The following is a 144,179-nucleotide window of genomic DNA, read 5'->3' on the forward strand; positions in this document are numbered from 1 at the left end:
AGAAGCTTTGGTGTGTACTTTTGTCCACAGATGTTTCAGCAGCCTTATGTAGCATTGTCAGACTCATTAGTTATACTCAGCCCGTGTGGCGAGTGGGAGCCAGACACTCAGCCTAGCACGTAATGCAGCTTTAGTGAACTAATGAAACTGTAATTACAAAAATAATGAGGAACATGCAGTATCGTCCAGTAACTTAGGGCTAGTTATTTGTGAGCATGAATCATCATGTGCAGTTTCCGCTTTAATTTTTTATGCTACTTTTCTGTTCTTGCCATGTTACTGAATGCAAAGCACTTCTGGCTTCTTCCTTGTGTGAATTCTAGACTGTAGGGAGCAATATCCCCCCACAATGTGTGTTTGTATGATGTATTTGCGATGTATAATGAGGAACAATGTAGGCTAAGGTCCATTTCCTGTGCTACTTATAAAGTTATTGCCCCCAGCGGGCCTCATTTAGCAAAGTGTAGGCTATGTTGAGCCACGTTTAGTATCTGCTACAATAGTCGCCGCAAAGCACAGCAGCAAAAAAACAAGACATTACAGTCATACTGTACACTTATGTGCATTTACATGGTGACCCCCCGTGTCTCTGTTCACACAGTGGGATCAAACTAAGGACTCTCCTACACCTTTTCACTTCATCCATTATTTTTCTTCTCCATTTAATTGCAGCTACACACAGACTTGGATGTGGGCGGCAAGAACATCAAGTACGTCCTAGCGGGTGAGGGTGCAGGCACCATCTTCGCCATCAACGAATTAACAGGCGACATCCACGCCATGAAGAGGCTGGACCGCGAAGAGAAGGCCGAGTATACGCTAACAGCCCAGGTCGTTAACGCCGACACAGACGAGCCCTTGGAGCCGCCGTCCGAGTTCATCATCAAAGTCCAGGACATTAACGACAATCCGCCGCAGTTCAACGAAGGGCCGTACCGAGCCTCTGTTCCAGAAATGTCTGCTGTCGGTGAGTCACAATAGACAGACTTCCCTCTGTGGTCTCGCGCCGCACACAGAAGCCTAATCAGTGTGTGAGATTTTTCTGACACGGCTGATCTCTAAAGGGCTATCGCATGAAAATAATGAGTGAATAGGAACAAGAGGAAATGAGGACGCCTATTTACATGCTTGCTTGCTATGAGTGTTTTGGCAAATAAAAAATACAAGAATGATAAATCAAATCACTAGAACTTCACCCAGTGCTGCAGCTGAACAACTGGTGTCAGTGTCAACACACACTTAGCTAATGCTAATGTTGCATCCTCTACAAAAAACAGCCCACTCACAAAGGAGTCCAACTAAAAATAAAAATAGCCTAAACAACACATCTCCACATCAGGCAAGCAAGAAATGCCAAACTAAAACTCGCTCACACACAACTTGAGTTCTGCAGAAGCTGAAAAAGCACCATGAGCACATTTAAGATGTGCCGCAGCAACATCAGTATATGTAGATACTGCACTTGCCCCTTTGGCAAGCATGAAAAAAAATGCTGTTCTCATAGGTCAAAGGCCATGCTGTCTTCTGATGTGGAGCATTTGGGGATATGTGGAATTTTTATTGCATTATTTAACATTTTCATGTGTGCAGTCAGTGATGTGGTATGAGCAGGTCATCACTATAGTCATTTATGGAAAGATAGGTACATTCAAACTGTAATATTATAGGGACAAGGAGCAGAAACCACCACTGACCACTTTATGAGGTCTCAAAGTCATCATAGTTGGAGAAAAAGTAGGATGGATTACTCAGGGCTTCAGTGGAGGCAGGGACCTTAAAAGTTTGGTTTTGTCAGCATATTTTTTCTTTTCAGTATTCAGTGACATAACTCAATTAAAGTAGACTAAATAAATTGGTATAAAGACTGAACTTTGTATTTAAAAAAAAAGGTGTCTGGGAACTCTCTCATCCCTTAAAGGCACAAAATGGTTTAGTCTGCCCCTGCATCACTGAATGTAGCTAGAGCAGAGTGTTTGTGCTTCTGGAGCACCAGCATATACTTCCTTGACTTTCCTCAGATAAGGGAAATCAGGGTTTCAAAAAAGTCAAGGTTGTAAAGTATATATAGCATTATTGCATTACACAATAGGGCTGTGCAATATGATGAAATATATTGTCCGATGATAAAAAAAAAGTCTATCGTTTCATATTATGCTATATTCGTTTATGTCATCTGATAAAGCTTTGTGTCTGTCCGCGTGACCAAGGGGGCATCTATACAACACATGGCACCAGAACAAACAGAGTAGCTGGACAGCGATACTGAATGTCGGGATTCAGCACGAGGCACTGACATCGTCCAGCCCACTCAAAACGAGGAGGAGCTCATACACAAAAAAGGGGCTACCTCTGTTGTTTGCATTACTATGACTTGCGAATGCTATAAATATATGATCTGGGGAGCTGTAAGTAGTTTCGAGTTTACAGAGAATAAATCATCGTTTAACGGCATTGTGATAACTGATGTGGTCTAACTTAACGAGTGGTAGTGGCTATGGTGTGAGCTGGTTATTTTGCATGTTTTGTATCTGCAGAGCTAAAATCTCGTCTATGTAGTCAGATCCTGCATTTGTGTCTGTGAGAGGCAGAACGCGATAAGAAGGAGTGAAAGAACTGAAAGGATGAAGCAAGTCTCACATAACGTGACAATTTATACTTGATGCTGGCGAACAAGTCATGATACACTGAATATATTCAATATTTCACCCAATTTTTAAAGAAAGAAATAAAGAAAAGATAAAGATAGCAAACTGACTCAGAAAAAAAAAAATCAAAAATCAAAACATGCTTGAGAAAGACATAGATTGTTAGAGTAAGGGTGAGGGGCCCCACAGAGACTGCTTATGCAGAGCACAGAATTTGGAGCTACGTCCCTGATCAAAGGCATTCAGAATTCATCCTTTTTCTCTCTTCTTAACACAACAGTAAAGCATCGCAAAACATTGCATGGATAGGTTTTAATTCAAGACTCAAGCATTTTAGGATAACCATAGATGAAACAGAAAAAGCCTAACAAAAGCTTAAAAGGTTTGCATTCACACTCACAAACGATTAGCACCACACTGTCACTTAGCTTGCACACACTGACTGATGCTAATGGCCACAAGCTTCTTCAGTCCCCCACACACTTGTACACAAGCCGCTGCAAACACTTTTGCTGTATGCTAATATATTCATATATTCACATTCCATCCGTGCATTTCAATGACCACTGCATGATAATCACATAATTCAAATGTATAGCTCATCTGAGACTGGCAGAAGCCTGTATGGGGGATCAGTACACTGTTTTTTGTTCCTTCAGGGGAGCCTCGCCACTGACCCCTGAGCAGCAGGAGTCTTGTAGAAAATGTTTCCATCAGAAGCAGGAAGGAGATCAGAGTGTGTCTTTATGCCGTTTTGATACTGGAGGAGTTCAGCGAGGGTGCCGAGGTCTGTTGTTGGGCGGTATGCGCTTGTTATTGTGTTTTCTCATTGAGCTTTCTCTTGTTACCTGTCACAAAGCTGACATAACATGCTAGGGCAGATGGTGCGAGGTATGCAACGGAATAAATCCCATCTGTAGGTTGCAGTCTTTACGTTGGTTGTTTGGGGGTAACGGTGATTTCGCTTCAGCTTCTCATGATGATTGTGGATGACTTTTATTAGCTGTGGCAGAAGCAAAAAGGAACAAAACACGGTGCAAAATAATCCATGTAAACACAGAAAAACAGTGAACTCTTGTTGTCTGAACTCTGTTACTTGATCCCTGCTGCTCATTGTTTTGGATCTCAGTTGAAATGTACTGTAGCTCTCAAAGGGTTTCCGTCGGTGCAGTGCAGGGACAGCCATAGTGCTGGGGTAGAGAGCAAAGTGGTGGTTGACAGCACTCTGTGATTTGCCAGTGGGAATAATGCATAAGAAATGGAAATCGGCGTCTCTTTGTTGATTGTTGTTCCCTTTTGTCACTACTGATTAATTAAACATTCACGAATGCTCAGTTGTTTGCTTGAAAGCCCTCACCCTGCCCTCGCCCCCCCCCCCCCCTCACACTTTTCTGTGACTAGTTTTCCCTCTTGTTAAGTTTTCATGTGCTGCGGCATTATGGGAAGAATGTGATGCTCCGGACAAACAAACAATAAGTCATTCATCTCTCTCAGCTCATATACATAAATCACTGGTTTCTTTACAGTGGTGTTTCATCTTTATCACGCCGAAATGAGAATTTGTGCAGGCCTCAGTGGATTAGCGGAAGTGTTGCTGTGCAGTGGATAACTAATAAAGTCCACAGAAAAAGGGAATAGAAAATGAACGGATGTTGGTGAAGTCTGCTGCATATGAGCAAATCTCCCCCACTAGGAACACCAATGTAATTACGGCACATGCTAAGAGATGCTGCATTACGTCGAGTATTGAGTTCAGACAATGCTGAGTGTGCTGATGTGTTTCTGCTTAGCGAGGACCCACCTGTGTCGAATAATCAAAAATCTAATCCGGACCATAACGGGCTGGTTCTCTTGACGACGTTATCCACTTACAGAGCTTGTCAGTTCCACTCCAGACTTCATCAATGTCTTAGCAGCTCCTCGCTTATCACTAGTGTGTCCATGGCGTATCAGACCAGGGACAAATATCAACACCCACCTTTTATCTGTCAAGGACTAGATAGAAAACCCCCTCACTGAATGTCACCATCCCCCATAGGAAGCGCTCCCCACAGCCGGATGAGATATGTGACATGGGCCGCCGAGGTCGCCGTGTTTCCTGTGTGTGGAGGAGCATAGAGGTTAATGGGAAATGAAGGAGAAAGACCTTTTGTTCTTCCTTTAAAAGGGCCAGTCGGATAAGACGTGTGGCTTTCCGTGACTTTTCTCTGACTTTCATTTTCTTCAATGGCTGAGACTGGAGGTGACTACCGTTTTAATTGTTTAGCGGATCGTCTCTCAAAGTACAGTGCAACAATGAGAGGAAGCGGAGAGAGCAAAGGTAGTGTCTGCACTGGAGGAGAATAGAGTTAGTGTAAGGAGCCAGGATAAGTGTGTTGTCAGGGGAGTTTTTATGACCGCTGTGCTTGAGTTGGTGTTGCTATATCATGCTGTTTGACTACAGGATAAAACAATGCAGCTCGGAAATGTCAACTTTTTAGTAACAAGGGAAAACAGCTGTGTTTTTAAAGCTGCATTCATTGATTTTTTTTTTGTTTTTTTGTCCACATTAATTGGCGCAACGGAACAAACTAACACATAACATTTTTAGGAAAAAAAATTTAAAAAAAGCTCATTCAGCAGGCACAGAGCAAGATTAGAATTCATTTGGAGATGTGTCTCTAGTCACCTGACAAATAGAAGTCCAATTTGCACTCATCTTTTAGCTCCTGAAACAAAAACAAGCTATTCTCTTGCTTAATGCTCCCCTGTGTTTGCTAGCTTGCTAGCTAATGTTGTATGTCTGCAAATTTTGAAACCAGCTGCCTGTAATGACTGGAAATAAGGTTGCATGCTGAAAAACAAAGACAATTAATGAACAGAGGAAGAAGGCTTAGAAGAAATATGCAGTAAATAAAGAAATGCTGCAAGTCCAACACAATGGAAATGTATGGAGGACAGTAAAAGCTGCAGTAAATAGAGCAATGAATCCTCATAGAATGGTTTGTATGATGTCCTGCAACTTAGCACCCTACCTGTGACGTTATGTCCTCAATGTAAACTTGAGTAATTTCAAGTTTTGGAGGTTTGGCTTAGTCAAGTAAAGTTACTGTGGTTTTAGGTTTAGGAAAAGTGACATGGTGAGGACATACCTCAAAATGACTCAAAGTTCACATGGTACTGAACACATATCTCCTAAAGTTGCTGGTTAAAGGTTTATGTTTTGCAACCCATCCACCACCCCAACCTTCCTCACTACACACCGCACATTAATCACATGACGGCTACCTTCCAAAATACATGGAATATGCACAACTTACTGGCTCATGATTATGGGATCACATGTACAAATTTGGGTGTGTTACTTTTAATAGGAAAACATACAAACAGTTATGAGAACAGCCTAAATAGAGTAATCATGGGATGACATATTTTTGTGTGGGATTTTTCCATTAGATTTTGGATTATTGCAGAAAATGAGCTCTGTGGAAAACAGTTGTTTATGTTACTCACATGCTTTGTAAGCATAAGTAACTCAGCCAGATAATCAGCCAGATAATCCTTAAAAAACACCATGAACACCACTTCCAGGATTTCTGAAGCCTAAATGCAATCGCTATAAATAAAAAGCTAATATTAGGTTATAAAACACAAAGTTACACTAGGGTTGCATGACAGTGTGATGACATTCTGTAGTCTCATTGAGCCACTAGTTAGCAACTGCCTTTTTAAAGTCACATAAAAGCCTCAAGATTCACATATGGGGTATTTACTGACATATTTTATGTTGTAGAACAAAACGTGAAAGTCTCTTAGGCTTGTGTGAACCACAGACCTTATTTCAGGCATCTAACCAAAAACCCATTCAAAAACCCATGGACTTTGATATAGGCCCTATAGACTATTTGCCAATTATGTTCAAACTAAGCTAACTGTTTTTTTTTTTTTCAGTACTAACATTGTGAATACATGATTCCAAAACTGCTAGCCACACACTTAGTGTTAGCATTACAGTATGTTACCCAAGGAAACTTTACTCTGCTGTGCACTTACAGTATAATTAGTTTGCTTGTGTCTTAATTATTGAGAGCGTTTGATTCTAAATGCAAATAGACATCTAATCAAAATCGATGGGAGATCTTGATATCTTTGTGCTAGAGTACAATCATGTCTAAATTATATTTATATATTACTACAGTAATTTGTTTCACAATATGTTCCGATAACAATAATAATAATAATAATAATACCTGTATCAAATTCACAGGGAATAATTCTTTCAAGTAAATGTGTGGGTAGGATTAGGCAACAAAAGGTCTTCTATCTCTATCTGATGCTTCTAGTCACTGCAGACTTTTTCTGTATTAAAACAAAACCAATCAGTTTCAACACTTGCTAATATATTAATTAACAATATTTACTCAAGTTAATAAAAAACAGAATTCGGGCAAATTTCCATTACCTCCAAAATGTATTTGCTTTTGCAAATTATTAAGATGTAATTCTTGGGTGACAGACATATTGTTGGAAATTGCAAAATTGGATTGCTGTGGGTTCATCAATATGAACAACCCTTTCCACATTTCACATACTTACGCGATACTTGGTTCATATAAAGATATTAATTAAAGCACCTTTGACCACATAGTTTTTAGATGACCTAATCGATGTTGATTCATGTGCTTTACAAATCCATGGACTGTAATTTACTCTGCTTCTAATCTTCAAGCAAAGTCAAGGATAATGTGATTATCCCTTTTTAATTGAAAGATAAAATTCAAACATTATCAATTTTCTCAAACAATTTAGTATTGGATACACTCCACATCTCTACACCTCTGCTTTATACTTAGTTTCAGACGTATATTCATTACAGATAATTATGTTTCATTGCCACTTCAATTAAAAATGAGTTTGTTACTTATTTGTGAAGGCCTGGCCGTGATTGGAATTGTAATTCATTTGCACGGATTGCACAGATCTCACAGGATTAGTAGATCTGGTTTTCCTGTTAATGGGGTCTTCGCCTTTAAGGCCACTACAAGCTGACAAATTCCCCTGTATGTCTGTGGACCATATGTTGGAATTATGAGGCTCTGCTACCCTTCTGCAGCTAACAAGGGGGGTGTGATGTAGTTGGAAATTACAAAGTCTGCTTGAAGTGACGCTTCAGGTAATTAGAAGGAGGTCGCTCGACCATCCTCCCGCGCTAAGGGGGGTGCCAATGACAATAATTGCTACACTGCAAAACAAACTTGCTGAAAGTTGTTTTGCCGGATGGAACTCAAGCGAGAGATGCCCCAGGAGTGTTGGGCTGCGCGTGTGCTTCATTATCAGGGCGATTAATAAACGGGCACGTAGACAGATGGCCCGTCTCCTCGTCACACGGGCCGTGCTCTCTGAAACCCCAGCAAAATGAGTACCTGTACGGAAGCACGGATCCTCGCCAAATGTGTCAAGATCTGCTAAATTGGAGCGCAGACATAAAATTGAAGTGACATTAATAGATTACCTGGAGTTGATTTGCATTTTCAGAGTTATTATGGGTGTGGGTAACAGGACTAACAGGCACAGCCGTCTATGTGGGGCCTTAATGATGTTTCTGATTACACTCTCATCGCCACCGGCAGCTGGGAAAATAAGTAAAGGCTTGTCATCACAGATTTGGACGTTAAATGAGCAGACTTGATCAAGGGGAGACGTATGGAAATGAGCAAGATGCAGACCTTTATCAGAGCCGATCGTCTCACGCTTCCAACATACAGCAGAAAACTCACTGTGATCACAGACAATTTAATACCCACGCACTTTAAAAGTGATACATAATGCTGCATGAAGGATAATATTGTTAAAAACTGCTGATTTATCAGAGCATCTATCTATCTATCTATCTATCTATCTATCTATTTATTTTAACTTGTATTTTTCTTCAATCTTTCCCTACACATCGGCATCTTTCAGATCAATACAGGGAACGCAGAGCTATTTTCAGAGCATTTCATGCTCCACTTGGGCCAGATGTTCTATAAAAATCCCCCTCCTTGATATACCTAAAAATATTATCGTGCTATGCTGATCTTGCAGTAAATCTTGAGCATGTCTTGGTCTTGGAAATTCTCAGTCTGAATGCATTAAATGCAGTTTAACTTGAATAAACCCTAGCAGTATTTCAGGGTCACAGCAACCCACATAAGTAAAAGCAACACATTTATAGTGTATCTTTTATCTGGCATTTCTCTGTTGAGCTTTGAGCAGAGAGCTAAAAGCGAGGGTGTCTGGTGTTTGTGTCTCTCTCTTCTCTGATCCTAGACTCTGCTTTGCAGCTTGGCAGATGGACTGAGTGGCAGGGGGCCCCTGGCCCTTTAACATAGTGGGCAGCTGGGCCAGGGCCTGGCCAGTGCTCTGCCGGGGCACATCTGACGCGCAGGCTTCCCGGGCTGGGCAGGGACGTGGCAGGCCGGGGCCGCGGTGCTGATGGTAGGCGGCTCGCAGGCCGAGCTGGGGTGAGAGGGGGTCAGAGCGGTGAACCTGGCCAAGCCTGCGACTCTCTCAGGCCTGTCCAACTGCCAGGCAGCGTGCATGCCAGCCTGCCCTTTTCCGTGGCCGTGCTAAATGGGGATAGGACAGGCCTCGGAGGCAGAAAGGATTTAACTGACATGCTGGAGTTTCTCTGTAAATAACCTGCTACTCCTATCTATCTCACCTAATTTGGCAACACACGTGCATCAGTGTGTGTATGTGCATTTGTGAGCTTGTTTCACTTGTTTGTGAAACGTGTCATCTGTCAATAACCCAGTGACTCCTTTTTTCTGCGTAGTCTTCTTCACGGCTGTCTTGTCTGCTACGCCCAGCAGCTGGTAAAGAGTCCAATTCACTCTGCTTTGTTTCACACTTAGCCATTACATAGGCTATATACGAAAAAAAGAGAAAGTCACATATTCCCCAGCTAACACATGTAGTTCAGGAGTAAACACAAAACACACATACATAGTCACAGCTGCTCAATATCACACACAAATGTGTATTACTAATTCATCAAATGTTATTTATTATCCAATGTAGCTCTGAATTATGTATATAACATCATCAGTCACTGGTCCAGATATAGTAATACAAGCCCTGTAGAGCCTTTTCAGGCATTATTTTGTTTCTGAAGCGTGCAGCCAGGCATGCATGCTTGCTCTGGTCATGTAAATGCATGTGCACCTCGTGCACACGTGCACAAGTGCATATGAGTGTATTAAAACACATATATTCCCTGTGTTGGCATAAAGGTGCTGTGCAGCATCGTAAAGATGCTGTTGTTCAGGTGTAATTTGTCCCCGCTCCCCTGTGCAGCCCGCAGAGACGCACTCTCTTTGTAACTCCCTCTCTTTCACTCATGCACACACTTTTTTTCCCTTTTCCTCTGTACCTCTCCCTCCCTCCATCGCTCTCTTTTGCTAAGCTAATGCTCTCTCTCTCTACCTTCCCTTGAGGGAGAACAAAAAGTAGCTGGCTTCTAGGTAATGAAGCCCTTCAATGTGATCTGCATGAGATTGCCTCCCTTGCTGGCCTGGCTGCCTTGCCCCGATGAATAGCAAAAGACTCTCAATTAGACTAAGGACAAAAAGCAGCTTTCTCCTTAGCCACAGTGTCATTTCTCAAACAAAGTCGCCTCTTTTTTTGTGCGTGTGTGTGTGTGCACCGTGCCCGTGAAGTAGAAAGGGACGAGAAATGAAAAGGGATGGAGGTAAATAACAAACAAAGTTCATGAAAGAGAAGGTAAATGAGAGAGTGTGTTGTGTGCCGGAGCATGTGTACAAGCTGCTGTGTGCCTGTTTTTGTAATGATGAGGAAAAGGATGCGAATAACCTGAGCCGTCACAAAGGCCACCCTCGGTTTTGTCGCACTGAGTGGATGTGATTAAATGGATTTGATGCAACAGGGTCAACAGTGGTACAATGGAGTGTGAGAGAAACTAAAGTTTTAAATGAAATTCATTTGGCTGAATACTTTTTTTTCTTTTCAAAATATACATTTACAAGGTCGCAGTGTTAACACCTAAAAAGAATTCTTTTTATTTCATTTTTTTCCAAAAACATAACCATCATGTCCCGGGTTACTGTCCTGTTTAATTAAGAATTTGTAATGAAAGTTTTTGCAGCCTTGAAATCCGTGTAAGACTCATTTTTCGCTGTCATGCTGTTGCACACTGCTGATCATTGTATCAAGGTCAGTTAATCAATCTGAGAGTGAAAACAAGGACGCAGCGTCTCCCCTTCAGCAGGACCGCAGGGGAGGAGAGCGACTGATCCCCGTTCACTGTGTCATCTGAAGACACTGTAATGCCTCCTAATGGCCACTGGTTAGCAGATCACCTTACTGTGAGAGAGTGAGGGAGTGAATGAATGAACATTTGCGGTTTAAGTTCTCAAAACACGTCAATATGTGAATAGTCTTGCAGTCACATTGTCTCTGGATGTAGGATGAACTTGTACGGAATAATTGATTTGTCGACCGACACAAAATGAATCAGCAACTATCGTTTTAGTTGTGTTTCAAGCAAACAGTCCCTATTTCCAAGGGAATACATTTTGTTTTAACATCGAAGGAGTAAAAAAATATGAAAAGGGGACATTCAGGTTTCCCTCATCAGAAAATTTTAAGCATAAATCACTTAATTCCCTGCATTGTGGTGATGTGTGCCTTTTCTGTAATTTCATCAAGTTACAGTCCTTTGCTACGTTCATGTTTTTATTAGGGAGAACAAAGAAAGATTGAACATGCGTAAAATCTACACCCACGCTTATTTTTAGCTACTTACTGTAAGGGTGTCTTGCTTGTCTTTTCTTGTTTTGTTCAACCAACCAAAGTCCAAAACACAATTTAAAGGTGTTGCATTGCAGCCCTGTCTGTTCTAATATACTTTGATTTACAATAGCAAATAAAAATAAATATTTTAAGATGAAATTTAATGCTGTGCATATTACTTTTTTCTGTTATGATAATGGGAAAGTGTTACCAATTGACCTATCTTGGCAAGTTGTAAAAATATTGATAACAAACGAATCAGACAAATGTTCAGTGACAACATAATTCAGTTGTTTTTCACCAACACAGGCTTCAATACGATAACCAGTGATAGTGGCTGTAGCATCATTTATTATTATTATTATTATTATTATTATTATTATTATTATTATTATTATTAGGCAGCAATATTGTTGCCACAACAACATAATCAAGAAAGCAGTTTAGCAACATACAGATATAACTTCTAGGTTTTTAATTATTCATAACAGATATTTTTTATTTATTTTCTGACCTTTATACTGATACTGAAATGATTAACTGATTTTTTGAGAGAATAAACTGATTCATTTGTAATGAAAATATTATATCAATGGTTTTCTACCAGGCCAAAATGACAGCTTTTTTTTGCTCTGATTTGAATCTGAGTGCTTCCGATCAGCAAGTTATCAGAAAAGAGTATTTATTATCAGAAAAGAGAGTTATCAGAAAAGAGTATTTATTATGAAGAGTGCTTTCCATTTTAAAACACTTATAAGAGAGAGATTAAATTAAGAACAAAAACAATGATGAAAATCAATTCAGGGGACACAGAGATATCCTTGATTTGAGTCCCTATAGCTCCAAAAAGACACTTGATCCTACAGTTCCCAAAATGCAACCTAAATATGTCTTTTGTTACACACACTTGTCTGGTAAGAGCCCACATCTTTTGAGCCTCACACTCCCCATAATGCCAGCCAGTCTCCAGGCATATTTGTCTTCCTGCAGAGCCACAGAGGACACTATTCCAACTGTTTTCAGAAGTTGCGCAGGTCTCACCATGACATATAAGATGACGTTAAGTTTTTCCTCTTTATGTAACATTTCAGTGTAGTCTTACTGTTAATCTGCTTTTCAGTTGAAACTTTGGTTAATGATTTGAGTCACTTTCCTCTTTCACCCCTAAAGTGAGTCAGCTGTCAAAGCCCATCCTTTGTGTGCGCTGACCACAACTCACACTGTAGTCAGCCTCTATTCAGAGCACTTCTCACTCTGGGTTGGACCAGGAGTGGGTGTGAGTGTTAATGTAAGCAGGCACAGAGTAGAAATAACAAAGAGTTATTGTGACCAAGACATGACGTAACATTTTTATATTCATCTTTAAGGAATTTAAAGGCCCAGCATGGATGAAATATAATATAATATGTTTTCTTAGGTGTATAATCACTTGAAAATAAGAATTGTTGTTTTCGTGATCTTAGAATAAGCAGTTAATATCTACATAGGGAGTGGGTCCTCGTCCATGGAGTCAGCCATGTTGCAACACTATGTTTTTAGTTGTCCAGAATGGACAAATCAGACACTGACTCCAGATATTTGCATTTTTTACATTTCAAAACATAGTTAGCAGCCCCTCCATGATGGGTTGGAAAAACATAGATTTTTGTAATGTGAAACTCCTTTATTCAGTTTTTTTAAACCCATGATTTTGTTTGTTTTGGAGAGAAAGAGACCGCATCTGCTTCTTGAAGTTAGCAGAAAAAATAGGTAACCACCTCTGTTAGCAGGTGCTTGGCTAGCAGCCCGTCTCTGACATCCCAAACAGATTCAAAGAAACACTGACTTGTGACATGAATATGCTTTGTAAAGTAGTTTTACTGGTTTAAATCATGAGTTACATTTTTTGGAGAGGAGGAGATCTCTGTGGATATTTCAGCTCCCGTGAAAAACATCCTAAACGCCTGAATCTTAAGATATAAGAGATCATACATTAGAAAGTCCTGGACTAGCGACCCATCTCAAGCATGCCAAACTGTGTTGGAGGAACACCCATTTCTAATGTGCAACTGCTTTATTCAGTGTTTTTACCCGTTTAAATCACCTGGACCGGTTGTTTCAGAAAGGAAGAGACCTCTGAGGATAATTCAGCTCCCTCTGAAAAACGCCTGGATCTTAAGTTATAAGAGAAAACAAGTGAGGACAAATTTTCAGGTGCTCATCAAGCTTCCTGTCTCAGACATCCCAAATATAATAGGAGAAACAATGATTTGTAACCTAAATCTTCCATATTCATTGTAATCACCAGTTTAAATCACATTTAAAATTGTTTTAGAGAGAGGGAGACTTGTATGAATAAAACCTGTTATGCCTGTTATGATGATGTCTTTTTTTAAGATGTAGAATCTCACCCATATGTGAGATGAGTGAAGTTTGCTGTGAATTCATTAGGCTGAGTAACATGTCACATCTCACTGGAGAAAGATCTGGTGTAGCTCAGCTGCATCAGTCATTTTCTCACTCACTCAGTCACACATTTACTCACTAATTACCCATCAGCCCCTTCTTCTAGGCAATACACTGAGCTGGGATAGTTCACCGAACTTTCTCTCTGCTATACTGCTGAATTAGACGTGTGTGGATATAAAATGTAGTAAGATGACTTAAAAGAAAAATCTGTCAATGATGTTTCTTCATTTATTTATTCATACACAACTCTGTAATTTAATCTTTAATCTTGAGTCATTAGCTTTTGGGAGAACTCATTTCTGATGATTAAGATGGAACATATTTCAGGCAATCTGGTTAGTGAATCCTTCAAAATTACAGAAAAAGTTTCATTTCAAAGGTTAGGGGAGGTAATCTTACTTCTTCCGTGTGTGGGTCTGTGTGGTGTCCTTATTAGCTGTGTTACATATCAGCCATAAGTGACAGGGGACTGTTTGAAGTGAGGCTGGTGAGTGGGAGGTCCTCTCTGCATCACCACTATAAACGGCAAATCGAGGAGTTTTTTGCAGTTCGCACCTCCGACTTGGCAAATGCTTACTCATATCTGCTAAAATGCCAGGATGCTTTCTCATACGCATTCTTCAGTACACAGCTGTGTGGCTCACCTATTAATTATTGAACAGGAGAGTTGTGGATATTTAATGTTGTGTTGTAGACTTTTTTCCGTGCACTTTTCCCGTTCTGTGTTCATCCCTTTTTGCTCCTTGGTGTCTCCCTCGTGCTGGATCTTGTACTGTGTGCTACGTCATTCCAACTTACTCTTTGCTTTTTTTTTTTTTTTTTTAAAAAAAAAAGAACTTTTGCTCCGTGGCTCTGCAGCCAAAAGTCAACATGAATATATGTGTGTGTGTGTGTGTGTGTGTGTGTGTGTGTGTGTGTGTTGGAGGCTGCACTGCCTTTTCATGCTTCAGGTGATTTTAGTGTTGAGCAGCAAGAACAGGATCCCCTGTACTCTCATCCCTCCATGTCTGCATTATTAATTGTCTGAGCTACCAAGCATAGCTATTTGGACCCCGCAGGCACCCGGGACTCAATACCTAAAATTAAAAGAAGAGATTGCATCCAATTGAAAGACATAATAACACTATTTAAAGTCACATTTCGCTCCCCACAAAAGACAGTGAAGAGTTGATTTAAGCCTTTAACCCTCCCACAGTGACACACACAACAATGGAGAGGTCGCTGTTTGCATGATTCTATTTAAACAGATTTAAAATAAAACCCATAATAACTAGAATATCCTTTCCATTTCAATCTATGATAAAAGATTGATATATATGTGCTTTTTTAAGCAGCTTCCATCCTCCCTTCATCAAGTCAGGACCTCATGTTGTTTTACCTTACATTGGTGCAAATGAATTCAACTAAAACACAAGAAACGTGTGCTCCTGAAAATGATAAGCACTCAATGGAGATCCTAGGGTCACTGATAAGCAGTTATGACTTAAATATAAAGGCCAGAGAGCAGTAATAGAAAAGAAAGAAAGAAGAGGCAGAGCCAGGGTGGCATTTGAAGATTGAAGAACCTTCATCCTTTTTGCTGTAGAATGCTAAGACCTCTGTCTTCCCCATCGTGACCTTACATTACCTTTATGTGCCGTGCAAACATAGTATTTTAGCGTGATTATGCCGGTATTTACCGATTTTGGCTGCAGGAGATGACTGTTCACATAAACCTTTATATATTGATCTAAAATAAATAAAGATAAATACATAATAGCAAGAGCATGTATTAGTAGTCATTCTTTTGTAGCAGAAAGCTAAGGCTTCTGTCTTCCTTGTCATCAAAAAGCAAACAAAACATAATAACAAGAAGGTTTTTGCTTCCGTGCTCTGTTCTGTTCATTTTGATGTCTTTGCACTCCCTTACCTGCAGTATAAAAACGCGCAGTGGCGCCAGAGGAATTAATGATAAATCCATCACAAAGCCTTTGCTGTGCTCATAAAAATAAGCATATCTCAAAAACGAAATAATGTACATAGTTCTAATCGCTTATGGAGTTAAGACATAGTTACTTACTGTTTTTACATTTAAAAATATGTTGGATGAATATATATTGTGTTAGTGGTGTAAAATCAGATTAAAAAAAACAAACATGTCAGTGTTTTATATAGAGTTTTTATATATGGAATTAATGACACAATTCTAATACTTTAATCAGTTATTGTGGCTTATTTACTTACAGGTTGTGCATATTTTAGGGATAGGAAGCATTTTGAAGACACAATGTGTCACAAAAACTAAAAAGTCCAACTGGTGGGCCATTTCTGTTGCAGAGTTCAAAGTGCAAGAAGCAAAAAAACAACAAACAAACAAACAAACGAAATAAACACATAGAGAGAGACAAGAAAGAGGCTAAGTGAACATCTTTATTAGCTGTGTTTTTTTGTACGCAACTGCTTCTGTGTGATCTTCAAGTGGCCACAGGCGAGATTCATGTGCCATACTGTAGCTGGTAGTGGAGGAGGGAGGGATTGGTCAATGCAACATAAATCGGGGTGGAACACATTCATCAAGGTGGCGGAGATTTGAGACTAGAGAGGCCCATCCAATCACCGGCAGAGAATAAAGGGGAGAGGCATAAAAGTCCGTACGGCAAGGTCATTTGAAAAAGAAGCTGATAAGACGAAAGGATCAAATCTCCAGTACGGGCGAGGCCCTCCTCTTGATGTCTGTCCCCATTAACTAAAGCCCTCGCCTGGCTCGCACAGTCTCTGCCACGCCTCAGCTGTCTGATACAATGAAGGGGGAAAGTAGAAAAAAAAAAAAGAAGACGACTGCCATGCTGTGCTTTCACTGCTTTTATTTTGTCATCAAAATGTATGGCCCTGCTTGTAATTTCGTTTTTTTAACCTTTTTTTTTTTACTTGTTTGGGTATTACTTTAAATGCTCTATTTTTTTTTTTTATTTTATTGTGGAGCAATGCCAAATTCAGACAGGTCTGGTTACTGTTTGTTTCACCTTTCTGTCCTGCTGTCATGCAGCCAGGCTGATTTGTGGCATCTCACAGCCATCTTCTGCCCTGCCTGTTTGTGTGTTGGAGCATTGGCAGCTGTATTGCTCTCAACGCTGCAGTATGGATTTAGTCAGTTTGTGGTTTTACCACAGTCACAGTCTGGTGTCCACACATACACATACACACATTAAGCCACACGTACAAACCACACACACAGTCAATCCTACAGCAGGTTTACTGTGTCACACTGGGGGCTGCTGTGTAATTGGGTGAATCTGCTCTCCAGCACGCTACAGAGATAGCCCTTTAAAATTTCACTTCACTTCTGGGAGTGTAAACAAACCTTGGGATTACTAGGGGTGTAAATCCACATTCCACCATTTCTGCCGCTCTCCTCTTCCTCTCATTTTTCTCCCCCTTTTTTCTGTCCGCCACCTACTTTGAGAGTTTATTGGCAGGTTAGGTGTTTGCTCAGTATTTGGAGTGTGTTTGTGCACCTGCCTGTCTTCCGGTGTTTTATGACTGTCAGCATGTTAACAAGTGCATGAATGTGTGTCCATCTCCATCCCCGATAAACGTGCATGTGTCGGGAGGTGCACGCTGTGGGCGTGCGTTTTAGCATGTCTGTCGTGCGGACACTTTATGTGGCAGCGTGCAGCTTTCTGTCTGTGTGTTCTCTGTGATGGATTGCTTGTCAGACGGCAGCATAGCACCGCTCTCACCGGCTGACGAAGACATTAAGTCACCAGTCACGTAGACGTAGTACGTTTCAGCATTCCTCTGGGAAAACGCTTTAACCCTTCTCGCTCCAGGACGGCTGTCAGATGACAAAGTGTATTACATAGGAGGTGCTCGGCGCTAAAACCTGCAGTATGGCTGGATTCAGTGGAGTTCAGCCTCTTAATGTAGCTGCGTGGGAGGTGAAGGACCTCTGTCACACGTCGCTTTTAGATGGGCCAATTGCCAGGGTTATCGGCTGCAGACTAGCATTGAGGGGCTTGATTGTTTTTTTTCCTTATTTTTATTTTTTGTTTTACCTCAGCTGTAAGAATAGACAATATGCAATTGGGGGTGCACATCTTCTTGCAGTGCAGCAGCCTGGGGGAGTTAATGCTGAGGGAGGGATGACAACGCTTCCCTCCAACTCTGTCCTTTGTTTTTAATGCAACGTCATCCTCAGTGCTGCTGCTGCCCCCAGAATATGAAAATAGCACACTCAAAGAATGTGAATGTTCAGGCTTGCACCTAAAGAAAATGTTCTCTATCTGTTACAGCTAGCTGAAAAAGACCCCTGAGTATTACCTATTCTCTCCTTCAATTAATTCAGAAGAGAATGTATATCCTTATACCGTTTGTTCCTGCAAGGGTTTTCATTTTGTGAAAAGTTGTCATGCATTGTATTTTACATTGTAACAACTGGGCTATTTTGGTTTTAAATTAAGTCATTTCCTAATGCCTTATTTTACACTGTAGTCATATTTTATTGGACATACTAAGTGGTCATAGCCAGACCTATCTCGTGCTGTGCCAGCCCTGGATAAAGAACTGAATGAACACATCATAATTCTGAACTAATTTTTAAGCCAATCACATTTGTCGTGGGTGGCAGTAAGCCCAAGATACAGTGAAGGTGCTCCAAATAGTTTCAGGAGGGAACTTGTTTTGATGGACCATTTGCACATGGTGAGAAGAGCCCTGGAATTAAGATTGATAAATCCCTGTGAAAAGCCAAAAACTGCTGGGCGTGTAGGATGCTAGCTTGCTTGCTAGCAGTGCTGAAAGGAAGTGTGGACTTAGGTTTGGCTATGCATGTGGCTATTTGGCTAGTTTGGTGTGGCAGAGATTTTGAAAATGGTAATATGCAGATAGTGGAAGGGGAGGAAAGTTTTGTCTAAATAGGCAGCCATTGGCAAATTCAACTGATTATTTATGCTTTCATTTTCTTTTTTATATTGTGATATTATATTATTGTATTATTATATTATGTTGTGTGGTTTAGGCAAAAAAAAAAAAAAAAAATGTTGTTTAGGGTTAGGAAAACATCTTGTTTTGGCATAAAGTACTCACTTTTGTCACTACAAACACAACTGAAAATGTCCCTAAGCGTATTTGAAAAAATACTCACTTTTATTGCTACAAACATGACTGGAAATGCCCCAAACTCTTATTAAAAAAAACAACAACAAAAAAACGATTGCTACAAACACAATAGGAAATATCCCAAATTGTAGTTAAAAATTATACTAAATTATACTTTAGTTACTACTCACACTGCTGAAAATACCCAAAACACTCATGAAGAATAACCACTATGGTCACTTCAATCATGACTCGAAATATCCAAAACACTTGTTAAAAATACCTGGTTTGGTTGCTACAATAACAACTGGAAATTTCACAAATTGTTGTTAAAAATACTAACTTTAATTGCTACAAAAACAACTGTAAATACGCAGAACAATCATTAAGAATTACGTCATTGCTCTCTACAAACACAGCTGGAAATGTCCGAAACACTTGTCAAAAAATACCCATTTTAGCTGCTACACATGGCTAGAAATGTTTCAACCTGTCTTTATAAAAATATCTACTTTTGTTGGTTTTCAACAGTGGTCTGCTGCTGTCTGCTACTTGGCAGCCATCTTGCCTAGTTGTCTATATTTTTTTTGCATTGATGGGGCTGCAAAGAAGGTTTTTTTTCTTATTTTTCTATAGCTGTGTTAATCCTTGGTGCAAAGTGTCTCTGTATGCTCGCACATATCACACAATATATAAGCACTTGCACTGGGAGTTGTCTACTGTTGGCCACTGAGCAGCTCAGCTGGAACACTTTTTGGCTCCACGTCTCGTTAAGGGCATTTTGACAACAGTGTATACATAAGTAATTTATTTCTGGTATTAAGTAATACGTTTAATCTCTGGTTTACCGCTCTCAGGAGCGAGCGCTGATGTAGTGTGGCAAAAAAAAAAAAAAAAAAAAAAAAAATTAACTGTAAGTGCATTCCTTACAACAGTTTTGCATTATGCTGAAACTTGTTTTTTTTTTCTTGCTTTTTTTGTTTTATTGAGGAAGCATAACTCACATTAAACAGTCTTGCCCCTGTGGCAGAGTTCTCAAATTAAGCAACATTTTGTTCATTTACCCATGATAAAGTTGTTCATTAGACAATATACTTTGCCTTATTCTTTGTTATTACCTCGCCATTGTAAATGCCTTGGGAGCAATTAAACATGTGAAGTGCCCAATTTTCCGTCCTCGACTTCCAGTCCTGAACTCTATCTGCATGTTGCACACATTTCCTATAAACTAATTAAAGTGAATCAATGACACAACCCTTTAAAATGGCGGCATATGTCACGGCCATCAGTGGGGAACAAAGGACCCTCTTAATTATTTTGTTCCTGCCGCCCCTGTAAACGGCTTGTCAAGGCGGCCGACTCAGTAGCCGACTCTTTGAAATAGGGATGTCATGTACACACACACACATACACACACACACACACACACACACACACACACACACACACACATATTGCAAGCACAAAAACACACACATACACAAACACTGTCCCCAGCTTCTGTGTGATGGCTCCCTCTGTCTTATAAAAGACTAGTAATTGTACTACAACATTGACAATGTAAGTGTTTAAGTGTGACGGTCCCCTCACTCTTCACAAGTGCAGCGTCCCTTATCCATCATTGGCTCTTGGGAACAGTGTCTTGGATGCTGACAACCATATCTTATCTTCAGGATGTTATTTTTCCTGTTGCAAGCCCACCTCTGGCCCGTGTTGCATTTGGGCGAGTCTAATTTTGAAAAGTGTGTTACTGATATAAACACATATATCCTGATCTTTTCAGCCTCTGCAGGATGTTCCTCATTCATTTGCGCTCAGCTGAGGCCCGGCTAAAACACGCACTTTAGCATGAGTATGCATTAGTCTTGTTATGAAGACCGATGGGCTGAGGGAGGCCATGTTTTTTCCTGCCTTGCGATTATTTACAGTGCCTCCCTGTAATCTGAAATACTTACATCTTCCAGGTATAAATATAAAACATCATGGCAGAGGAGAGCCACCACTTTTAGTCACAGCCTGCGCTGTAGATCATGTGAGTGTTGGTGGAAATGGTGACAAATAAAGGGGTGGGCAGGACTGTATACTAACTTCTTTCCCATGAAGAGTACACATGTTCCTAAAATGAAAAAAAAAGAGTACACAAAGAAAATTAGGAGCACAGTTCAAAATGTTCCAATGAGTTTATTAAGCTATTAATTGCATACATATTTATACTATGTGTGCATGTGTGTTCCCTCTCTTTGTGTATTGTATTGGTTCTTTAATACAGTTTTTTTTTTTTTTTTCTCACTCACTGAGTGAGATGGCGGGTAGCACAAAAAAATCCACCAGCTGAGCATATTTATTTTACCGGCCAAAATGATAAATTACCTTCTTTGTTTTAAATATACATACGTTTCAGTACATTTCATTAAGAAAATATTATATTATCCCTTCCTGAGGTTTCTACCATTTTTTCCCTCCCTGTGTTTTGTGATAAATTTAACTGAATTAAGAATGGAGGAAGTGGCGCTAATGCGCTGCTGTGAGTTTGCCGTCTTGGCTCAAAGTACAGGGGCCTTTGTGTTTTCATTTCATAGCTTAGTATTATCTCATATCTTGATAAGTATGCATGCAACGGTAGCTAGCACCAGACTGGTGGCAAGTGATAGTTTAGCTGATTAGCTACATAAAGTAAATAGCACCACAGCATGCATAGCACCTGAGACGGTCAGGTATTGCCGCACGGGTGTTAATTGCAGATGCTGCTCACAAATATCTCTTGGCTGATTCCTCTTCCTCCTCCTCTCTTCACCCAAAATAAAAATGAATGGACTTCATTTTTATCTACAATGTCAGCTATTGAATCATTAGCAAGCAAAGGTCGTTAGTGTCACCACTTCTGTGTGCCTAAATTATTTTTACAGCTCGCAATTATCCATTTTAAGGTTCAATTGTGAGTGAATTGCTCGCACTGTAGAGCCAATGTGAAGCTGCTTTGGAAAATGAGAAAAAAAGTTCACACATTGTTTATGAGCATGCTTATTTGTTTAAGGGTTTCCCTCAATGCCCATCTGCAGTGTTGCCATAAATGCCCATCTGCAGCCCAGGAATCTAAAACTGGCTTTGTAGAAAATCAACTGGCACCGCTCCAAGTATGTCATCTTCTCCTCCGAGAGAATAGACGGACGGGGATGGATGGATGGATGAAAGGATGCCTCGACACGCTTGTTTTCTCCACCTCGTTACAACCGTTTTCTGTGTTATCAAGAGCTTTGGCCTGCCACACTACAGCACAGCGCTACACTTTGTATTTGACAATACTCTGCCTCGCAGAGCTAATCGCCTCTTAATTCTTGCGTTATTCCCCACCCGTGCACATGCATTTCAATCAAAAGGTACTGTCCAAAAATAGTGCTGGCGGCACTGCCTGGAGAGATGGGCTGTCAGTCTCTCTGTCTGATCATGAGCTATTATCCTCTCTGCCCACAGACAGGAGAGAGAGCTACACCAGTGTCTATGTGATCATGATCAATACATAATCACTTTCCTGTCACCGCAATGGCGCTATCAGGGGACAGTCCAGCCCCACAGACCAGCCATTTTAGAGAAAGGCTTTGGCACACCATCATTCTGACCTAGAAAAGCTGGGGTGGGGGGGGGGGGGCAGTGGGGGCAGTAGCTAAGTGAAGGCTGGACTCATTTAAACAGTCATTGCCATGGGATGCATTATTACATTTTCACTATGCTTGGGTTCATTACATTAGTTTGCACAGTGCTGTCGTAAGAAAAGTGACTGTTATGAGACCAGACAAATATTTACTGACCACACACTGACTGACTGCAGTCTAATACTGAATGTGAGCAGCTACTTTTAGCATGCAGTTTACGTAATTTGTTATATGGATTGGTTGAACAATTGACTAATTGGCAAATTGATACATTCCAAGGTTTGCAGTTTCAAAATAATAAAGTGTTTTCACATTAAATACTGTCAGTCGACAGCGCAGAAGTCTGTTTTTGTTGTTGGTAATTGCTGGCAGCAGGAGGTGAAAAAAAAAGGAATTGCCGATTTTTTTTTATCAGTGAATCAGTTTTATTTGTCACATGTAATTACATAAAGGTACAATTCCGATGAAATGGTATCTTGTCAGTTTGTGCATTAAAAGGACTTTAAGTAGAATAGGAATAATGGAAATGTATGAGTTTGGGAAGTGCTGGGCATATAACTGCATAAATGCAATTTTGGATTGTACTGAGCGAGTTACGTTGAAAACGAATGTTTTTATTTAATTTTGCTGTTGTTTAACGCGGCCCCATATGACAATTCATCATGTTTTTTTGGATTCTTCTGTTTACGGTGAAAGCATGCAAGAAAAACATTTTCCTCCTGAATTCATTGTAACACAGGGTGAGTGATCGACATATAAATGATCATTTGGGGGGTGACATATTTCATTCATGATCAGCCTGGCCTTATTTTTTTGGTGCCTAGTGTAAACATCCCTTATGCAGGATAAATATCTGCCTATTGTATGTTAAACCGCACAAATCACTCTTTTGTAAATGGTAAATGGACTTGATCAAAACCCACTCAAAGCACTTTTACACTACTCACATTTTACACACTAGTGGTGAAGGCTACCATACCAGGTGCCTCCTGCTTTTCAGGCCCAGCCATGGGGATCAATTTTGGGCCCAGTATCTTGCCAGGAATACTTCGACATGCAGACTGGTGGAGCCAGGAATTCAAACAGTCGGTCATCTGATTGGTTGAGGACCCTTTTATTGTTATCTTTGATGAGACCCAACACAGCTGTGCCATCACTAAACTCGATGATGGTGTTGGAGCCTGAAGTGGCTACACAGTCATAACACCAAGTTCAAAGTTTTCTGACATGCTTAAAAACCCAGTCACCATAATTAATGTTTGCACTGCATATTTATGCAAGCTTTTTGTTCCAGAATGTAATCTTTTAGTAGTAAACTGGCAATGCGTGGATCCTATGAGAATGTCACGGCTGCACTTTGTGCATGCACTTGATGTTCCTCTATGGTATGACATGACAAAGTTACACTGCCAACTATTGGCCTAGCATGCAAACTACAGTGTTTTTGGTTGTTTTTGCATGTCTGTGTACGCAAGGATTGTTTTTACAATGTTATCATATGAACGCTGACTTTTTTTAAATGCAAAAGAAAGACTTTTTTTTTCATTTTTTTTTAAAGTGGCCTATGAGTTGTAGACCTTCAAAATGACCTCTTGTGTCATCTGACAACTATTTCTTTCCATTTTTCCATCCACCATTCTCCAATATGTAATATTTGCTCTGTGCATACCTTACTGTTTAAATAAACCACCAAGAATTCTATGCTGTCAACCACACTACTGCCCCTCTGCCCCTCTCTCTGTGTCTCCCTCTCTCTTTTTCGACCCCCGCAGTGTAAAGCCAGTCAGACATAAACAGTATTGTTTTACCCGGGTAGGGCTCACAGCGGGGCACTGTTAGCCCCACGCCTCATGCAGCCCACAGCTCTCCCCATGCCTCAGTGATATCCCTTCTCTATGGCTCAGTGCCTGCATACATATGAATGCCCCCTGTCTTCTATCCTTCACGCTTCTGAGCTGGTCCAAGCTGAGCAGAGCTGAGATGTTACACAGCTGCCATGCTTGTTGGGCGTGGGTATATGGAGAAGTCTGGCATTCCAGCAATAGTAAATGAACTGTAATGTCACATTCTTCTGAGTGATTATAGGTATGATGCTACTTGAGCTCAGTGCTTCCCTGTGGTGCGGTTTGCTGAGTTGTGCTAAGCATGCTGAGGGTGAATTCTGGGCGCGGGGGAGAAAAAAAGCAGCTAATGTTCTTGTTAGATCAACTGGAAAATAGAACCTCTGTGTATGTAAACATTATAATGACGACTTTGTAATAGTTTCATGCAATGGGGTGTTTTTTGCCTTTGTACAATATCTCGCACGGTGAGCCATATCTTAACAGTATATTCTTTGCACAATTTTATTTCATCCAGTTTTTTAAGACGCTTAATTGTGGAGCAGCTTATCACACAGTTTAAAACAATGGTGTTAATTTGATAAAAAAAAAAAAAAAAAAAAAAGATCATTGTTATTTCATCATGCAGTAGCATTTTTTTGAAGCTGGTTGCTTGGGTAAATGAGCATCTAATTTTAACATATTGGGCACTTAATCATGCTTATTCATTTTAGTACATGAAGCTGTAGTCATGCTCAGTGTTTAATTTCCAAATTCAGTTCCTTTTTCCTGCCAGCCCGCGGTGTACAGTAAGCGTCTGCAAATGAGCATCTTGTGATGGCTCAAAGCTACATCTTTACGACCTTCCACTGTTTGATTATGCTCGCAATACTTCAAAAGAAATAAGCAGGACTGTACAGATGAAGCTGTGCTGTGTGGATAATGTTTTACAGAAATAAGCTGCGATGTCCTTCCATGGCCATTGTGTGTCACATCAAACTGCATCCCCCAATTTATCCCCACTCCGGTTCAAGGAAGATTCCTATTGATTTCCTATCACTAAGCCAGTGTACAGAGTAAATAGGAATGTGTGTCCTATTATTTCTGTCGCTTTGATAAAACAGGCTAGACCCCCATGTCTTTATTCTGGGGGCTTCCTTAACCCTTTCAAACCTGGACAAATTGGCTTGATATTTTTCAAAAACATCGAAAGAAGCACAAGCAACAAAAGAAAAAAAAAATGGAAAAAAAAAACAGGAAATTAGAATATAGTACAAGAATATTAGCTGAAAATTAGTTTTAAAAAAGTTGAAAAAAAATGTAAGGGGAAATTATTTTAAAGCAATGATGATAATTAGCCGTAAATATTGTTTTCGCCAGCTTTTTTCCTTTTTCCCATGAAATTTTGCCATAGGTTTTTTTGAAATACACAGTATATCTTTTGAATTACTTATTTCTTGCAAATCATGGAATATTTATTCTAAGTTAATAATAAGTTTCTTATTGCCTTTTCCCCCAGTTTTTTTTAGGAATCACACCATATTTAAGTTAGGGCTACTGTTAAAAGTCAAAGACTCAAAGCATCAGTCAGAGACCCTCGGTTGACTGAGACTGCTTCGCAATCCATCGTTAGCGCTGTTACCTGTGAAAGGTGCCTGAAAGTAATACCCGATGTTTCAAAGGGTTAAAAACTGCAGGCCCTTCAATCACAAAAAAAAAGGAAAAAAAAGACAGGAAACACAGCTGTAATTTGGATGTAAATGCCTCATATATGGTAATGGCATCCTTTGGAAATTATGTGTGTTTAAATTAATGGTGTGGTATTAAATCCAGGACGTGATTAATGAGATTACACTCAGCGTGGGAAAACAACCATAAATGCAGGCTGTATTTTCATACATGCTTAATGCGTGTCACTCTGTGGGCTACTGCCCAAACCCAACAGAGGGAGATTTGCTCTCCCAGGAAACGCTTATGTGTAATCTTTCAGTGTCTGGGCATTTGCCTGACAGCAGGAGAAAAGTGAGACAAATCCATTTAGACAGGAAATAGCATGATTGCACCTACTTCCACATCTCTAACAGGTTTGACCAAAAATAGTGTGTAAGTAACACTTTTTTTTTTTGATAAAAAAAGAAGATGCCAGAGCAGGAGAGTGTAGAGACATTGGTTGCATTCTGAGTGAGCGTTTTCCATCGAAGGCTCTCTACATGCCCAATTCCTTCCTGCTTGGTTTTGTGTTTAGCAGACATTCTTTTTCTTCTTTTTTTGTGGAAGTTTGTAGGTGTTGTGTTGCTATTATTGTAATCGCAACAATGCTACAGGCTTCAAATAAAAGCTAGAGACGATATTCCTCCTACAATTGAGTTTCTGTGCCCGTTGCCTGGCCCCTACAGCTGCATCCATTTCTGCAGTGTCCCTGAAATTTCAGAGCATTATCAAGGGGAAGGACGAGCTAATCTGCACTGATTTGAAACAGGACCAAAACACTGGCTTTCCTAATCCCTCATTTTTTTATCAGGGGTGGTGAGGAGCATTTTACCCCTGTGGGAGGGAAAGAAAGAGGGAGCTATTTCATGCTTCACCGGTTCCACTGTTTTTATGAAGATTTTTTTTTTCCTATTCTCTACCCCCCCCCCCCCCCCCGCACACACACACACACACACACACACACACACACACACACACACACTTCCAGCCATGGTGTAACTGAATTTATAAAGTCCTGTTTGCAATAGTCAGACACCTTTTAGAAGTACGAAGGTACTTTTCATAATTAGGGATGTGTAGATGGCCGACTTCTCCCTCTGTAGAGGTAGTAATTTAACTTTAAGTCAGATAAGGCTCTGTATCTCTGGAAAAAACGAGGTGCAATTTCTTTAGCTGTCTCTCATTTTGTTCATTTGACAATTGGCAAACACCTATGGCACACTATGGATATAATTTGCTTCTGTATGAACACACCAATGTGAATTATTGCACACATATTTGGGATGTAATTCATATAATTATGTTTTTTTACATTCTGTCAGCCAGTTTGATTTGATATTGTTTTTACTGACCTAACACCTTTATGGGGAACATTTTTTTTTTTAGACTAAAAGCCGTGTTTGGTGTGGTTACATTCTGTTGTGCCATTTAGCTACTTGTTAGCAATTGCCTGTTTTAAGACATCTAAAAGCCTCAAAATTTACAAGTGGGGTATTTACTGACAAATTGTGTGACGTAAAACAAAATGTGAAGATTGATTTAACCACAGACCTTATTTTAGGCATCTAACCAAAACACCATAAAAAAGAATAATAATAATAATAATAATTTCTGTTTTTCTCTTTTGGGGAAGGCTGCAATGTCATGACCAGTGCACTGACAGGATAAAAGAAGGAAACAGGCCCCATAAAGAGGCAGGTTGGGGTGGTGGATGGTTACAAAGGTCAATCCGGTGTTAGGAACCATGAGAACTTTGAGTGAACTTAAAGTAATTTGAAGTACATTGTCACCATGTTTCTTTTCTTAGGCCTAACCACTGTAATTTTATGTACTTACCGACATTTGTGGATCTAATATTATATTAACCGTTGCACGATAATACCATGGGTGTGTAGATTAAAAGCAACTTATCCTCATACAACAGTTCATATGATATCTGACAAAGTATCGCCCCATGATTAACATTATGTACTCAACGTAAAATTATGTACTTCATATAAAGTTATGTAGATAAGGTAATTCAAGTTAGGGGGTAAAGTATGGTAGCAAGAATTAGGAAACGAATCATGGTGACAAAATACCTTAAAATCACTCAAAGCTCATAGGTTTCACATGGTTTTTATTCTACCGTCATCTTTACTCCCCTAGGCACATTGATCACGGGATTGCAGCCTTTCTGATTATGTGGGTTGTTCATGAATTAGTGGCTTATGATTACGTTATACATTGTTATACACAGTGTTTGGTGCATTACATTTGTAGGTAAATGTATGAATAGAGCATAGGAACAGCCTATTTAATGTTATGAGATTTTTAGAAACATGCATGAAGCTTATGGTAAGTATAGTCAATGCAGTGGTTGGAGTTTATTTCATGAAAGTTGAGAGCAAGTGATCTGAGAGGCACGTTAGTGGAATCAAGTAGAGAAAATTCCAAGTCTTATCAGCAGCTGACATCGAGTTATAACTGGCTGTTTTTTGTTGTTGCCTCTATCACAGCGAGCAGAAACACAGGAAGAAAGAGAGCTCATTGATCTGCTGTCATCTTAGCACTGCAAAAGGCATGGGGTGTAACAAGCGGTATGAAATTTACAAGGTAAGCTTTGGCAACACAACAGCATGGGTCATCATAAGACTATGAATTACAAGAACACCTCTGTCTCGGCGGACCACTTGAGGCTCTCTCAGTGTGAAATAATTGGGTTGCAACAGTGAAACTGCTTCTCCAGTTTGAGTGCAAAGGTGGCTTTTGCTTTGTTTTGCTGGTACTAGACCACAGAGGCGGTGGTGACTATTAATCAATAGTTGACACGTGCAGCTGACGTCATAAAGAGGGAGATAACTGAAAAAAAACATCTTTGCTGTAGTGCTATTTATGAAGGGCCCTTTGTGTTTTGCAGAGGTTATGCTGGGATGCTTTGCTTTGAGAATACAATGTATACACTCAGAGTTTGTTCTGAACTCAGATTAGAAAAAAAACGCAATGTGGATAGTATGCTTAAATGAAGTGTGGTAAATTTCCCTCCTTCTAGCCAGTGTACAACCCATCACAGTGTTAGTCAAATTTAAAACAAGATCATGTTACTGCACTGCCTATTCCTGGTTGAAATGTTTTCAAAAACATATTTTACTGCCTTATTTAGCTGTAATAGAGGAAGTTTTTGAACAGGAAGTGGGAGCCACACTGCTTCCTGCACAGTGAAAATGAAGGCTGGAAAAATTCCGATCAAACAGTAAAATAAATATAACGAATATAAACTAAAATTCTGTTATTGAGTTACATATTTCTTGCCTCAGTTGTTTTCAGGAACATGTTTTAGCCTAGCATTTAACAGTAATTCAAGATTGTTTGTTACAAGTAGGTCGCCATAGTGTGAAACGGACAAGTTTGTATAAAGTCTCCCGTCAGCGGGAGCATTTATTTGTCTGGTGCGGTGCAGTGCATTCTAGTAGTTGTAGGTTTGTTTTTTTTACCTCTTGAGCAAAAGTGAATGCCCATTCCTTTTTCCTGTTTTATCTTGTAATGTAGCACCAATTTTAAAAGTATTTGCATCTTTCCGCTGCAAAGACATCCTAGTTTTTGTGAGAACCCACTTTGTATCTGTAAAATACCTATTTCAGTCATCACTGTGCTGCACACTGGTCAGCAGGTCAGTTGGAGGTTGTTTTGGTGCTTGTAGAGGCAGCAAAAGACAGCACGCCAACAGAATACAGGTGTCTGATTTGTGGGTTACACTCTGTGCAAGGATTGTGTGTCTGTCACATCTGGCATTTCTTTATTTCAATGTTTTAATTCATGACTCAGAATCACAATGTCGCAGCCAAAGCTCTGCGGAGGTCTTTACTACAAGCCATTTCATGTGCACTGGACAGACTTCGATGCCTGTGGCAGGACCTGCGCCGTCTGCGACGAGGGACATCTCCCTTTGTTGTCAGAACACCTCTAAACATCTTTCACAGAAACAATTACCATACCATCTGTAGCTTCCTGCCAGCGTGTTGCTCACTGTCAGCATGTCAGCTTCTTTTCTCTCCGTCTTTCTCTCTACCTCTTGTGCGCACTCCATCACACTGAGACTGATGAGGACCTAGGTCACTGTGAATTAAAATGGATGAGTTTAATTGCGTTAATAGTCTCTTTATATTCAGTTTTTCGATGCATGTTTTTTCTTTTCTGGATACCTTAGAATGGCACTGTGAATGGCGGGTTGAATTGTGGCTAATCTATTTTGTGATTTGCCTTGAGCATTTGGCAGAGCTGGTATATTGATGAAGGTCTTTGCGTGCATTTCCTCCAAACCTCATTCAGCTGGTTTAATAAAGGACCTCATTTCTGCTACATTGCGTATTGTTGGTGTGACGGTAATGGCTAATTGCTCCAGTGTTAAAGGAATAGTGATATCCGATTAGGACTTTGAAAACATGTGTGCCAACAGTTACATTAACGTAAACACAAACTTTTAATTGGGCAAACTTCCAGCAAAGCAAAGTGTTTTCTTGTGTGTTAAGGCTGGAAGTTTGCTTGAAGTTATTAAGACACATACAGTAGATTATCTTATAACCTTCAGCAGAGTATTACAGAGCACCTTTTAGTGTAAATGCGCGAGGCCTGCAGTCCTTTAAGACCAAGAGTTTGTGAAAGTAGAACTTGGCCATCACTTGATTTGCTTACTTCCCCTGCTGTGTTGTGACACATCCATCACTGTCATGTTGATTTGCACAGCAGCTAACATACCCAGCAGAAGCTAGCTTTACAAGGGACTAAATGACTAATCAACACTGACATGACTGGCTTGCTCAGTTAGGCCAAACACACATTATAACATATGTCTTCTGAAGTTATGTCGAGTAATTGACAGAACTGTACACACACTATTGGAAGATGGATTAAGGGCACAAGATGCAGTTTTCTTGTGGGTGGGAACACATGCTTCTTCAAATATCATGCTGCTTTTAGTTCAGTTCCCTGAAAAAAATACTCAAAAGACTACATTTATTTTGGGAGTTGTTTTAAAAATTATGGTGGTGGGGGGGGCAAAAAGGCCAGTTTTTGGGGGACCCCCCCCCCCACACACACACACACACACCACACCGCAAAAAGATTTTCCATTTCTGCAGCTGGACATATATTTATACCTGCCAGTTATTTATTCATTGCAACACACTCTCGGAGTGCAGGGGACGCTCTGGGCACAGACGGAGCAGAACAACATCAGGCACATAGAAACATTAAACATTCATTCTGCTGGTCTAAAGATTTGCATTCACTCACAGCAATGGCTCATTCATTGATCGGATCTGATCAGCTCTGAATGTATCAACAGATCAATTACTGTGCTTGAAACTGCTGCTAATATATATATATATTCTTGGCTTATTCACTCATTGACGCTTACAATAACTGTTCACTTAGTAGCACTTGGTTTAAAAAAACAGTTGCTGCAGTGTTTGAGATGTGTATTCTCTATTTGCCATTAGTTATAATGTGAAATTTATAAAAATGAATATGAATATGAAAATATTATGAAAGCTTTTGTCCCATTTATATAAAATAAGTCTTCATTTTTTTAAAAAGGGGTTTGGAGGACCTCTAGCCAAAGATTTTTGACCACAACCATCCAATTCCTAGCTTTCTGCTGACTTTTTTAGGTACTAATTTTTGATGAAAATGTCTTCAAATTTGTCAAAGTAGAAGTATTCTGCGTGTTGTGTTTTTATTGGAGGGGAAAAATGCACATGTTCTAAGTATTGAGGGAGGATGTGCTCCCTGTGTGCTCTGCCCTAAGGTTTAATTACTACATTGGTTGTAAGAATTCATGACTATTATATTGTTTTATGATATTACAGGGGAGAGTGTTGCAGGTTTTTCTACATCAAGGCTACATGGAAATGTTGTGATAAACTAAGGGACAAAAAAGGTTCAGCTGCTCTGTCCTTTCTTTATCTTTTTTTTTTTTTTACTTGTATTTTTTAATTGTTTTGTTTTTAATTTTCTTTTGGTTTTGCAAGGTGCTCATTAAATGAACCGTGCCCTTCCCATCCTCATAATTATGATACTGTCCTTCATATACAGATTTAAAACACTCAAGTATCATGCACACTGCTGATATTTCAGGGCAACACAACAACACAAATCCCAAGCATGTCTGATATGCTTGGGATGAGATTTTTATACAAATCAACCCCACATAGGGATGAATACTCTCATGTTGATTGCCAAAGCGATGTAGAGATGATTGCCTATACAGTTATGGTCCCTGACTCTGTCTTTCTGCCCCACAGGTACTCCAGTTACCCGGGTAACAGCTACAGATGCCGATGATCCGGTATATGGGAACAGCGCTAAACTTGTCTACAGCATACTGGAGGGACAGCCGTATTTCTCTGTAGACCCCAACTCAGGTAAGTCTTTGTCTGTGCTTGTAGGTGTTTTGGAATTAGATGAATCTCTTCTCTATGAGCACAAAGTTGTGAGGGCTGTTGTTCTTCGCCTTAAATTTAATTAAGAAGCAGACACTGGAGGCCATTTTAAAGCATATTTGAAATGTTGGATTCACAAGTCACCTGTGAAGGAAGGCCGTGTTAAGCTGAAAACTGCAACCAGCTAAAGTATAACAACATAAATATTGCTTAAAACTACAAGCAATAATACAGGGGTACAGTGTGATCGCCGTGATGTAAAAAGAAGGAGGTACAAAAGGAGAGCACCTCTGCAGGGTGGGCAAAGCTCTTTGTGCTGTTAGTCATTGTTTGCCTGACAAAGCCTGATGAAGATCTCTGCAAGATCGAAGCTGTGCTTCATTAAATTTAATGGGAGCTAGTAATACAGTGTGCAAAGCCTTTTGTCTGTTTCCAACCGATGGAGAGCATAATGTATTACAAAATGCAAAGAATGAACACCACGCCCATAATGGGACAAAAAGGGAAAGACATAAGTTTAACAGTGAGTCAGTGATTACATCTAAGGATTATTTCGGTCGTCTTTTTCTTGTAGACATAAGGCCAGAACCTTTCAGTATTTAAACATTGTCCTTTTTTTTATTACTTGCTTCAGCTTAGATAAATGAGCTTACAAAGTCACCTCAGGTCGAGTAATGGGCTATCACTAAATGACCGAGTCTATAGGTACGTACATCCAAGTCACTGTTGGGAATAACTTAATCTTAGAATGGTCTAATTTATTGTACATAGATGCAGAGATGTAGTGCGGGGCCCTACCTTAACTGTAAGGTCTACTTTAAGCTTTCAGGAACTAACTGTGTATCAGAGACTAAACAAGCTATATATAGACACTTTAGGAGGAAAATTATAATGCAAATTATGCAGTACTTGAAGGGATAGTTTCGTGTTTTTGTTTTTTCTTTGAAGTGGGGTTGTATGAACTACTTATCCATAGTGAGTATATTACATATGGTAGATATAAATTGGCATGCCCTCCCTTTGGAGAAGCAGGCTGAAGTCCAACATGAAAAATCAATGTACAGCTTTGGACGGGGTCAGCAACAAAATTAGGGGTAGACAGCTTATTGGCCTGACCGATATTTGGCATTTTGCAGATTATCTGTATTGGTAGTTTATATAATCACTGATAACATTAATTAAAAAGTGCAAAGAAAGTGTCAGCATGAGAGAAACTTTTACTATGTAAAGCCTCAGGGTGCTACTTTTATTTATTCTTTTGACATGTGACATTTATTGAATGCAATTCACTATGACTAACTACTTCATAAAACCCTTCCCCAAAAAAATCTGAAATATCCATTTAAATGAACACCACACACCATCATTCCACCCAAGATTTTCACAGTAACCTGAAGGCAACAAGATTTTCTGAAAAGTATAAAATGTCAGTCACAATTAGATCATGACCAAGCCTTGATTAATTAATAATCATAATTAATGTGCTTACCATCGCTGTGTTACGTGCATGAAAATGTCCATTGTTAGTTTGCAGATGCTGGTACCATTCCTGCTGCTGTGTGACAGCCAACAGGTTTTTAATGATTCTTTTAAATTGGCGGATTATCTAATGGCGTGAACATAATCAGTCTGATATTGTAGATCAAAAAAGAAAAGAAAAGAAAAGAAAAGCTAAACTTTAAAAACATGTTTTTTTATGGAAAGTCTATTTGTGTGTGTGTCTGTCAACTCAAGCCACAAAAATTGTTGCTTTTGTCTCATTTGTGGACGGTTGAAAAAAAAAACAAAACTTTGTGCATACATTGTCCTTTTTGCAGAGGCTGCAAATAATTTAAACAGTATATTTTCCTTTTAGGAATGGCTAAGAGACCAGAGACAGACCTTCAAAGTGGCTGTATTAACATCAAAAACAATATTAAATTGAGAGCAAGCACTAAAGAGACAATTCACATACATAATCAAAAATACACTTTTTCCTCTTTAACTGATAAATAGCGCTGTCAGTTTTATAATTTGTAACCTATAGTTACTAACTCACTTATTTGCTCTTGATTTGTTAACTGCTTAGCACTGATAACTTCGAGGGACAGTTCACACCAAATCAAAAATACATATTTTTCCTCGTACCTGTAGTGCTATTTATCAGCCTAAATTGTTTTTGTGAGTTGCTGAGTGTTGGAGATATCGGCTGTTCTAAGCAGTTTCATGCAGAAACTTAAAAAATGTTTTTCAACCTAACTACAGCAAGCAGGTTTCACCGTGCAGAAGTAAAGGTGAATTTAAAGCTAGCTCATCTAATGCTAGCAGACCTGCTGAGGACACTATGATGTTTACATCTAGCACTATCACAAACATAAGCCTTTTGTCCATGCACATATACACACTTCTTTCTGCGCAGTTACTGAGTAACTGGGTTATACTTTCTGGAAAGAGACATTGCTGCTGAGTTTTTCAAATTCATTTTTTTGGCATTTTGAGCCCCACAAGCAGAGCACCATCTATTTCCATCATATTGGAGAGAAGGCAGACATCTCTACGGCGGATATCACTCCTCAACTCTCACCAATACAATCTAGATTGATAAATATCACTACAGTTGAAAGGAAAAATATATAGTTTGGATTGTTGGGTGAACCTTCCCTTTCAATTATCTGTGCATATGCATTATTCAATTGAATTTTTTTTTAAAAAGTGTAATTACAGAGGAAAACAAGAGCGCAATTTATTAGTTTCCTTTATCAGTGACACCTCCAAGTCTAAATACGAAGGGAATGCCAAAAAAACAAAAAAAAAAACAAAACAAAACAAAAATTACAGAGATGGAGATTTATGAAGATGATGTTGCACAACATTTAGGGAATATCGCTGGATAATAGAGTGGAAATAAGAATATTTAACACAGTGGCTTTGAAGGTTACTTGGTAAACTATTGGTAAATATCTAAACAAGAGTTGAAGCAAAACATCTACATCCTGAATACATGAATATGCATACACATAAAAATATGTATCAACAGACACTTCACTAAAATGGCAAAGAAGTCAGAGTCATCCTTACTGTGAAATCTGGGCAAGTATAAGAGATCTAACCAACACATTTATGATAATGAATGCATATTTCAGTGATATTTATAGTTTATTTATTAATCAGTGTATATGCATTTCTAATGCTGGATGAGTTTTGGCAGCAGAGCTCTCTTTGCTGCTTGGATTGAAATGAAAAAGACAGATGCGACTACAGTGAGAGGGTAGCTTGTTAATGTATGCGTGTGCTGCCCACAGCTGCAACAGGTTGAACGGGTTCCAGCAGGTGGAGATGCAACAGCTTTCCCACCTGCTGGCCCACCTGAGCTCATCTCACTCTGTTGCTGTGCATTGTGCAAAAAAATGCATACATTGTCTGATGGCCCAATAAAAGGGATCCACAGTTTTAAAAAGCACTTAGCAGAAGACCACATGGCAACTGCATGTTAACGAGTGTGCTGTTCGCCACCGTGTCTACATCAGTTCTTTTCGGCAAGCCTGCAAGGGACAACATTAGCGAGTGCACAGTAAAAGGGAGCTGACAGTGTTGGTTATGGCTTTAAAAAGTTGTGTAACGACAACAGGACTGCAGGTAACTCAGCCCATCTGTTTTTTGGAAATGCTTGTAGATTATCGCTGCGTGAGGCTGCTGTTAACTCAGGCTCCCCGGGCTCACTCTCTTTCTCTACCCCTTTGCTCTACAGCTGCACACTTACAAAACATGAAGAGTGTGCTGGGCTAAAATATGCATCAGTGGGGGCACTGTAACTAAAATGTAGACTGTATAGCTTTAAATAAAACATCAAAAAATGAGGGAAGAAAATGTTTAAAGGGATATATCACTGATTTTCAACCATTTTTTAAATAAAAAACAAAAAAACAAAACATATGGGTAGTATATGTAAATGGGTTGTGGTAAACTTCTCTGTACCTAATCAGTGCCCACATACTCCTAGCAAAACTCCACCAGACAATGCAAATTGATGCAAAGCCTGTCACTGGGCAGAGTTTCACCTGGTCTCCAGGGCTGCTGCTTAACCTTTAAGCTGTGCTTCCGCATCGTTGTATTGCCCGCCATTCATGCCGCCACTGCGGACAGAAAGAGTATAGAAGCAGATGAAAAGACAAATGTGCTTCCCTCAAAGTCACACCACAGTTCGATCAAATAGTAAAAGTAGGCAGTGCTTATCCAATATAAATCAAGATTATTTTACTGCACTGCCTTCTTCTCACCTAAAAAACATATTTTAATGCTGTTGTTAATGCTGTATAGCTGTATATGGCAAGGATTTGCGCACAGTAAAAAACAGAATCAGTGTCGTGAGATGATTTCTTTAAGATTATTTTTTGGCCTTTTTGACCTGTATTTGACAGGAAAGCTTCAGCCTGAAAGGGAGAGAAAGAGAAAACTGTTGACATGTAGGGGCTGAGGTCAGAATCAAACCTGTGGCTACTTTTGCAAGGACATAGCCTTTGCACATGGGGTGCCCACTCTTCCACTTAAGCTAATGGGTGCCCCCGTGTGTCCCTTTATAAATCATTCTGTGCCCATTCTGAATTAGGATGTTTTGACAAGTCTGTGAATGCAACGCAGGCGAAACTCATCACAAGTTATGGACTTTTGAGACATGGCGTGGAAAATCGTTTTGGTCAGAACTGATTAGATCGATGGTTGACAGGAAAAACGAAGTGCAGAGTGAGTAAATGCAAACTTTTAGATCCCGCACAATGGACTGTTAAATTTCATTTTAAATGTGGCGGTTCTATCTGTCTGTGACAACACTATGCTCTGTGCAAGAGTGTGGTGGTATGAATAACAGCATGGTATATATAGCTCAATAGTTCTAGAAAAGCTATTTGTAGTGGCAGATGTTTAAATTGTGGTGGGATGCCACAAATGCATGAATGTTTGGGAAACCCTTACTCATTTACATATTTCTCGCCTCTAATGTTTTCAGAATAATGTTATATGCTGCCTTCATGTGCTCCTCGGAAATATTTTATTTTCTGTATTTGCATGTTAGTAGCACATACACATTGTAATTATGAGTGGGAAATTAGGAAATTTGGATGCTGAGTTGCGACAGTTGTGTGACATTTCAGGGCAGTAGAAATGGCAGAAATGGAAAGTGTGGAAACATTGTCAAAATGTTCACTGCCTTAAGTTGGACATTCATGGAAGCTGAAACAGCACACATACTAACATTAAAAAAGTTGTCTATCATTAGAAACATCCAACTGCTAAGTACAGTATTTTAAACTTTTAAACTAAAAGCACACAGTTTCTGTTTTGATTACCTCAGCAACACCTTAAGCCCTAACTCATTGAGACAACAGAAATATAAAGCTAGCTAACTAAGCAAATATTAGCTAATTATTAATCATTTAAGCATATAATTCTTTGTTCTTCATTCTGCTGTGAAATCACGAAGGAGCTCTGTGCCACTTGCTTTGGGTAAAACATCAGACACTAAAAACAACTTTTTTACTTCTAGCATCCGTTTTGCTTTTACTTGAATGCATGTATGTCAGAATTACGACTGCAAAACTAGGAAGCACGATATTTCAGAAGAGCAAGTGAAGGCAGCATTATCTTGACATTTAACTGTAATACGAGCTTGTTTCTTGCTGCCTGTCATTTATTGTTTCACACATACAAGTGTGCATTACGTCATGCATCAGCAGGAACATTTATGGGCCTGATGTGGCGCATTGCATTCTGGTATTTGTTTTCTACCTCTTGAGCAAAAGCCTCCTTTTTCTCAGTTTACTCTGGTCATGTACCAATTTAAATGTCTTTGCATCTTTCTACTGCATAGACATCCTAGTTTTATTAAAAGGCCATCTTTCCAGAAGTGAAATACCTCTTTAAGTGGGTAAATAAGAAAAAAGCAGCTGCAGAGTTCTTCGTCAACTGTTACAAAATCTCCAACAGAAAGTATCATATCAAAATATTACCCCCACGTGATTGCAATCTGTATAATGCAATCACCTTGGCCCTGCTGAATGACGCACGTGCAGCCTCTCATAACAGGAAGTGGAAGCTATGCATGCAGGCGGCAAGGACAAAAGTATCAGCGGGAAAAATCAAGACAAATGCAATGGTGTCTCTTTTATGTTTGTCCTGGTTTAGCTAGGTCAACTGATGAGCAGTGCCATGTCAGATGGTTTGACAATGGGTTGTATTGAATTCATTATCAAGACTACTAAATTATGTGAGTCATATGGGCATCACTGAGTAGTTTTTTTTCCCATGAACTGATTGGTCGTCCTAAATGCTAAATGGGCCAGACCTCATATGCTCGTTGTGCAACATCATTGAATTCAAAAGAATAATAATAATTACTTCCTTCTATCAGAAGGCAAACTCCTTAGCAGCGTCATCATGCATAAAGTTATCTCAAAACAGACTCCAGATTGGATCTTTAATTGCTTTCGCAGCTGTCTTTTTAACATGTGTGTCTGTAAGCAATATGATTAAATAATGGTGAAATTACATTAATAAGAAATGAGATGGAAATCGACTGCTCACAATTTGGAAAACAGCGCACAATAAACAAGCTTCAAGAAAGCAGAGTCTAGAAATTTATGTACATAATTAGGGACGAAACACTCGAGTTCAACTCGTCAAAATCGGTGCCCATCCTCGCGGGCTATAGGCGTCACAATCTCTGAGCGTCTGCAGAGCTGGGGACGTGGCTTTAGAAAACGCACTGAACGGACAATTTAAGGATTAGCATTCATTCTTTGTGTGACTGCGGAGCACATGCAGATGGCTCATTCAAGTGAGCCAGATGTTTTAATGAATGTTAATGAAAAATAAAAGGTAAGGGGAAAACAACCATTAGAATGCATTCAACACTTACGATGCCACATTGGAAATGAAAAGCATTCAATAAATAAATAAACATCATGCCCCAATTCATCACTTGGTTAATGGTCGATGGAAAAAAAAAAAAAAAAAAAAGTTGAGGCAAATATCTATGGAAATGAGTGTTTGTCTATCCTCCCTTTTCAGTGATTAGGAATTAATTTGAATAATTAACGATGATCAACAGAGATGAGAGTGTTGCTTCTAGCATGATGACTGAAGTATGCTTGTGTGTGTGTGTGTGTGTGTGTGTGTGTGTGTGTGTGTGTATACAAGAGGGAGTACGAGTGACTTGTTTGTGTTGCTTTCTTTATTATGGATACATTTGTTTGCTTGACTACAGTAGAGGTGGGCCCACCTTGGTGATGCCAGTAGATACAAGTTTTTACCACTTACACCAGTGGCATATGCAGCAGTTGCAGCAGACATTAGAATAAAGTGAAATCTTTTATATAATTTGGCATGTTAATAGCGTAAAATGACAACAGTATTCTGGTCATGAGAAATTAATGTTTACTCACTGTGTCCTCCAGACATCTCTTTGCATGTCCCATGCATATTTATAAGGACAAGTGAGACACTACATATTGTATAAGGTGTTTCAGCCTAAGAGCACTTCAAAAACTGTATCTTTTTCTATGACCAGATTTTTTTTTATTCTTAAGAGGACCTTAAATGTCTCCTTAGGGTACATATAAAGCAGAACACTTGATCTTTGCATTGTCTATTGCAGCACACTGTTGAATGAAATCATTATGATTATTATTATGATTATGATGATTATTATTATTATTGTTGTTGTTGTTGTTGTTGTTGTTGTTGTTGTTGTTGTTATGGGTAGAAGCAGTAAACAGATAAACTTTCTTGAACTATCTTGACACTCAATTGCCTTTTGAAACAAGTTCTAAATAAGGCCATTCATTCACTCTTAAGTCTGAATAAAATGGTTCAGCCTGTTGTATATGATTGTATAGCCTATAATACTGTAGTGATAATGTCATGCAACTGGTCTCAGCATCTATACATTGGAATAACATTCAAAGATGTGTATAAAAATGGGCTTCTTATAACATATTGTAACATATTCTGAAAAAAAAAAGAGAAAATATATGTTTCCGCATAGACTGTAATCATAATGGACACAGCTACTGTGATGCCACACATTGGATTGTCGTTTTGAGGCCCTAAGTTCAGTATTTTGGCAAAACCATCTTGTTTTTTTTGTTTTGTTTTTTTTATTAAACCAACCAAAAGATTCGAGATTCCAAAAACTTTATTGTCTGTCACATAAAAGCAGAAAATTCCCTTCGGTTGCCAGCATTCACACCAAATCACACAACAGTTCAATACATCAATAAAACCGAAGTGTGCGAAGCTACATCAAAAAAGAAACGACTACCCATCCTTGTTAAAAAAGTATACTGCGGTAGAAATAAAAGAGTTCTTGTAGGGCATTTTCTTCTTGTAGGTAAATTTCTGCTATAAAATTGGACATTTCAACATGGGGGTTTATTGACTCTGTTTTAGAGCCAGCCACAAGTGGCCATAAGAGGAACTGCAGTTTGGCATTTAAACATCTGTTTCATTTTGCAGCCTCAGAGGTCTCTGCTTGATATTAGTATTAGTGCTGTACCTTAACACCTAAACTAGCTCCCCAGAGTACGTTTAAATGTCAGACTTTAAGGAAGTGCACAGATATTGCACCCCTCAGTAGAGTATGAAAACACCTCTCTAGTACAAGCTTTGCACAGATACAAGTAAGTATAGTCAAGGTGAGACATTTTAGGTGACATAAACATAAAAGCACCCTTTTGAGTGAAGTAATTCTTTCACCTTGACATTAAATGAATAAAAAGGATGCTATGGAATTTTTCCCAAATGTGACTTTTGCTTGGAAAAGCTGATTTTGAACTGATGACATGTTTCAGAATCATAACTGAAAAAGGTGCATTAGTTCTGTTAAGGGTGTAAAAGATTTCAGAATACAGTTGAATACACTGATTGGTGTTGACAGTGCATTTTACACAACACTGCCTCTCCCAAATCTCAAATAACTTTATTTCTGTCATAGAAGTTGACACAAAATTAAACCTCTCTGGCAACTAATTTACTTTAAACATAAGTAACATCTCCATGTGGAATACCAATCTTTATATTTCTTTCTCAGTGAGTGACTTTTTGGCAAATAAAAGAATATTTATTTATTCATGCCTAGCCCATGTTATTTATGAAATCAAAAGTACAGTACAAGCCCAGTTTGTGGAATACTGAAAAGGTTACCACTTGAATTCTCTTACATATTGTGATCTAATTCAAAAGAAAGGCATGGAAGTATAAAGGACAATATTTATTGTGTTAAATATTTATTTTTATTTTTACATATATTATGTAACAGTTGGGCCTGGGGTACCCTAAACAATAAGGAAGTAAATCCAATTTTATTTAAAAAAAAAAAAAGAAGTCAAAATGAAAAAAAGGAAGGTCTATAAAATACATAGTATGTGAAAAGTATCATGTTTTGTGTATGGGAGCAGAGGTCTATGGTACTTATGTGACCAACTCATCTAATTTGTTGTGCTGATCCCATGGTCACCAAATATACCATATTTTTGTCAAGGGCATTGTTTGCTTGGTCATTACTCTGAGGATTGTTAATAATTTATAGAGCTAAGGGATTGGTGATAAAACAGTGACACAATGTTTTTTTCTTTTTTTTCAGTATGTGTTTGATAACTATTTTATAAATTATCTAAACAAGGTTATCGCTCCCTCATCCCACTGCAGTCTCACTGATGAGGTGAGGTAGCGATTTTGTTTAAAACATCCTACTCCACTCTTTCACATTCTCCGGTTGTCTGGATCATCAGTGTTGTGTGTGACCTCCAAAAGCAAAACTGACCCTGAAATTGTGCTAAATCTCCAAGGAAAATCTATCACAAGAATTGAAAATGCAGGCACAGACAACATCCTAACCCCTCCCACGTTTTTCATCATAGCCAAGCATATTCTCATTGTCTGAGGCAGCTCAGGACCAAGGCAGGGTGTCATGCCAAAGCCTGGTTTTTATGAGGGGTTTTATATTCATTTGATGATCCTGCGGGCCTCTGTTTCCTGAGTGGATTATCCGTATATGCCGGTGCTGAGCCCTTTTTATATTCAGCGCCGTGGCAGAGTCAATAAGGTCCATTCTGCATACAATATTCAAGATTATACAAGACAGACAGCATAATTCACACTCAATCAGAATACAAATGACTGCAGATGGCGGAACAACACATTTGAAAACAAACACAGCTGATTCGCAGTGCCGGGACGGGCTCAGTCATGACCACCTTGCCACACTCACGCAGACGGTGAATAAACCTGTAGGGGTTTCTTTTTTACCTCTGCGTTGTACGGAGTCCTTGTATTGTAAAGTGATGGTCTAAAATAATGCATGTAACAAAACAGGGAGTGAGGCGGCCGTGAAGGTTACAGTATGCCTTTCTTGTGCATACTTCAATGAGCATCATTAAAGCGATGTGCAGAGTATATCAGTCATGTTTATAATTGAATTAATGTGTTATGAACTGTTTCCACCTCCAGCGACCATAAAAATCGCTCTCCATGGGATGGATCGGGAGATGAGAGAGGAGTACCTGGTGGTCATTCAGGCGAAGGACATGGGAGGTCACATGGGAGGCTTGTCTGGAACCACGACTGTCACCGTCACGCTAACGGACATCAACGACAACCCGCCAAAGTTCTCTAAAAGTATGCAATTTCACGACCTGAAATGTCTCAAATCGAATTAAGAGCACAAACAAATGACTGCGGCTGTAAATGAGTATTTCCCTGATTTTTCATAATTGGGAAAAATAGATGTTATTTTGTAAATTTCATCAAATGGCCTCCTCAGAAAGTCTAATGATGATGCAGTGCTGTAATATGCTTCTAAAATTTTATTTAATATAATCACCATTTCTCCAAACCAAAGATCTTTGTGTGTTATTTCCTAGGTCTGTATGAGTTTGTGATCCCTGAAGACCTACCGATAGGGAAAATGGGCGGCAAGGTGAAAGCAAATGACAGAGACATCGGCGAGAATGCCAAGTCAACATACAGCATCATTGAGGGAGATGACCAAGGCATGTTTGAGATTATTACCGACACACAGACACAAGAAGGGATTCTTCGACTGAAAAAGGTAAGACCTTGAAACTGGCTGGAAATGGCAAGTCTTCATGCTCTCACTGACAGACAAACACAATAGAGCCACGGACTGTATAACATGGCAGCTGTGAGATAGCTGTAATGTCTTTTACAACATAAGCCAGATAGGCCCTCTGACCAAATTTAAACGGCCGTCGGTTTGTGGTTCAAAATATATAGAGTCCTACAGCAAGTTGAGTGAGAATTGAGAAGTGAGAAGCAGCATGCCCCAAGATATTTTCACATTATCTAATCCAGCCCCCATTCAAAAAAATCTCGACACCCCTGCCAATTTTTTTTTCAGCAAACTTTACCTATACTGTTCAGCACACATGGTTTTTTCGTGTTATAGAAACTCATGTGTTTGAAACAGAATGGCCAGTGTCAAGTGCGGCAGGAATGGAAAACAGAGTCCCTCAGCCTTTTCAGTGATAACGCAACTGCAATAATCAGAGTAAATGTTGGCATTGTATGCATCTGGAAACCACATATATGTTCATTTGTATAGGAAAATATAGTATTTTGGCTTACAAAATATCCAATATTTTGTCCAATAAAAAAACATTGACACAAACCCTTTTTTGTACTATCCCTTGTGGAAAACAACGTCAGGTTGCAAAAAAAAAAAAAAAAAAGCAACTGGGAAAACAGTGACAGGTTGCTAAAACACAACAGGTTTTGTTGTTTGTTGGTCTCAAACAGTGGTCTGCATGGGTCTGCGGCTTGGCAGGCGTCTCGCTGAGGTGACAGTGCCACTACAATGAAGTAAATTAATTATACACAACAAGTGACAGCAATGTTTACTCAGAATTAAGTTATAAATGTTGATTTAAACTGGTGACTTCACTGTAGTACAGTTGGCAGTGTATTTTGTGTGCGTTTGTTGATTGTCTATATAAATGTGCAGACTAAAAGAAAGTAAGTACTGGACATTCAAATGTCTCACAAAGCTGAACTGAACTTGTCACTGACAACAATGATAAAGATTATACTGATGTGATGAATTTCAAACTACAGATTGCCTGACCTCCCTCCACCCCAGAACCCAAATAACAACAAGCCCCACAGATGTGCCAGTTTTTCATTCAGTGACAGCTATAACTATTCATTTATTATCTCTTATTTCAAACACAGACTGGCTGTAATAGTTGTTTAAAACTGGGAATAGCATTTAGTTATTTAGTCTGATGTTTCTTAATGTTTTGCCCACTTCATTTCCCATATAACGCCACCACTAACTATAATCTCATTAGTACAAATACAGCTGAATGGACATCTCTCAGAATTATAATAAACATTCACATTTTTCCAAATGCAATTTGTGGAAGGTTTGCTGTACTGATTTGCATTTTAATTGTACATAAAAAAGTGTCCAAGAAAAGTTTAAAGTAATACTACTACTACCTCTACTACTACTACTACTACTACTACTACTACTACTGATAATAATAATAATAATAATAATAATAATAATAATAATAATGTAGTCATATGCAAGTGATTTATATTGCACAATTTTTAAGCGATGCATGACCCAAGATTCATTTACAAATGTCGGCCTAGAGCCACCCCTACAATAACCCAATGCAGCTAATTTCTCAAATACAGAAAACTTTATAAAACATGCATGCTTTTAATTCTAAATGGCGAGCTAACATGCAGCATATTGTAACATGAGGCCAGATTGGTCCTCTTCTTCTGTACCACCTCCAGTAAAATTCAGCACTTTATTTTGTGAGAGGGCTTCACTTAAAAGTATAACATTCATTGCACCATAAGTATCTTAGATGTTAAGATACCATTAAAAAAAATCTAAGAAAAAAAATTACAACACTAAATTTAACATCTGAATTGCTTTTTTCGACAAGATAATCTCATTTTTACGTTACAGTCTTGCCCGGAGCTATAGCTGTAGCTGTCTTAGCTCAAGGCAAATTTCTCACATATTGTAAATTGGTTCAGCCCTCCTTCGAACTGAATTCACTTATGCGACACCCATATTACCATCACCATCAGAGCAGATGGACTGATCCCAAAGTTGTAGTTCTTTGTGATGCTAACACATCCACATGTGAGCGCTGCAGTCTTGTGCTGCTGGCCCCAAAGCAGCTTCAGTGAAGCAGTTGCTGGTTAATTGCTTTGCTTAAGGGAACATTAGCAGTAGGTGTTGAGAGAAGAATATGCAATGCTCATAAGTTGAAGTTCTTTATTCTTATCATATGTGCAACAATTACAAAGGAGCAGTCATCGGCAATGAAAATCTCAGGCCTCAGGCTCCTTCCAAAAATGCTCATTAAATATCAAGATATCCCCATGTGTGTGGACCTGAGCAAAACAAGCTGGTGACATTCCTGTCACAAAACCTGAATCCCTAACCTTGAGGCAAACGCATTAGCGCATAATGACATGGTACATTGCGATGTTGGTGAAGCAAGCGTTCTCATCAATAGCACCATCAACTAATTTGGAAGTATGGCCAAGACACTGCTGTGATTTTCCCACAATGTAAGAGTTTCTGTGGTAAAAATGCAGTCTGAATACTCCCTCCAGGATAAAAGCTGTGAAGGTTTGAGCCTGCATATCATCGCTTGCCTGTAGACATTTAGAGCACCCAACCACATATTTTTCTCAATGCGGAAGTGCCTAGAATTTACATTCGAAAAACTGCAATGCATTTTAATAACACTGTGACCTGCGAGCAAGTTTCAACACAGATGTATCTCAAGGACATCTGTGGGAAATCAAACTGAGGTTTGAACGCATGGTATCAAAGATACCAAAGCTATTTATACATGTATGCATTCTATATTCTAAATGTATAGAACCTCAGCTCAGTTGAGGATGTTTGCATATATTGAATCATACATGTGATTGATGGATAGGCGCTCTTAAGTCTTGAGTCATGGTTGCGTCAGTGTCTGCAGAGAAAAGCTATACATCACTCAAATGCGGAATGCCATTGTGGTGTGATGTAAAATGACATTACCCCAAGGACATGTGGTGTGACTTTGTCAGAGTGTGAACAATGAACTGTGTGGGAGGTGGAATGTATAAGAGCTAAGGCAATCTGCCGGGACTGCGATTCACTGCCACTAAAGAAAACATCAGCGCTGGAGAACAAACTCGACACAAAGTCATAAAATCTCAAACTGTTGACAAAGCAAATGTCAAATGTGTTAGTCTTTTAGGCAACCTCCACTTCCATGTCCCGCGGAGAGCTCGCTCTCCCCATGTCTGCTCGCCTTTCTCTCTGCGGCCTTGAGTCGGCCTGCACCACTAAAGCAAGATAGATGATAATGTGTTGGGAAAAGTAGCATTTGCACATTACTGTTTCTGCATCCCTCCAGACGGCAAGTGGAGATGAGTTAAAATAAAGCAGTTATGCTTTTGCTCTTTTGTTCTGTCACTGTAAAAACTGTCAAGTTGATCTGACTCAAAAAAAGCATTAGTATTATATTAGTATTACAATTATTAGTCTTAAGGTATGCCTACATTTGACTTTAAAGCCATGGTAAAATCTATTGAATCCATGCTGTTTGTATGCACATGTTTTATTGGATTGTCGTGTTTCTTAAATTAATGTGCTTTTGTGAATTTTATTTGTTGTTGAAACTCAGTGATGCTGTTGTTTTTGACATGGTCTCCGCTGTAAAAGAGACCCTTGATCTCAGTGGGACAAAGCTGGTTAAATAAAGGCTAACAAAATAAAATGTTATTTGGTATTTAATTGTTAAATTGACTGAAAATGCAGTTGATGTTTTTGCAACTTAAAAATGACGAGAAAATAATTTGTTCTTTCTCAGTGTTAGCAACTTCTGTAAACCAAGTCTTTCTGACTTAACTTGGTAATGATAAAGATCATAATATGCCAACATGTTCAAGAATATACAAATGTGGCTGACTAGTTTGCAACCAGCTGAATACAGATATACAATATAGCAATGCCATAATACCTGCAGTGTTGATTTGTTTGTTGCATGCACAACATGCATCCCTGTTGAAATCTTTAGTATTGTAAGAGAGCGATTTAGTCTGAATATTCACAGATTTTTTAAAAAAAAATATTATTGTTTTTTATATTTGCGTATGTTATAAAGCTTAAAGTGGGATTTGTTTTGATTATATTATTTAATTTGTTTCCTCAAACACCGGCCATGTCTAAAGATGCCCAGAATGGCATTGTGTTAGAATAAGAATTCTGCAAACTTATCATGCTTTGTTGAACATAATAGATTTTTCTAAGACAAACAGATTCCTAAATTCTATTGTGTGAACAAAACTGTTACACTAAGTAAGACTAATATGGTTAACTTCAGCTGTGAACACCGAGAACAAGCTGATTTCATTTGTCATTTTTAAGTTGCAACAACTAAGTACAGTTGGATATAGATGCAAGACTAATAGCTACAAAGCAATTTGTTTCCTACATTTTTTAAAGTAAGATCAGCTTCAGATTTTACAGTGTATCCTCTAACCGGGGTGACACAAGAAAAGATTTAGTGTAACTCTTTTCCCCGACACACCCTGTCAACAGCTGTATGAGTCTATAAACTGCCATCTAAAGTGGAAGTCAAATTATTACAGATCCTTTGCGGCAAGGTTAAAACATATTGATCTAACTGAGGCTGGAGAGGCACAAACTGGGCGAGAGATTCTTTGCTGTTTGGGTTTAAGCTTTTTATCTGCCAGCCCCCAGGCCTGTCGAGGGATGTTAGTGGGATGCTGAGCTTTCACCCCTGCAGCCAACGCTGAACTTTGAAGTCTCTAAATGGCCTATGTGTACATACTGATTTGATGCTTGAGAGGGACCGAAAAATGACACAGCGGGGGTTTGGGCTGGGACACGACGGTGAGTGGTTGTTAACACGGGAGAAACTAGAATGTCTCTTTGTTGCTAAGTGTAAGTCCGCTGTTCCCCACTCAAAATTTTAGCCTCTTTCAGTTAAGCCGCGTTTACCTGGCTACATCAACTCCAAAATAGCCAGTATGCAGCTCTATTGTTTTCCTTTTGCACTCATGAATCTCTTAATAGTCAACAGAAGCTGTACAACAGTAGCACTATGCATACTAATAGAAATCAAAGTGGCTCTCCCTGAATTACTCATTCAAAGCTCTGTGTGCGTTTATTGAATTAATAATTTGAAAGGGTCAGAATATGACTCATATTGTGTACCCATGGGCAGGCTATCAAACAGTATTTAAAAGAGCAGCCATTTTTTTTTTTTATTTGAAATTGATATTGGAAATAATTAATCAAACTTAACTAGGCTAATCAGAGAAGCTGTTTACCACTGTGTTTTCCTTAAACCATACAAGTAGATTTGGTGTAATTAAATCTGCCAGCAGCGGTGAGAGTCCCCCTCTCCCCTTTCCCCTCTCTATTAGGACACTGGAAACAAATATAATGAGTTGTTTCTACATGCTGTCAAGTGGGAATAATACTGAAATATTTTGATAAGGGAGACGCCAATGTTCCTGGAATATAATGTGGAGCAGTTTGCTAAATTACTTATGTAAATTTGAAGCAGCTCACAAAAAAGTCTAAAAGCTGCATTTACCAATGTTGTTATATTAACAATTGATCAAAATGCTATTTGAAATGTGATAGCCGCACAGAGTGACTAACCCAGAGGGATTTAGCATTCAGTTCTGAATTTCCCGTCAGCTGTTGAGTGTTTTAGGGTTTTTTAGCTCATTTGGTTATAACCCACAAACTAACAGGAGAAGGAGTGTTTGATTTGTTGGTATCCTCTGCAGAGCTGCAGGGGGCTGGAGCCTATCCCAGCTGTCACTGGGCAGGATACAACCTGGACAGGTTGCCAGACTATCACAGGGCCTACACAGAAAGACAGACAATCATTCACGCTCATATTAACACCTACGGCCAATTTAGAGTCACCACTCCAATCAGTCAATAAATCAACCAGACTTTATTTGTATTGCACTTTTCATAGAGGCAAAATGGTAACACAAAGTGCTTCATACAATAAATAGAAAGGATAACAGAACAAACAACAATGTTAAAAATAATCAAATAAAATAATGTACCATCTAGTAAAACAATAAAACTGGCTAAAATGTGTAAACAAATAGTCAATATATACATAAGTAAAGTTCAATTAAAAGCCAAACTAACTAACCTTACCTGCGTGTCTTTAAACTGTGGACAGCCAGAGAACCTGGAGAAATATGGCCATTTGAGCTCGGAACCCCGTTGCAATGCTAATCACTACACAATGTGCTGCCCCACAACAGCTTAATGATAGTTTTTCACTCTTGTTTTAACAGCAACAAACAAATTTAGCCCCCATGCACATCACAAAAATGCGGGCAACTTTTATCATTTTTTAAATAACTTTTTCAGTGGTTTGGAATCTATGCTGACTGAGCTGGTTGGGCTCACCTGAGCTGAATGAGGAACCAGACTGAGCCCATTTGACTGCACTCAGTAATTAGTCAGGGCCCAGCCACCAGTCCATATAAAGCCCACCAGAGAGGAGCTGAGAGAGCAGAGGGAGGAGAGACCAGATGCCTCCTTAGAAGATTTGATTTTGAGTAGCCTACTTTTTGTTTAATTTATTGAAGTGACTTCAATTGTAACATTTATTTTTTTTATTAATAGGCCCATCCAGCTGTCAAATGATAGTCACTGTCAAGTGGGAAATTCAAGTTAAATACCTGCCTTGAATTTCCATAAAGTGGATATTGATTTTAAATTTTTGCCAGTGTATTCCAATAAATACATCCATCTCATCTGAAATCATTCAGAAATGTGCCGAGTCATCTCCAGTAACTCTGTGATCATGGAGAGCAAAGGTTTGTTTCTCATCAACCACAAACCTTTATCCTCTGTTACTGATTTGTAATTTTACTGCCCATGACTTATCTAAGCTTTTGTTGTAACCCAGTATGAACACTCTAAGACAACTATGAAAAACTGATTATTTGGAGCTGAGGTTAATTCACCAAAATCACATCAATTATTAATTCCTTGACCTATGCAGAAATCATGTATTGTGCAGCATTGTTGAGCAAACTATTAAAAACGTAATTAACAATAACAATAACATGGCAGATGGTAGCCATTTTTGGATTTGGGTTTCTTACAAAGTTGCCTGCATTTTTGAGAGGTACGTGGGGGCTAAATTTGTTTTTTAACCTTCCTATATGACAAATCTACTGAGAAAGTAACTTTTGCTCTCCATAGTCATGGAACTGCCAGAACTGACCCAACTGAAATGGCTTTCCGTGGCGATATTCTTGGTACAAACGCAATGATGTCTTTGTAAAAATCAGCCGCTTTCCATAGCACTATTCTCATTGGAAATGCAGGGATAATCAAGTAGAAAACAATTGCTTTTCATGGCACTATACTTGCTGGCAATGCAGTGATGACATGGTATAACATTTGTGTTTTGTGCACTACTTCAGCAACATCTTGGTACAAAAAACCCAACAATCACCATTGTCCTATTTTTGGCAGGAAATGCAATGTCTTGATAAAAAAAATAAATAAATAAAAAAATGCTTTTTGCTTCACAATAAATGCTGGTTGAAACACAACAACATTGCTGTAAAACACCCATGTATGGTGGCTAAAATGCCCCTGTTGTTTATTGGTGTGGAACAGTAGTCTGCAGCTAAGCAGGTGTCTCACCTGGGTGTAACGCCATCAGTCATCCTTTCACCTTCAGATGACGATATCAGCTAATATACTGTCAAATTCTGAAATGCTTACATGATACATGTTAGACGTACAAATGTAACATATCCATTGTATAGTAATGCACAATGCCAACATTCTTTCTGGCAACAGCAACAAGACAAGATGTAGCTTTTTATATGGCATTTGATGTATCTTACCTTGAGTTACCAGAGATGATGCAGCTTAGTTGCGAGGAGAGATTCCTTTTTTTTGTTGTTACAATTTCCAGTGTCTCATGCACAGTGATGTTTCCAATACAATAGCTAGTATTACAGTATTAAATTACAGTTAAGTGCCAGTTAGTGTCACCTCTGCTGGACACCAAACAGTTAAACCAACATTTGTACCAGTAAATGACTTGAAATAAAAAAATCATATTAAAACTTGGAACTTTCACCTCTCTCCATTTCCACATAATCATTTTGACTACCCAGCCATAGTCTCATACAGGCTCTTCCTCTCCACTGCCCTCTGAATTTAAGTGTAATCCATTGGCTCGAGGTCCAGCCACACTATGTACTTTCTCAGCACAGATGGCAGGATCAGAGAGAGAAAAGGAAGGAACGGACGGGGGGAGCTGAGTGTCAGGAGTGAGGAGGAGAGGAAGAACGGGAGGTTAATAATGAAAGTGTTCCAAATAGCTTCTGTGACCACAGAGGAGTGGGGCTTGGAGAGGCTTCAGGGGCTCTGTCTGTCTACCAGTGCCCTCAAGCCAGGAGTGTAAGAACGTGGAAGTCAAAGCCTTAGGTCGCTTCCCTGTGTCCCCACAGCGGCTGTCTCTGTCTCGCATCTGGACCCCCAGACACCCCTTCACCCACCTGCCCCCTCGAACCCCCAGAGCTCTCAGCAGTGGCCCTGTCTGACCTCAGGGACATTTCCTCTTGCTCTCTCCATCTTTTTTCGAACTGAATACATTTCCCGTTTTGTTCATCTCCCTCCTCTTAGTCCCTCTCCCTCCCCAAGCTGGCTCCTATCCCCTCAAGCGGCAAGGCCCAGTTTTGATTTCCCTATAAATCCTGGTTATGGAGCGCGGAAGTGACTTGATCCCATTATTCTTGTAGTATGAGAGCGACCAGAGGTGATTCCGAATGAAATTGTGACAGTCTGGGGTGTCCTCAGAGATGCTTAGAGACTAAAATTGTGGCTCTCCTCTCTCTTTTAAATATTAATGATGAGCCATCTGTAAAGGAAATACTGCAGAGCAATTGAAAATAGCGATTAAACAGATATGTCAGTCACACAATGACACGTCCTGTACCAAAATGTTTTTATTTCTCTTTGGGAAATTACACCTTTTGTTGATAGTCTTGAATGAGCACCTGCTCTCATTTATTTTATGTGAGCTGGTTGTGATAGCCGTATGAAAGCTCTAATAATCTGCTGTCACTGAAAGCATTAACAGGGAGATTTGTGTTCTTTCATGCCGATAAAGGTTGGAAAATATTTCCAGGCTGTGCAACTCAGAAATGTACAATTATTGTGCCTCTTTGATTTAAATCAAAATGATGATCAAATAAATTCTGTTTGCCGCGATAGACAGAACCCATAGACATTATCACAGTCACTCACAAACTCTATCTCTCCGGATTAAAGCTCCCTGTGTGTGTGTGTGTGTGCGTTCGTGCGTGTGCGTGCGTGTGCGTGCGTGCGTGTGCTTGTGTTTGTGTGTGTGTGATGGTTATGTTGTTAAAACGTCTTTTCAATGATTATGTTTACCTGATTCTTTAAGTAGAAAAACAAGACAATTGTTTACTGTCCAGATGCTCTCACAGTTCACTGCTCAGCGATGGGCTATCAGCATGCATTGCTGCCTGCCTCAGCATCTTTCAAAATATGACCAATGGTGGGCAACAAAGTTAGAAAGTTTTAATCTTGCACACAGGGGCTTTAAGTTGGAATTGTAATCAATTGCACATGAATGCAAATTTCTCACTATAGCATTTTTGTAAAGCTGCATCAAATACAGTATGGCCACAATGTTCAGATTAAGTAGAAAGCAATTTAATCTTAATATTGGTGAAAGAAATTCTCTGAAAAAAGTGGACATATGAACTCATCATTTAAATTAAAGGACATATGTGTATTTATTTTTTTTTTAGCAACATATACCTCAAGTATCAAAGTAAATTTAATCATTACACCACCATCATACTTGATACAAAAGCCTCCTCTGCTCATTTCTAATGTAAATCTGTGCTGAGCACAGAATCTTATGACACTCATTTCGGAGCATCAAAAATACGAACTTCCGGGTCACGCAGATCAGACAAATTAAATAATAAAATCAAATTTGGCCCGTGGCCTGTATTTCAACTTTCCTTTATTTGATCAAGATTAACAAATGGGATATTGAAAAACAAAGTAATTTTCATTTATTTGCTTTCATTTCAAAAAGCAAAAAACGGAAAACGACCCATTTTTAATTTATCATTTTTGAACTTAAGTAGAGTACTTGAGTAAATGTACCACAAGATTTAACATGTGTGATTTGGTAAAGCAGTATAATGAAGCAGTCCTTGACCACATCTCTCTTTGTCTCTCCTACAGTCAATAGACTACGAGAGCAAGCGAGCCTACACCCTGAAAGTTGAAGCCACCAACATCCGCTCTGAGCCCGGCAGTGGCGGGCCCTTCAAGGACACAGCTACAGTAAAGATTACGGTGGAAGACGCTGACGAACCCCCTGTTTTCTTCAAACCAGTGTACTTACTGGAAGTAAATGAGAATGCTCCCATCAACACGGTCATAGGCACGGTCACGGCCAGAGATCCAGATTCTACCGGAAGCCTTGTCAGGTGAGCCTTGTATGCTTTCAATGGATCAGAGTGATATGAAGACCCAACTTGAGAAAGAAAAAGCTCTTTAGTGTAACCTGAAGAAGTGAGGGAGACTACAGGTTAACTGTATAGTCTTTTCAGAATATAATGAGTTGTTTTAATAAAAGGGTTGATACTGAGGCATGGAATTAAATCTCTTCACTGTCTTAAACAGTAAGAAAGCAACCAAATGATTGCTCTCATTTCTACACATGTACAAAAAAAGTCGATTATGAGTTGAAGGCAATACAACTTTAACTTTGAATGTGTATTCTCCTCTTGTGTGACTTATTCTTGGAAATACCACAAGGGCACCTTGAGGATAGGTTATACAGGCAATTTCTCTCCCTCCATCTTGGCATTTCATTAATTCTCCAGTGACTTGCTGACCGCATTCCCGCGACAACAGTCAACAGGTTGTGTGTAATTGCATGGGAGCAGAGAGGAGGCTGGGTTTCATAGATTGGCTGGGGCTACAGAGCAGGGTCCGTTCATTCTACTTTTTCTTTTTTCCCTTTTCTGGTGGCATCCTCATGTTTAGTGATGAGATTGCCAGAAGGAACTGAGCCCCGGGGTTGGATGATGTCCCTTCACTGATAAAGGAGAAGTATATTTCATGTCTATTGACATATTTTACTTCTCTCTGTCCTTATTTCGAATCACAGCACTCCTAGATTTGTTGAGCGAGTCTGTGCTTCTTAGAGGGAGACAGAGACCAGTTGATTGGATTGAAAAAATGTAAAAGTAAAAAAAAAAAAAACAAGAACTTAATTGAATCAATTCATCAGTTATCAAAATAGGTGCCATTTGACTAACTGATTAATCAACTTTGCTCCAAATGTACAAATAGTCTTTTGGTCTATATTTAGGTGAGGTACCAACAATGGAGAAACATACATGTACTAAGCTATTATTATTTAATATCATGGTTTTCTTTAGGTTGATAGTGCACAAAAGTCCAATCAATATATCATTAAATCTAAAGAAGCTGCATGCAGCATTTGGAGCACACGGCTCTCAACATGGGGGTGGCTGAGCCAGCTCGCAGCTAGTAGTGCTAAAAGCGCAAACAATGCTACAACAACAAAACTGCTGCAGAGCTATAAGAGTGAACCTGTGGAGGAATCGGAGGGTGGGTGTTATGCTTTGGTGCCGACGCCATCCGGCCATGTTATCAACAGTAACCATCATATGAGTACAGAGCCATAGTGATTAGCTGGCCAGTGGGCTGCACACATTGGGACTCTGATTCATTACCATGCGCCCTTTTTTTTTGTTGTATGTGTGTGTCCCTTTGTTTTAATATTGCTGTCTAAAATTGGATGATTTTGCAAGTCCATGACCACAGCATAGGTGGAACTTGTCACAAGTTCTTTTTTTCCTCAGCAGCGGTTTTCTGAGTTTGATTCACAGGGTGAATAACCAGTAATGGATAACCAGTCAGAGCTGATCAGAACAGATATTGTTGATGGATGAGAGGAGCAGCTACTGCAGAACTTTAAGAGCCATAGTGATGAACAATTAAGTTTTACTTTCACTGCTCTGTCTGTGCCCAGAATGCACTCTTAGTTTGCAGAGTGTTACACAATGTATAACCAAACTGTATATGTATTCCAATGATGCTCCTCATGAACGGTCCTGCTCTGATAATTAAAAATCAATACATGATGGCAATTGTTTTAATGGTGGAGGGCTGCCACGATAATTGAATCAGAGAAACCCTGAGAGGAGCTTGGATAAAAACACACACAGAGTGAGAATGACTTCAATCTTTGCTCACAATTCCATTACTCTACATGTCTTTTCATAGCAAATAGTGATTTGCTGCTTTATTAAGACTCTGGATGTTTTACACAGCTCTGGAAACATCTCAAAAAAACATACCTCTGAATCATTTGCAGTGGGCGTCTTTGAATGTCTTGTTTCATCCAGCCGACAGGCCAAAGCTTTAATATATTCAGTTTGGAGGGGAAAGCAGTAAATCCTCACACAGAGGTCGGAACCTGAAAATAGTTCAACATGTTTTTATTGAAAAATAACTGAAAGGATTAAACAGATGATCAACTAAGTAATTAACTTATCATTTCAGCTCTAAATTAACACTACACAATATGCAAAACATCATATTGTAATTATTTTTTATAGAATAAATGCCCTAATGTCTCAGATACAAGAGTGATGCCTCTCTGTGGCACCACAATGGTCCATTTATAATGGTAGGTTGTGACACATTTTACCTTTTAAAAAGAAATTAATTATTTGTGCAGCCCCACTCTAAATGAATTGCTTTTTTCTACTTTTTAAGGTTTAGTAATAAAAAAAAAAATGATGAAGGAAACATACATGGATAGGGCTATCATTGTAGATCAGGGTTTGTTTTTTATCTTAAGTGTGTAAAAGTCCAGCATTTTGCATTTAACAATTTCAAAATAGCTGTTTCTTTTAAATGTTGTGCAGTATTAATAATTCGGTTTGCCTTCTTTCTTGTTCGCCTCCTTCGATGCATCATTACTGAAAGACAAAGTGACTAAATAATAAATGAATGCCTGCAGAAGCCGCCCCCCTGCTGACATGATCTCTTCACAGGACTCTGTCCAGATATCAACATCCTGTCATGGCACTTAAATGTTTTGAGCATAATGTAGTACAAAGTCATAGGCTGCCATCTTGATGCACCAGGTCACCTGTCTTTGTGCAGATTTTTCACTTTATTTTCATTATTTATCCTGAGGTCATTCACTTACAGTATTCATTATGCTTATAATCACCAGTTTTACAGTTTGGTGGAGAAGTTGTTATTTTCACAGCTGACTGTTGCTCGGGGGCTTTGTGTGGCTGTCAGGCCCCACAAAGTTCCACTGCAGTCAGACAAGCAGAATAGAGCCTTTTTTTAAAAGAACTGTTGGATTTTTTAATACCACTCATTCTCAAACTTTCCATTTTATTCTCCAAGAGAAAGAAGAGGAAGTTATAAGTGGCTAATAGAATGCTGCATTAATCATCTGCCAACTCCTGTAAAGCCACTGATCAGCGGGGGGAAATAGCTGCTCAAAGATTACACACACAACCAGACATTTTCTTGCCAGTTTGCATTTTGTCACAACAAATTGTTTTGCCTCAACATGTGATTTTCTTTCAACACTGTACTACATTTTTAACCTCCCTGTAAATGTTCAAGATGAGCATGATCTATCACAGATGTCAAGTGTTTTCTTTGTGGGGGATAAGATGAAACAAGCTATTGTTATGGAGGGCTTAATACGACGTTTCAGACGTTGATTTTACATTTGTATTAGCCTGTAACTCCGAGCTTCAGGCTGGTAAAATGATTACAGTCTGCAAGATTTTAATCCTTGCAGATATACTGACTAACAGAAGGCTGCAGCCTCAATAATGCCTCTTACATGATCAGAAGGATCTAAATAATTGAAAATATGGACAAAGCCTCACTAGAAAATAAGCCAAATAATTAGACTGTGAAAGTTTGTTTGTTTGTTTGCAGTACGTACAGGGGCTAAAATTAACAAATATTTTCACTGTAATGGTTATTCTTGACTGAGCAGTTGGTGATTTGGTCTATGAAACATTAGAAAACTGTGAAAAAAAAAATCAAGGTGGCATTTTCAATTGTCTTGTTTTGTCTGACCAGCATTATAGAGCTCAATATATTCAGTCTACTATGATATGAAATAGAGAAAAGCAGTAGATCCTTACCCTAGAGAAAGGGGAACTAGATTGTTTCTGATTAAGAAATTATATATATTGTAAATAAAGTATCAAAATAGCTGTCTATTATTTTTCAGGTGATCAACAAATATAGTTTTTTTTTTGTATTTTATTAGTAACAAGGGGATTACATCTGTTATTTTGGAAAAATCTCATTTCTTTGGCTCTAAAAAGTGTTTATTTTATTTTAATAACCATAAAACTCCAGGAGGTGTATTAAGATGTGTCCAGAAAACAGGTGTGAAACTAAGAATTCTTGTGAAAACATCTGTGAATGTGTTATATCTTGTTGTTCTTTACACAAATCACCCGTAAATTATACTTATTAGCCTAAAACAGGCTTGCCCACAGAGATGCCTGGGCCCCTGAAAAGGTCGAGAGCTTTTTTGTTTTTTTTTTTTGTTTAAAAAATAAACTAAAATCATACAAAGAGATTGAACTCCTACAATTTTCAGTAGAGATGGTTTTACCCTTAAGAATGGACCTCCCATTCACTCTTTGTGAAAAGAAAAAAGCTTTCGTCATCATAATGGCTTCATAGCACTACATTACCTGCAGTGTAAAAGCAAGCGGAACGAATGATGAAACTATCACAATGCCTCTGCACTCTGCTCATACAAAAGTACCTTGTATCAAAAACTATATAATGTACATAATTCACTTAGGGAGAATAAAGAAATATTAAATAAATAGTTCATGTTTCTACATTGAAAAATCGTTTGGATCAGCATGTTTTGTATTACTATTATTTCTTTTAATATTTTGATTGTGTTTTTATTAATTGATCTGATGAAAAAAAACATTTGTTTTTTGTTGTTTTTTTTAAAGTCAATTTTTATATTTTTATCAGTTACAATGGTTTATTGACTTGTGTAACCTTTTAGCTTAAATTTAGGCTGAACATCATCATTGCCTCCCCCCACCACCAGCCCAAACATCAGGGGCCCCAGAAAGCTTATTGGTGGCCCTGGCCTACAAATATACTCTTTAACTTTCTGTTTGAAAAGTTGGGTGGAGAAGGAGCGCTCTAAAAGAAAGCTGTAAGGCAGAGGAGTGGCGGCAGTAATAGCAGCATGAGTGCGGACTTTCTCTTGACCATCGTCTGAATGAGCCGAATTGCTCTCTGTCTCAATCACCCCTCCAGCTGGACCAGACTAAACCAGTCTGAGTCTAAACCACTCGGGGCGAGTGCTCTGGTGGGCTGCCATGTCCTCTGCACTCAGGAGACAAACAACCCCTTAGCTGTACTTAATGCATCCAACCAACAACATTTCAGGTGCACTCCATGAAACACTCCCTCAGTATTGCTTCTCTCTGGAGCCTGTGCTCTGTTGTTTTCTACCTGACTGATCACAAATAAAAAGCAATGTGACATCTGGCAGTCACTGTTGCTGTCTGACATGAACCGCTATTTCATAGAATAGCTGTGATTGTATTTTACTCCAAAATATTGATACTGCGAAAAGCATCACAAAATGATTTTAAACATGTTTGGTTAACATTTTTGTTTTCATGCTCCTTTTTTTCTTTTGTCGTTGGGGGGGGAAATTGTAATGGAATTCTGTCAAGCTTGTTTCTTACTGCAGGCTTCTTTATGTTGTTTTAGCACAGCTGACAGCTAACATTCTGCATATGGTAATACAAGCAGTCATGTAAACTAGATGGTTTTGAAATGAAGGGAAATTTCATGTCAGGAAGGCCTATTTTGTACAACTTTTGATATTTTGTTATTTATGATTTACTTTCAACTCTTACAGAAAATCACCTTCCCGGGGAAAGGGCCAACCTGAATAAAATGTCGAGTTAAAACACAACCGGTCAGCATTCAGGGGATGGCAAAAAATTAGTTCTACATCTGTGGTCCTCCCTGTGGAATTACTGACCTAATAACAAGCAAGAATGTCACAGAGGCATTTTGTTCTCTGCAGAAAAAAAAAACAAAAAAACATTTGTTCTCGATCTTTTCACCTCTCTCTTCCCCCTCCAACTTGTACAGGCACTCAGTCACTCACACACATTCACACTCTAACAGAGCAGAGCAGCACCTACTGTGCACACATACAGAGGTGTGAATACGCACTAACAACCTCAAACACTTAAGCAGAAACCTTTCCATGGTGCTTAACCTTTAGGCCACCAATTTCGTGACAATGCAAAACGTGTAGAAATACCATCTAGCCTGACAATACAATGGCATAGTAAATATTGTATAGTTTGTCTATCATTTAGCTTATAACATATACTGTTTCTTAATATGAGAATACATGTTGGCTGTGTCGGTCCTTCAGAGAGCAATGGCGAGTTCATTTCTGTGCTATAACAGCTCAAATGGCCATAAGTATTTAAAAGAAAATTAAAAAAGAAAAAAATACATTAGCCCTCATACAATTTTAATTTAGAATTCATAAGCATTAAAACACACTACGAATCAATGAAATATACTAGTATTCCCAACACATGCATGCTTGGTCTGGTATGAGCAGTAGTTTATGGTGTCTAATGTTGGCTAATAATTGCGAATTTTAGATAGAAATTGCTGTAACTGGCATTACGGAGTCAATTACCTGCTTCATAACTCTTGTCTTCTCATGCTACTGTTTAACATTTTCTCATGCAATGGTTTGTATATAATCTTACAAAAAGTTATGTCCAAGATTTGTATATCTATGGGAGCAATGCCCCTACTAGTTAGGTTAGCTTTAGAAAATGAATCATGGCTGGGCGCCATTTCGTTACCCACTTAAAGTAACGTGTAAGTGTGATATGACTTTATGTACAAACATAACTTAAAATAACGCAACATTGACTTTTGGTTTCACACAACATGACGACACAACATTTCACAGTTATAAACATAACTTAGAATAATTTTTGGTTTCACTTGGGAGACAAACAGCAGTTTCCTGGGTCAAAGTCCTTTGACCCATCCATCCAGTTTGTCGCTCTTTACACTACATCACCTGGCTTGACAACCTACAGCACATAGGTCACATGATCAAAGCCTCCTGGCTCACGATTATGTGGGTTATAAACAAATTATAGTGCATTATTTCTCATAGGAACAGTACATACAAACAGCGAATAAAAACAGCCTCTAAGGTTAAACAAAGCTTTTACTGTTGCCATGTTATTGTCACTTGTGGCCATATAAGCTGATATTAATCAAGAGTAACAAAGTTTAAGGGAATTTTAGGTACACTGTTTCTTAAAAAAAACAAAAAAAAAAAAAAACAATATTTGTTTGTTTTTTGTCAGGCCTAAACCGGTTACTTACATCAAAGTTACTCCAGCAGTTTAGTTGCATTTTCATAAAGACTCACAAGGAAACATACTTTCATGCTTGACTTTTATTCTTTAGTATGGTCAAGAGTTTTGGAAACAATGGCTACCACATTATCCAAAATACAACTTGATTTTTCATTTGACTCCATTAACCATTTAACTCAAGAGAGACTCAAGAGAGCTCCCCTCCAAAGCCACAGATGACAATATGCCGTTACTGTTACTATATCTGTTTTTCCATGCTGACTAGTGCTCGTGATGCGTGTAAATCTGTGGAGTGCCCCTTAAATTTGGCAGACCCTTTTGCATATATTTACAGTCCAATTTGATGCTAAATGCACAAGTAATTGCACTAGTGGACGAAACAAGAAGCCTTGGTGTCTCTGATTGACATGAATCTATAGAACTGGAGGTCACAGGGAATTTCTTGGTTCACTGTTTTTCTGTCAGATTTAATCAGTGTCAGTTTGCACCTCATTGGGACACAGAGCCCATCCCACAGCAACGTGATCAATGCTCGAGGTTTGATGGTGGCAGATGTTGTGGAATGCCGCAGTGAGAATGTTGTGTTCCCACCCCAGTTCATTATACGCCCCAACTGAGGTTTCAAAATCAGTAACATATATTTGCTTCAGTATTTTTGCTCTTAATTCTTACATTAAATTTGAGGCAATTAAGACTATTTTATAATAATGGAGATGTTTGTTGCTGCATGTTACTGATGTAGCACAATTTCAGTTTAACCATTATTGTAAATTTAGTTTATGAAGGCTTTTACACCAGTGTCTGCTGAATCTTTCCTAGAGTAAAACCTTCAGCCCACATTATGTGATGGAAAAGAAAAATCGGCCAGCAGTTTGCATGAGCAATGATAGCCACCGTGGCTTAAGAGGCAAAAGATTGCCACCCACAGAAACTCAAGCAGAGACCTTGTCCCGGCCACACTGTTTGATTGGCAGGCGATCTGTGACAAACATAGCGCCGAGACACCACATCAATGCACCAGAGGACCATAAATTAAAAGGTAAAAAAAATAAAACATCATGATCTCACTGATTACAGCTTATGGTTATCTCTTCTCATGCACCAAACAGCTTCTGTCACACAGATGCATTCTTATGAGCACATTATGTTTGTTTTATACTGAGGTTGAGTATATTTCGATGTCTGTTGCGTCATTTGCAGGAACACTTTACCACTTTCTAATATTCGGCACAAACGCCGCAATGTTTAACTGTCAGACCGAGGTCAGCCCCCAACGGTGTTTAAAAGGCCTGTGAAAAGTGAAACGACACGCGCAGAGGTACACGCGCGCACACACTCGCTCATCACACTCAGGAAAACCGCGCACGTACGACTCCGGATATCATTTTTTATTTGCTTTTAATTCTTTTCACATCACGTTGTCAGTTTGAGTGACAGGTGGCAGAACATTTCAGGGTCTGTCTCCCCGCTTCCACGTGAGGCTGTCAGAGTTTGACTGGGATCCACTCAGTCTGCAGGAGAGAGGCTGCTCCCAGGTGGTTTGCTGCTGTCTGCCTGTCTTGAAAGTGCTCTGCGTCTGCAGGGCAAGAGAGAAAGAGAGGGGTGGGGTGAGGGGGTGTAGAGGGGGGTCCTCATGGACCTCTCCCAGCCCGGCGTCTAGAGGATTTTACACCATTTCATCTCAAAAATGGAAATGTCACGGCTCGGTACATCTCCCCAACAATTGGAATCTGGGCCAGCGGTTTATTTATTTCATTTCCTATCATTCTTGTATAAGCAGCACCCTCCTTCATATAAATTGTTGTTATTGTGACTTTGTCTTTCTCTGGTGCTCTTTCTCTATTTCTCTCCATCTCTTTCTCTTCTCTCTCTCATAAAAAACACTGTAGGGTTCCTGCCAACAGGTCTACACTGATAGGGATGAGCAGCTCCACTGTGAGATGCAACAAGACCCAGGGTTAGGAAGGAAGGGAGGCAGGGTGAGCAGGGCGCCTGGTGGCCGACGGATGCTTGTGTGTGGAAGGGGGGCCTGCAAAGAATTGGATAGGGGGATTGGATTAGGAAAAGCTAGAGACCCAGCTGGATGGAAAAGAAATACTTTCTGACTATTGAGTGAGTAAGAGAGGGGTAGAGATTGTGAGATGTGAGAGTGGGACAGAGTGAGAGAGAAAAGGAGGCAGTTTGTCCTGGAGGTACGTGAAGTACATGGTGTAATTAGCTCACGTGAATCATCGCGGCATAGTGTTTTTAGGTGAGTAGGATGTTTATGACAGTCACACATAATGGCAAATGAAAGTGTGAAACCAAAGATGACCCATAATGACAGATTCTTTTTTAGTTCGTTTTGTGTGGGCTTGTCCCAAGAATTGGCGCAGCGGAAGGAGCGATTTCACAGCTTCAAGCGGCATCGGAAAAATTCTCTTTTATGTGCATTCCAATTTCATACCCACTGCTGGAGTTTTTTCGTTTTTTTTTTTTTTTTTTTTATCTTCTCTGAGGAGTTTCATGTCTTGCCACTGTATTCTCTAAACTGTACTACTCTAAAAAAAAGTCAGTGTGTCAAAGGCAGGGTCACAGCGAAATAGAATCACAAAAAAGAAGTGCTTTACAAATATATCCTGAATCAGTGTTTCATTAAATTTGTGCTGTTTTATTGACAAGGACTCCAATGTGGCTAGTGGCTTAAAAAAGCAAACAAAATCATTTAGATCAGACAAGGTCACACATAACAGGCCGGTCACTGGTTCATCTCCATTACATCCATTATCTCCTCCCACAGCCCTCTCTGTTGTTGGAGCTCATGTGTGACACAATGCTGTCCTAACTCATTAATGCAAAGCCTTTGGGGGCCATTGAGTGTTGACAGATCGCAAATAGGGTTAACAACAGCCTATCTCTTACCCTGACATAACATGTACTAATGGTCTTTTTTTTTTTGCTGAGGGGAGGTGTCACCGCGATCAGGGGGAGGGCTTTTTGGACCTTATTCAGCGTAAATGTCACCTGCTGCTCATGTGAAGGCTGTAATTAGTCCTAAAGTTATATCCACACTGATATGTTTTTGTTTTCTATTTAAATTTATTGAAAGGATAGCCCCTTGAGATGTATCATCTCGTTTTCGAGGGGGTTCTTTTAAAATGAACTATTGTTACATTTAGCTTGGTGTCCACACTTCTCTGGTGTTTTGAAAGCCCTGCAATGGAGACATTAGAAAATGTTGTCTTGTCATAGTTTGAAAACCCAGACGTTGTATTTTTGATATGGAAAACAAAAAGAGAGACTTTTTGAAAATGTTAATGCAGACACCCACATTTGCTTCCCTGTTGTTCTATCAGTCCGGGCATGTCAAGCCAGAATATTATACAGTCCCTCCAGGATTTCACAGGCTGGATTTGGGATTGTTTGTGTCATATATTGCCTGATTTTACAGCAGCTTTAATCAAAAAGTTGCAATGCATGTTGATGTTTAGGGGTGATTATTTTTATTTTATTTCATTTTATTGCAATGAAGTGAAAATTGCAAAAAAATGTGATTCTATCTTGGATTCAACATTGAGGAAGGGGGCACATATGACACAGGAGGGTTGTGGGGTCCTCAGCAAGAAACTTCAAGAATGATTTTTTTATGCTGTTTTTTGCCATGTTTGTGTCAGTTAATAGTTTACACCATTCGCGAGTTGGCTGCTAATTTTCATTATGTCAGCTGTATTTTCTTTTGGCAAGTTTCCACTTTTTGTTGTGGTGAAATTGATGTTCTTCAATACTATTTTAAAATGCCCATTTTCTCGTGCCGGAAATTGTATGATAATCATATGATTTCTCCAAGAGCAGTGATTAAGAAATGGTCGTGCAATTCTTTTAGTGATGACACAGGTCAGCTGCCATGCAGATCTGAGTACATTTTAAATGTCTTGTGGACCAATCAGATTAGTGGGAACTACTTGTATATTGGAGATTAATTCTGGAATGCTGCTAAAATACCGTTAGTCATATTAGTGTGGATGTGGTTTTAGATAATTATTGATGCCTTGCTGTTTTTACTGTGCATTCATCTACAGGTGTTTCTTCATGGATAAGGCAATGTTAGCCACAACACCCAAGGGATTGCAAAAGATGCTGTTTTGAGAACTTGCGAACTAGAGTTCTGTCTCAAATTTCTGGTGATTGATTGTCTTTGTAGGTACTTCATCGATCGGCACACGGACCTGGAGAGGCAGTTCAACATCAACGTGGATGATGGGAAGATCACACTGGCCAAACCGCTGGATCGGGAGACGGACATGTGGCACAACATCACAGTAACCGCCACAGAAGTCAGTAAGTAACCTCTCCTGACTCTTCTCTCACCCTCCTGTGAGCACTGTTCCCTCGTGAATCATAATTCCCGATTTTTGAAAATCAACATGCTATTAGACATTCATTGGCATGCAGGTTTTAAAACCTGAGAAGTGCAGGGAGACACGCACAATATCTCTGTCTCCAGAGCCACTTCATGCGTTGTCTCAGTCAAAGGAGTCAATGACCTGCTATGCACAATCCACTGTTGAACAGTATAGCGCTTTGTAAACCGGCACTTTTAATCGCTCCCCAAGTATGGCACAAACAATTAGCATTTGAATCCACAGAGGCATTAAATACGTTAATTTGCTGAGTTTTGATTGAATTAAACAGCTCAGTAGTCAATTTGGGGAAGTGCAAGAACATTAAGACGTATCAAATAAACAGTTTTAAAGACATGCTCCAGAGTGGATTGCTCCAACGCCAGCATCCATTACAGATTAAAGAACATCTGCGAACCGCAAAACTCACTGACTACGTAGAAAATCTTGCCGGCAGAGCTACAAACAGCTCAAACCATATGTAAGGCTTTATTTGCATACAGATTGTTTCAGGGGGGCTGTATGTTGTGATAAAGCTTAATGTACCCCTTAAAGCTATTGGAATAGAAATTTACACAGCTTGTAACTTTTTTTCTTGTCCTCTTCCGCTCTATCTCCCTCTCCTTCCCTCCCTGTCTCATCCTCTATCTGTCCCTTTCTTCCCTTAATCAAAGGAAACACACATTAATTGTCAGAATAAATGAAAGCCCAAATGCTGTCATAATGTTTTGGACGTGCAGCACAGACAAATCCCACCATCGTAGCAGCCCGTTGGAGGAATTGAATGTGTCTCATTTGATAAGCCGGTTGCCTTGTCATTTCTTGCACCCATACATTTAAAGCGTGTGTTCATGCCTCTTGGCAAAGTAACTGTGGCTCGAGATAGTGGCATCTCCGAGAACACCTAATAGGAATTTGCCAAAATAAATATGGCAGTTTTGCTATTCTTCACGGATGGGAGGGAAGCCGGTGTCTTCTCTGGCGTGAAGAGGAATAGATGTGTTCCCAGTTCTATCCCGATGCCATTTGCCACCCAAACGGAGGCGCGTTCTGCCGCCTCGCACCAGTTGACATCTGACTAATCAGACTCTATTCCCTGTCTGCTGCTGGGGTAAAGTCACTTTTCTAGGGGGGGGGGGGGGGGTCTGTCTCCATCTCTCTCCCTCTGCCCTAATCCATCTATCACTGTCTATCAGACTGTCAATTTCCACTCTCCTCACCGCTTACCTCTTTTTTAACTCATATCCTGGCTCGTCTGGTGGACTTGATTTTCTGGGGCATCCTGTTCACTGCTCTCGATTTCATTAAAAAGTTATTACAATAAAGACGGAAAAGACAAGTACCATTTAAAGGTGTAGCGTGTAATTCTGGAGAAAGTACATAGTACAACAGATGGAAGACTCAAATGCAAGACTTGACACAAAAACAGGTAAAGAGACGTTTACTAGACAGGCAGAGTTCCAAGGAATTGGTCCATAAACAAGGAGAGGTATCCAAAAACACTAAACTGAAGACTTCAAAAATACAGAGCAAGATCAAATAGCAAAGAAGTTTTACTTGGAGAAATACTGAAATGTAAGACACAAAGGACTAAGATGAACTAACAAGAACATGGAGCACATATACTAAATACCTACATGGAGTACATTGTGGGAAAGACACAAGGGCAGGGAGTGAAGAAATCTGAACAAGAAGTTACTATAAAAAAAACCAAAAAAGGAATGATAGCGTATTACAAGAAACAGGAAAAAAAAAACAAACAACTTAATACACAGGCAGGGACATTGATTGTTGAGGGTTAATCCTCGGTTGCCAAATACTGATGCTTTGGATTGGCAGTGTGGTTAAAACCCAGTTCAGACCAAAGATTGACTACGAGGCAAGACGATACATGTAGCATACTGCATGTATCATGCATCCAGCATGGGCTGGTCGACAATGTTCTGAAAACCTGCTAGTTTACACCAGAGTGTAATGGTGAAACGGTGAAAACACAAAATAGCCTGAACTTCAGATGGACTGTAGATATAAAAAATGTACCACAATAATTTTATGTAACCAGTGCTAATGAGTATGTGCATGTGTGTGTGTGTATGTGACATGATATCATACAGCGAGCAGTAGCAGCGACCCACCATCTGACACCAGATACTGTGAGGACGGAGGGCTGTTGTCAGAGAATTTGCAGCAAGCAAACATGCTGTCATGAAGCTTTGACAGACTTGAGTTCATCGCAGCAACTTTTTTCTGCATCATTCTAAAATGGTTTCGTCTCATCATAGTCTTTGGTCTGATATGGGCTTTAGACATCCGAGTAAGTCAGTATTTGATGACCTTGAAATGAGACTCAACAATCAGCTATCTTTCTGCAGGATTGCGGAAAAAGTGGGATTATGTACATTTTTAAAGAAGAAATTCCAAAAATCCTTTCACAAAATTTAACTCATAGGCAATAAAATACATCCGAGCTCAGTTGGTAACATTCAGGATTGCTACTACAGCTTTGTATGATGTGACCAGTAGCTTGTGGTAGTCAGCTAATGTTAGGTAGATAGATGCTTTCTCTCTTTATGGCATTAATAAGTACATTTGCTGACTTTATGACTTTTTTTCTGCTCATGCTCCTGCTACATTTTAACATGTCATGAATAAACATGATGATGTACTGGAAGCATTTAGTTCAAGAGAATTTTATGAAATTAGGATTAGGGTTATCTTGTAATTACAATGGCCGCCATTCAGCAAAAGTTACATAGTCTCAATTTAAAACTAGTTTTAAACCAAAGATGTTAACAGTCAACACTTACCAGATTATTATGATTTAGGGCCATTTTTAATAAAAGGAAAAATACAATTATTTTTTGCTTGCCATTGGCTAAAATGAGTGGTAGGAGCAAGATTCATGGTCCCAAATAAATAAATGACTCAATAGCATATAAAATAAAAACACAGCAGTGTCATTGGCCGCAGTGACACAGTCCTCTCGAGGCAATATTAATACATCATTGCTTTAAAAGTTGGCATTTGCAATGCTGATTAATAAATACAACAGTTTACAGGGACTCTCGAAAGGGACTGTCAATTACCAGCGATGAATAATTCCAATCAAAATCTAATCTAATTAAATTGCCTTTTATTGTCTTTTTAGACTTCAGTTACCAATGACTCATTAATATGCATGTTTTAACCCTCATGTTTTAAACATTACAGTGTACAGGGGATTTTCAAAAGCACTTTGGATGAGATTTTTTTTCTCCCCCTTTTCAGTTGCCTGGAATCTTCTTTGCGCCAACGATACTGGCTGAAATTTAGATTGATGTGGCTTATCATGTGTCCTCCCATCAGCTCAGGAAATGAAGGGAGAAATAAAGATGGAAAATAAAGGAAATTAAAACTAGGTCACAGGATTTACCTGGGATTCCATGTTTAACCTTGTTTGTTTTTTTTTGTTTTCTATTATGCTCATTGTCTTTTCATATTTATATCCTGTCTTTTCCCTTCTGTGATTTCATCCCCCCCCCCCCCTCTCTCTCTCTCTCTCTCTCTCTCTCTCTCTCCCCCCCCCCCCCCCCCCCCCCCCCCCCCCCCCCTCTCTATCTGTCTATCAATCTATAGGAAACCACAGTCAGATATCAAGGGCGATTGTGGCTATCCGAGTAATGGACATTAACGACAATGCCCCTGAATTTGCCACGGAATACGAGGCCTTTCTGTGTGAAAATGGAAAACCTGGACAGGTAAGGAAAGAAGTGGCTCATTCTTCAAATCCGTGATCTATCTCCCTCTCTCTCCCTTTCTCTCTGTCTCTCACTCCTCCCCTGTAATGATTGGCCACTGTGAATTATAGCCTATTTATTTCACTGGGAAACTACAGAGGTGGGAGCGCCGTCCCTTTCTCCCTACGACAGTCCTCCCTGGACACAGTGTGCGTGGTGCAAAGGGAAAATGAAAGCAGTCAGGATTGATCAGACCAGATCATAATTCAAGACTGTCTTTCATGTCCTCCTCCAGATGGCACAATACTTCCCCCAGCCAAAAATTCTGGACAAGTACTTAGCATTCTCCTCCTCATCAATCGACCTCATTCAGGAGGACCTGTGTATGTACAATAGAGAGCTTTATTGAAAAGAGTGGAAGTGGGGGAAAAAAGGGTCCTGCAGGGCCTGAATTCTAATTTCCAATCAATCATAAAGACGTACAGCACGATAAGACCTATGATGACAGATTAACAGATAGAGCCAGGAGCCTGAAAGTGTGCCAGACTCGACAGGACCTCATTGATAATAATCACAAACTCCGGGAATGAATAGGGCATATATTTCATCAGGTGTGATCCAGCCAGTATTAGACTGAGGCAATCTGCGGAGGCAAAAAAAAAAAAAACAGAGTAATGAATAGGCTGGCACTCTCATGACTTTGAGCCCTCCTCTGTTTATCTTCACTCAGTATGTTTACGTGGTGTTAGAAAAAGTCAAATTATTGCATTAGTCTGGCTTAAACTGAACTCAAAATACATATAAACACATTAGTCCCACCGAAATCCGTCAACATTTTAGAAGTCGGACTAACAAACCTAAACAATGCGATTTGGTGTCAAATGACTTTTTTTATGTATACACCTCAACTGGACCTGAAGGGGCCTAGGCATTCTGCGCATGATCCATAGCTCCTGCACCAGGTTTTGACCTGTAAGTCGAACAGCATAAATTTGTAGGCCCTTGGGCCCTTTGCTACATGTGACATGCAGCAAAGGGCCAAGGCTGGAATAAAACCTGCGGCCACTGCAGCGACGACACAGCCTCCGTAAACAGGGGGTCCGGTCCAACCACTGAGCCACCAGGCACCCCTAAGGGTCCAGTGTTTTCTCTTGTTTGTGTTTTGTCTTTGCTTTTTCTACAACTACCCATTTGCCTTCATCCCCTAATCCTAACCACTCATGACTTTGTCGTTTAAACCTAACTATTCATGCCAGTGTGGATACTAAATTGTAATATTTAGATATGGAAGTCCACTGACAAAGCTGCAATATATGACGACTTCGGTTTGTTGGCATATAACCACCTACCATGGTGGAGTCAGACATACTTCCATCAATACATTGATTCTCTCCTGATGCTTGCATACTGGGACAAGGACAGTAGTCTAATAACATGACCTAATTAAGCTATAAGTGCAGCTTGACTAAACTGTGCATGTAAACGTACTGTCTGTTTTCAACACAGGTGATCCAGACCGTTAGTGCAGTGGACAAAGACGACCCAATCCAGGGTCACTACTTTGACTACCGTCTAGTCCCGGAGATGCTCAACAACCCCAATTTCACCATCAAAAACAACCAAGGTGAGTAAGAAATGAAAAGAAAAGAAAAGAAAAGAAAAGAAACTCCTCTGTGGCAGAATAACTGAAGCTTCTGTAAATTTCTCCAACGGCTTTCCAGTCTAATCTCTAACCCGTGGCGTGTTAGCCGTACTCGAGATAAAATCTGGTGGATCAGTGTAGCTCACAATTAGCAGATGTGAAATTGTCTGGACACCAGCTTCTTTTTACTCCCCAGTGCGTTTTGAGGGAAACTAAATGAATGGGATCCAAATGGCTTTTCCTCGTACTCTTGCAGCTCAATGTAGGGTGACTTCCTAGGAGCTGCTGCAGCGTGGCAGATGGTACTAAATTTATTTGCTAAATACTCTGATTGGTTTATTTGCTGTGTTTTTTTTTTCTTCTCCCCTTCCTCTTCTCCTGCCTCTCCTACATGACTGGTTCTGAACAGGCTGTGTTCATGATGACATTGTGTAATGTTTTCAGCTCAGGGCAAATAATCTTCATATGGTACTAGCCTTCTGTTTCAACACAGAGGCTGCAGGCTATCTTACTGCAAGCTCTCTCTGACAGAGGAACGAGTATAAAAATCAGGTCATCAAAATGACTAGCCAGTTTTGGAGAATCATAAAAACCTTTTTTTTTTCTTTTGAAACAGGTACATTAGCAGGCAGGAGCATGAGATGCCAGTATAATAATCACAGGTGATGCAAAAATAGTCTTGACTTAGTATATTTATACCTCTTTTGACACATTGAGCAATAACTGAAGGAGTAAAATCATATTTCCTTGTTACACTTGTGCAAAAATGCTGTGAGAAATTGGAAAGTCAGAAATGAAGGGCTGTTGAACAGGCACAGACTGCTGCAAAAATACTCAGTCTAAACCGCGGATCAACCTCAAAGTGCATAAAACATGCAGGTTCCTGAACCCTGCCCTTTTGTTAAGAAGAGATTTAATAGTTTCTTAAGATGATGTAAGAGATAAAACCGCCACTAGAAATCTTTCACCACCATAAGCATAGCTCAAATGACAAAAAACAGCATGCATTTTTCTTGCTCGACTGCAGTAAATACTATGTGTTATGGCTCGGCTCTATATGTTACATATTGCACCAACCACTTGTCTGTGGCATTGCTAATTCCAAACAGAGAAAAGAAGCCCATTGCGCCACATCCCCCAGCACTTCAGTGACTATTTCTATCTGAATCGGCAGCTGTGGGAGACACTTGAGTGAAGAGCGTCAGGCTCCTGTGAGCCTCTGTGTGCTGCTTTTGTTTGCGATGATGAGTCTAATTGTAGGGATTGCACAGTGAAGAGGTTAGGGGCTGCCCACGCTGAGAAAGATGGCGAAGGTTCTGACCAGCTGTATACAAGATATCGAGCACTCTGACAACTCCGTGTTCAGCAGGCGGAGTTGCAACAGAGCAGAGCATCTCATTCTCAGTAATTGAGACAACATACATTCAGCATGCTGCCAAGAATGGAATTCTGCTGAGAGAAACTGTTTTTGACTCTTTTAATTTGTAGTTAAGGTATTACAGTCATCTTCTTCCAAATGTTAAATCCATTGCTCAATTCAGTACTCTCAGGGGTTTTGCAGTTACAACTTGGTCGGGTATGACCAGTGCCTTGTAGTGGCTGTGTTAGCAAACTTTTGATGGATATTGCTTTGAAACTGAATCAGTTCAGTGCCTTTATGACTCATCTCTACTGATGCTAATGTTACACCATGTTTTAGCCTTTAGCATTATCCTATAATTGTTGCTTGTGACTACAGTGGCTGTTGTTCAGTCAAAGTTGAGGCGTTAATCTCATATGCGCTCTTAAAAACCAGTTTCTCTGCACAATGAAATGCTTTTTCTGCCTTTATCTCTTAGTCCCATTATAACAATGTAACACAAAGAATAATAAATTAAGAAAAATTACAAGAGTATGAGTGAATAATGAGATAGTTTGATGATGTTGAAATTCAGTATTTTAATAACACCGTAGGTCTTTATGTAAAGGCCCAACTAGGAGCAAGAGTTGAAAATTAGCTTTACAGTCTTTGTGCAATTCATCAGTGTTATACTCTGTATTGGAACTATGTTATAATATTGTATCGTACCTATTAAAGTTAAATCCAAAAGATTCAAGGATCTCACACGAGATATAAAAGAGAACAATAAAAAATGCAAAGAAGACTCAATTTTAAAGTCCAACTGAAATACAGCTGTCTACATAGACAGATTTTTTTTGTCATTTAGCCGATCAAATTATTACATTTACATCTTCTGACAGTAAGATAAGGCTGTATGCATTATTGTTCAACAGTTAGTCAACCACGCCTGGAACAAAACACAAAAAGAGGCACTGACACAGAAAACCTTTAGCTAATGTCTCCTTCTCCTCTCACAGTCATGGAGACGTGTCTTGTGTTTCACCTCAGCTTGCTGATCGGACTACCAAACAAACATCCATCAAGGGAAAAGTGCTTGCTAATGATTGCTGATTTTGCAGGCTTATTAGCTTGTGAGCCAAAGCACACTGAACAGGGTAAAAACCAACCTGTAAAATGTCAGCATCTGTCAGTTTAGCTGTTAATCCTTGTCGTCTTTTTCCTTTAACCAGTGCAGTGCTCGTTCAAAACATGCCTGTTGTTGCCTGTCCCGTGGTACTGCTGCTGTCTCAAGAACCGCTCATACAGCCTAAATGCTTGGCATTGCTTTTCATTGAATCCTGAGCTATACACCTGCATGGCAGATTTAAATAGTCTGAGTTGCAAAGGCATTGTGTCGCTGCTGTCAGCTGTCCACTCACGCTCTTTGACTCCAGGAAAGTAAAGACGAGTTTGGTTGTGAAATTAGTACCTAGCTGGCACCAGACGTCAATATGACTTCAGAAGTACCTTGAACTCTTACATCTGACACACATAATTAAATTTTGCTTGGAATGAAGATTTGGTTGACAAAATATTAAATGTCTTAAGACATTAGAATTTCATGTTGTATGGACGTTAACAAAGATTAATATAATATATACGATTTTGCAGACAGGTTTTGTCCTTCGTATTTTATAACTAAACGTTGTTCTACATGAACGTGTTGATGTCCACATTTTATCAAATTGGACACTGCATATCCTTGGGTCCCCAGCAATACACATGCCAAGTGTAAAGTGGATTGGATGAAGGGTTCATGAGATTTGTGAACAACATACTTAAATACAGACAAATAGTTCTTGCTTTATACTGCAGTTAGATAACAGTGCCAACACAACAGTGTTCTTTGCTTGTAAGCTACTTTTTCAAGTGGAGGTTTGTTTTGATTTTGTTGCTGCCTCTGCTAGGTCTGTTGTCAGTCACCCTGCCCATCCACTAAGAGAGAGGCTAAAGAAGCATTTCTGTTGTGCTTTTCAAAACATAGTTTTTCCCCTTTAGCAGTTCATTGACAAAAGTAATCTAAAAATCATTTTCACAATGTTTTTTGAATGCAAAGAAAAAGGTGATGATTATGATTTCAATTGGACTTTGATTAAGCTACTCTCTAAATACTGTATACCCATTAGTGTGTTCTACACTCTAAATACTGTATACCCATTAGTGTGTTCTCTTGGTTTAATCAAATGTATTATGAATATGCAATAAGGGATACGTTTTTTTCATGTCTGTGTTGCACTCACATACATTATGCACCATTTATATATTAAATCACATACACACAATAACATTGCACATATTAACAGACACGTCATACATGTGGGCAGGAGAGGAGCGAAACAGTCACATTAACAAAAGTGAACATTTCTGTCTAGACAAAATTGAATCTAGCAACTTTTTCTCTTTTTCTTCTTTCAAAGTCTTTGGTATAATTCAACTGTTAAGTATTTACGGGGACAGTTCATATAGTATGTTTCATGTAGGAACTATTTTATTTCTACAAAACAACACCTGCCAGCCATATCACCGCACAGGAGGAAGCAGACATCTATCCATTAATGGTGGGTCAGCTCAGTGGTGATAGGAGAGGTAGCAGAAGCTGCATGCTTCCTTCTGCGAGGTGTTACGGTTGGTGGATGCAGAAAATAGTTCCTATATGAAACTGCTCACAACATGGTCTGTGGATTATCTTGAGTAACCTGATTTCTGGAAAGACTCATTTCTGTTAAGTTTTTCAAATGTACTGTAGGTTTTTTTTTTTCTTTTTTTGGCGAGTTGAGCACCACAAACCAAGTACCATGTGGTTCCATTATATTCCAGATAAGCAGACATCTCTATGACCAATATCTCCAACACAAAAAAACTAAATTGATACACAGCACTATGGGTGAGAGTAAAAATATGCATTTAGATTTTGGTGAACTGTCTCTTTAAGTCCTTCTGATTTGGCACTCATGAGCGTGCTGTGTGTAGCTGAGAGACTTCAGAAGTGCAGAAAGTTTTAAGACTGTTGGTGTGACTTCTGCTGTCACTGCTGTCATTCGGAACCACCCACATATTAAGTTATTTATAGCAAGGAATTAATTTAAATGAGCTTTTGCTTTGGTTAATGTCATGATTAATATTTCAATGTAAACAGTGTTTTGTTTTTTTTTATCAGCATTCATTAGTATGTGGATTACACATTTTTAATATGCCCTAATATATAAAAGATAATAAAAAAGGAGCATTCTTTCCAGCGAGTTCAGTCTGTTTGAAGGTTATCTGCACAGCTGCCTTTCTTTTTGAGTAGCTGGCTTTTTCTGCAGAGAGACTGATGGGCAGGAAATATTTAATTATATTTTTACCATCAATTGTTGCCAAGAAAATGAAAATGACCTGTATACGAGGACAAGCCCTGCTGATTTACTACAGCACAGTAGATTCTTGCATACTCACTATGCACTGCTGAATGATCCAAATGAAGTGGGATACGTTGGTGCTCACAAAGCAGAGCGTACCACTTTGTGGCAGCACTCATAAGAAAATAAATCTGAGCATATGTTCACATCAATTACAGATTGTGCAAAGCAAATAATTCTATCATGAAGCATTCCATCTTTTGATTAAGTTTGCTCTGTCAATGCGGATGCTTCAATGTGGCCTCATCTCTCTTTGGCGTACGTATCACCAGATCTATTTTCCCTCCCTCTTCAGTGCACCCTCAAGCAGAGAGGCAAAGGTTAGACTATCAGAAATCTTGTACATTTTCCATAAGATCAGCAGGAGTAGATCCTTATGGGAATGCAAGTGTTTGATAATGTGAGCAGGGTAAGGAGAGCCAGCTAATGAGCAGACAGCTTCACAGAAGTGTCATCAAAGAGCAGCTGGCACCTTTCTAGGTCGACATGTGCCATCTTCTAAGTCAGTGTCGCCTGCCGTGGTCCCTTCATTTCTTTGGCTTTCAAAGGGGGACAGCAAACTCATGCTCGCCTTCCTTCAGAATTCCCAAATTGGACTGTCAAGAAAAAGGAAGACGGCTGAAATCCATCTACGGCGTTGGAATGTGAAAGTGCTAGAGAGCCTTGTGACGACTGATGTGAAATTAGTTTACCCTCATGCTGCACTGATCTTCACACGATTTAATAATAGAACTTCAGTGTGTTGCTACCATGAATAATAATGGGTTTCCACACATCCTTGTAAAAAGAATAAAAATCATCTCTGGCTTTACCTCTCTCTGACAGACAATTCAATCAGTGTCCTGGCCAAGCACGATACCTTCCGGCGACAGAAACAGGAGATGTACTTCCTGCCAATCATTGTGACGGACAATGGGAATCCACCAATGAGCAGCACCAACACCTTGACAATCCGAGTCTGTGGGTGCAGTAAGGACGGCATTGTCCAGTCCTGCAATGTTGAGGCCTACGTCTTACCGATCGGCCTTAGTATGGGAGCTCTCATTGCCATCCTGGCCTGCATTATACTTCTATTAGGTGAGGTGTTTCTTTTTTTGCATTGTGATATTGTCACAATTTGATTACCTGTCCACAGGTCTAAGGTTTTATTTGATAATATGATGTGTAAAAACAACTGCTGTATTTGTTGTTGCTTAAATGGGTTACTCAGATGACCTATCATTTGAAACTTGCGCTCCTTGCTGTTCCATTGATGCCAATCAATTCAAGATACAACCGCCGCAGTTAAAAAAAATGCCCCTGCCGGACAAATAACAAACACTTATTACTCACCTACAAAGCATTATTATTATAGCCAAGAAGAATGATGCTTATACAGTTCTCAAACACTTTCAAAGGTCCAGACAATCTAAATCAAGCAAAATATTTAGTCCAAGCCAGGACTGTCAAAATAAGGTGTTAATAATGGTTAATTAATCACAGAAAAAATAACGCGTAAAAAATAAAATAACGATGATTAATTGCATTAGGAGATGCGCTTTGACCTGGCATCTCACTGAAGGCCACAGTGGCTTTGTAACTTGAATTTTTGTATCATCAGAGTACTTCAAGCCTGAAATATCACCTCAAAGCAAAGCATTTAGCAGTGAACCCGGAGGTCCGAGCTAATACAGCCTCTTATGCTAGTGCTAGCAGCCAGACCTCCCTGCTTTTCTCTCAAAATAAAAGTCTTCTGACAATGTATCTGTTGACAGAACTCCATCGGTTTTTGACATAAGACATTTTATTTTTAAATATTTGCAGGACAGTTTTGTTGACAGTGCAGGGTCTGTACGACTTCATAAATGAGTCGACTTTGTGCTAAAAAATGTGACTTACTTTCTTTTAAAATACTTTCACGGCACAAATTGATGTATGCAATTAATTTAGATAAATTCATCCGAGCATGACAATTACAATTATTTTTTTAATTGCTTGACAGCCCTAGTCCAAACACATTTTTATATCCATAAATGTCCACAAACATCAATTTCATTGTTTCAAACATGTTTCATATTACTCTATAAATTTTCCATAACTCTTTCCATTTGCACGTACATATGTTTACTCCTCAATATCAAAATGGTGGCTTAACTAAAGATCTTTTGATTAACACCACACCTGAGCCAATTAGAGCTTCCATGCCCAGCCATAGCCTGCAATAGCTAATAAGGACCTGTGTTTACTTCCTAGGTCCAGTGTCACTTCCCAAGTTACACAGCCAATGAATAGTTGTGACCCAATGGCTTATGGGTTAATGACACTCTCAAACTTATTTCTGGCACCACAGGCTGTTATAAATGTACAAAAATGATTAAAAAAACAAAACAAAACTGTCTCCTGTTGTTTTAAGGGGAAAAACAGTCTTTCTTATCAACGCAGTATTTTCTAATATACAGAAAGCTCCTTAATAGACATTTATGTTTTTGTTAACACCCCCCGGTCTTAGTGATCTGCAGCATTCTTTTTTTTTTTAATAAAATATTCAGACAAAAATAATATAAAGAAACTTTTATTTCTGTGTGATGACATTTATGTATTCACTGAAACAGTGATTCTGGCTCTTTGGAAAAAAAAAGCTTTCAATTTACTTTGTGGATGAAAAGTTCAATAACCTGACCTTGATGAATGAGGTGCTTATACTTACAGAAAATCCACTTGTCAAAGCTTGACCTAGACTTCTTCTCTCTATCTGTTTTTCTTCCTTTTCTTTCTGTGTATCTTTCTGACAGTAATAGTTGTACTATTTGTGACCCTGAGGAGACACAAGAATGAGCCCCTCATTATAAAGGACGACGAAGACGTTCGGGAGAATATCATCCGTTACGACGATGAAGGAGGCGGCGAGGAGGACACGGAGGCTTTCGACATCGCAACGCTGCAGAACCCGGATGGCATCAACGGTTACCTGCCTCGCAAGGACATCAAGCCCGACCTGCAGTTTATGCCCCGGGCAGGCCAACACTCTGGTCCAAATGGCGTGGACGTGGACGAATTCATAAATGTAAGGCTCCACGAGGCAGACAATGACCCCACAGCACCGCCTTACGACTCCATCCAGATCTATGGGTATGAGGGTCGGGGATCCATTGCCGGCTCCCTCAGCTCGCTGGAGACGGCGTCGTCAGACTCGGACCAGAACTATGACTATCTCAGAGAGTGGGGCCCACGCTTCAGAAGACTTGGGGAGCTCTACTCTGTGGGCGAGAGCGATCGCGAGACCTGACCTTTGGTTTATTAGAAAAAAAGACCTTTTCCAAATTTTCTTTTATGTCCACATACTTGTGTATTAAATGCTAGGGGGTTTGCTGGCTTTTAGAAACTGGTGTTTAAAAAGAGAAAACAGTTAATAAGAAGGGAGGCCACCTTTTTGTATTCTTCTTAGAGTGAGGTATAGCAGTCGTCATCCACTATGTCAAGCGCATTGTAATTGTTGAGCCAAACAATGTCTTTATTAGGAGATCTATGATTCTTGTGGAGTGTAACTTAGATTCCGTTGTGGAGTGTCTAGCAGTATTTTGGGTGTTAGTCATTTGCCGTGACTGCCAGTAGCAGATAAAACCCTGGAATTGCTGGTAGTTGCCCATTGAGAGGAAATAACGGATATCATTGGGTTCTCTGAAGCTTGAGCGGACACTCCATGCTCCATGGAAAGCAAGCTGGACCTCAGAAGCTGCAGATGGACTCTTGTTTCATGTCTCCGTAAGCCACCCAGCTGATTGGTGATCTGAAGCAAAAATGACAATGAAAAAGCAATATACGGTCTACATTACAATGATGAATGTATGTATGATTTGAAAAAAAAAGCAAAAAGACAAACCAGTATTGGCTTTAAGGTGAATTTGTTATCATTTGATATGTTCGCTGGTGGCCACATTTATAAACTATCTGAAGCCCAGAGAGGCTTGGTTTATACAACTCTTTGTATTTACACGCTACAGGTGTGGGTCGCAAGTGTTACTAGCCTATAAAAGACTGACGTGAAGACAAAAAAGAGAAATGTAGAAACTCTGAGGCCTTCTTTTTACAGAAGCAACATTAAATACAATTGTAATCTACTGTTTTTTGACAAGAGATGTGTTGATTCTTCATTATTGTTCTATGAGTTTTTGTATTTCTGTTCTTAAATAATTTACTTTCCGTGCTGACAATTTGAAGTGAGTGTGTTTAGATTATTTCACATTCAGCTGTTTTTCAACCACTTGAACACTATTTCATAACAGCCAAACCATATCATGAATTTATTGCAGTTGATAATATAGACTAGATGTAAGCAAGAAACAAACAAGAGCTCTAAGTTACTCTAATGCTACAGATCTGATTAATTGGGAATGCGGGAATGGGACCTTTCTGACACATGCTAATTCTGTGTAAAATATATCCCATAATATATTCCGAGGTACATGCCAGCGAGCGTCTGAGCACAATAGTCAAATTGATACCCGAGTATGTGGCTCATTCCAAACATCGAATCTCATTTAGGAAACACAGATTGCATTAGCCCAAGAAAAACTAAGATACAAATCCAGACCATGTGCATATTGTGCTTACACTGTATGATATCAATTTAAAAAAACTTGTACTGTACATAGAGTTACTGCTAACGTCATTAGCTTTCAATGAGGTGGTAGGTTTGTCTCTGCACGTTAGCTCTTGCACATAATGAGAATTTCAATGGCACTACAGCTGCGTGCAAACTCAGTTTGTACTGATACAGTATTATGGCAGTTCTCTGTAGACTAAACAATATATATGGAATAGTCCTACATGCAGATCATATTTTGTACTGTGCTTTAATGCTTATAAATGTGTATGTTCAATTATTTACTCCCTGTACTGTAATCTAAGATACCCTGTATTGTTTCCTACTTTGTGAAATATATTTTTATAAATATTGCTGAATGGGTGTGGTTTTATTCTGCAGATGAGAAGCTACGTACACCAAAAAGTTGCAGTTAGAACTTTAAAACTTTTAAAGGTGCACTCTACAACTCAGCCTGAGTAAAAGGTTGTATAATGTCGTCTGTGACTCCAGAGGGAGCTGTCTAAATTTTGAAGATATACCCCTAATAATGTTATTACCAAGGTGGCTAAAAAGCTGCTGGGATCACAGCCACGGTTCATATTTGGTGCCTAAAAAGCATCTGGAAACACAGCTGTGGGTCGCTAAGAAACACAATGTTTGGTGCCTAAAAGCAGCTGGAAACATAGCCATGGCTTGCTAAAAACATCCACATTTGGTGACTAAAAACTTGCCCATGGTTCATAAGAAAAAAACCCATGTTATGTGAAAAAAAAACAGCTGGAAACACAGCCACAGGTCAATAAGAAAACACCTATGTTTGGTGACTAAAGGGCTGCTGGAAACACAGCTGTGGGTCTCTAAAAAATGCTCACATTTTGTGACTAAAACGGGGCAGGAAACAGCCGCAGATCGTCATGAGACACCCATGTTTAGTAATGAAAAAGCTGTTAGAAACACATCCACGGGTCATATTTGGTGCCTACAACATGTCTGAAAACACAGCTATGGGTCACTCAGAAACACCAATGTCTGATGACTTAAATGCAGCTGGAAACAGCCACAGATTGCTAATAAAACACCCACATTTAGTGACTAAAGAGCCCCTGGAAACACAGTTACGGGTCACAAAGAAACACCTTTGTTTAGTGACTAAAAAGCCACTAGAAACATAGCCATGGGTCACTAAAAAAACAATCCCTGGTGTTCTAAAGTTTGAGTTGTGGAGTTTATAAGAAATGGGGGCTTACCAAGCATGGCGGGAGTAACAAAATATGCTTTTGGTTGCATTCTGGGAAATATAGGACCCATTGCTTTTGGAGCTTAGCCCATACTAGGGTCAAAACATCAGCATACCTCAGTCCATGCTGCTTTTATTTTGACAGTTTTGTTTGTTTGTTTGTTTGTTTGTTTTGTTTTTTATCCATGTCCTGTAATTCCCTCAAGCACTGCACTGCTGTAAATTGCCACAGCCCCCCATAAAAAAGCTGTTGGTTATCTTGCAATGATTTCCTGGAAGTGTTTTGGTGTTTGGTGGTCCTTTTCCTCTCCTAGGGAAATGAAAGCAGTTTGGTTAAAAGTGGATACACCAAAGGAAAAAAAAAAGTAAATTGCAACATTTCATCACAAAATAGCTCCTGGAAAGCCTTGAACAACACAGAATAATATCCAACCACAGAATCTAAAAGCAGGAAGCGCAACTGGACCCATTGTCAAAACAACAGGACGGCTGTGCTGAATCTCTAAAAATGCTTCTGCAGGCTTATGCGTCATCAAACACTGTGATAAAGATAAAATAAAACTGGTACCATTATATTTCCCAGACTGTTCTTCACTTAGTCACCCTGCACATTTTGGCCCTGTGCTCCTTGAATGCTATAAAAGTCTGTTTCACTGTCTTTCCTGATGCTGTGGAAAGCAAAAATTGACTTTTAACCCACTTGACTCAACATTATATTATTACAGCTTTACTGAACCTGCACCCCAAAAGAGCAGCAAGATAGAAAAACACATCAACTGAGAGGAAAAAAAATGTCAAATGCTTATCATTTTCCCCTGCCAGCAGCTTTTCCTTGGCTTGAAAATGTCTCTGATGTTGAAGGCAACCTTTCATCCCCAAAAGTTGCCGTTTTGCTTGCTCAGAAAATACACTGTCTTAAGAATGTGCTTTATCAGTTTGACATTAAGAAGTTGTGACAATGTAACTTTTAGAGTGATATAACCAGCTTTGCTGTTCAAATAACTTGCAGGATTGACCAATATGTGGCTCTGTCGCACTGATTGGAACTTAAAGAGATACTTTGTCGATTTTCAACTTAGCTTTGTATTACAATAATGTGTGTAGGTTAACTGTGGTGAACTTCCACCCTTTTCTCATTCTAAAGTTGTCAAATACTGCTGCTTTTGCAGTGATTTTGGCATACAATCGCAATGCCAAAAGCCATCTTTCACTGCAGCATAATATGCAAGCGGGCGGCATCAGTTGAGAATGTGGCCGGACGGAACCTGTTGCGTCCGCATAATACGCCATCAGGTTGAAATGCTACAGCAAACAATATAATATAAGAAGCAAAAAGGTCCCTATAGAGTGGATGGATCCAACAAACCCTGGACTTTCATGCAGTGAAACCACGTGCAGCATCATCCCACCATGTGCTGTTGTTGCCTAAACATAGCTATGTGCAGCATCATCCCACCATGTGCTTGTGTTGACATCACGTCAGCGGCATCCCGGAATGTCAACAGCAGACACAAAAGGATACCTAGAGCGTAATATGTAGACGTTGCAGTCCTGGCACGTGTAGAGGGGGGGGCGGAGGGTGCTGGAGCACCTGCCCCTTTTCCTCTCGATGCCCAAAGTGCCCTTTTGTCGGGTATGTGTGTGTGTATGTGGTTGCCCTCGGTCGGTCACATGATCCACGTAAACGTGCCCACACTTCGTCACTCACCGCCCAGACGTGCCCGGACGTGCCCAGTGGAGCCCTGTTCCTTCCTGCTGCTAATTATTTAACAGCTGATAGCCCAATGACTCCGGTGAGTAGGATGTGCAGCGATATTTTTTTGCACACATCTGGTGTATTCTTTCATTGAAAGATGACTGACGAAGTAAAGTGAGCATGAGCAAGTGAGTGTGTGCAACTGAGTCTGCACACACTCACCTCTCATGAATGATAGCCGAGTTAATGACACATGCTGAGTCAGGCTTCTTTTTGTTTCTATATGTTTCTTTTGTCAGACAGACACAGATAGACACAGACAAACAGATACAGACAGACACAGACAGACATAGACAGACACAGACACAGAGAGACACAGACCCCTCCTCTATTTTCTCTTTCACACAGTATTGATGTTCCTTTTTCAGTTTTTCAGTTTACCAGAAAACAAAAATAGAGCTGTGAACTAAAAAATAAAGAGTTGTCAGAATTGTTCAATATTTGTCTTTTGTCTTTTTATTTAAAACTGAAAAGCAAGGACTCGAGGAAGACTGGCCACAGTTAAACAGTCAGGTATCTAATGGTGATAATTCCTATATCCCAAATGAATGCACAGCTTGAATAATGGCTTTGTGGTATAGCATCTTGACTTCTCCTTTATTCTCATCCCCCCAGAAATATTCCTCTTTCAGTTTACAAATTTGCAGCTTGCTTTAGTTCAGTCAGCCTTGGCTGCTGCCTCTCTTGGCAATCAGCAGTATGGCAGGTCACAGTGAGCCATTTTCAGTGTTAGTTATCTCTGCATCTTGTCGTGATCACGTAACACTTGTTAAACTGGCTACTTTTCTTCTCATGCTCTTTTTAATGTCTACATTCTCAGATCAATACAGCCCACATCCAGCAATATCAGCAGCAGCAGCAGCCTCATCACCAACTCCCTAAACAGAATCAGGTAAAATACAGACTACTGAGATATGAGGTGTGGACAGTGATGTATGTTGAGTCCATGTTACATTCTTTACGAATATAGGTTGCTACCATTTAACCAGCTATACTGTAAGGTATGTTTCTCTATGGTGCTTCAAATACGTGCTCCATGTGCCCCGTTTAAACTTTGAGCACCTGCCCCTTCAAAGGTCTCTGCACGGCCCTGTTGCAGTCCACTGCAAAGCGGCAATATTTAACAACAGGGGATGAGAATGTTTTGAAATATCAGCAACTTCCATCCTTCTAATAAGTGGCTAGATATCCCCCACCAGAACTCTACTGGATGACGTAAAACACATTATTCAGAGGAGTTTTGCTGGCTTTTGGGCACTTTTTTAAATTGACCTCTCACCACAGACACAAAGAAGTGACTAAGAGACAGACCAGTATGTCTTTCTCTCTCTCTCTAGAAACTAATTCAGGGTTATGTAACTGCACTGCCTATTGACCGCAAATGTTTTCATAAAGATATTTGAATGCACTGTTTAGCTGTAATAATGAGAGTGTGCGAATAGGATGTGGGTGTAATACTGCTTCCTGGATAGTGAAAATGGAGACAGAAAAAAAGGAGATCAAATGGTAAAACTTTGCAACTGATTAAACATAAACTAAGATTCTGTTGCATATTTCCAGTATCAAATGTTTTAACAAACATATTTGAGCTTACCGTTCAAATTTAATATCAGAATATTTGTCACCAGCCGGCCACTATTGTGTCAAAGGGACACACTTGCTTTATGTCACTGACCAGTGGGAGCATTTATTGGTCTGGTACCGCACAGTGCATTTTGGTAGTTGTAGGTATTCCACCTCTTGAGCAAAAGTGAATGCCACAGTCCCTTTTTTTGTTTTGTTTCTTTATTTTTTGTGTCATGAAGCAGCAATTTCAAAAGCATTTGCATCTTTCTACTGCATAGACAGCCTTTTTTTATGTGAGGACCCTTTTTGTATCAGTATCTGTTATAGATCTTTTAAATACCATCACAGTGAATCACAGGATATCAAATAAAACAAAAACCATAAAGCGTAAAATCTGCAAGCACTGTAAATATGGTTTGTATTCCTGTCACGTAGTTTATCCCCATCCAAGACGGTATAAATCATTCTAAACTTCAAGATATAATTAGATTAATGCAACCTAATCTGCTGTCTATCATTATCTATGTCTTATCAAAGGAAAAAAAATATGACTTGTAGACTATTGTGTATTAATCCTGATTTGTTATTCCCATCTCAAAAAGTGTGTACCCAGGGAGATAAAAGTTTTGCATGAGAAAGGCCTTCATTATATTAATTAGTCTGGGATGTAAATTGTGGTGTTGTGTTACAGTAGTACTCATGTGCCCCTATGATTTATTTTATTATTTATGAGCAAAAGAGATTAGATATAATGCAATTTCCCCATTTCTTGCCTTTTCTTATTTTTATTCCCTATTTTATTTATTTATTTTTGGAACATTGTCTGCTCTTTGTTAATCTTGTTGAAAGATTAGACTTCTGTTCGGCTTTATCTGATATTGAGGTTTCTCATAAATGACAAAAGCTTTTGATCGTATCAATTACCGGCTGTGCCTCACTGAAGTCAAAGGCACAAAATCGCACAAATCCACTTGCACATATGCCTATATATAGAGCTTGCAGTACACACACACACACACTCACAATAAAGACACAGGGCTGCTCTACTTGATAATGTTCTTGTAATGAAAACAATATGGATAGCAGTCATAAAGATTAGATACATTTGATGTAAAAAAAAAATCTGAAATATCAGACGTCTTATCATCTGATTCCACATTGCAAACCTGTATCTACCTTTTTCCAAACTTGCCAAAGTGGTGTTGGTGTTTCACATGCCTTTGCCCTCCGGGATTGCAAGTGATGTTAAACCTGGAAGCTGCTATCTTTATGCACCTGATCCATTAGTCAAAAATCAGCCATGGAACACATTTTACCAACTGATATCTCCTGCTAAATGACAGCACAAATTGTTTTCCGGAATGTGCGACCCCAGCAGGTCAGCAGACTCATTTGTAGTCAATCTTCATGTACCCGCACCACTGTGTATGGCTGCAGGTCTGACAGAGGTTGCCTAACTAAACAGTAAATCAAATTATCTTCTCACTTTTGTCACGTAATGGAAGTGTCCCTCGGGTGACAACCTTGCACTTGTTGTTCCCTGCTGATATGTGCCAGACTTTATAAGGCAGGCCTGTGGCTCTGGCTTGTGTCGTGTAGAAACTGTAATTACTGTTGCCTGGCAGAGATGCCCTCAATTACAAAAAAAAAAAAAAAAAAAACTTTGCTGCATACAAATTAAGAAAGCCACGTTCTGTTCTGGGTTTTGAGATATGGATATCACGGGTTGCCATGTCACACCCCGTGTTCTTCGTGTTTTTTTCCATATTGACCATTGTGTTTTCATGGCTCCTTTAGGGGGCCCTGGGGCAAGCATGAGCCCTACTCACCATCTGTTCCCACCACTCTGTGCACGCATATGTCCCGAGACCCCTTCAAGCACCCATCAAGCACACCATACATGACAGATTAAGTATGTTTCGCCTAAAGCTTGAGAAAACCAACCACTCTTCCTGTGCTGCAAATCTACCTGGCCCCAGGTTTGCTTTGCGCTAATTAGTTTGTGGGGATTTGATTAAACACTAATTCATTTAGCATTATGCACCATGTAAGCACATTATCAACACAAGTTGCAAAACTAGATTGGCCTCCTACAAGCAGCAGCCCCATGTTAATAGTTAGTTAATAATGCAGTATTTGTATGTTTACCCATTTACTGTACCTCCAGTGGTATCAAGCACTTCCAGCTTTTTACATTTATTTTATTTGATACTAAATGCATAAAAAAAACACGATACTGCATTTGTAAAAAGTAATCAATAGCAAATCTAATCCAGACACAATGTTGCAGTTATTCAGAATAAGTCACCACCTCCCTGTTTGCCATTTTAAGTTAAGTCCAGTTAATTATGGTGTTAATATTTTTATTGACAAAACAAATAGCTCATGGGGGCTATTGAATAATTAAGAAAAGAAAAGGCGTTTGTGTATGCAGTTGGAGGCGGTCTGGAAGAGAATTCATTTCTTAGAGATTTCTGTGGAAAAAAGAGACTCCCATGTTCTTTTCCAATAGCCTGTACAATTAAATGTTTGGCACATCTGCAGCCTTAGGAGTAACTAATGATGTACCACTAAAACACCTTGTGACACATGGTTGATATGTACCCAGCTAGCAATTTTTGGTGTGAAGAACGATCCAGGAATAGTACAATGCAATGTTTTAGTAATGTTTTCAGCAGAAAGTTTCCCAAAATGTTCTTCTTAAAGTTTGGATAACATTCATTAAAAAAAACAACAAAAAAAACAGGTTTTCTAAAAATGTCCTTCCTTTATTCTCACGTAACATTGTGGGAACATTTTATTAAAGAGTATGCTATGATCTGTCACCTTTCACCATCACCAAAACATCCCTAGAATATTGCAGTTAAAATGTTAGCATTTAACTCTATAGCAACATTATTTGAAATGATAAACAGCCTTAAAAGGTTCTTTGAGCACTAGATTAAAATGTTTGTTTGTTTGTTTGTTTTTGAGAATATTTCCTGCTAGCTGGGTTAGGATTAGGCAACAAAACTACTTGGTCAGGTTTAGAAAAAAATCCTGTTTTGGGTTAAATTAGTAACAGTAATGTATCATATGTCTCAACGTAATGTGACCTAAATATGTCACTTGAGTGACTTAAGTGCACGACGACCATAACGCTTAACATTATGTTAACACAATGTTTTCTTTTACATGGGACATGGGTTCCTAAGTTATGTAATGGTACATAACATTACATTAAAACAACACATACTTTAGGACACAAACTTCGACCTCCTTGATGAAAGTCCTGCTTTCTTTGACCATCTCACCTCCTTCCCACCCTATGCAGACTTACTCACTCTCAATACTACATTAGTTGCCTTTATTGCTCTTTTTTAAGTATTTCTGTGGATGAGTTTACATTAGAGTTAACTGAAAGAGCACCTTTGCAGTTGATATCTCAAAAATGGCTTTATAGAACTGGTGCATTAGCCTCTACAAACACATACATATAACTGTATTAAAAAAGAATCCCTGTGCAATTTCTCTTAGACAAATAGTTTTCTTACCTTTCCTCTCAACAACAAAGTCCCAGCAGAATTCACAAATAAACCCATTCCTTTATTATATGAATTTATTCCCTCATTATGATTGAACTTATTCAGGCAGAATAACCTTAACTGTAACTTTTTAATTAAGTTCCATCAAACAGTGTTTACATGTCTAATTTAGTCCACTTTGATCTTCTGAGGTTGCTGCGAGAAATGTTCCACAACATGACTACAAAAGAAAATCAAAGTAAACAGTGTGATCAGGTGCGGCTGCAGTATATGTAGAGGAAAAAGCGGACCTGTCTAAACAAAGGATTATGAAAATCATCAAAGATTAAAGGCAGGCCATCTCAAAGTTTGTTTCTGGAGTGGACAGAGAATCCCATTAATGCTCCATACAGGAAAAGATCACACTAATGGTCTAACCAATCTTGTGTTTTCACCATTGGTCACTGAACCGCCAAACCACATAAACACCATATGGTCGAAGCTGCTGGTCTAATTCATTCTGCGAGCAGTTTTCAAAGTTTTGTTGACATGAAGGACTGTGTGGCCAAAGCTAATTCAACAAACTTTGACATCCAGTTAAGCTATAGTTGGAACTTTCTTTTCCCAGACTTCGCTTGACAAAAAATTGAACTTTATCTTTTTATCCATTTATACATTTTAGTTTGTTATATACATCATTGTATTTTTTTAACATATTTATTTCTTATTTCAACATGTGTTGTTATCTTGTTATTTACCTCATAGTTACACTATGAGTAATTTACTTATTTATCCTTTATTATTACTATATTTATTTATTTATTCATTTATTACTTTCTATATAGGATTTATTCCGCCTTTGGTATTTCCTCACTTAGCGTTTCCTCAGTTCCTGGTTATACTCAGTACCACTATTTTTTAGTGCTTTACACAAATTCTTGTGTTTATTCATGTGTTGGTGTGTATGAGTGGTAGGGAATTTTGTTTTTACTGTATAAAGCACTTTGTGTTACAGTCAGTTTGTATGAAAAGTGCTATACAAATAAAGTCTGATTGATTAAAACAACCTGTAATTACAACAGCAATAAAGTCATATTTTTGAGGAGAAAGCAAGCTTCTACAAATCCAAAAGTAGAGTAAAAATACAATGTATTTGCGTGCTGAATCTTTGTCCCAGCATCCTCGGCTGTCGAGCAGGTGAAAATGCAGGTGGGTGGGGGCCAGTAGGAACTTCACTGTCTTGACATTTTAGTGGGTGTAAACTTATTGTTCCAGACGACAAGAGTACATGCTGGAAAAAAAGTACGAAATCTGTGCACAAATCCAAGCATGTGTTAAAATATTGGTTTCCAGTTACAACTCTATCTTTCCTCTGGAGAAATATTGTGCTCATGGTGTGCAAAAGGGAAGAAAAAAATCCCTCTTATTACACCTTTTATTCAACAGTAATATGTTTTTGTGTTATGCTTTCAGCGGCCGAGAGCAAAGCTGTTGTTTTGATTCATTGGTCGCTAACACGGTGGTCCTAATCATGCACCATGGAGTGTATAATTGACCCCCTCTTGCAATTAGCATTAATTAGCACCTCTGTTGGTGGATAGCACAGCCAGCAAAATTGCACCATAACTGTCCTGCCGTTTTGACGGTGCACCGCTGTCTCTGCTCCAGCCAAATGACTGCTGGGACCTTAATCAGTTCCTGAGCCGGCTGGTCCCCTCACAGCTGCTCCTGGGATGAAGGAATCTTGGCCCTGCTGGACTATGCAGCGAATCTCGTGAGCAGATGCACGGGGCTGTGTTTGGATTATCTTTGTTTGACACGACCCTGCTGGAAGTTATTATTGCTGGTTACATTACAGCAACATCTTTTCAGAGAAAACACCCTGAGAATATGAGGCTGTACTGTGATTATACTGTGCTCTATTTATTTGTGAACCACGGAGTTGCTCTGTATGGTCAAATGTGTCCAAAACTCTATAAATGGAGGCTCCCATTTTACTGAGTTGGAATAAAAGATCTAAATGTATTTGTTTATTTTTTTTCTATGCACACTAATCTCTCTCAAAATTTGTTTATAATATTGATATACCAATTGTTAAGTCCTGGGTCAGTGCTGATTTTAAAATAACAATTGAGTCTATACTGATGATATTCATTAGAAAGAAAGAAAGAAAGAAAGAAAGAAAGACAGAAAGAAAGAAAGAAAGAAAGTAAGAAAATAAAATTAAAATTGAAAAATAAAAATAAATAAATAAATGAACTCTTTCAGTCACTCAGTCCTTCATCATGCTACCTTTGAAGGAGCACACATTCAATCTTTCACATTTCATTCAATCTTTCAAGCAGCCTTCTTTCTCATGAAAACCTTTTTATTTTCTTAAATAACTGCTCCAAAAGCCTTTCAACTCTACATAGGATATCATAATTTTGCTAAAGACTTTTTGTTGAAGACTATCTGACATCTTTCCCCCAAATCATATTAATTGGCTGCTTTGTTTAATTAAAAACATTCACAAACCCCATCCTTCCCAACTCACATAGCAAAATATTTCTCTGTGAAAGGAAAAACCTAGACAAACATGCACTAATTAAATAAATAAATTAATGAATAGACACATACCCTTTTTCTCATGAAAACCCTCATATTTTCTTACATAACTCTCTAGTAGGAGTAGCATTAATAATAATAATAATAATAATAATAATAATTATTATTATTATTATTATTATTATTATTATCATAGACTCACTGCTCATGTGTCATTACCTCCTGTCCCGCCCTGATTAGTTTCACTTGTCCCTTTGTTTCCTTGTGTTCTCAGTTCACCCTGCCTTTGTCTGTTTTCCACCAGTTTTCTGTCACACCTGTCTTTAATCAGCCTTGTTAGTTCTTCCTGCTCATGAGTTTCTGCCAGCCAATCAGCTCCCTGCCTGTTCTTTCACCTCATCACCTTATTTTCCTTATCTGAGCTTCTCTGCCCTTTTTCTCCACCTGCACTTCATGCCCTTGTCAGTCTAGTTTGTATTTCAGCCCTGGTTTTCACTCCAGTCTTTGTTGTTTTGGTCGTGTGATGTTCTGTTTTCTTATCCCATCTGAAATAAAGACTTATCTGTTTAAGTCTGACTTTTCTGCAGTCTCCTGCATTTGGGTCCAGCTGTTCCATATTACCTGGAAATATTCTGTTACAAATGCTTCCCACAAACAACTTTATTTATAAAAGTTTCGCGCCAAAAATGACATTTTACAAGACTATATTTGACACTGAAACTTCCTGTACACAATACTAATTTTTATTGATGAGAGCTTGAACAAATCATAGTGAAATCAATGCAACCTCCATCAGCAGTTAGTTTTGGAGCCAAAACTAACTGCTGGTAGTTGCCCTACTCCCTGCTTACGGTAACCCTTAGGGTCCACTTTAATATAACACACTCCTATTCCTCTGTTCACAAATTGCGCTTTTTAAAATCAAGCTTTAAAACGTATTATGCATTAAAATGATTTTCTACTTTCATTGAGTTAATCTTTTTTAAAACTGACATCAGATATTCATTAATGTTCAGGATTTTAACCCTTTAAATGCCAGGTTTTTCTCATTATGCCACTACGGTTATATATATATATATATATATATATATATCCTATATATATATATATATATATGCTACATGCAAAGCATTATTGACTTTTTTCCATATATGGTAACAATGTAGTCATTAGGTGGAAATAAAATGCATGTTTTTATGCCTGTGGGATCAAAAATTTCAGTTTGAATGAGTTTCAATGGCACATTTTTTACACTTTACAGTATAATTGTAACATTTTATAATGGTAACACATTCTATTAAAGGCTTATTGTAAGTGCTGAGCAGGGAATTAAACAAAAATGCGCAATGTTGCCAAAATTGATGTCATATGCATGACTATAGCCAAAATTATTTTAAAAAATGAAGAATGAAAAGCGGGAAAAATGCACCAAATGGTCCCTTAGGTTTACCTGGCTCTCCTCCTATTGATGTAAACAGATTAGTGGTTCAGTTATTAAGAACTAATGCACTTTATTCCTCCCGGTCAAACAATATGATATTATTCTTGTACAGTCCAAATATATATTCTCTGAGCCACTTTGGTCAGGCCAACGTGACTAAGACCCACATTGTCACTTCAAACTTGATTTACTGTGTTCGGAGTGTCTGTTTGTGTAAAGATCTTTGCCAGATCCCTCTTTAGATCTGCCTCTTCATTTTAGTTTAACTTACTTATATGACAGATGGGTGCAGTTTGCTATGTGGGGCAACATTTCCACAACCAGAAAGTTTAGAAAAATCAAAGCAAAGTCAATCAAAAAGTCTGCATGGCAACTTATGTGACACTATCTGAATTTAAACAACAGTAACAGAACAATAAAATGCATCAGAGACAGTCTACACGGATGTGTACATCCAACAAAGTGTCAGTATTCGAGATTAGAGCACAAAACAAAGGATCACACTTTTTTTTTTTTTTTTTTTTTTTTTGCCACTCTACACTAGCAGCATCAAAGTGGTCAGTCCACGGCTTTGGTCCACACTGAAATAGCTTACAGCTGTCACAGGGAATATTAGTCTATATTTATATAATCTATAATCTGTGACATTTTAAAATGCATAAGTATATATATATATATATATATATATATATATATATATATATATATATATATATATATATATATATATATATATATATAGTTAAATCAAACTATTGGATATATTGCCATGGAGTCAAACACATCCGCTTCGTTAGTGCTTTTGGCTTACGAGGGTAACACCAAAAGCCACTCTCTGCATTCACCTGGAATGTGGTCAGATGTTGTCAAATGACAATGCGGCCAGACAGAAACACAGCAGGACGCCGTCAGGTTGTAACGCTGTCAGTGACAACGTAATATAAGGAGCGCAAGTGCGCTTAAAGGGTGGGCAGGAAGGGAGGTAGATGGGTCCGAACTGACTTTCATGTTGTGTGATCACATGAAGTGCTGCTTTATTCCACCGTGTGTATTTACTGTCATCACGGTACGCTGATGCAGAAGGATGCCTAAAACATCACTGACAGAGCAGCACGATGTGACTTGTTAGGCTGAAAATGCATTGAATGACGCTTACATTTCATCTGGCACCATCAGGAGAATTTTTTTTAATGTGTTTGATACTTTGGTTTCTGTCCAAATACTACTACAAAACTAATTACATTCCCATCAGCCTAAACCACACAATTTAAACTGCACAAACTGTTCTTACAGGATTTATGTATATACTGATGTTCGCTGGCTGTTAATCCTGTTGCTTTAAAGCTAATATTATTTCCCTCTCAAATGTATTATTCATTCTGTAAGATGTTTTGATGAGGACGTGAAAGTTGGCATCCTTCTCTGTACAAAGCCTGAGGTAAACAAAAAAAAAAAAACTGACTGCAAGTAACCTCCAGCTGGGCTCTGTTAAAACAGGACTTTGATGAAGTCATGAAGTAGTGTGGGAACATGGGAGATTTTCTTTTCATTGTAAAACAACAACAACATTGCTGATGAAGATCTCCGTGACGTGACTCAGGTAGAATTTTTTTTTTTTTTGATCAAATGTGTTTAAATTTTACTCACCTCATGTTCATATTTGTTAATGCAATGTCATTATATTCAAAATACATTCAATTTACCACTCTCATTAGATGAGCTGACAACCCACACAACTATTATAGAGAATTTGAACATGAGTTAAAAAAAAAGTGTATGGGAAATAGATAAATTGACAGTCTTTTTCTCTTTCTCCCTCATACACTCATCAATCCATCTGCTCAAATGATCTTTTATTTAAGTAATTTATTTGTAACAGTGCAGCTTTGCACAATATGACCCACAGATGCTTATGTTTCAAGGAGAGCACTAACTCCAGGTTGTGAGCTCTTGTAGAGATGCCGTCTCTCTTGCCGTCACCTTTGATCGTGATATGCATATTTCATGACCAATGTAATGTCAATGAGTCCTAGACTAATCCACCTCGGAGCCATGGGGAGCACACCCAATGATAAGGGTGAGTGAACTCAAACAGACTGAGATAAATATTGTATTTTACAAGGAGGATAGAGAAAGACGCGCCAGGGCCAAGGGACATGGAGTTGGCGGGAGTTGAGATATCAGCAAGGATAGTGAGAAAGGAAAGTATTTGAAGAAGGATAGAATGTGGGAGACATGGAGACTGAGAGATAGCGAGGGAAAAAAGGGAATAGGACTGAGGTTATTGCAGGCCAAATGTTGCTCTCAAGAGACACTGAATGCTATTTCAGCTGATTTTTTTTTCTTTTTTTTTTCTTTTTCTTTTCAAGTTTACTCTTTCCTTCCTATGTTGACCCTGACAGCATATTCAGGTCAACAGCAGCTTGTTTCATTATTGACTCATCTCCGATCCATGCATCATTAAAATCAATTAATTTCCTCAAACAACCTTCAATTGATGAAATGGGCTGTAAGTTCAAAAAAGTTTGATTTGAATCTTTTATAACCGCTGCATGTTTTAATCATTACAAATATGTTCTCACCCAAAGATCTTTTTTTTTTTTTGCAATATAGCCACTGGGAGACAGATCTAAAGACACCCTGGTGAGCTGGCAAATGGCTCGTACCTACCACGCAACAGAACAGCAGGGGAGTGCATGAATCTAACTGGTAGTCAGATATCAAACTCATTCATAGGAAGACAAAACATATGAAGCTCACAGACATGTCAGACATATACTGTGTGCTTCCGCTTTATCCTTTCTCAAACTTTCTCTATGTTTCCGTCCACCCCTCTCACTCCCCCATCTTTCTAATAGCTAGAGCTTAGAAAGAAAGAGGGAGCACTTCAGTTACGCATATCCATGGAAATGTGTTTGATTCTTAGAAGCTTTTGATGCAGATGACTTTTTGCCTCAAAGCGCCTTGTCCCAGCCCTTTCGCACAGGCTCTTTGGAAGCGATGTGACACCGGATAAATGATTATGGGGTCCTCTATCCCTCCCGGCAGTGAAGGGAAGAGGTTATGTGTTAATACAGGAAGAGAGGTTGTATTTTATGTCCAATGATTAGCCTTCTTAGACCTAATTATGTCCCTAGGGAAAATGAAACTCCTCTCCTCCTCTCCTCCTCTTCGCTCAAAACCTTTTTTTCCCTTTCTTTTCTTCCCTCTCATTTTTTTTGCTGTTACATTCCTCCTTTGCTCTTACTCTACCCCCCCCCCCCCCCCCAAGCTCTCTCTGTCTCTCTCACAGGTAATAGACACTCTAGATTTTCTTTCAACACGAGCAGCATGCATTCACGGACCCTTCCTTCTCCCCAAGTAACCCAAGTCAGCCTGCGAGTGGTGCGAGTGCGAGGGGAGAAAGAGAGGTGGAAAAAGACAACGTGAACATTGGTGATGTTTGGGAGCAACAGATATGAAGAAAGGGAGAAAACAGAGAGAGAAATGATTTCCACTACACTGAAACCCTCCTCTTGATTGCGCATCAGTCCCTGGCTATCTCTCCGCCACAGATGGAAGTGAAGGGAACCCCGATTCCACCTCAGTTCCAAATCTGAATAAAGCATGCTTTCTACTTTACAGTTCAAGGCTATAAAGGGACACGGGCCCCTCTAAACCTCCAGGAGAGGGGCTCCCACTCAACAGATGCCAGTTTTTGGTGTGTGTTATGAGTAATAGGAATATGATGATTCTTAAGTATAAGCGCAACACCTTTAGGGTGATAACTGTGTTCCTCTGAAACACATTCTTTATTGATGTTTTCTGAAAGTTGAAAAGACTGAAATACAGGTTTATTGAAGTCAGACTGAAAGAGTTTAAATGAGGCAGCTGATTTATATGGAAATAAAACAGAACTTAGACTATTTTCAACATATAAAATACTGAACTGATGGTACTGTATTTATTAGACATTCACACACTAAATACAAGGCGGCAAAGGGGTATTTGTGAAGATAGAGAAACAAAATGTAATATTAAATGTAACAATTAAAATGCTGCTAGAGTAACATGCAGCTATAGCTGCTTCTGTAACCTCAGCCAGAAAACCCTCGGTCTTCTGAAAGTCACCTTCACATCTATTCTGCATCAACCATTATGATTTGGGCAAACAGCCAGCCAGAACATTCAAGGCCAATGCAACAATAAGTGTGACCGCCCAACACATTTTCATCCCAGGTTGTCAAATACAGACGCTTTGTCACGCCTCTCTAGTGTGATACTGATAATAGTTTCTGATAATTGTAATAATTTTACATATGCATGTATATATTTTTTAAATAACTTAAACAATATATAGTACATTTACCAAGTTATTTTAAAAAATCTAATGCTTCTCTCTCTTTGTTAGCTAATTATTAAAGTAATTTTCCTGTCACCTTTTGCATTTTTTTTTTTTTTTGCAATTTCAGAGACATTTTGTGCAAAGTTGCTAATTGCTAGTTGCTTATCACACAAATGTGCTTATTGTTTAAAAAGTTTAAATGCTTGGGAAAGGCACAAGACAGCTGATGGCAATCCAGGTTTCAGAGGGATATGGTCATTATGTGATGCACCACTATCTCCTGTATGTCAAATATTGCCATGGATGGGTTTGCATTGGAATTCAAGATGCCAAAGCGTGCCTTCTCTGGCTGTATCACACACCATGGGCATGACAAAGCATTGCTTTTTGGCAACCTGGGGATGAGAATAGGCTGGACCATCATTATCTTCTGTAGTAATCCTTATTGTAATTATTATTATATCATTACAGTGCATTGCTATAATCTTGGTCAAGATAATATTTTTTTATTTAATCATGACTATCAACTTCTCTCCATGACTTTTTTTAAGTGTGACTTTGTTGAGTGTCAACAGCAAAATTGAAACAATGTGACACACCAAGATATGTTAGGTACCCTGATGTGGTTGATGCATGTGCTATTTGGGATCTTTATTATTACAATGTGCATGCCGTTACCACCGCTAACCATGAACATCGCCAAATCAAACTAGACTGATTGCAGATAAAGAATTGAAACTTTAACCAGACCATTAGATTGTTAGGTGCAGTATGGATATTGCATAAAGAAACAAATTAAAAACAAGCACAGTAAACTTAAACTTAAGACTGAGAGAAAACATTTTGGATAAACAACCTGCCTTGATTTTCTCTACAGCAGACATGCCATCAATTTACTGCTGCACCCCACAGTTAGGTTCCTTCAATCCACCAGAAAAATAGAAAGAAACATCAAGTAGGCCTAAATGTAGACAGTCAACAGAAAAAAAAACCAAAAAACACTACATGCTGTGTGTGGAAAGAATAAAAACAAGAAACTTAGAGAACAAACAGTGACACATGTTTGCATCTCTGTAGATTTCCTGTTACAGCAGAAGCCCACATCAACTCCCTTTCATGACTTCATGAAGTTCAAAATTAATCTGCGAGCAAAACATCATAGTTTGTGCATTCTGAAAGAAATTCTATTGGGTTAAATAAAAAAGTGAATGGGAAATGTTTAACACTCCCTTGACACCAATAACATGACATGAAGCTGAGATAATTGCAGTTTGATTGCTTTTGAGAAGAAATCTGATGAATCCCATCATTTGTCCAAGGCTGGGGGAAAAAAAAAAAAAAAACTTCAACTTCAGCAAATGCTGATTTCAGACCAAATTACAACATTCATCACTGTGATCATTGCACAAGGGTAAGTGACACATAAGAAAGCACAAAGAGTTTAGCTTCACATTTAAATTTTAATTGTGTTCTCCTAGGTCTAAATGGCTCACTCGCTTTGAATGCAGCTCTGGGAGTGTGTGGAGGATGGAAGTACTAACTGATTACTTAGATGACTGCAAAATGTGCCATGAATTGGTGCACAAGGCGGCGGAGCAGAACTGAAGTGAGCGTCCACTGATTGGCTAAGTGTGCAAAGTGCTGCTGTTTCTGCAGTGCGCTGCTCTCCATATAAACTCCTTTTACAGAAGAGAATCGTTTTTCAATTTGTATAGAATGCATCTGCGCGTGTGTGTGCGTATTTCAGTGGTCTAGTATGATTTTATGTCAAGCTTGCATCTGCTGTTATGATCATCTCTGGTGACTGTAGAAAAAAAAAAAGCAACTTTCTCACTTTCTTCTCTTTGTAATAGATTGACTTAGGGAGTGAATGGAAATTATTTGTAGGTGGGGGGGGGGGGGCATGTTTGACCAATACATTCTCACTCACAACTTGTCAAACACTGAGGCTTGGTCATTGAGCCCATCAGGTCAAAATGTGATGTACCAGGTGCCCCTTCTCCATCAGTTTTGGCTGCGTAGGGACAGCTTGTCAATCTGCGCTCATTACATGTATTGGGTTTTTTTTTCTAAATAAATGTCCATTTAGAGTTTCATTTTACATTTTCTGCTCTTTAAATGCATAAAGTCTCCTCAAAATAAACTGAGAATGTATGCAATTTTTTTTTTTTTTTTTAGTTTTATTCTTTGTATTTGTACATATATCGTGTTTGGCTGAAAACAAGTACATTTTTTACTGACCTCATGAAAACACCATGTGACATAAGTTATGTGACAAACAACACTAGAATAGTATGCTACATAAACTAGCACGTGTTGTTGTTAAAATATCTCAGTTGACTTTTGGTTTTACACAGTAGGCTGAAACATGTAAAATGATGCCGCCCAGTGCTTCTTATCTCATCGCTAAAGGGTGCCTCAGTGTGTCTGTGTGTGACACAGAGGGCTAGTGACCAAGCATTGGTGTGTTCACCCCAACTAATTCTAAATTACCACATCTACTGTTTCTCAAAAATTTACATTATTGTGGTAGTTGATATACTGTGAAGTGTAAAATGAAGCTGAAATATATAGCTTTTTTGTTTTGTTTTTGTTTTGTTTTTTTTTCAATGGCAGAATACACCTTTATGGTCCATGGCTCAAACAAAAAGCATGTTTGAATTTTTGATGTACATTTTACTCTATTTATCTTTTTTTTTTGTAAATATTGTGAGAAAAAAGATTCAATAAAATACTACACAAGTGAAATTGAAATACCCTTCCAAAACAGTTTCTCCAGCAAAAAAATAAAAAAAAATAAACAGATATAAAAAAAAGATAAATATGTATAATCATTTGTAAAATAATAATCCTGACCAAACGTCTTCCTTAATCATTTTTGTACAGTCCCTATGTTTTTCATGACATAAAAAAGCAAATAAGTAATTAATTTACAGACACTTATATCTGTAATATTTTTTTAGAGAATGCTGGAGGAAGAACCAGACACATTAACCCTGAATTATCCTCGCGTGATCAATATGTCAAAGCTTTGGCCTTGGCTTTAATGATTACACTGTGCTAGTAAATTAGCTTGATGCATTATAAATCCAATATCTTTGTCCGCCACTGTGTGTTTGCCCTAACATTAATGATAGTAACATAATAGAGATCAAGCAGAGTATTTAGTTTTAATTTTCCACAGCATTGGAAAAAAAAGAAAAAAAAAAAAACAGTAGTTATTAATATTCCTCTGTAAGCACACTCTGAATGTCTTTATGCTTTCTCTCTCTTTCTGTTCTCCTCTGCTGTCTCTAATTAAATGGGGTGAAACAGCCTTGTGTTTCACTTTTATGTGTTTCAATTTTGTCAGCAAGTTTCCCCACAATGCACCCATCTGAATTTCAAATGATAAATGAAAATCCTGCTCTTAGTGAAGTAATTCCATTAAAGGTCCACATTAAGGAAATAAAGACAAAAACCTACAGTATGTAATTTCATTTCCTGCGTTTGCTTTCTCATAGGGACCACAGTGGATGAGACCATCTATCGAATTTACTAATATTTAAGTGCCTCGTCTTCCCTGAAAACCACATTACTTTGTGCATAAATGAAACATTTGCATTCCATCTTTCCTCTAAAATGTATTTACTTTTTACTTTACTTAGCCAGCAAAAATTAGATATTTGGAATTTATCTCCACAATAACCAAATCAGTGTCTCCTACCCAGAATGGGTTTATCCGATTTGATAAGGTCACATTTTGGGGAATTTCAATAAGAAACTCCATCACTCAGAAGATTGATGAAGCCCACGGCGCATGTTTGAATAATGTGTAAGACATGACAGAGGCCACTGCCAGGGGTTATTTTCTTGCTCGTGGCATGTGTTTGGCTGCGGCAGTGGCAAGCCTTAACAGGGATATGGATCCCGGCCTAGGGAGATGTCTCAGCCTTGCTGTGGGATCATTATTCCGATGGACAAAGCCTTGGTTATAAATAGGTTCATGGAGTTCTGGGCGACACACTCTTTGTTTTCAGACCGTCCCTATTTGTCTTATTGATCTGAATATGTGTGGCCACAGCAGCTGTTAGGAGGAGCTGGTGCATGTGATATGTTTGAACTTGATTTGGAAATATGTATGTGCTGTTGTTAGCCAATTTGTAAATTATTTTACTAATAAGAACAACACTTTGTTCTTAAAGCTACACAAGTCAATATTTTGTACAATCAGTGGCTATGTGTTATGTGAAAAGGTATTGCTTCTGGCATCAAATTCACAAAGCATTATCACCTAACTTCACAGCTCTATGTGGTGTTTTAGCTTCTTTTAGTATAGTGTTTGGGGTTTCTTTGGCCTGCAAACTTAATTTCTTTCACATTGACCCTATTTCCATCTACAACAAGCAGCTATTTTAGCAAAAAAAAACAAAAAAACAAAAACGCACTAATAAATCAAAATACACAAACTACAAATCAAAATACATAAACTGCCTCACACCAAACGGCAACAAGCAAATGGAATTTGAACTTCCAAGCAGCTATTATCACTATTTTTCTATTGGTACAACAATCATACACAACCACACATTCTACATTTATAAAGATTCTTATGTTCAGTTTCTAATTATTTCTAATATTTCTAATTCAACCTGTTATGAAGGTCATAGTTAGTGGCAAGGAAGTCATTCAAATAACTTAAAGGTAAATGTATCATCCAAATCAAATCCATGGAAAACAACTCAATGTTTCATTCAGTAAAAAACAAATATTCAAATTATTCTGTGTTTGAAATGAGAGCTTGTAAATAAACAGTTACACTTCAAGGACAAGGCCATGTCAGTTGCATCATTCAGCTTTCTGAGACATTTTAATGTCCAGAACTCCCTTTTGTATTAGAATTTTAAATAATTAGGACTGTGGAAGAAAGGTAGCAATTGCACGAATTCCGGCATATTTACATTGATGTTTACTGCTGACATGTTGATTTATGTGCACTGTCCTAACTCAAGAAACTGGATAAATAAATAAGTAAATAAATAAATGAATTTGTCAGTATATTAATTACACACTCAGTGTGCACACAGAATGTGCTGCCAGCTGTAATAACATGGTGAAGTCACCACTTTGAGAGAGCACTTTTACAACTTAGTTCTGAATAAACATAGCTATCTTTGTGTTGTGTACTTTGCATTATTCTAGTGGCCTGACTGTCAGGACATGAGACCGGGCCAGTGGAAGGTCTCCCTGCAGGCGCTCTCAATGTCATTGACAGGGGCTGAGCCAAAAGTCTGTACAGAGGAGAGGGGGGGACTCTGTTTTCCTTTCTTTCAGGATGGTTCCATTTAAAACACATTGGATTTTCTAATGCGGCTATGGCCTAGGTTAACAAAAGTGTCACACACAATGAACAGTAAAGATGCAGGGCTTTGTTAAAATATTTGATCATTCTTTTAATATCAATTATGAAGCTGTTGACAGTCCACAGTCATTAATTTAAATTACACATGTTATTTAAACCATATATTTGAAAGTAAAACTACAGGCAGTGGTTAGTCATTATCAAAATGTCCACTGTAAATTTTTGTCCAAAAAAAACATAATGGATGGATGCTTGGTTTAGTTTTGACTAACTGTACTTTCTGTATTTCTGTGGTTTGACAGCTTTATGGTGAGGGGAAGGTGCCACCTGACTTTGGCTATGCACAAATTTGGTTTCCAGAGCTATCATTTTGATTCAATGTGTAGTTTGTCTTCGAATATTTAATTAATCAATTCTTTAGGGCAAAATATGTTCCTAAGAGACATTCGAGAATCACTATGACCAACAAACTAAATGTACAGTGTTAGCAGAGAGGGAGCGGGGGGGGGGTCTTTCAATTTAAAAGACCCAGTTAAGGTTAACGGGTGCAGTTTCACATAAGTGCAGCTTTAAAAATCAATAATAAAAGAAAGAAAAACTTGACTTCTTATTCTCGCCTTCCACCAGTGTGTGTACAAGAGTAGGTTAATTTCTGCTGCGCCGCATGGTTTCAGTGAGGGCTGAAATCACAGATGTGCTCTACAGGGCTCCACATTGTTACACCAGCGTCAGCAACTTTCCCCACCACCTAGCATATGTGGAAACTCAGCCTGGAATGCATCCATGAGGAAGAGAGCAAAGGAAGCTTTGCTGACCCCAGACAAAATCAAATGGAGGGAGGTGAGGGATGAAGAGAGGGATGGAGAAAAGAAAGCGCTGGTGTGTGTGTGTGTGTGTGTGTGTGTGTTTTAGAGAGAGGAGGAGTGGAGGCTTCCATTTTCAGAGGATTAAAATGTGGCTGTAAAACTTTAATGATTCCCTGTCTATTGACAAAACGACCACGCTACTGTCTACTACTTAGTGTACCCACTTTCCACATATCACACACTGTCAGAGTTGCATATGGTGCAGGAGCACGGTTAAAGAGAAAATTACCCATAGTGCTTAATGGCGAATTTTAAAAACTTTTGTGCTTAGTTTGCATTTAAAATGAATGAATGATGGATGGCGGACATTGCAACCTTAACCCTTTGAAACCTGAGGAGATTGGCTTGATTTCTTTAAAAAAAAAAAAGGAAGCAGGGAAAAGAGCAATTTCCAAGAAAGTTTCCTTAAAATAAGCAACAAAAATGGGGAAAAAAGACAATAAAATGACATGAAGATAGTGTGAAAAAAAATCTGTAATGTGATTTTAAAAATAGAATAATAAGTATTAAAATTTAATATATTTTATATTTTTCCTTTTTTTTGATAATATATAATAATCTCTCCATAGGTCCCATAGGTTTAAATGTTTATTAAAGGCATCTGAATGCAGGAGGGATATGAACAACCTCGGAGAATATTTTGAATTTGCATTCTTCTGTCTCATCATGACTGTATAAGATTGCACATTACTGTTGTAATTTTAAAATGATCTAAACACTAAATCAATCTGTCCATATAAAGCTGATAACTGTCTGCTGCAGTAAAGCACTGAGCAGGAGTGATGATTCTTGCAACTATTCTGAATCCCTGCAGACATGTACATATAGTTGAAATATGGGTGTTAAGATCCGAAACATCCATAATTCTGCAGTTAGCTTTCAACAGTCAGCGTTATCAGTATACCGAAGATCTTGCAAGTTGTTTCCTACAGCTAAATGCACTGGGAGGAGCTAAACCCAAGGGAAGAGGAGTTCCTCAACACATCAAATTAACTAACAATCTTCAACTTAATACGCCATTGCAAATCAAATTTGTTTAAACTAATATATTTGGTTTCTTCCTTTAGACCTACATAATTGGAGAACTGTTTCTATTTGAAATCACTTTACAGATAGCCACTTAAATTGTTATTTCTCTGCACACCCATGGTAAACCTGCGCAGGTGATTCCAATTACTTTGGCTGATTAAAGCCCTGGTCAGGACTGCGTGTGGGGGCACAGACTGAATTTGATTAACATGCCTCAGACTTTTCTCTTTGCTTTGCTGCAGTTGTTTCAGTGGGACAAATTATTTGTTAAGACACACCTGTTAGCCTAATATCAAAGTGTAGGCAATAGACATGAAGCATTTCTGATTAATAAAACTAGATTTTAAAAGGCTTGAACTTATTTGCTTGTGCCCAGAGGAACATGAGATCATTGATATAACTCATATCGTAAACACCACAAGTAGTCTGTTAACTTAGCATGAAGACTTGAAACTATTCAGTTTCTGAGATTAGCAATTTGGCAGTTTTAAGGCCTTTTTGCAATTTTTTAGGGGACCATGTCCGCCAAAGTTTTGTATTTGTAAAGGGTTATTGGCACATCTACATGGAATGCAGCCCCTATGATATGAGCTTTACATATTATGATTTACAAATTAAAATAGCCATTGTGAGTTTTTAAGGCTGCCAGATGACAGCCTGGAGCAGGTGATACATTTGATTGCCTGTGTAGATCATATGTGTCTGCCCAAAGCTAATTTTGTTTATTACCTGACCAATCAGCAAACATTTGTTTGCAAATTTATGACTGCAGCTTGTGGTTGTGGTGAGTCACAATTGTTGAAAAAAACTCTTTCATTGACTGTTTTATACCGTCACTGACTGCTGACTCCTCACTCCTATATAATATAATTTTGAATGGAAGAAAGTCCATACCCAATAGGTTTTGATCACAAAGGCTAGGCACACCAAACGCACAATTCCTTGATTTTCCTATCTTTAGTCCTTTGTAATTATCAATGGTGAAATCATTGCGCTGTTGCCTTACTGTACACTGTAAAATTATCATATCAATGTTTTGGTGCCTATTCTACTGTAGCTTGTACCTCCAGCTTTATCACCTTGTCATTATTTCCACCTCAAAATTAATGGACCTATAAGATCAAGCAGCTCCACCAATTAGAGGTAATGAAATGGTACGGAAACGCCCACCGTCAAGTAATTTGAGTCTATATTTGCATTACCTCATGCTTGCTCTTTCAACCACTGAAACCTCCCCACTGTGATGAAACATGAGGTTTTAGATTGCTTTCTGCAATTCCCCACCCACCCCAACCTCCACCTCCTGCATTAAAAGCAGAAATGTGACTCACCAGTCTAAACCTTTAGATATTGCCCTTAAGCTTACATCTTTTAACAGCAGCCAATCAGAGTCATTTTCATGTCCATGGCTGGACTCTGGGCAGGAAATTGTCTCGTGCTCTAATGATGCTGCAAAATGAAGCAGTGCATTGAAGTTTAACAGATTGTAATATAAATGAAAAGGAGGAAACTAATGAAAGTGTACATGGATACAAAAGCATGTGTGTACCTTTATGCATTATGTGTCTGAGTTACAATCTGCCTTTGTGCTGCTTCTATACATGTAGTGAATGCAGTGTTTGTGAGTGTTTCTGCACCAGTGTGTGTGTGTGTGTGTGTGTGTATGGATATGAGGGGAGCTGTGGGGAGAGTGGCTGACCTTTCAGGGGACCTCCCTCACTGAAGCTGTCCTGTAGTGGTATTTACATTACCATTTCAATACACTGCCAGGCCAGGCTGGCAATAAAATATTCAGCTGACCTTTAAGGCAAAAAAGACTTAGTTAGAGACTGTCATATCATTTAACCTTAAGACTGTACAGTGTAAGTGTGAGCTGTGTCGCTGTGTGCCCCTCATTACCGGCCACACTCTGACAGAGTGGTCTGAACTGAAAGCACGCCTGTGGCAAAGGGACTAACCTACTGTTCCCACTGAGAGCCATTTCTTCCATCACTGCCTCTGAACATTCGTCCGCCAAATTGAAGCCTCAACCTCAAGTCTTATTGTCATTCATCTGTACACTTCTCTTTTAAGTATGCAGGAGATTTATATACATGTGGTGCACATGCAGCACTGGTGTAAATCCACCATTTTATAGTTTAGAGCGCTATTTTCTTGCAGCCTTCAGGTATCTTTTATTGCAATATTTATTTGTTCTTAATCACATGAGAACTCACTTCTAATGAAAGCAATGTAGTCAAAGACTTTTAGAAACACACTTTTACCTCCAGTGTTGGTTGTGACGTATTACAAAGTACAAGTAACATGTTACTGTCATCGCATTACATTTGCCTTCTACACAGTGATACAACACAGTACTGCTCTAAATTCAATAATCATGTTACATTTGTTAATCTAATAATTTTGTAATTATTTTAGTTACATTATTCTTCAATTATTTGCATAACAAGCATGTAGAAAAAAATGAAAATGAAATATGCCATGTTTGTGGAGAGGCACTTCAGCCTGGACAGTCAGTAGAGGAGCAGAATGTCTGACAAACAATTTGAGAATCTCTTCCTTATGAGGTGTAACCACTGCTTTGGTGATAAAACAAGTGATAAAATATGTCAAATACATACATATAAATGTTTCAAATTTGGCATTATGGACATGCTACACATCATTAGCTTAGTTAGATTCACCAGATTTCAGTCATTTAGTCCATTTCCTGAAACCATGAGCACCAAATTATAATTAATGTACCTCGATTTACCGCCATGGTAAACAATAGAGACAAAAAAGTGATGATTCCCCACCTTTTAAGTTGTCAATAAGTCTGAACCTGTCTATTCATTGATTATAGTTTCTGTCAGTACATAAGGGTCCACCGATCAAAATAATAAAAACATTTTTTTAATAAAACATGTTGTAATATGTGGCCAGGTGCATAAAACGGCCATCATAACTCTTTATCTCTCCCTCTGTCTTGACCTTTGTGAAGTAATATTTACAGGCTACTGGTTTAAATAAACAATTTGATAGTGGCTTACATCCCTATACAATTCCTCCATTGCAACTTTTGCTCATACATTTTGTGTTCTTTATATTTTATTTTTCATTTAATATATTTATATTGCTTCTATATTTTTATCGTATATCTTACTTTATTTAAACTTGCTATTTTTTTCTCCCTCTATGTTTATTGTTTTGCACCAAAACACCAAATCAAATTCCTTGTATGTGTAAATTCTGATTCTGATTCTGATTTTTGTGTGGCAGGAATTAAAGGCCCATCTCATAAAGGTCTGTCCCGCATATGGTATACTATTGTTTTATTCCTATTTATATATTATTTTAGGCAATTAGTATTTGTACTGTGCAGTGTTAGGTAGGCCAACCTTTTCTGTTTGAGGCAGTTATAGCCATGGTTTAATGACGTTTTGTTATTATGTCACAATTAGGTGACCATGCTTCTCAGCAGTTTTGCAGAGTAACACCAAAACATGTAGGACTGCATTACACTTTTTAAAAGTAATGAGTAATGTGTAATGCATTACTTTTGATTAAGTGACTACCCAAACACTGTTCACTACATCTGAATAATCAGAACAAGAAACGATTCAGACACATGAGCTGTGCTAGCAAATTTGAATAAACACACAAAGAGCCATCCACAGAAACTCAACAGAGAATCACGAGCGCATAAAAGCACAGCAACGTGTTTGATTGACAAGTGATATTTGGGAAGTGCTGTGCAAAAAAAAAAAAAAAAAATCTAAACAAAGACAATAACAAAAAAAAAAAACCCAGCAACGATTACTGACTTAGCAATAACAAGACAGAAACAACAGCAAAAGCTGTAATGATGAAAATAAATAATAATGGTTTGAGTACTGTTTGTTCCTGTTTAGGCTGTGCTGACAGTAAGTACAAAGCAAAGTGAAGTCAATAATCAGTTTGTTTTACAGCCGTCTAACACAATAAAGTTCCCTCTGTCACAGAAGCAAACCAATAACATGCAAAACTGAGCATAAAATTGTTAAGTTCTTAAAATTGTATCTTTTTTAAGTTGTTTTCATTCAGTGACTAGCTCAGTGCTCAAATTACACAACTCCAGGGGCCAGATGAAACTAAAGCTCTGGAGAAAAGCAGACAGCCATATTCTTTTCATCAGATTTATAAAGACATAAAAAGCATGATTCTGTTTAATAAAACCCCATCCATTTATATCTAACTCCCACAGTTAGCCATAAATGGATACTCTGTTCACTGTTTTGCCTATCAGTACCTCGGCCTGCTCCAGCAGCCTTTGGACCTGTTGATGAACAGCAGGAGAAATGCAATTCTTTTAACTCTCTGTTTACTGTTTGCAAAGCTTTCCAGCAGCCAGAGCAGCTGTCATCATGCACACTCATTGTACATGGCTGTGGACACTCATGGCTCCTGCAGTATCCTTAATTAATCATTTGTATCTAAAGAACTGCCATCAATTGTCAGACAACTGGAATCAGTGACTTAATTTAGAGTACTCACATAGCAACAGGCTTACAGTATAAGAGCACACAAGAAAATAAAATGCTCCATCCAGTAAATGGTCTGAAGTATAAATTAATAGTAGGCGGGTTTCCATTAACCCTTACGTTGCATAAACTGAAACTGCTGTTTCCATTAGCCGTATTTCATATTCACATGTGAATATAAAATACAGCTAATAAAAACATGCCAATTTTGAAAAAACTCCCACTGATCCCAAAAAAAAAAAGTTTTTACACTTGCATGAGGTGGTATTTCACGTGATTCAAAAAAGCCATATTTTGCAAAGCTGCAATGGAAACACTTTTTTTGCTTTTTGGCCACATGATATTATGGCTATTCTCTTGTCGGTAGGAACTGGCTCCCTCGGTCATGATACAACAGGCACGTCAAGGGGTGTTATTACATCTCATAACTGTAAAAGTTGAGCGAATCATCCAAAAGTTTTGAATCCTTTGTGAAAATGTGAACTATCACCTCCCAGAAATCCCTCATATGTGTCCCATCCCTTGCCTTTCCATTATCGCTATCATAATACGCCTATGTTGCCTTCAATTGGAAATAATGACGGCTAATACGGTGGCTGCAATAGAAAAAAAACCTGCCAATAGGAGAGGAGCAGTTGCATCACATCACAAGAGAAGTTGCATAATATTCCTCAATGCTAACACAGTGATCTCTTTGTGTTTTATTGACATTTCTATAATATTGCCTAAGTTTGAATCTATAATGGAAACCTGCGCAGCTGCAGAAATTTTTCACAAGGTTGGCAAGATGGGGCCACTGAAAATCCTGGAGTGGCCCAAAATCAAAAGCCATAACGGGGTTTCAGGAATTTGCTTATGCTGTTTATAGGCGAATCGAATATTTAATATGGAAATATATGGATAGATAATATGGTGAGTTAAGGAACCATACTGATACAATCCTGTTTTAATGTTTTATATATTCTTTCACATTAAGCAAGTCATTGTTCTTCAAATGCTGGTTGTCCTTTTAGGGGGCAGTAGTTATATCAGGTGCATTTTACAGTTGTTTTACATAATGTAACATTTCAAAATTGCATATTGGGGCCCTAGGTACTAACTTCCATTATTCTGCCAACTTCAATGACGCTTATGAGCTGTACGATTCATTGCACTACCCTTACAATGTATCCTCGTAGAACAGCTTATATGATTATATGATATCCTACTAAACACATACACCTCTCGAATGTTAACAGATGAATTAGTGCCCAACAGATGATGTTATGTCCTTAACATATAGTTACATTATTATTGAGGGTGGGTTTTGGGAAGCAAAGTTACTGTGGTTGGAAGTAGGAAAAGAAATATGGTGAGGATGTACCTTAAATTGAGTTCACTCCAAGTTCACAACAGCGGTCTCCTGGGGAAAGTCCCTGAGAAAATGTTGATGTTTTATAACCCATCATCCACCCCGACTTTCCTCATGACAGTCCGCTCGGGACCTCTTCCTCTTTACTCCCATAAGCACATTCACGTGATCACATCCTTAAAAATTATGTGGGATATGCACAAATTGGTGGCTCAAGCTTACATGGGATATGTATGAATTTGGGTGCACTGCTTTTTGTTGAAAATCGAATTAATAGTTTATGAGAACAGCCTGATCCCTGTGAAGATTCTTTTCGTTTTGAAGCTAACAATATCCCATTTTCATTAAGTCTGTGTGAACTCTGTGGTGATGTTTTGAGGCCATATTGGATGGTTGTACTGGACCCCATTTTGTTATGAAGCGCTAACAATCCTCCAGCATCTTCACATCATCGCCATGCCGCTGCTGAAGCCAATCATGACGTGTTATTCAGTTTGCCCTCAGAGTTGAGTGCAATCTCACTCTTTCTGCGCTGTGCAAATGGATCCGTGCATGCAAACATATGCAGATGTAGAGGCCTGTAATTTAAACTTGCATTCGCTGGTACACAGAGACACATGCTGATGTGTGCACACCACAAACATAAACACACAACTTTTGCATAAATAAAGGCACATATCAACATGGAGCTAACACTGTTGCATGCACACACACACACACACACACACACACACACATACAGTGGGAGAGGAGAGAGGGAACCCATCTGCTTGGAACAAACAAAATGGATGCATGCCCTTTGGGAGTCCTGGCAAATGAATACTGTTGACAGAACAATTAGCATCTTAGGGACAGGATAACCTTTACTCAATACATCATCTTTATTATTCTCGACCTTCATTCTCACTCCATGTTATAGTAGCCCCGCGTTTGTGTGTGTGTGTGCGCGCGTGTGTGTGTGTGTGTGTGCGCGCGTGTGTGTTTGTTCTTGAACGGCCGTATGAGCATTATTCCTAAGCCGTGCGTACGAGTGTAAAGAACAGTGTGGAGCTGGGACCCCGAGGAACATGTGAAGTGTTTAATGTGGTGAAACAGGTGCAGCGAGACAGAAAGGGCAGCCCAGCCAGAGCTAGTAGGTTAGTCACAATCTGACCCTCACTTCACAGAGCTGGCAGCGCTGTGGGCGGAGATGAACAAATTGCTTTGCTTTCCTCCTCCTTTCTTCCCCCCTCCAATCTTCTTACTCTGTCACTCTATCAGTCACTCACACACAGGAATTGCCTAACACCTTCTCCTTGAATTTATTTTTCACTTACACTAACATATTCATTTACTGATGATGACGAAAATGGAGGCTCTTCGATCACGGCAGCGGGCTGCTTTTATTGTTATTGTTGTGGGAGGATTTTACTTAACAGCTTTACGAGTGTGGGGCTGCCTCAAAGGGCAACTTCCACTTTATGAGAGTTTGGCTCATTGATCACCTCATACCCAGGATGTGGCAAGAGGATTGGCTTGTTTACAATCTGTCTGCGCATGTGTCTTGTCCTGTCTGACTTATATTTAGACTGATATTTAACAAACCTCAGACACCATGCTACAAAAAAGGTATTCCCTCATTTGATGTTCTAGTGGCTTCACCAATTGTGGCTTAAATGGGATGGAATCTGTCAAAGTGTTGTACTTCAAACCAATCATTGACCTTTAATGCTCTGTATGGATACAGTAGTTATGTTTCTCAACAGAGATTTTAATTTTAATCTGCAATCAGTCTGTCTATGACATAATAGGTGGTAACATTTTCCATGAAGACCACATTTATAATGCATTATGAGGGCATTCATAGTGAATTATAATGCATTCATAATACTTTATGAATATAATCATAAACACACATAATGCAATAAAAAAAGTTACACTTTACTTAACACCACCAATTAAACATTATGATAAAGCATACGTTATTATAAATGCATCCATATGTGCCTCCCTTTACTTAATACAGACAATGATAACTTATGATACTGCATGGACTGTGACAGCACACTATGAGTCCTTACTACAGTTGATTGTTAATGTGTGTATAGGTGAGTATAGGTAATTATAGTGCATAATAAGCCCCATCAGTCGACCTATAGACGATGACTAGTCAAGATCATGATGTTTTATGACTGTTGATATAGTGCATTGTAAGCATAATGTGTGTTTATGAAGTCATAAAGCCTTACGATTGCATTATAATTCACTATGAATGCCGTCATAATATAGATGTTGTCTTCATAGAAAGTGTTTCCTAATAGTTGATACCAATAGCAGATCCAGAGCCCGGCGATTGGATGAGTCTGGAAAATCTGAACTTGAATAGCTCCAAGAAATGATCTAGTTCTGTGTGCATTTTCGTTTTTTTCTGTGCACTGTGAGTGGAATTTGCAGCTTGGTGCATAGCATAGCAGTGTCCATAACAACTTCAACATGTTCCTGGTTTCACTCAGCAAATGATGGGACATCACCGTGCACTGTGTTGGGATGCTTTCTTTGATAAAGATACCCATGTATCCATTGGCAAGATTCTGAACCTCATATTGCACCTGATAGCTGTGCTACCGATGTGCATGTGAGTGGTTCAAAGGCGCTATACAAGTGCATGTTATTAACCATTTAATTGGTTCAAAACTGTCCCCTATCACTGTATGATGCTAGGTTATTTATTGTGGCTTGCTAGACTTGGCATATTGGAGAGTTTTGTCACCATCTCTTGTAAAAGTTAACTCTATGTGCATCTCCAGAAAATGTCTACATGCTTTACAAAAACTGAGTTACTTTATTTCCTATATTTAATCCATTTTCAAATACTAATTGTTGTTGAATGAACACTATTTCCCACCAATGACAATAGTTGGAAATGTTACTAGCTTTGGTTGTAGGCCTGCGTCTTCAGTGGCCAACGAATCTAATGGCGTCCCCAGGATGGGCTTTTTAGATGCCAGTTGCAGTCAGTGGTGTGCCCCATGGGGTGCCTGCATGCGGTGATTGCTGTGGTTCAGTGTACCATCATTTGCATTTGCAGCAAGACAATGTGTCATCGGCAAATATTTCAGACAAACAATGAGTACCTTCCTTCTCTTTAGGCATGCCAGGCTAGTTTGATCATGCTACTTCTTCCTATAGATGTTATCTTTTAATAAAACAGCTCAAACATTGCTGCTTAGCCATGATGTAAACAACATCACTTCCCACCTGACAGTGAATGATAATCTGATCAGGTGGGAAAGCTGTCCATCTGCATGGAGCTGTGCCTATCCATAGATCCACCTCTGATTTATACACTGCGGATTCTGATCCACTCAGGTCTCTGTATTAATTGTATATTTAGTCAAAACTAATTTTTCTTGGCTGCCCAATTGTCACGTTTGTCCAGGTGCTGTGATAATACCATCCCTGGCACAGTGGCTGTAACTTTTTAAAATGAAAATTGTTGGAAATTGTGAAACTGCTATTGTGTACAGTAATAGGCACATTTCAGCTGAATACATTTATTGCAGATCCTCTGATGAAGAAATTTATGCCATAAAGGCAAATGGAAGTACACAAAATGATTCAATTGATGACTCCATCAGGGATTTATTTGACATTATTCAGAGTTTGATTAGCTTTTCCTGTTATTCAGACTGATCAATCAAATGAATTGTATATTTGCAGCACTGCATGGGGTTCCCAGAGGAAATTGGGCATATAATCACTGTTTATTGTGCTGCATTAATCTAGGAAGTGCAGATGTATGATTTCAATTTTTGAAAGTTAGTTTTGCTGGGGAAGAGATACATAGCTGCCAATGAAATACTTATTGAGCTGTCTCCTTGTAGGAGTTGTATAGCACTGTCTCTCCCCCAGTGTCATTGTGTTTTTTGTGCTTATTTGTCCTTTAAGGTTTAGTCCTATAAGAATGGCTTTGGGAAATGGAAATGGACATCTTAAAAGCACTCTCTCAACCTTTGAACACCATTTCATTGGCAGAGAAAGTCTGAGACTCATAATGTGGAAGATTCTTCAGAGTTTATTGATTTCATCCACCACTCCAGGCAATTGTTTGATTTACTTGCGAAGGCCTGGCCAGCAGCATGTCCCATTTATGCTGCGTTTAACTACATGTATTTATGGAGTCAGTGATTTACATTTCCTCATGTTAAACCACCCACAGCATATGAGGGTTGAAAATCAGGTGCCAGTTACACTCATGATGCCGGAATGGCTATGAAAGCTGAAAGGCTTTGTTGAAAAAAAGAAAATACCAGAAAAACACTCCCCCAGAAGGTTCAAGTGATGAGTGTGCTCTCAGCACCTCAAATAGAAAATTGAGCTTATAAAAATGGTTGGAGTGGTTAAAGTTCAAGGCATTTTGATTGTTGCTGGCAACGTCTCAGGGCAGAAATAGACGATCCAGACTTGGAAATGTGACTAACTCTCAAAATGGATTGGAAACCAGGAGAAGTTGGCATGTAAGTGGCTTGACTTGTGATGCATGAAACCCCCACCAAAAAACTCCATGCCCGACCTCCGATGAGATTTAAACACGGTGCACCCAACCTGTTTATCATCTACAACTTATCATTGGTATAAAAATGTACTTCAAGGGGATTTGTGGCTTGTCTCGATCACAGCCCTCCTTCAGCCCGTTGATAGAGTGGTATATCACTGCCAATAGAGAACTACTTAGCCCATATCTCCATCCAAGCTGCCTCCACACAGAAACGCGGAACCACCCAAACATGAAATGTCACAAACTCATTTGTGATATTTCTCTCTTAAAATGAACATGCAATAAAGTACTAAGTAAATATGGTCCGAATAAATCCAGTGCCTGTGAAGCTGTCCTTTTTTGTGTATTTAATTTCACACATATTTGCACAGGGAAATTACATTTTACTTATCTTATAGAGTGGAGAACCACAGGTAAATGCTGTATTCCTGGATTTTCCCTTGGATATTGAAATATGGACATGACCCAGGACATTTTCTGCCTCCTATCCTTCTTACAGGTCGACTGCTTACACATACACACAGGGATGTTATCGAAGGAAAAGAAAAAAAAATCATTTATCACATTCAACTTCACATGCAAGTTTGTTACGCTAGTAAAATACTTCATCTTTTTCTGTAGGATACATATACATACATACTACATATTTTATAGGAGACTGGGTTGCATGTTGCCATCATGTCCTTCACCCCTCTATTATCCTCTGCACTATGGGGATTGCTCCTTCAATGGCACACAACACCACTTAATGAAATACAGTGTAAACATATTTCAAAGATTTTAAAGTGGATAGAAATGATTCATGTTCACGTTCTCAAGTTTCCAGTCCAACAGTTGCCTTCAAAAGTGAAAAGATTTTTTCAAACTTGTCCTCACAGTTCTTCACTTTGATTGTCCTGCCTGTTGTACTTAACAGCATGACAACTGGGTGAAGTAGAAATTCTCTCTTGCTCTCCACTGAGAGCTTTGTGAGTCCTAACCCTGATAATACCACAGCAGTTATGCAGGGGCTGAAATATGAGATTGCCTTTTGATGACAAGGCATTTATAGGTGAGAAAACTGTGCAGAGCAGTGTCAACACCTTTGTTATGGCATAGCAGTCCACCATAAACAAGGCAGACACCATATCCTCCACCATGTAGGAACTGGCTGTAACAACAGATGCAAGTCGACAGCAGAACATATGCACCTAATGCAACTGCTGCATTAATGATGAGTAATAATTGCTGTAGTGGTAAGCACAGGAAAATGGCAGTAATCATCACTGTGAATCACAGCAACATGATTAAAAATCTATTGCATGCATAGAGGCTTTACCTGATGAGTTCACCTCAAAGCCAAAGAGAGTTAAGTTTGAAGGACAGTAGAGGTGTAATCCATCTTTCTCCTTCTACCCCAGCAGCCAATAGCAGTTAGTGTGCAGCCTGACTGACGGCTTGCGGTTAAGCTCTCACTCTCCAGAGTTTTGGTCAGATGCTGAACCACAAAATTTGTCTTTGGAGGAAATAGCAGAGCGATACTGTAGTCAATATTACTGGGGCTCTGACATGTTCCGACTCATCACCCAGTGGAGGGATTAACTTTAAATTTTGAATTTAAGATAAATGTCAACTTATAAAACCTCTGAAACACTCTTTCCTAATGTAACTTAGTGTCAGTTTGAAGCGAGTTAAGTGTGGTTACTGTAAGGTTATGTCATGCAGATTAATGTCAGCCTGTAATGATGGATTGAAGTAAAATTCACACAAAAAAATGTGATTTTAACATCTACAGTACAATATTACTGTTTTTTTTAATTTTTAAATGCTGTAAGAAATATGTTTTAGTTCCCGCTCAGTATATGCAGGAAACACATATAAAGGCACATACAATTTTATATAGCGCTAACACAGAATGTTTTTGAAAACAGTTTTTAGCTTGACTACACTGATTGCGTTTTGTTTATTGTAATTTGCATGAACTAGCAACAGCATGCTACAATAGGCTCTGTAATATTAGCAGTTAAATAGGTGTGTAATTGAGATTAAAAAAAAGGCCAATTTTGAAGATGGGTGTGGTCCTTGCAAAGGGGCAAGAAGCAGGAAAGGGCCGATTGTCCCCCAATCCAAGCCCCTGACCCACATTTGTTTTAAGGCTGCATTTCCACCAAATCCAGCATTGCCCCTTTAGCCACAGGGCTGTGCTGTGGTGTGGTGGTGTCACTATATGGCCCATTTGTGGGAAAATGGAAGATGGAGAGAAAAAACATCTCTCATCTCAGCAATTTAGTATTTGCTTTCAGTAAATGTGTTTACACTGGCTTAAACAATCTCTAAGATTCCTTTTTAATTATCGTGACTGATGTTACAGTGATGTCACAAAAGCACATGGTGGGATGATGCTGTACATACAACAACACTGGGAGATCAATAAAAGCACATGCTGGCATGGATGGTCAAGATCTGAAAATGCACATAAAAAGGTGTAGAAAAAAAAAATTACATTCAGACAGGAATGAAAGTCCGGGGTTTGTTGGATCCATCTACCGTCCCTCCCACCCACCCTATAGGGACTTTCATGCTCATCACGTTGTTAGCAGTAGCGTTTTAATTTGACACCATGCAGCAGCATGTCATGCAGACATGACTGTCTAGCGGCATTCTCAGCTGACATCTTTCTGCGGTGTATCATGCAGTCACAAAAGATAGTCTTTGGCGTTGGGATCTCACACCAAAAGCATTGCAAAAGCACTAGTATTTGACTTCAGAATGAGAATGGGCTGACTCTTTTTAAATCCAGATCGTAACATCTGTCTCTGCTCAATGATATTTTTCGATGCTGGATGTGAATAGCCTCCTTGCTCTTTGTCTGTCTGTCAAGTGAATCCTGGTCGATGATCTATGACCTCTTACCAGATGATGTTATGTCAGCTTTTGATCTAATGTCATGTGATTATGACACTGGAGCGAGTTCCATTCCCTGAACAAAGACGTCAACTATGGTCTTAATGGAAAACAAAACATAATATTCAAAATATAAAAATAAACAGAACTTATACAGGTTTTAACAACTAACTGGCACCCAATGAGAAAACAGAAGACGGGAGTAGTGAAAGAAACACTACTTTTTTGTAATGTATAATTAATTTCCGGAATACAGTTTGTACTTCTCACTGCAACACAGAGAATAAATGCCCAAACCTCAGTGGGACTGAGAGACAACGGGAGCAACAGCAGTCTGATTTGTGACAAAGTGATCACCATTTTTAACAAGCTGCTGATGCTGCTGTTCCGGTTGCTCATTGTCCAAATGAAAAATGCAACGATCGCCTCACTGAGGTGCACATGTTGCATATTGTAAAGAGTCTCTTTCTGCAACTGATCTCAGTGAGCAAAAGGGAGAAGAACAGAGGAGGATTGGAAAAAAGCCACAGGAGGTCCCGCCCTTCCCTGCCGAGAATGTTATGAACTTGTCTGGGAGACGGAGATGCAGGTCCCACGGCTAATACAATATTTATTATTCTCGTTGTACCAGCTGTAGACACAAACAATGTATAATGGATCAAATATCTTTGCTAAACAGCATTCTCATAACCTTCACCTAGAGGGTGAACACTGTCTTTTCCCTTTCAAGCACTTCCTTAATTGCATGTGGATGACATCAGGCAGAAGGTTGGGGGTCAAACTGGTCAAAGGTCTCGGTTATCACTCTGTTGTAAGTAATGTAAGTGTGCGTACATGTCTGACAGCATGCACATCTCCTTTACCAAACCCACTTTTGCCTGAAGTAAGAGCGCATCTTCAAAGGCATGGAGAACTTGTTTTGAACTACAAGCAGGTTTGCTTTCTCCCATCCTTTGTTCTGCTAATCATCCCATGGGCACGCACCGTCCATAACAAAGGATGGAACAACAAGCCGTTATCTTGAGAGAAAACAGGAAAGTAGATATCCCCATTGTGCATAATTTAGCGCTGCTCCCATTTCTATTCACCAGTCATCAGAGGGAATCAGGCTGTACATTTTGAAGAAGGGAGAACAGGAGACAGGGGGTTGGAGGGGGTGCAGAACATTGCGTTTTTTTGTACATCTTTATTGTAAAGCATGATAGATAAGCCCATTTCGGTGGTATGTTCGCCGTGCCAAAGCCTCGAGCTTCATGTCATCATCAGTTACTAGAAACCGAAGCTGCCGGGCTGAAGTAGAGATGCTGCAAGATTTAACCGCGCAAATACAAAACACATCAAGTGATTTCATACTGTAGGAGCAGATTTTGCTCCGCGAAATCCATGCAGATTCATTAGGCATGTCGTGGTGTTTTTAGAAGGCTGCTTTGCTTCAGATAAGGTTGTTCTAACATTTTTTTATGTGTGTGTATGTGTGTGTGTGTGTGTGTGTGTGAGAGAGAGATAGAGAGAGAGAGAGAGAGAGAGAGAGAGAAGGAGAGAAAGAGATTAGGAATGAGAAAAGGAGTCAGTACCGGTGTAAGTAAAAGAGATTGAGTCAGACTTGGCTTACCTATGGCAGATGGCTGCACATTGACTTAACACTCAGCCACTAAGCCAGACACTACCCACCTCACACAAACACATACACTGGCACACGCACTACCACCAACTCCTTCCCCAAATATCCCACACAGCAAGGACAGCTTTGAGCTTTGCCAAGGATCCCAAGTTGGTTGAGACAGCATAGAGAAGTAAAAGGAAAAGTTTGAAACAAGACACTTCTCACATGCATATGCTTTCACATTGTATACAGCATGCACTGTTTCCCTTCTCTGTCCTTTCTTTTCACAAACTGACATTCAGCAGTTCTTTTAGTTCAAGATTTTATTTTATTTTTTTAATAGCTGGGGCGATGCAAGACCCTGCTTGACCTTGTGCTTGTAAAGAGCTGTTTTCAGTTGCTGTAACTTGGAATGCGGCCTTCACAAATGAGTTCCAGTAAAGTAACCTTGTCCAAGTGTAACTACACCCTAAAATCCTGCTCAAACCTTACATTTACATATACATTACATTTATGTTTCGTTTATGTATGCTGTCTTTATGATGATGATCATAAGTTGTTCTAAAGGTAATGCAACTAGCAGCACAAACTGGGGCTGCAGTTAGCCAGTGTTCTGCTTTTTTATATTGTTAACATACCATCTATTTGATTATGTAAAAAGTGCCCACAAAAACTTGAATGTGTAATAGGTTTGTTTGGCCCAGCTGCAGCGGCGAGACAGAGAAAGTGGTGTTTCTCAGAACTGTCTCCATTTTCATTGTGGTGGAGTCTGAAGGCCAGAAAACTGCAAAGATTCAAAGGTAATTTAAAGGAAATAAAATAGGATGTTTTTTTTTAAATACTAATTTAATTTCCTTTGACCTTTTGCATAATCTACAAAACGACAGGTGAAAATGAAGCCCTAAAAAAATCACATTACATATATATATGTACATATTATTGTGCTTTCAAACACTCTGCTTGTAAGACCTTTGTATTTGTAATGCAACCGAGCAGAGAACAAAGGGTTAAGATTTTGCTGCAAAATCTCTGTATAAAAAAATTGATGTTTTTTTTTATTTTTATTTTTTTGTTATGTCTTTAAGTATATGATTCCTATTTTTCAAACTGAAGCAGACTTTTGCTTCATCCTACTTTAAATGTCATTGCTGTTTGTTTGTGATTGCAGTTGATTCATCTCTGTTCCACCTCCTTGATCAAATTTAAAATAAGGCAGGCTAAAATGCAAATTTCTACAATAACCCCCCCCCAACAAATCTATAACACAGCAGCTTCTGTTGTGGTAAATAATAGCTATTTGATGTTGGAAATGGACATCTCACAGTATTTATTGTGCACTTTGAGTTTGAGTCAGTCGGCTCAAAAGCAGCAGGGAAACAGTCCACAGCTGAAACTCACCTTTGCCATAATATCAATTTGATACCTCACTTTCAATTGAACTCTCAATGTCAAGGCACTGCCGTTTTGGGTTGTAAATAGTGACAGGATTCTAATAAACAATCTGCCACGCTTCACCCGGTGTTAATAACCAACTTTCATCTGGTGTCAATCTTAATACAAAACTCCAATTATCCAAGTCTTTACTGGAGTGGAAAGGCTTCTCCATCCATGCTGGATAAGTAGAACAACACCAATCCGCATTCACACTGAGCTGAAATCATTTAAATGCTCTCTACTTGCTCCACTGCTCCGTCTTCTGTGCTATAACGGCGGTCCCATGCAAGGCCACATTGTTTTTATGCGTTATACATTATTGTGATAATGTTTATGTATTTGCTTGTTTTTGGAAACTCCAGTTAAAATGTGACACAATGCAGAAATGCTTTTTGACAGTCTAAGTCCAAATCCATCTACATCCCTCATCCATGGAAGATAGTGTCCCCTTGCCTCAGGAATGATCGGTTGGTGCTTGTCAAACTCGTTTTGACAGTGGGATGGTTAGACCATGGAGAGATTTATTCTTCTTCCCGTCTTTACTAATAGACACCCAGAGTTGGAGTGTAAAACATTACAGCGGTCCGATTATGTATGTGATTACTGAAAAAACACAATACAAATCGCTAGTTGAACTGCATGTTTTGTTATTTATTCAATGTTTATTCTTAAAGAGAGAAAAAAGGATGAAGTAACGTTACATACTGTACCACCACATTTGTACCAGAAGTTAGTTTGTAATGCCTGTCCCTAGCAAGCTGCAATGTTTGGAGCTGAAAAATGAAGCCATCACTGGAGTGCTTCTAATGGCCATTTGAGGCTAAGTCAATCTCTATAGACCCCCATGTACGGATGGTCATTTTTTATATAACTCACCCATTTAATTAATGCTTGAAGATGAGCACAATTAAGGGTGTGGCAGTAGCTATATCCATTATTTTTACAGTCTATAGACCTTGGTTGGCCATTAAAAAAATACATTTTTGGAGAATGCTGGTTTGTTTTGGTGGACAAATTGGCTTTCATTCCAATGGTAGCCTACATAACTGTACGTTAAGTACATATATAGCTAACATAATTTGTGCTGCTAATTTGTTGGATATCATACAAACTGCTGTGTGATGATACATTGCTAAGATTTCCCTTAAGAGTTGATGGAGAGGCAGAGAATAAGGCTAAAAGAGTGAATATTGGACTAACAAGGCCAGAATACAGGTCAAAATGATGTTCCTCCGTACCTTCCGGATTGGAAACAAGTTAACATACAGGTGATCATATGTTAGTGTTGTGTACACAACTTGTGTCCACTGTCCCCAAGTGGCCGAAAAATGTAGATGGAACTCCTTCAGTCATGTTGCTGTGGACTGTCAGTGCTGCCACGGAAACGGACAAAATAGTTCTTCTGGAAATATACAACCACCAGTGTATAATTAAGGGCTCAGGATATAAATGATATATCCCATTTAATCTGTGAAGAGAGAGGCATTGAACAAACATTGTCAAATTGAATGTTGCCAGACTGGAAAAGAAGTCTTTCCTTGGATGAAACAAGAAGAATCAGATCAGAAATCCAAGGCATCTTTAATTTATCAACCTCACCTTTATGGCAGGTGAATACAGTGAGCATGTGAGGCCCTGTGAGCTTAAATGCTCAGTATGGCAAGAGGCTTGCCAGCCATTGGTACCATGAGGGGTTGAAAGAATTTCTCCATTTAAAATTTCTCAGTTTGCAGACACAAATGTCCTTTTTATCAGGTAATAATAAAATGTAATAAATGGCTGGAAAAATGTAAAGCAGCAAAGTAGAAAAAAGTAGGTTCACATAAACCTTTTATTTTCTTGTTACTCAGCTGATGTTTGAACTTGCAGTTTGTTCTGAAAAAAAGAGAGAAAGATGGAGGGAGAGAGGTTCGGGAAAATAAAGAAACCTCCTCCCTTGTCCCAAGTGTAGGAGTGTAAGGCTTTGGGCTGTTTTCTGGCTTCCTGCCGTTGCCATTGCAATGGCACAGCTGCCACCTGAGATATTCCACACATGACATTTATCCAGGGGAGGGCATTGACAGATGCTTCAAAGCAGCTTTGTGGCACGGCCAAGAAAGGCCCCTCGTCACATTAGATAAGGCAGGGGACTATCATATTAACCTGCGTGCGGTGCTGCCATGTTGAAAAGCACATAGGACCAGCCAGTGCACGCCTGCCTTGCCTGCAGCAAGCAGCCTCACAGCACCTGGCACCCTGACGTGGAAGAAAAAGAATAAACTGCTTGACAAAATGCTCATTGCCACATGCATTCATGTGTTTACATGGACAGGTTGGCCTTTACTGTCCACGTTACAGGCTGTCAGGCTGCAGTCTCCGAGGTGTGGATGAAGTGTAAGCTTGATGATGCATGTTCCCCTTGCAGTGTTTACAGTGATACAGCTGTTGTGTATATGTGGCATCATTTGTTGTATGGAACAACTGAACCCTGTTGGTCACATAAATGCAGCTTTTACATTTTTACTTTGGTCCATTCCATAGGGACAAAAACTTGTAGTCTTTGCTTGGAAAATTACCTATAAATGGTAAACTAACCACTCTTATCAATGCATGAGGCGGATTTCCATTTCAAATTTGTGCAGAACTTAAGCAATATTTTTGAAATGTTGATAAAACACAATTGCAAGATAACTGCATTTATGCTGAGTGATGTTCAAGAAGCATAGCGATGGATGTTTAAAACATTGGCAGGTTTATTTGTATTGCAGCCACCATACTAGCCTTCATTATTTGCAGTCAAAGGCAACAAAGGCACTCCCTTGATACATGGGAGTGGTATCGTATGAGCCAACGGCTTCTGGAAGCCCCTCCCCCATGTCTGCTTGAAGGTCTTGATAAACACTATCATTTTGTTGCTGCTTCAAATCTAATATTGCTGTAACTTCTTTGTCTTGTATAGGCAAGGCAAGGCAAGACAGCTTTATTTGTATAGCACATTTCATACACAGGGCAATTCAACGTGCTTTAAAGATTAATAAAATTATAAAAACATAATAAAAGATACAGATTTACAATTAAAGAGAAAGGGATAAGATATACAAGGTAAGGTAAGATAAGGTATAAGACTCAAGAAGATCTTGGTGTCTTCCTCTGTCCACACATACTGTGCCATGGTTTTTATAATGTCATGTGACTGTTTATTGTACATCATGTGACCTATAAAAGCAAAAAAAGTGTTCATTTCAGCTTTGCGAAATATGGCTATTTCAAATTGCCTGAAATACCACCTCATGCAACATAGAAAATGTTTTAGCAATAAATGTTAGTTATTGAAATTGACATGTCCAATTGACATATTTTATATTCGCAATTTCAATTTGTGCAATTTAGGGCTTAATGGAAATCCGCCTATGGTCAACCGCCATAGTTGTGCTGACTAAGCAGCTGTATTTGATGGGATGGGAGTGAGACCATGTTGCTCTTACACATCAGGCTACCATTTCGGACGAGAGTACAATTAAATATATTTGCATTACATTATGATTACACCAGATCCAGTTCAAACACCTCTCTGCCATAAAACACACAACACTCTAATTCCGCAGACAGACTGATCTGGTGTGTGTGTGTGTGTGTGTGTGTGTGTGTGTGTCCACTCTGGCTGGCTGCTTTTCTGGCAGTGGTGGTGTGGGTGGTGCGGGAGGTTGTTGGAGGTGTGTCAAAGTAAAACTAATCAATCTTGTCTTTATTTCCTGGCATTGCCTCTGTCTGCCCCACAGTCATGCTCCAACCAAGCGGCACAGAAGAGCCAACAACTATCCAGTGATGCTCCAAACTGCTCCCCAGGCACAATGCAGCGGGTGAGTGTTGGGTGCTTATCAAGAGGCAAAGTCAAGGCTCATCATCACGAGTTTCACTTCAGTGTTTACCAACAGCCCCGCCTGACCTTTACAGGCAACTGTCTCTATTGATCACACGTGCGTCCTGTCGCACCGCTTTGTTTGGGGGTGTTCTGCATGCCAGCTTGTATTCTCCTCTCAGACAGAGCTCTGCCTGCATGTGTGAGAGAACGGTGAGGCGATGGCAAAGCCAAAGGTCAGAATGACATTACTGGTGTTTCAAAATGTTCAACAGCGAAGGTGTCGAGCAGAATCCAAAAACTGGGGAATCTGTAAACACTGCTGCTCTATATTCTCCAAAACTGTTTCTGTTTTATTTATTTAGCATAATAAAGGACCTGTCTCAGTTCCCTGTGAAATAGACACTTTGTTTTGCACCTTATATGAAAAGGTATAATTTAATATATGGGAAATAACAGCAATGAGATATTGTTTCCCTTTGTATAAATACACCTCTTCACTGTCAGAAAATCACAACTGATGACAGTGAAACAAAAATAATCTATATTGTAAGAGCATCTTATATGTAACGCAGCTATACTGAGAAGGTTGAAATAAATGAATGAGTCGTGAATTAAAAGACTGAAAAGATAATTAAATATTGACCCAGTTTTATGTTAATGCTTGCATTGTCTTGATTAGTCGTGATAAGCCACTCAGGCTACATCCACATTAATACTTTTTTTTGTTTTAAAAGACATAACTACTTCTTGGTTTACACCTAGCCTACAAACGTCTCCAGTGTTTAGGAACCCTTAAAATAGAGACCTTTGAAAAGGCTGCTGACCTTTTTTTAGTTTTAAAACTCTACATTTTATTCTGGTCTGGAAGAATGACTTTTGGAAACAAAAAGCAGACACCCACATTTGCTTCCCAATGGGGTCTTATCAGTTAGACATGTTAAGCATTGTTGCTCTGTCTTCATACATTTTGTGATTTCATCCTTCTTGTGTGGGTAGCCTAAAGTTTACCCCTTTCTCATTACCATGACTACCTCTAGCAGCAGTGCTCTCAGTACTACTTAGATATGTCATCATACTTGATTCAGAAAAACTCAAAAGCTGTTTTTTTCTGCTCTGACCACATTATTCTCATGCTGCTTAAGCCGCTTTCCCATTGCTAAAAACAAAACACCAACACCCATTAACATCTGGCTTTTGTATTTAATGACATAAGTTACCATTGGCATTCACTCCTGGAACAAATGACGCTGCAGTTGTAACGGGTATTTATCAGCTCCAGATGCCATCGCCTCCCATCAGCAGTGATAGAAATACAACACCCAAATGGATGCGCTAGTTTTAGCCCCCTTTGCCGGCGCGATGCAATGATGTCTCTGTCCACACAGAACTCAAACGTTAAAAACTAGTCTGCAACAAGTCTGAGAGTGACACTAAATTAGTCAAGGAAATAAAAATGAAGTAAACACTGCAACATTTCCATTGGCCTCCATGCTGCTTTCTAGTGATTACTTAGCAGTTTTCTGGCTGTGGCATCGAACAAGAAAAAAAAACAAAAAACAGAAAGGCATACTCGTTTTCTGCACAGCTGTGTTCATGGCTCTGGTGTACTGTGTTTATTGTTTTTTTGTTTTTTGTTTTTTTTTTCTTCTTTTGAAACATCTGCATACATGCACAATTTGGGTTGAAAAATGATATTTCAGTAACAACTCTTCATTGTCTGTCCAAGCAAAGAAATATCTCATCTTGCATTTTGCCATATCCGTATTATTTTCGGGAAGTGGGCAATGCTCCTGATAACACGAGTATGCACATGCACCATTGTGCATGAATGATCATGCGTATTTTTATTGATGGAGATTATTTCTGATACGATACTAAAACACTTGTGAACACAGAGGTTGTTTTCATTTCAAAAATGCCGTTTTAAAATGAAAAGATTTTAATGTAGATGTAGCCTCAGATCCTTTTGTTTTACAAAGCCCTACTGCAATTGACTGGCAGCTGGAGCTCTGTGAAAGTGTACAGGAGGGAGGAAAACTCTTATTAAGCTTGCACAACAAAGTTGTACTGGTGTAAAAGAATTACTCAAGTCAAGACATTAAAACAACTACAATTCATATTTTTACATTTATTACAATGTGTTGTAAAAAAATGATGAAATTATGATTCATCCATGGTCATAGTTTGGTATTTTGAAACGCCGAAGGAGTCCTTATGTCATGTAGACATATGAGGAGGCTTCATTGTGTCTGAAGGTTAAGATACTGTAAGATGAAGACTCTGTAGATGTTCAGACTCCAATGTTAAACAGATATGATCAAGAGTTACACATGCTTCTGTGCGATGAGTAATAAACCCTTTACAAGGCTGAATCATTTTTCCTTTACAAGTTAAGGGTATGACTGTGTGTCCAGGCATGCATGCTGTACTAAGATCTTCTTTGATTTTAGATTTGTGTTGTAATAAACAAATATTAAAGTGAGATCCACTGTGGCTCATCAAATATTTATTAATTTATTAAACAAGTAGCAAATGATAATTAACAAGAGTAGTTTTTCCACATCACAATGGGTCACATGACTACTCAGCCCAATCTCCATCTCATCTCATTAAATATCACCCCTTGTTCAGGGTTGGTGGATGGCACCAACAAATCCCAGATTTTTACCCGCTAGCCAGCTGTTTGCTTCCTATATAAATGTTGAGGCAAACCATGATGTTAACCACATGCTTTTGTTGCCTAAACCTATCCACGTGCTTGTGTTGCATGAAGAAATAACCATAAATATAAGGTGTTTTTCAGACATTTTATGTTTATTTTGAAAAAAGACTTTATGCATCAAATGAGCAGAAACTGAACATTTTCTGTGAAAACAGAAGTGTACTTTGAAAAGACAAAATACAGGCGCAAAGTGACATGGCATCCAAGAGCGTTAACAACAAATGCAGGACGATACCTTGCACATCATATGTAGATGTGAACGGCACTGACTAAGCACTGACATCTGATGAGTTGGGATGAGAATGTGTTGGACGACTTGCATGTAAGTGTTTCTTGTAGTGATAAACCCACAGGGAATCATTACTCGACTCTGCAGTTTGAGGTAGTGTTTTGCAGCTACTTTATGGAGCTTTATGACGTTATAAGACTCAATGTGTAATTGTGGTGCGTTTTTTGACAATTAACAACTTGAAATGCCTATAAATGAGGTGTGAATGCTCCTGATGCTTGCTTGTAATTGTTAAATGCTGTTAATATCTGTATTTCCTTCTGTTCTGCTCAGGAGATATGAGGAAGACACTTAGAATTTTCTGTGGTTTTTTTTTTTTTTTTTAAAGGAGTCAATAATTTTAAGAACATGCTGCCCTACTTTAATTGCATTCCACTCTTGTAGTCATCACAAGGAATAAAATATGTATTTTCGGACCTGAAAACAGGATCCATGGACACACACATGAATACCTTATCAACCTGTAAATATCTCCAGACAGTACAAACAAGACCTTGATTTGTCTCTTTGTTTGAAACCTGGTGCTGTGCAATATTGATCAATCCGGTTTGACAAAAAGAAGAGTCAAGACACCTTATACATATTCACCACCCAAACACACCCCTACAGCACCATTCTCTCCTGTCTCAAAGTGTTTTTCTTACAGCCACACAGCTGTAAATTGTTATGCATAGAGTGACACGACCTGCAGGCACATTGCTCAGATTCTTATCGTCATGCTCTCATCTGATGGGAATGCATGCTCTGACAAAGGCTGGTCCTCCTAGATTCTGCTCATATCTGCTTTTTAACAATTCCATCAGTGCCGGATAAGCCGGCTGGCAATAAAGACGAAATGGCAATATATAGAGGGATCTGGGCAGCATCTGCTCACAAGAATGACCGATAGCGCAGTGCTGTTTGAATCATCAAAAAGTGGTTGAAAAAATGATGAGGGTGAGATAATGTAGGCCATCCTAACATAGGCTCAGGTAGGGAAATGTCATTGCAATGGCTCAGTCTGATCACACGGTGATCAGGGATTTTTTATTTTATTTTATTATTTCATATTTGCACCTTCGAACATTATTGTATGTAGCTCTTTTTTTCTCTTTCTCTTTCATGTCCAAGCCGTCTCTAATCTGACAGCAGATTGAAGTCGTGTAGTTCTACAATCATTCCCGAGAGTCAGACCTCCTTTAGATACCAACATAAATATATTTGTAATTTGTAATCTTTTTATTTTAAAAGGGACAGTGTAAATTAATCCACATTTGAACAAATGTAAATGCACCCATGTTGGGGCGCTAATTTTCATCAGTAGTCCCTCGCTTGATTTTTAAGGGCAACCTAAAATAACAGTATGTACAATGGTTAAGACAAACAACATTTAGATAGAATGGCACACAATGTTGATAAACACTTACAAGTTCAAAATATACAACACAATTTAACAATACGAGGGTGAAAATCCAAATAGCAAATGATGCAGGTGAGTACAATCATTTTTAAATTAGGTCACATTAGCCTAACATCAGTGCTGACATTGTTGGTTTTCAGTTAACTATTTATTCACATTACACTTAGATAAACATATTGATCGAATACAATAGAAATCCAGAAATATATGACAATTTCTATAGTTATAAAATACTAGACTGAGGCCAAGTGATAAAGGTAAAACAGGGGAGGGGGTAATATCATGATGGCCTTAGCCTCATGCGAAAATGGATAAATAGAGATTTGCTTTATGAGGATACTTAAATTGGAGACAGTAATTAGCCTAAGGCTGACACTCAGAGCTTTGGCCTTTACTCCTCAGAATAAGCTAGTTATCTGGCAAGTGACATTCCAAGGTTATATGGTTGTTAACGATATGAGAAAAAAAATTAAATGCATTTCCTGACTTTTAAGCTACTTTAGGAAAACAGAAACACATTGTAAGCATGATGTCAACTCATTTTCACCTATAAAGTAAATATGGCATATTTTAGAATAGCTTGGAGTCATGATTCAGTGGGTTTATCAGAACTTGTTTTGCTGAAACCAGTGGCCTGTTGCACATCAAATCAATGTTGATGAGTAGCCCAGTCACAAGATGAAAATGTTTGCATTGTACACCACAAAACATTAAAGCTGCAGCTCGGCATAAAAGGGACTACTAAATTAAAAGATATAGCTCACTGTAAGTAAATAATTTTCATTGCATTTGTGTCATTGTTAAAATAAAAATATAGATTAGAGCAGCTCAAACTTAAAGGGTTGCCTGGACTCAATTTATCACCACAACTTTTTTTTTTTTTTTCTCAGATAACCTTACAGCGGGCTAGAACTTGCTTGTTTACTTGTGTATCTCCCAAACCACTATTTTGTTCCAGTCAAACATTTAGAAATGCTCTCTATTTTTGTTTTTTCTAGTTTTATTGATTTCAATGTGCTGCTCCAAAGAAACAGTTTTAGATGTTACCTCTGGACTCTGAGCCAAATTCTCCCTCGACCTGCTGATGCAACCTGCCTCATGTTAGGCACTGCAGATGTTCTCTTTGTGTGTGTTTTTTTTTTTTTTTTAATGTGTCTGTGCATCCCTCTGAGTGGGCTGCTAGTGTGTTATAGCTTGTCCCATCGCTGTCCAGCAGTTTGCAGTGCTATATTGTAGAATTTTGCCTCCTCCAGCGGCAAACTCTTAGCGCCTGGCCACTCGATGCCCGACACACACGAGCCACATCCTGAGTGACAGGCCGCTCCCTGCAGAGCTGGGGAGGGTAATTGGCATTCAGGATCATCTGGATGATAGGGAGGGTGGCGAATTTCGTGAGACGCCGCTCTCTGCCTTTTATCCCGCGCCACAAAGTTCCCCCAACCCGTACCCCATTTGCACAGAGAGAGGAAGAGATTGAGAGAGAGAGAGAGAGAGAGAGAGAGAGAGAGAGAGAGAGAGAGAGAGAGAGAGAGAGAGGGGGACTATTTTGCATGCAGTATGTTGGCAGTAGCATCCCTGAGGGAGACATTGTCGGTGAGGGGGAAACAGCTTTCTATGCATGAGGAGAAATCTCCTTCAGGTTTGTGTTGCAGCTACAGACCCCCCCCTCCTCTCTTTCTCTCTCTCTCTCACACACACACACACACACATGCCTCCACCATCCTCATCACCCTCCCTCCCCAGCTTCCTTCACCCACCCTCAGATACCCCCACGCCCATGTCTGAAGGGATTTATGACCTGTCACCTCGGCAGCTCATGGGGATGGGAGGATGGAGGGAAGGAGGGAGGGTAATGGTGGTGACGGCATAAAGGAGGGGGGGGACTCTTAACGTCACTCCTGCTAGCACGATGTATCAATCTGTCCAGGGATTTTGTCCATTCAACCGTACCGCGGCAGGAAGAATTAACGAGGGTGGGGAGTGGAGTGGGGGGTGCTTCCACACCTTAGATGTCTCCCAAAACGGATCTTTCATTTCACACTAAGAAACCAACACTGAACTGACAGGAACACTCTGCCCCCATCAACATGTCATTTGCTTTGCTGTCAAGTGGCATGGGATATTTAAAGCAAAATAAAATGAATAAATAAATAAAGAAGATAACTGGAGTGGCAATCAAACAAAGCACTGTGATTGAGTTTTGTTTAGAGAGCAGTGCAAAGTGACATGTGCATACAGCGTGCCGCATTGTATATTCCTCTGTGGACATTTGATGGAGGGCATTAACCTGTAGATTTCTGCCAGCTCCCATAAATTACTCGGCTGTACCTGTGCCCCTGAGGTAGATCATTAGTGTGCTTGATGGGTATAATAACGTAGCCCGGCGCATTGCCATTCTGAGGCCGTATAGTCATGACTAAAGAGCTCTCTGTGCAAAGAGAATTGAATTATGCCTTCTGTCAAACAGTTACCGTGAATTTAATGCATACTGAGTTGAAAATCAATAATTTGTCAAAAGCTGCTGATGCGTTATTGTCAACTCTGCCAAGATGAAATTATATGGAGTTACTGAACATCGGAGGCGCAGCAGATTCGCCTGAAGATTGCAAACACAATTCAGAAATTATTATTAAATTGCACAAAATATATCAGGATTTAATCCCGATAGATTCCCTTGGATTTACTCTGGAGAAACCCTTTAATCTGCTGCCTGACTATGCAGAAGAGTCTAATAATATGGTGAAAACGATTAAAAAGAAAAAAAAAAGTTTTTTAAATCTATATATATATATATATATATATATATATATATATATATATATATATATATATATATATATATATATATACAGAACTTGCCCTGGTGTTTTGGTGTATTACAAATATAATACGAGAAAATTGAAGTAAAAAAAAAAACAAAAAACAAAAAAAGATTACCCAAAAGAGATACCGATAATGGATTAACACACTGAGACTAAGGCCTTGAGGTTCACAGTTGAGTTGTATAGTGGTATGTGCTGTCAGGGAGACCGATGACAGCTGATGACGTGAGCTAATTTAAAACAAAGAGCTGTGCAGGCTCCTCCTAAACCAGCTAAATCAGCTTTTGGTAAAGTATCAGTTTAATCAAATTTTATCTGTGACATATCAGTTCAGCAAAGAGATCCATCAGCCTTAAGATAAACATATATTTACCTGCAGTTTTACGCAGTAAAAATTCCTCATCTTAAAGGTGCACTTCAACAATTTGAAATTGCACTTTCATAAAACTGGATGATTCATAAAAAAAAAAAAAAAATAGATCTCTTACGTCCCATAATACAGCTCCACAGCATTAGACTCATTCTTCATGGTAAATACCCAGGTCCCTTCAACCACCAATCCACCAGCCCAGTGGCAAAGAGGAAATGTTGGCATTGTACATTTCTGCATACTGCAAGTATGTTACATTAACACGTTTCATAGGTGTCACATTTTTAAAATGACATAGTATATGAGCTGATGTGCTGATTGTCTCATCAGTCATAGATTTAAATGCTGGACTAAGTTGAAGATATTTTGGATTCCGAAAGCTTTAAAATATTCAAATTTACTAGTGCTTGCTTTAAATCTAGATCATAAATGCAGAAACTATAACTTCCAGTGTTTGCATTTCAGCATCTATCACAGAATTTTAACTGAAACAACTCAAAACAAAGAATCAAACTCAATGCTGAAATCAACTTAACAGCAAAACAGTAAAAAGGGCAAAGTCTCTTAACTATTAATCAAATAGAGGGACTTTTAAAGGAAAGTCAAGAAGACATGGAGGGCGGGGGGGTTTGTGGAGAACATAAACTTTCATCCCTGTTCCAGAGGAGCCGGAGGTACCTATGCTGTCCTGACTGGGGCAGAGGGTCATTCCAGTGCTGGAGAGCCAGGAGGGAGTAGAGCTAGAAGTGGAGCAATGACTATAGCCGCAGGGAAGAGGCAGCTAAACGAGCAGTCATAGGGAGGGCGTTGGCCTGGAGGTTCATTACAGGGGAGCAGTTCCTTCAGCAGCCTCGTGCACCAGCAGCAGGGCTTTTCTCTTGATATGAGCAGCCAGCAGTGGTGAGCACAGAGGGGGCAGGAGGCGGCTGACTCAAGAGAATTTTGTGAGGTTGAAGAAAACGTGGGCTGAAGTATTGTGAACAAGCTAAAGGGGTGAGAAGACCTCAGCCAAAACCAATTTCTCATTCAGAGCAGCTTACAATGGGCTTTCTCACGCAATTTTGTGAAACACAGCTTCATGAGGCAGGGATGCTTTGTAGTTGTAAAAGTCTAAAATGCCATGCTTTGGACGAGAATTAAAGATTATGTTCCCACACCAGGAATTATATCATAAGGCAATTATGTTACGCTTCAGATTATGGGCAACCAAACAACAACAAAAGCAGTGTTGTGAAAAGACTGGTACCATTTGCAAACACAGCACCATTTTATAGGATTTTTTCATGCCAGAACAAAAAAATGCAAAAATTAATGCTTTATTGTTTAGTAAGAGGCTATTGTTTAGAATTTTTATTTATCTATTTATTTTCTTACCTGTGCTTAAATATGCCCTCACATGCCAATGCATATTTACACTATTTTCTACTTTCTGGATAATTCCTCATTACTAGCATTAGCATTATTTGCATTTATACCTGAACTATTTTTTATACTTATGCTTATACTTGCAATGCCTACTATAACGACTCTATATGTTCATACTGTTCACATCTTTATAGTAATCTCACACTCTTTTCCCCTTTAATCTGAGATTTGGACTCAAGTCACATGACTTGGACTCAGGTCAAACTCAAGTCGCGATTTTGATGACTTTAGACTCAACTTGACAAAATCAAGAAAGACTTGCAACTTGACTTTAATACCAATTACATAATATAAGATAAGATAAGATAAAGTAAACTTTATAGTCCCAAACGAAATTTGTCTTGGGCAAAAGTCCTGAGTGCAGCTGCAGAATACATGATAAAACATAAACCAACAACAAAAGCAACAACATAATGACAAAATTGCACATACCCTATAATAAAAGTAAACTCATGATCTTATGAAGAGGATTGCTCCTCAGTTAAATTAAGGAGTTGGACATACATGCAAGAAAATAAATAACTATAAAACTATAAATAAATAACTATAAAACTAAAATGACTTGTGGCATCAATTGGAATTGAGCCTTTTGACTTGAAAATACTTAATACCTTTCCCCAAATCCTGAAGTACATTATTTAAAAGTGTGCCATGATTCAGTTCACTTCCTGAATAACTGTTAATTCCCAACAACTCAACACACAATTTCCCAGATCCTAATTGTTTGAAGAACAAAGCCAGTTAGAAAACATTGCACCAAAGATAATATTGTTCATGTACAACGCTGTGGTGGTAAAAACACACAAACAAAACATTAAAAAAAAACAACAACTGCAGTTTGCAAATGCACTTTGACATTTAAAGACTAAATCGAGGCTAATTACTTAACCAGCTAATGCTTAGCTAACATTAGCGTAACAGTTCAGTAACTTCTTAAACAAATGAATGCACATCTTAAAAAGCACTCGTTTTGTAAATGTAATAATGGCAAGACATTTGTTGAAGAGCACATTATGTCTTGTTTAGGACTTTGGGACTTGACTAAAGACTTGAGACATACTTGTGACCTGCAAGATAATGACTTGGTTCAAGCTGCTATTAATACTATTATTACAGCTCATACTGTATATATCCAGCATATTCTTTTCTACCCTTACTGTCTATTATATGCATTATTTATATTACAGCTATACATACTGTATGTACATTACTCTGCAATTTGATGCTTTGTCTTTCTAGTAAGATGCTTAACTGCATTTTGTCATCTCAGATCTTGTACTGACAATCTGATCTGATTCTAATCTAATTTAATTATGTTGCGTATTATAAATAACTTTGTCTTTTTAATGAACACTTCAGCTCATCAGGTCATCAGCTGATTGTTTGAAGACTTATATTCCAGAAACATGCTGCAAAGCATTTGGACCAAAGTCATAAACTTAACATTAACAACTGCATATTACATTGGTGTAAGGATAAATTATTGACTTAAATATTTTAACAGCCTTTACTACTGGCCTTTTGCAATAGTTTCAACCTGAGGGATGGGACCTCCTGAGGAGTAATAAATTAAATATAAGGAGTTGTAAAATGATTATCTTCCCTTTATTTTTTTTGTTAATTTGGTATGAAACTGTTTATATTTTTCTGACTTTTCTAACATTTGCTGTTTTACTGTGAAATACTGGACTTTTAAGGCTGGGGCTTTTAAGAAATGTCATAATAAAACTAGTGGAAAAAGGAACATCACTCTTTTGCTGAACTGCTTGCAACTCAGTTCTTTGCTTTAAAGATTTACAAGACAAACATGTCGGGAACTTCTGGCTAAATAGAAAGTAAGAAACCTGTGAACCATTATTAAGGACTTTATTAACATTTTCATTGCACACGACTTGCTAGTTTTTCTGATGTCTTAATAGAATGGCTTCCAACCTGCAGGCTGGGACCAGATTTTTCTGACTTTTCTATCTGCTTTTTTATTGTGTGATTCTACACAGCTCTACCTCTCAAGGCCTCAAAAAACTATAAAACAGTCTAAAATAGAACTCTTTTGTTTAACTGCTTACAACTCTTAGATATTCAGCCTGTGATGAGGGGTTGTGAGTTGATGGCACTCTACCTGAAAAGACTTTTTTAGAGAGTTAGAAACCCATTAGTTATAAAGAATACCTTATTAGTTGGTGGTAACAATAGTCCTTTAGGAATGAGTCTGGGGTGGGTGGCTTGGCATACAAAGAAGGGATCATGGTTTGTGACCTGCCAAAGATAGTCTCTTGCTACCAAGAAGCTAAACTTGCCTTAACCTTAAAGGTTCTGTGTGTGACATTCAGAGCATTAATATAGCACCAACCTGTTTGCTATGTACAGATATAGTGGAGTAACAGTATTATAAGCAGAGAATGGAGTCATAGTGCCTCTTTGTGTGGTACGATCCGAGCTTCTCTGTGGTTTGTTTTGGTTAGCTGCAGCGGCATTTGAGTGCATGTGTGTATCCTACTGGCAAGCTCATCGCAGCAGCTTTGCACTGCACTCATATGATGGATATGGCTGAAATTGGCTTGGAGCGTGGAGTTAGCACCATTATCTGCTAGCTGTGGCTTAGCCACCTCCATGTTGACAAGTCATTTGCTTTGCAAGAGGTATTTCACTGCTGGAAAGATGGCCTTTTAATATATTAATAAATACATTAAAAAGACACAGATACGTTTTAAATTAGTGCTACATGACCAGAGAACAGAGAAAAGGGATGCTTTTGCTAAGGAGAAATCTACAACTACCAGAATGCATGGTGCTGCATAAGACCAATGAATGTTCCCACTGCTGGACGATGAAATGTACATGTAAATAATGACTACCGGCTGGTAACAAACAATCTCATATTACAGTTTAACAAGCTAAAATGTGTTTCTGAATACATCTGGGCAAGAAATATGCAAAAAAAAAAAAAATTGGTTTATATTTGATCAGCACTGCTTAATTTTACTGTTTGATCCCTGTTTTTTTCAGCCTCTGCATTTACTGAGCATGAAACAGTATGGCGCCCACTTCCTGTTGACAAACTCTAAACAGACAGTGCAGTGACATATTCTTAAATTATATCCATTCAGCACTGCCTAATTTTACAGTTTGATCAAATTTTGGAGTGAGATTGTCTCTTGAACTGATGTTTTTAGTCTTTGTGGGTGGCAGGCATTACAAAACTGGGGATATCATTATATCTCAATGCTGCTAAATAATGCACACCAGCCCTGAAAATTAACATAAAACACCCTTAATTGTATTTTTTAAGACACACAAGATGCTGCCAACTGACATATTTAGCTGAGAGACTTATGTTGCTATGATCACTGATATAATTAAAATTTTATTGAAGAAGTCACAAAATAGCTACAACAATGCAATATGGTAGTTACAGCATTACATATGAGATAAATCCGAGTTGTCATGATAGCATAACATTATTTCGATACATGCTCTGTCCCTCCGTCTCATCTCACTGTCCCTCTCTATGCCATGTCTCATGTTGACGCAGAAGCTATCTCCGGCCAGAGATTCCCATAACTGAGAGTAAACTATTGATAGTTGACTTTGCTACACCGTTTCAGTGTCTCTCAGCGGCTGACCTCTTCTGCCCTGCAAAGCAATCTCTGTGTTTGTCTGAGAAGAGGCCATGAATATCTCCCACCTGCTTTAAGTAGGATGCCATTGACACCCGGGCTGAGCACGGAGACATCTTCCGCTCCAATGGCCAGTGTGGACAGAATGATGGAAGCCACTAAGTGAAGCGATCCTCTTTTTCCGTGGCCTTAGTGTCTGGCTGGCAGCCGGTCAATCGTCTGTGACTTTGTAATATACAATTGGATTCCCCTTGCCTGCCATAACATCCTTTTGCAGATTAGACTTCGGATGACCCGCCGATGGGGGTAGGTACGAACATATTGACTCCTATGCATATGCAATAGCTCCCTCTCAGCGGGGCTTGCCAGAGCAAAGAAAGAGTGCAGTCGCGGGGTGTTGCTGTGGGGACCATTGACGGAGAAGGACATGCACCGTGCTCTTTCTTTTCAACAGCAACTCACTTGAGAATACCTCATCCATTCCCTTCAGAGATAATGTATTCATCTTTGGAGACCGCGTCTGTGCTCACGGTGGGCCTGACACAGGATGTCCAGCGGTGCGGCAGAGATGGATTTTTCCTGTTTTACAAAACAATGCTCTACATACATGACAGTAAGCTGAGAGATCTTTCAAGTCGCAGAGATTTTGCCACAACAAGGCCTCCTGCTGACTGATAAGACTGTCCAGGTTTCATGTGTGGAAATATTCCACACACATGATGGGTCTTTTTATTCCTTTTAGATACACTTTCCCAAACTGACGGGCTCTATCTACAGCATGTCATTTTTCAGTAGATCATCTCTCTTCAATGTAGTTATTGTTGTGAAAAGGCACACAATATCTCAAAGCCCCCTTTATTCATAAAAGTAGTGATGTTTTACATAAAATTTTATGTTTGTTTTAACCTCTAAATTACACTCTGGAAGCAGTTTATCTCAAATACAGTTTGAAGAAAAGAGCTAATTTCGAAGGCTGGATGTCCCCGCCTCCTTTCCCCCATTTCTGTGACTTATTGTTGCAACTGCTTCCAACTCTGTTTAGCTATTTTTATTCCCACACATTTTTTTTCCCTCTCCCAACTCTTTCATCCAATTTCCTCTCAGACACAAAAGGTGTCTTTTAAAAAGAATAGGAAGAAAAATGACAAGTCCTGGATAGCTTGAAAAGTGTGTCAGCGCATGTCATTTGGAAACATCATCTGAATATTGAGCAGGCGGACTGTGTTTGATGAGCAGCCCAAAAAACTGTCACATCCTACATTTTATTAAATAACGCTGCTGTGTTTATTTATTTATTTATTTTTTTGACAAAGCATTTCAGTGATTTCACTTCCTTAAGAATTTATCATACGGCAACATGAACATCTGAAAATGGATTTTCTGCTTTAAAAAAGACCCAAATGTTGAAAAGTGAGAATAAAAATGCCGGATCAGGGTGACCGATTGAGGCAAACACAGGTCTGGTGTTGACATAGAGTCCTTGTGGGACTGACCTCAGTGGAGGAAGTGACACCGAGTCGCAGCGGAGGAAGAATGGCCCAGGTGTGACCTCTGACCCCAGGGGAAGTTATAACTAGAACACCGAGCTCAGTTGTGATACTTTATCTTAATTTAAACCCAGCTTGTCTCAGCCTCTATGGCCCCGGACACTGACTCTTGTACCAAGGTGGCAGAGCTTTTGTTACTTTACAGAAAGTCCTGGAGGTAACAACAGAAACAAGGTTATTGGGCTCAGCTGCAGAAACAAAAAAAACAGAGATAAAGTCTTAGAGAACAATACATTATTATGGATGAAATGCATGGTATTGATTGGCAGTATTAAACATTTATCACTGCTGTTGTCAGGGGAGGACCTTGTAACTTCAGTCTTTCCTTTAGTCTTTCTTTGATGTTTTCAGATAAATAGAGGTATTACATATTTGAGTTTTGGTTTAGAGACATGTCTAACCTCCTGGTCTTTGGTACATTACGATGGCTGGACTAAAGACACAAACAGTGGACATCTGTCTTTTCAGGTTGCATGAACATACACACACAAGTTAATTTTTTTTGTATTTTCACTATACTGCACTTTGCAAGTCCTGGCCTGTTCATGATCTGGAGTCCCGTGACCTGCCTGAGAAAACTTCCACATGGCAACACTGACAGCCAAGGTTTTTAACATCCAAGTTCTGGATTATTCACTACCTCACTCTTGCCGCAAAGCCAGTTCACAACAAGCATTCACATTGGGGAGCATGTCACCAATCAGGCGCACAACATGACTTGCGGTCTAACCACATTCACTCCAAATAACCAACACTGGAAATGTGGGACATAGTAGAACACAGTGTAAAACAATATCAACACTAACAAAGCAGGGAAACAGAAAATCATGTCCACTATTCTGTTGCCCTGATGCATGCTCCAGCACGAAAAAAATCAGAAATTTGGGAGAAATTACGACGTTTAATAACCAAGATTACATGTTTCCCTGATGTTAGCATGTAGCTACATGTAGCAGTGTGCTTACAGCCAGGGAATGATTATGTATGAAGGCACCATATTCAGGGAGGAAAACTATCCAAAACTGGGGAGAAATTAACAGCATCAACAACCAAATGGTTATAATAATGTAATAATGTATAATGCAGTAATGTACTTGAAGCTGGAGAATGACTGTCTGAATGACTATATTGGCATTTTCCCTGATTTATAATCACCACTAAGCTTCTAAACACAACTGGTCATTTTTAGCAAATTTTATGACACTGGCAACCAAGTTTGCATGTTTCCTTGACGTCAGCATGTAGCTTTTTATAGCAGTGTAGGCTACATAGTGTTAACTTGTAGTAGCATACCCGGAGGGTGCCATGTCATGATGGTACATAATTGCAAAGGGTCCAACAGTCTGACGGATGTATCATTAGACTGAAAGCCTACCTGTCTGGGCCCGATAGGCCCATATCAGACACAAATGCGCAGACCTCCAAAAATACCGTTTCTCCTCAAAAGAAGCACATGGCTAATTAGTATACTTATCATGGACCTTCCTACTATTTCAAAGGCATGACCTGCCCTATTCTGTCTTCAATTGTCTTACCCTGATATTATTACCCTTTTCCTTAACCCTTTGAAACCTGAAACGATTGAAGTTTTCTTGTGCTGCATTCAGACGTCTTTCACACACATTGAAAGCTTTGAAAGCATGGCTGTGGAGGTAATGAGCAAATCTGAGAGATGTTCTACAAATTGCAAAAAATAAGGAAAAAGTTACAAGCGAATTACTTTAAAGCTTTTTTTGTTTTTGTTTTTTTTTAAACGGAGAGATTAAGAAATTATTAAAGTTATATAATAATAATGAACCCAAAGAATAAATTTTGTATATGTTCTTAACTATTTTATCTATGTATTTATATATGTTGGGTAGTTTTTAACCTCTGATTTTTTACTTTTTTTTTTTTTTTAATTTCAAGTAATTTTCTTACTTGAAATTAAATTAATGATTTAAATCTCATTATTTTTGAAAGATTTCCCTCTTCTATCGGACTAAATCATTCTGTATCCGTGCTTACTGTGATGTAATAAAACATCTCCATAGTACAAGTCTTGAGTGTCAGAAGTGACATAATATGAAAAAAAGCATACAAAAACAATTGATTATACCATCAAATCACTGAGACATTACACAGTGCAGCTATACATAACAGTTGATTGGAATAGGTTACTGGTATTGTTGGATATCAGTGCTGCATTGGACATGGTTAACCACAACATATTACTAGATGGACTGGAAAACTGGGTTTGACTATCTGTCACAGTGCTAAATTGGTTTGTAATTTGCAGTTAATTTGTACTCTGAAAACCACACACACGGCAGAATCGCACATGTTTATCGTCACTAACAAACTCCGAAATGACCATAATTTACTGTTCCCAGCTAAATAAAGCCTGGGCAAATAGGAAAAATATTACACATGTGATGACATCATTTTAGATGAAAAAAAAAAGAGAGATAACTGCAGTATTGCTTATTTGTGTCCTTCCTGGAGGGACATGTACTGCTCTGTTTTATATTGTTTTTTTTTCAGGGTAATGGGGATTTTTTTTTAACAATAACTGTATCTGTAATAAACTCTTAAGGCTTTTATGACAATAGCATGCAGCTATTTAGTGCTTTGATTTTAGGAAAGCAGTGAATTAATTCCTCCCTCTGTGATCCTTCACAGTCTCAGAGGATTTCTCTGGTGTTTGTCATCAGACAAATGCTTAAGCTATATCCTAGGAGAAATAACTTCATTCAATTCAATTTCCTTTAATTAGTCACAAACATAATTCTGCTATTTTCTAACATCTTGGACGACTGGGGAAAAAAAAAATCCTTTTATGTTTGCAAAGGAAAGAAACTGCCAGTGATTAAGTTAAACTTCTTTGCCATTTCGGAGCCAAAACTCACCCGAGTAAAGGCCTCAGATTTTGTTGTTGTTTTCATTCTATATCACAGTTGGTGCATGCAAATTATCAAGAGATTTATGTGCATACAAGACACAAGTTGATGACATATTAATCAGTGGATGCTTCCAGGTATAGCCTACTTTTGATCTGAATAAATATGCGATAACCAACTGGCAACATGGCGACGAACAGAACATTTAACACTGTTGTTCCCTGCCAACACTGAAACAGAGGAAAATCCCAGGCTGATTAAAATCAAATGAAAACAGTGAAGACATTGCCCAAAGCTCACTAGATGTTAAATCACAACATTCTCTCGCTGTATTTGATTCTTACCGCGAGTCTGCTCAGCTGGAAATTAAAAATAACATGTTAAACTGTGGCTCATCATGCATGCAAATGAGATGCATGCAATTAAAGCCTTACAGTGACTTAGTGATGTTTTGTTGTAGCTGTTTTTCCACAGTGTTTTCTTACTGTAAATTCTATGTTCAACTCCTGCCAAAACTAAATGTAATAAACTATTTATTCAACGGAGACAAATCACCTTTTTCTAGATTGACCAAAAGTCAAACACTCACAAAAAAAGATGTGTAAGCGCATCAATCAATTATATATGACCTTTGTTTTGTGTGTTTTATGACATCCATAAGTGAACAATGATGACCTCTCTCACTCAGTTATACACATCTGCCCTCTCTCAATTTCCCTGCTCCATGTGCTCAAAAAGCCTTTGACCTGTGCTTACTGTGTCTCACTTACACCCACAACTTCTCTGCTCCCTCAACAGTGACTGTGTGTTACAGTCAGTGGTGTATTGGAGAGTATATAAAGGTACACAAGGAATATCCACCTCATTTTCTGGCTTTTTATAGTATAGCCAAAAAAGCCATTGCAATTTGATTTAATTCAGTTTTATTTTGTTTTATTGTATTTGTTCATTTGTACATATTTTACACATGTATAGAAAAGAAAGAAACACAAAATTAAAAAGTTTTTAAAGGTTAATGTTTCCTGCAAAGTGTTTGCAGCCATGGAAGCCTTTTCAGTGTTTTGTTTTTTTTTTTTTTTCATTTTTATGTGGAAAAAATCATGTTAAACTTTACACACAATATAGTATTTTTTTATACTTTAAAACATGTGTGGAAGGGGAAGTAATTTGCCCATGCATTTAGGGTTGGCCGAAACAAACAGGTGAAAAACAGGCTCCCAGAAGACCTAGCAATGCTACTTGGCTACGTACTGTAAGTTTATTACAAAAGAGGAAAATTCAGGTAATACCAAAAGTACTTGTCTTTATAGCTGTCTAATCTGTTGTTTCCATTTGATGCAGTTTATTATAGTCTGATGCTTGGATGGATGCAGTAACGCATTCTGCACAGTAAAAATTCACTTCTGCTTATAATTGTGGGAAAAAAAAAAGAAAATTAAGACCTCTTGACTTTGTGTCCTTCATATTTAATGCAAAAATCTGTAAGTCAGCTGCTATGTGGCAATGTCTGGAACTACAATGACATTCAAACCTTGATAAGCCAGTCACAATTAATTACGGGTATCACTTTGACACGGTGTGTGTGAGAGAGGTCAGACTGCAGAGTTGCCTGAAGCGCAGCTCAGAGGCACTTTGTCAGTGAAGCAGAAGGCCATTGGACATGAGACCCCACCTGCCCCACGAAGTAGATCAATTTCATTAAATAACCACAAATAAAAAAAATCAAAGAATCTTTTGAAAACAGACTCTGCCACGCTCTGACTGTTTTAATGGGCACAAACATGAGTGAGGGTTCATGCAAGCTTTGGATAATTGGGGTTCTCCCACTGATGAATAAGCAGCACACATATTACCACAGTGCTGATTTATCATTCTCTCCTTTGTGTTGTTTTCTGCTAGTTAGTGTTTGATGGATGGAGCTTTTACATTTGTGTAAACATGATATTTCAAAAGGAAAATGTCTAATAATGACATTTAATGACTCCATACATTTGAAACGCCTCGCTTTCCCTCATTGATGTCATCAGTGAGAAAAATATTCCATACAAAGCAGAGCACTTTTGCTCATATATTAGCTAAGTAATTATACTGTAGCAGGAAGGTTATGTAAATATAGATTTTGTTGACGTGGAGCTTTATTTGAGGTATTATGCTACATTAGGGTCTTTTATTTGTTGATGCAATATTAAATTGCTTCTCTATACCACTGTAATTTAGTTGTAAATAGAATACATTTACTGAACACCCCAGTTTTTGTTCTCATATCTGTATCTGTATGTTTATTTCATTTTCTAAGCTTTATAATTGCAGTTTCCAAGGACGGCTATATTATAGCATCTCTGTCTGAGCTTATATTACCTCATTATATAAGCCAAATTTGATAATAATAACAATAAAATGATAGGACATGCATGTTTTCATTTGTTATAATATGTAAAATGTCTTAAAATTCACATCTGCCTGAATCGTGTGATTTTTTCAGCAGATGAATCATCCAATCATCTGTATATGAAATAATTTAATGTGAAATTCTCTGTCACATTAAATACAACATTGTTGTTGTCTAACATTCACTTATCTCTCATATATTGTGGATTTACCACATGTGGTATGTGTTGCACGTTAGATTTCATATCAGGCATGTGATTTTCAGATCACTCACCAGTCTGTAAGCACTCCTTGTGCTGACTTTTAGCTGTAGCTTATTGTTAACTATCCAGGCTGAGGTTTTAAGATGTAAACATCACTGAACATTAAGGAATGGATGGAGCAGAAATGGAAGCTGGCTGAACTAGCATCCTGCCACCAATTGTACAAGCATTTGAAAATAAATAACTGGGCATCCACTGTGCCACATTAGTTTCTATTAGTATATCAGTATATGCACAGTATGTAATGAATTACCATTTTACAACCTGAGATGAATTGTGGTTCATGTTTCACTTGTGTTGACACACATTTCACTTCTTTTCAAAGTTTTTTCCATGCTGTGCCTCACAAAGGTGACATGTATCACATCAAATTTCCAAAAATCATACATTCATATGTGTAATTCATGTTAATGTGAACAATATATCCAATAAAAATGTATGTGAACATTAGATTTACTTGTGATATTCAGGTCTGAAA

The 144,179-nt window shown here is 38.8% G+C and overlaps 1 protein-coding gene across 1 annotated transcript; it reads left to right on the forward strand.

Annotated features, from left to right (window-relative positions):
- Positions 1-710: 710 nt before the first annotated feature.
- Positions 711-79,237, forward strand: cdh8 (cadherin 8). Its single transcript, XM_042486256.1, has 10 exons — positions 711-967; positions 32,403-32,522; positions 43,020-43,187; positions 43,433-43,620; positions 53,878-54,125; positions 65,320-65,456; positions 69,134-69,255; positions 70,741-70,858; positions 76,481-76,732; positions 78,433-79,237. The coding sequence occupies exons 1-10, from the start codon at positions 781-783 to the stop codon at positions 78,918-78,920; spliced, it is 2,028 nt and encodes a 675-aa protein (XP_042342190.1). The 5' UTR covers positions 711-780; the 3' UTR covers positions 78,921-79,237.
- Positions 79,238-144,179: the final 64,942 nt, after the last annotated feature.

The sequence above is a fragment of the Plectropomus leopardus genome, chromosome 1 (genome assembly GCF_008729295.1).
Source record: "Plectropomus leopardus isolate mb chromosome 1, YSFRI_Pleo_2.0, whole genome shotgun sequence".
NCBI lineage: Eukaryota > Metazoa > Chordata > Actinopteri > Perciformes > Serranidae > Plectropomus > Plectropomus leopardus.

Excerpts from the sequence above, each read along its gene's own strand:
- cdh8 (XM_042486256.1), top strand. The coding sequence starts at position 781 with ATGAAGAGGCTGGACCGCGAAGAGAAGGCCGAGTATACGCTAACAGCC. Across the intron at positions 32,523-43,019 it reads CTCTGTAGACCCCAACTCAG|CGACCATAAAAATCGCTCTC; the intron begins GTAAGTCTTTGT and ends TTCCACCTCCAG. Across the intron at positions 70,859-76,480 it reads CACCATCAAAAACAACCAAG|ACAATTCAATCAGTGTCCTG; the intron begins GTGAGTAAGAAA and ends TCTCTCTGACAG.